We start from the raw sequence: 125,268 nt of genomic DNA on the forward strand, positions 1-125,268 counted from the left end.
CAGGTTTGAGCGAAATTCAAAAACATAAGTTAAATCAAACAGAAGCTTTCAAACTAGATGGTTACTGATTTGTTACACTGATATCTCGTAAAAACACAAAACAGCAGAAAATGTTCTTCGTAAAGTAAGCTTATGCAGTTCTGAAAAACTCAAACAAGTTCTGATTGATAAATGTGAGTTCTTACTTCCTGGAATTGATTTCCGGCGGGTTTTTATAGTAGATTCTGTTCAAGTTTGGATAAATGAATAGCAATAATTTTTGTATGCTTAGTTTCTCAAAGTAGTTGAAAAGCATCGTTTGCTTTTTGAATTTGATCACTGGTATAAAAACTAAAAATTATTGTATTTTTTCAAAATTATTTTCCATTTGTAAAACTCACTATGCTAAAAAAATATTATGTGTTTAACAACATTTTATTAACTTTAATTCAAATTTCACTGAACTTATCAGAGATCATACTCTTCCTATATATGTTTATATACATACGTATGTACATACGTGTGTAATGTGTTGTTATTTGGATATTTCGACTGTACTCTCAATAATTTCAACCATAATCTAGACAAGCAAAATTTAAAAATTGGAGATTTAAAAATCTGCATTATTCACTCAAACTAGTCCCCCACTGGTACAGCGTTAAGTTTACGGATTTAAAACGCTGAAATCAGGGGTTCGTTTCCCCTCGGTGAACTCAGCAGATAGCCCGATATGGCTTTGCTATAAGAAAACATTCATTCACTCAAACTACGAAATCCTGTTTTGGCTCCATACTATTATTTAGAATTACATTTGATGAAGTCACGATAAGGATTTGTAGTTTGAGAAAATAATGTCTACAGCATCTCTATCCCAGCTTACTTACTCTTGTAGGAACTCATTTTGCAGGATTTAAAATTCCCAATTTTATTTATCTTTTTGCTGGTGTGTTTCTTTATGCTCAACTACAGGAAAATGGATTACTTGATACTGTAGCTAACTTTATTAATTGTAATGACAATGAAATTATACTGTTCATGATGGTTTACTGCAGCTATTGGCTATTTGTTCATATTAGTTTGAGATGTAAAATGTAAAGCTGCTGCTAAAGATTATCATGGAGCTTTGTTTAGGAATATAGTGAGCATTTAGTTTCCGTATAGCTAAATACTCATTTGTAATACATAGCAATGGGCAGATATACCCCTAGAATAAGACACAATCTTCACTAAGCGAATATAAAATTTTACTAACAGAAAAGCAGCCTTTTCAAATAACATGTGTCTAAAACATCGATTTCAATAAAACTTAGTGTCTTTTGAAGTAATTATTCTACGAATGTGAATAAAATTTAATATTATGTGTATCAATTTTTTTTACTCCTTCATCTCATACATGATCTATGGTTTGACTTCCTAAATAGACCAGTTGTATAGTGTATAAATCATTGAATATCTATATGTTACAGTCATTTTTTATTTATCTATTATTGGCTGGTGATTCCTATTTCACCCTGTACTTAAGCTTTTCACAGGCACACCAGATATTTGTAATAACATTAACTTCAATGGATAATGATAACCTTGTTCACGTTAGAAATATGATGTTGTTTAACTTATGCAAAATATAAAAAATACAAATCAACTTTACATTTAGTATCCTACAGAAAAGTTTGGGTGCAATATACCAAGTCGTTTTTGTTGTAAGTTCAAAAGAGAAGATAGTAATTACAAATTGGACGTTTTGAGCGGATTTTATTCTCCTTATAAGTTTAACTAGATGTTTGTTTTGTGCATCTTTATATGTGTTCAGCCTTAGCAGTCAATAATAAAGGTGTTAAAGTGTTTTATGGCTGAATATTTACTGTTCAAGGAGCTTTTCGCCCAGCTGTTCTATTAGAATTTTGTGCAATCCCTTGCGATCCATATTACGAAATGGTATCTATGTTCATGGTAATATATCATGAGGTTTGGTCAGGTCAGTCCAAAATCTATATATTAAACAATCTTTATATATGCAAAAGTAATCTTCATATGTGCAAAAAATTACAAATGTATTTAGAGCTATTATGAATATTATATTAACAAGATTAGTGAATTCAATTATAAAGACTAAAGGTTTGAATCACAACTCATTAAAGATTCCAGTTTCAAAAATATCGATTAAGATAAAAAAAAACTGTTATCCAAAAGGTTTAAAACTTCGAACGTTATTTTATTTATCTAACTTCAAGAAGAGAGCTTCACAGTACTTAAAAATAACCAAATTTATACTAAATCTATTTCATCAAAATTTACGTGACATATTCTCTACTTTTACAACTGTTTTATGAAAAGATAAATTATTGTAATATAATTCTAAGTGTAACAATATCCTTCGTATATATATATATTTGAAACTGGTAAAAAGTACGTCATTGTACAAAATTAAAAAGTTATATATATATAACTTTTTAATATAATATGAACTACTTATATTAAGCAGTTGTGTATATGTGTTTTCTTATAGAAAAGCCCCATCGGGTTATCTGCTGAGCGCACCCAGGGGAATCGAACCCCGATTTTAGTGTTGTAAATCCGGAGACATACCTCTGTAATAGCGGGGGGTCAGTTGTGTATATTAACCCTGATAAAGCCATAAAGATAGAAAGATGGTTAAGATTAAAAGTTGTATGTATATATATATATATATACACACATATATATAATTTTATTTAACAATAAAGAATCCAGAATTATTCATCAGCTTATTCATTTTTGTCAGTCTTTTTAATAATTTGAACTGTTTTTAGAATTTGTAACTTAATGAATTAAAAGTAAAAACAGTTCATATTTATAAAAAAAAATATTTACTTTTGTAGATGGGGACTATAACATGGAAACTTGTTGGTTTGCTATGTGGATTTTTGGTACATGCATCTGCACCACCAGTGTCCTGTAGTTTCAATCCTTTGTGCACTTGTGTTGCTAAGCAACAAGATATCAGCTGTGTGGATGTACCGTTTTTAAGTTTTCCAAAAATCCCAATTAAGGAAGTTTATCAGTTGACACTTGCAAAAACTGGTCTTTCAGAATTACATAATGACTCGCTTGACGGCATTGCTGTGTCTTCTCTCAGATTAATGTATAACAATCTAGTGACTTTGCCACTTCGTGCATTCCACAGCTCAGAACAAGTAATGACTTCTTTGGACCTGAGCTATAATCATGTTAACAAGTTTCCAGCTAAAGCTTTACTGAAATTATCTTATCTTCAGTGGTTGAACCTACATTTCAATGAAGTAGAGGAGTTGAAACGTGGTGCTTTTGAAAAACTATGGTCGCAATCTACAATTCGCAGCATTTTGTTAAGCAATAATCATATATTATTTATAGAAGACAGTGTATTTAAAAGCCTTTGCAATCTCACATCTTTAGATCTCGCAAACAACCACATTAATAAATTAGAGGGGCATCCTTTTCCAGATTCTTTGACTTCTTTGTCTTTATCTGAAAATCTACTGAGCTGGATTCCACCAGGTGTACTTTCTAATCTAAAAAATCTAAAACGGCTGAATCTTGGCGGGAATCTCTTGTCTTCTTTTCCAAGAAACTGGAACTTATCAGTTCGTCACTTAAATAAATTAGATTTTAGTCGGAACATTTTGAGGAAATTAGACAGCAATATTTTTAATGGTTCTTTTTCCGTGCACGAACTGAATCTAAGTTATAACTACTTGAAAGTATTGCCACTACAAGCATTTCGAGGTCTTTCTATCCAATGGCTATCTTTAGCTAATAACCGATTGTCTTCCATACCAGTTGGGGCCTTTGAAGGATTAGAAGCAACATTAATTGCCTTAGATTTGAGCTTTAACATGTTGAGAACATTTCCGAAAGCACTAAAAGAACTGAATCACCTTAAGAAACTTTATATTCATGGAAATCAGCTTCAAAATCTCAATAAGTATGATTTATATACGTATCGAGAGTACTTGGAAGTCTTAGATCTTTCAAGGAACTTTCTAAAAAATGTTCCAAGAGAAGGTTTGTTAACTTCTAAACGCCTCATTCGCCTGAGTTTACAAGATAACCAAATCACACAGGTAACTGCCCACGATCTTTATGGTTGGGGAAGCTCATTGTTATTCTTGAACTTAGCTAATAACCGTATTAGCTACATTTCAGAGAAAGCGTTTTTTCACTCGCCAAAATTACAAGAGTTGAAACTTTCTTACAATAACTTTGTCAGCATTGATTTCAGGATACTGTTTCCCCTTAGAAAGTCGTTGAAGGCTGTCGAGATAGGATCATTGTTCAAGTCCCATTATAATCATCCTGAAATAATAGCAAATTATCTAGATAAGATTGAATGGCTTCAGATGGATCATAACAAGATCATCGACTTTACACCCATGACTATGTTAGGATTAACTAAGCTTACCCACTTTGACCTCGAGGGAAACAACATAAAGGTGATTCCCCAGACTTTATTCAGAAAAGAAACACATGGTAACCTATCTAATGTCATTTTATCCCACAATGAAGTATTATTAACGGATTCTAAGACATTTAATGAACTTCCTCGACTCCGGAACGTGGTCCTGCTGGGCAACAGACTTGAGATTGTTCGATACAAATCTTTCTCAAGCTGTCCTATGCTGAAGGGTATTGTGTTATCACACAATCGACTTCGTGTTATAGAACCTTCAGCTTTTTACAATTTGACACGTTTAACAAACGTATTTTTACAGTTTAATAACTTATCCGGATTTTCTTTCAATATATTTAGCAATGTGAGTAACCCTGACTCTCCAATGCATGTTAATTTTTCAAATAACCGTATCAGCTACTTAGACCCATATTCAAGTGATGGGGATATCGATGGTGCTATTTATATTGAAACTTTGGATTTGAGCCACAACAACATATCAATCGTTCCAAAGGGTTTTTTTAAACGTTTAGAGATATCTTTTTATCGTTTATATTTGTCTTTCAATAATCTGAATGTTGTTCCTTCAAGTGTGTTTACTGAAGCTACCAGCCTTCAGATATTGCAACTGGATCATAATAGTATTGTATATGTTAATTCTACAGACTTTCAAGGAAATTCTCCAATACAGATATTAAACTTCAGTTTCAATAATATTTCCAGTATTTCTTCAGAGGCTTTCGCTGCCCTTCAGGAGCTGAGAATTGTTGATATGAGTTATAATAGGATAACAACACTGCCAGAAAATGCCTTTGTGGGAACTAAATTGGAAAAAATTAATCTTTCTCATAATATGTTTGTTCATCCGCCTTTAAGGAGCTTTTTACCAGTTAGATATACTTTGCGGTTAATTGATATTTCAACTAATCAAATTGCCGTGATCCATAGTAATGCGATTAGTCATTTTTATAGGTTGAATTATCTGAATCTGTCTTCGAATCAGCTAATACACCTGTCTGTAGAGAACCTAACTCAACTCATTAATCTTGATGTGTCCCATAATTCCTTTGGACGATTCGACGATGCACCTTTTTACCAAATGATATCATTACGGTCGTTGAGTTTAAAGAATACTAATTTATCTCACATTTCCTTTCTTCCGTTATTAAAGCTAAACGCATTGTCACTTGCAAATAACCTTTTGAAAAATATCTCTGAATTTGCATTCCGCCATCTACGACATCTGCGCCATTTATATTTGTCTCATAATCTAATGCAAGAAGTTCCGTATCATTTGTGGGACAATGTCGCCGACTTGCATACCTTGGATATTTCCCACAATCCAATTGAAGTCCTAGGAACTGTGAGTTTCAGCGGTTTAAAACGACTGGTGGAACTAGACATCCGAGGCTTAAACTTGAAATATTTGGATTCTCGAACGCTGTATGAACTCAGGTAAGACACTTACACATGCCTTAGCATGAAACTTGTTCCATTGATTTGACTTTATAATTGTGTACAAACTGAGGTTTAAAGTTGAGAAAAACATAATCTACAGTATACTTTCACATCACTTTTTTATTGGGTCATCTGTTTATTTCTTTATCCAGTAACGCTCATTAAAGTTCTGGAAAACATACATATATCTGAGAACTTGAGCTATTTTACTTATTGCTTCTAATAAAATCTTAATTATTCTACTGTTCACGGTATTCGTGTTTCGATAAAATCGTTTCACCTTACAAAGTTATTTGTGATATCATTTATGGCCTTTTTGGATATAAAGTACGGATACATCAATCCTCATATTGGAGAAAATAATCTGTTATCTAAAAACACCCTTAATATTTGTTTCTTATTTGAAACACACTGCGTTCCATTTATAGCATGAAGCAGAATGTGTAGGGAATAACATTCTTAAACGTTAAGTTGTGAAACATTTGAATATTTTCTATATTTGACATGATAACTTAAAAACATTTGTGCATAAGATTCTAATAAACTGTTTGCTTGTTTTAATATAATGGGCTATCTGGATTCTGCCTGCCGTGAGGAATCGAACTCCGGAACTTAGCTTTATCCAAACATACAACTGACAAAAACATTAATCAACACAAACAGATTTTTTCCTGCAAGTTTCTCAGTGTCACCCAAAACACGGATTAATACAGTCTTCGATGAAGTGTTCAATAATTAAACACAAGGGCCCTGCATGGCCAAGCGTGTTAAGGCGTGCAACTCGTAATCTGAGGGTCGCGGGTTCGCATCCCCGTCGCGCTAAACATGCTCGCCCTTTCAGCCGTGGAGGCGTTATAATGTGACGGTCAATCCCACTATTCGTTGGTAAAAGAGTAGCCCAAGAATTGGCAGTGGGTGGTGATGACTAGCTGCCTTCCCTTTAGTCTTACACTGCTAAATTACGGACGGCTAGCACAGATAGCCCTCGAGTAGCTTTGTACGAACTTCAAAAACAAACAAACAATTACAAGTGGATAAATTCTTTTACAGGAAATGTTAATTAATAACAATCGAAAACTGATGGATAAAACCTTTTATAAGAAAAATTCAATAATTATACAAATAAGTAAAAACCTATAAGGAAATGTTCAATAATTAACGAATGAATAAATCCTGAAACAGGAGATGCGCACAAATTTTCAGAATTTAAACATGCTTAACGTTATAATACAAAGAGGTCACTATTATCTGTCATTTATAACTTCACCCTTTAACTACAACACAACTCCAAAATTATGTAATCGCGCATTGGTTATGGGTTAGCGTGCCCAGACTGTGTACCTCGGGATTCATGATTTAATAGAAACGAACACTGAGTCATGAAGTCGCTAAAAGAGTGGCGACAGAACCCTTCTATAGAATGAGACAAAAGTAACTAAAAAGTTATTGTATTGGTTTATTTTGGGCTTGAGTTGTTGTATAAGTAAGGTTTTTTTAATTTTGCGTTTGTTTATGTTTGTTTCTTTATTTAGTATTTGGGTGTTTTCTATGGTTATGTTGGGTTTATTTGATTTGCAGCGTTCGAAAACGTGTGAAGGTGACTTTTTGTGTTCTGTGAATCTGGTTTCCATTTTTCTACTTGTTTCTCCAATATAAAAATCGTGGTAGTTATCACATTGTATTTTATAAATAATGTTGGTGTTGTGTTTGTCAGTGTATTTAAAATAACCAACATTTGGCAAAAAGTAATAACAAATTATGACATTCCAGTTAATACCAAATTTATTCAAAAACCAGGCACAAAACTAAGGTCTATACTATGTAAAAACTACACCGACATTTATAAATACCATAGTCAGGTGGTTAAGGCACTCGACTCGTTATCCGAGGGTCGCGAATTCGAATCCTCCTCACACCAAACATGCTCGCCCTTTCAGCCGTGGGAGCGTTATAATGTTACGGTCAATCCCACTATTCGTTGGTAAAAGAGTAGCCCAATGGTGGTGATGACTAGCTGCTAAATTAGGGACGGCTAACACAGATAACCCTCGTGTAGTTTTGCGCAAATTTAAACCAGACCAAAGGTCTTTATGTACAAAAAATGGGCAAGTTGTAACCCGACATCAAAAATAAGCCCTTTTTTTGGAGGTACTTGAATAAAAGTCGAGAAAACGTCCAAATATTAAGTATTTGTTTCTTTAACTTATTATTGTATGGCATCACCAAATCACACCAAGCCTGCATGACAGCACCAGATAATGTAATCATATATTCAGTAAAAGATAAGTTAATTTATTTTATTCAAATATGTTTGAAGAAGTTAACAATCACATTGAAATGTTTAAAATACAGAGTACAAACTACGGAGATTAAAAATTCAGGACAATTTGTATTTTATACCTTTTTTTTTTTTGAGGCGGGAGGGCAACTGTAATGAAAGGTCGACTAGAATTATATACTCGGGAGAAAGCCAACTTAGAAATTGGACACTTTTTGGTACCATGGTATAGATATATCAGACTGATTACTGTGACACTGAAGCTTAGAGAACTTACTTGGTGTTAGATGTACAAAGGACCGGTTACAGACTACAGAAACGCATGTAATTAAAAACCACCTATCCGCAAATATAGGAATGGTTCTAGAATGAAAGTTACGCGAGAGAAGCCATCAGACATATATAAAAGCTGACCGAACTAGTAAAATTTCTACAAAACTTGACCTTTGATTGGAGAGTTATTATAATCATTCTTTTGTAAACAAAAAGACAACCATACAGTGACTTTGTTAAATGGTAAAGAACAGAACACTTTGCACAGCAGAACGTTTACAACAGGAAAGAGTTTCCAAATCACACCTCAAGTCAATCCAAAACCAACTCCCTCATTAGTATAATGAGAAGTATGCTTACAAAACAAATACTTCGTATTCTTAGTGGCAATGTGAAGAACCTGGGCATATCTTGGGTATCGTTAACATGTTAATAAACAATCTTTTAAAGTTGATGAAAACCAGAAATTAGTAGCTATTCTGATGAGAAAGATGACTGAGAAAAAAACAGGAATCACAGCAATAGCTTTGGTGTGCCCAAGCACGTACCTGAAGATGTAGACCTAAGACAAGAGAAGTGGAACAACGACATGACGGTTCTGACAACTGAAATCATGGAGACATAGCTATAGATCATTTGTTGAAGGAAAATAGACGAAATATGATCATTGGGTAAAATATAATCTTCAGTGTGCCTAGTTTACGTATCGTTTAACCAAACCAAAAACAACTGCAATGCCTTCCTATATTGCCTGCTACAATAGAAAATTTCCCTATTTCACATACAAGTAGGTTCAACTATCAAATACACTATTCAAACAGTTTACTTAAACGGGATTCAACATTTTATACAAATTATAAGCTCTCGTATTTCACACTGCTTTATAGTGACTGTAATATGTTCGGTGAGCTCTTCAGAGAATTTGCACTTAAGTCATTAAAAAAAAAACACAAGTTGTTCTTAGTGGTAATATAAATTTTTTTGGGGGGTAAATATTTATATTACAAAATCAAACATTATATGTGAATGCAAGTATCAATTCACCATAAACTTTTGTAATCTTCCACTAAAGTCATAAGTCTGTATAACGTTACTATCGTAATATTTTACCTCGTGTAAAATACCAAAAATTTACGAATGTTTTTTTTTGTTATAAAATTAGTAACATCGTTTCTTCTATTAACAGGTTTCTGGAGACATTTAAAACAGGTACTTATGCCAATGTTCGATCGTTTCGCCTCCGCGATCTTCTTCACAAATCCGCTTCGCTCCGACGCGTGGTTGTGGAAGTCGAAGAATCAACTTTGTCACACCACATTCAATGGACGTTTGGTGCCAAGCTGCGCGATCTTACCATTACAGGTCATAATTTGCAGTATGTGTTACCCGATGCCTTCCTAGGTTTGCATCATACCCATGAACTCATTTTACGAATTACCGGTACGAGCATAACCCGACTACCACCTCGACTATTGCGCTACCTAGCAGATATTAGATATTTGACTCTAGATTTAAGAGGAAATCATTTACAGAAAGTGGAGCCTAGTGTTCTACAACCAGCAAAAGGGGAAACAGGAGGGCCTGACGGAACCAAACACATAACAGGTGTGTGTATGTATGTTAACCCCAGGAAAATATTAATTACCCGTCGATTTTTAAAACTATTTTATGAACCAAACTTTTTATAGGTACATTATCTTGTAGGTTATAGAGTTCCTAATAACGTATAAATCACAAAAAATGTAAACACAAGTACCATAAATATTGCATTTTATCCTACTAATTACTGCTTGAATTCTCTGTGTATCTTAACATAGAAAATAAGTGATTTCGCTCACTTATATTCGTTGGATCACTAATATATCTGTTGTTACAGACAGAATCATAAAATGACTCAGTATGATGGAATATACAGACCCAACCGGTAGTGAATGATATGAAAACAAGTCACTAATTTGAAGGCTAAGCATAGAATTAATAACGTAAATTCACGACTAAAAGTTAGTAATATATCCAGTTTATTTCAATGGTTATGTTACATTACAGAATAAAAAGTTATAAATCTAATGCGTGTTATGGTTTAATTATTTTGTCATCCAAAGAATCTGTATCAAATAGGACTAACCAATATAAAAATACATTTTCACACTGGATGGTTATTTTATAATACTGACGATCTAGCGTCTCATGTTTTCAATTATTTTACTGTTAAACTGTAAGTTTTAAATCTTATGTTTATTAATGCTAATGTCGATATCATCCGAAACAATCGCTACGTAATCCAGTCTGTTGTATCAACATAATTAATTACATGATCTCATGTTGACTGAATGACTGTTTTAGAACAACCTTTTATAACAACATCCATATTAGGTGAATAATAATAACATTTTGACTAGTTTCGAATAATTGGAGCCATGACTGTTGTATATCCTTTTCAACTGGTATAGTGTATTAAAGCTAATGTGTTTTATTCCGAAACATAAACTGACAAGCATTTGGTCAGAGTATTTACGTTACTTCCCAATATTTTCTTGTAGATACGAAACTCAACACACAAAAATACGTCGCTTTTGTTTTTACCATCATATAATCAGAACATTGAAGTTAGAGTAATGTACAAGTGTATACAGCTCTGTTTATTACTTGCATTTTTCATCGGCTGCACTCTCCGTATAAAGAATATCTCTTATACTCCGTTATGTATTGAAATTACTGTCGTTATAATCACAACTTCAATAAAGCCCCACATAGCAGATCATAAGAAGTTTTAATTTACATTTGCTTGGTCGTTTGGACGGAAACTTCATTCACACCAGCGTTAACAACAAGAGAATGTTTTTGTAACGTCACTTTCTTTAATTCATGCGATGGTTTTAACGATGCAGATCAGTTTAACTTAGTGGTGCAGAAGAAGGAACAAGTAGAAGTAGAAACTATGAAACCAGATCTTCGCTAAGTCACACTTAAATTTGTTGAGCTCTAGATTTACATATTTACTACAAATATTTTTGTTCAGCAATCACTATCCCAGAAATATATACATACACTTGTTAATGCAATCTTTGCCTTAAGATATACATATATTAACGTGAAAGAAAAAGAAGATAAATGGTAAACATCAGTAAAATTTAACACCAAATGATAACTACAAAGTGATTTTCTTTTCTTTTTTTTACTTTTGTCAATAGGCGGCGTCTTGTTAGAAAATAACCCTTGGAAGTGTGGCTGCGACCTAATCTGGCTGTCTCATTGGTTACGCCGATGGATGCGAGAAACTTTAAAAGTTCAAACGTTACATTTTGATGCGGTTCTCTATGTGTATAATTTAGCAAGACGAAGCACGTGCACAGTCCCTGGAAGAAACACTGAAATATCCATAATCGACTTAAGATCCAAAGATATGAACTGTTTAGAAGACCATCACAATTTAGCTGCAGAGACCAGCTTACATTTCCAAGGTTCTTTTGTAATTTATGGGTTGGTAGCTATGCATTGGTGTTCTAATTATGTCCCGTGATCGAACGCAGAGTATCGCAGTGTCTTCTTTATACCTGTTGTACCTCTAAAAATATCTTATTGTTTTGTTCATATTCTAAAAAGCAATAAAGTTTCGATACTTTTTGGTGTTCTCAAATCTTTATACAATGTTTTGTTAACCCGAAATTCCTTTTCTTAACCGTCTTCTTCAAAATTCAAGTTTTGTATCAATATGATTACAAGTAGTATGTATCTATAAATTGATTCCAATAACAAACGCGACTTACTGTATTCTTTTAGTGAATCAGCCTAAGTATAAATTTGTTTGTTCTATGATGTATAATTTTCTTAGTCCCATCAGCTTATTTTATTTAATTTTAATATTTTATTTCGACGATAACTTCACAAAATAGCCCACTTAAATAATTTTAAAAAATCATAAAATTGTACCAAAAATATTAAACCGAAAGACAAATTGAGAGAGGGAGTAATAATATAACTATTTTCAGAATTCAGTTTCGTAGAATATTTAAATATAATTTTACACACCATACTGATCTGTATTTTCTCCTCATGTGCTTGTTTTATTATAGCAAAACTACTTCGGGTTATCTGCTGTGTCCACCGAGGGGAATCGAATCCCTGCTTTTAGCGTTGTAAACCCTAAGAATTACCACTGTCCCATCGGGTTAAATACTATCTAATATTAGAATGATTAATATTTTCAGTCAGTTGCGAACGTTTTGTTTCAGATACATTTGAGATATCTGCTATGTTCACCACAGGGAATCGAACGCTGGATTTTAGGATTGTAAATCCCTACATTTACCGTTGCACTACTGGAGAATAATTGTAAATTTTGAAAAGTTTCGTTAAAAAGGAAGAGAAATACGTCACATTATACCTGAATATTGGGAAGTATTTACCAACCGTACAACAATAAAGAAATACAAGGAATATCTTAAATGTATATAACATTTGGGAATTTCCCATCTGTAGTTTTAAGCACTTAGCATATGACTGGTTTATGCGTAATAAACAAATTCCATAATTGAGTCGAAAATCCTAGGTAGGTGAGTTAGGCACCGTTGAAGTGCTCCAAATATCCTTTAGCAATACAAGTTTTAATGAAAGTGAAAAAATAAACAATGCCTTGCAAAAACATTCGTTTCTGCAGTTTTCACATTTTGTTGCCGTCTGATACTGCAGTTATGAAACTCTCAAATGGGACTTTAATATCTACATAATCCACTCCAAACTGAGAAGTCCAAAAGAACGCTGATATTATGTACGCAGGGCCATCGAGAGCCATTATGGGCCCCACGGCAGCAAACATTAAGGGGTCCACACACCAAGTGACAAAGCATTATATATAGGCAATAAAGCTTTATTAAATATACATATAAAGGCTGAACATATACACTAAAACGACACCATTACCGATACACACTTGTAAATACCTAGGGCATCGATGCTGTGATGAGAGTGATCAAAACAAAAATCTGAAAATACACACTTTATTTTTTTAAAAATACAAGAACAAAAAACAAAATATAATCCAATTTAAAGCAATGGAGCCTTGCGTGCTTTAGTCTTAGTAAACATGTCTATAATTGTTTCAAAGTCCACTCTCCTCGCCAGACGAGCCTCCACAGCTAGTGTACCAAGACTTGTGAGTCCATTCTGGCACATAGTAGAACGCATGACGTTTTTCACTCTAGAAAGTGTGCTGAAGGAAAACTCGGCCTGCGCAACTGTGACGGGCAAGGTATAAAAGATTTTCAGCAGGACCACGATGTTTGGAAACAATGCCTCTAGTTTCAAGTTGTTAAGCTTATTCAGCAACTCAAGAGGTAGCAGGGCATTTTGACCAAGATTCGCTGGGTGAATCACTCGCATGTTCCAACTCCTGTTCTAGGTCTGCCGATACATCCGCTTAATATTTCATATGTAGTGTTTGTGCAAGGTCATGAATAACTTCGGATTTCAGATGTGGATACTTCCACAGAACACCAAATATTGACTCCAGTTTCATTGTTGAGTCATACTTGTCATATTCCCAAGGACACAATCAAGGAGAACAAAGAAGACTTCGTGTCTGAATTTGTCTTTGGATCACAGTCTGTAGTATCTTCTTTTGTCTCATCTGCAAACAACTTTCTCTTCTCCGTCGTTTTTCCGTGAACGATAGGGAATTTTTGATGCCATAGTTTTTGGCAACTAGCTTGGACTCGTCCAAAATGGCATTCCAGTTATCCCTCAAGCACTTCAGATCTGCGATGACACTCTTGATATTCTCAACCTCTATGTCTAATGTTGTGCCTTGCTTGTAGGACTTTATTCCTGTAGTCAATTGCCATCAGGATTTTCAGTCAAACAGAGGCTATAATAACACATTCAAACGATCCAAGATACCTAAGTATACCATATAGGTCTGCTTGCGTTTCTGAAATTATGTTCATTTCGAGTACGTTTTGAACAGCTGTCTTCAGTCCCCTATGTGAGCCGCAAAAGGCCGGACACTATCAACCGGTGCAGACCAACGTGTCTGCGGTAAACTTTATAGAGAGCAACCGATGTTCTGTTTCAAAATTTCCCACCAATGTGGACTGGAACTGAAGATGTTATACAGTTTGTGGATGATTCCAGAGAATGTTATCACCTTTGAGCAGCTTTCTACTGCATGAACGCCACATAAATTCAAGTTATGACACGCACAAGAAGAGTAAGTGGCAGGGGGACACAGTTTTAAAATGTGAGCTTGTGCACTTTTATACTGACCACTCATATTACTTCTATTGTCGTAACCTTGCCAACGACAACCTGTTTTTGGAATTTGACGCTTCTTCAGAGTTTCTAGGATAAGTCTTTCTTGTTGTTACAGTCCACAACTTCAAGAAATCGTTCTTCACTTTGTACCTGTTTGTATCACTTTCCAAGTGAACATATCGCAACATGAACACAGTTTGTTCAACATGAGCAGTCAGAAGTTCATCAACAATAATGCAATAGTATTTTGCATTTGCTCTTTCTGTTAAAATGACATCTGTCACCTTTGAAGCACAGCATTGTATGAATTCGTTTTGGCTTTCTGGGGACAAATTGTGCACTTGCAGACGGCGGTATTCCTTTTGTGATTATTTCACCTTTGAAAGATTTCTGCAAGGAGAAGATCATAATGGCTAATCAGTTCAAGAATCCCGAGAAGATTGCCATTCCCAGCACCTCCGATAAGATTGTTGTTTCCTCTAAAGGCCAAACCACGTTCACCTAGGAACAACGTAACATCAAGAATTCAATGAAGTACCTGCTTCCAAACCAACTGCTCATTCTGAATACTCTGTAAAAGTAGACTATCCACGGTAGAGTTGAATGAAAGACGTAATTCCATGGTGTGCCATTCAACATAGCTTGTTCTGTGGCTGGTACTATTTTCGTGCTCTGGTATCTTATCATGCAATTTTTTCAGATGGAAAGCCCCAGTACATAGCAAGGGACGATCGAGTTGGAGCTGGTAGTTTGCTGAATAGCATACAGGAAAAACAAAATAACGCTTGTTTCTTGTTAGTCCAGGCTATCCCATCACGTGACACTTTCTCACCGTTTGGCATAGTGATCTTAAGTACAGAAAGTGGAAAGGCACGTCCAGATGCAATAGCAGGATAATAGTTTGAAAGGCTTTCTGACCCTCAACGAACGGCCTCTTCCACTCGTGAGCGTGAAAGAGTTTCAGTTTCTATCATTCCAATGTCAGATTTCTAGTTTTTCTCCTGCAATACCTTCGTTTATTGTTGGCTCTCTGTGTTTCTGTACTCTCCTTAGACTCAAACTTGTCATTAGTAGTGTCAGTGTGGGAATTACGGTCAGTTTCTGTATGCCTACGTTCAGACACCGCATGGTCTGCATCTTGACTGAGTTTACTATGGTCAGAGATAGCGTTATTGCTACATGAAAGCCTGCTACCATCACAAAATAAATTGTTTGTATCACTGTTACCAAATAATTCGAAACTGTCCAGGCGAATCTATCGTTGGGTTGCACGCTTCTCTTTTAATTGTTTTTTCTTTTTTCTTCTGTGCTCCCGACTTGTGTTGATAAGTCATGATTTCTCGACGAATTATTTCATGAAGCACTGATGTGTCACTACACGCTAGCCTACAATCAGTTGATATTACTTCAAAACCGTGACATAAAAGCGAATTAAAAAAATGATATATTTTTATTGAAACAAATAGTTGAAACGTAGCTGACATACTAGCAATTACTGGCTGCTTCAGTACGTGTGTACCCCTAGTAGCCCCAGAGATCCTGTAATGGAGACATGCGCAAGTGACTAAATGACGTCCGAAATTTTTCACAATCATCATACTGTGGCGATCTCTCCTGGGTTGTATGAGATGGACGTCACTATTCAATATGATATGATAAGACCTATGCATGTGTTACGTGTGAAACTAACAAATTTAAATCGTGAATGCAACAATAAACGGAGAAACCATTCAGAAAGAATAAAGTAACCCCATGTAGTTGTTAAAAACATAAATTTATCCCAATATAAATATAATAGATAAATAATACACAGTTCACACTATAGAAGTAGTAATTTTTGGGGGAATGCAATCTTCACTAATTGAACAACCTACTGAATATATATATATATATATTATTAAAGATAATATGGTTGCTAAAATTGATGTACTCCATCTAAAAAGACTTGTCACAAAATAGGTTCTGAAATAAGCATACCTACTTCTGGAAAGCTTTACCCCGGGATCTCCCCCACCACCAGTCAGAAATTATGAACTGTAAATTACTTATTAATTGTTGACACTTAAATAGTTACGACTCTCAACGACGGCACTATTTTAAACATGTTCTGTCCCAAGGTTTGTCCGTTTGACAGTGTTAATTGGTGACAGTGACACTGTTCATCTTGATAAAGTTTTTAGATTTTTAATGGCCATTAATCTTTTTAATCTCATTTAAATGTTTGATATTTATTCATTACATCTTTTTAATTATGGTTCCCTTTTAAGGGTCTCAATCTCTCTAGTTCAATTTGAAATTGGAAAATGGCCAGAACATTAAATAACTCGACACCAGGACTGGAAAAGCCAAGTTCAGGTGACTAACGCTGTTGTTTGAACTATCCGTTTGAACTGCCCGTTATTTGTCCTGGCGAGTTGTTATTACAATGTTGCTGCATGTCTTCTAACTTTACCTTTTGGTACTGGCCGTAATGACACATAACCCGGAACCAGGACTGGAAAGTTTTGTTTTATTGTTGTTGTTTTTTAATTTCGCACAAAGCTACTCGAGGGCTATCTGTGCTAGCCGTCCCTAATTTAGCAGTGTAAGACTAGAGGGAAGGCAGATAGTCATCACCACCCACCGCCAACTCTTGGGCTACTCTTTTACCAACGAATAGTGGGATTGACCGTCACATTATAACGCCCCCACGGCTGAAAGGGCGAGCATGTTTAGCGCGACGGGGATGCAAACCCGCGAACCTCGGATTATGAGTAGCACGCCTTAACACGCTTGGCCATGCCAGGCCGGACTGGAAAGACCAACTTCAGGTGACTGGCGGTGGTTCTTGTACTTACCTCTTAGTCTTCCTGGCGGGTTATGGTCATTACCATTATGCTACAGAAAGTCCTTTACAACTGTGTAGACTGGATGTCAACATTGGTTTTATGCAATTTTCTGTTTTTAATTGCTGTTTTGATTTTACCTTCATTTCCTTTTATGTATTTTACTACATTTACTTCACTTTTACCTTTTTACCGGACATTTGGCTAATTATTATTACGATTTTACTACATGTCTTTTGAAACTTTTATTACTTTACCTTTTGATAATGGCTGTTATGACACATAACCCGGAACCAGGACTAAAAATGCCAACTTCAGGTGACTGACGGTGGTTCTTGAATTTACCTGTTAGTCTTCCTGGCGGGTTATGATCATTACCATTATGCTAGAGAAAGTCCTTCACAACTTCTCTTACTCTGGTTTCTCTCTTACCATTGTAGACTAGGTGTCAACATTGGTTTTATGCTTCTTCTGTTTTCAATGCTGTTTTGTTTTACCTTCATTTCCTTTTATGTATTTTACTACATTTCATTTATTTTTACCTTTTTACTGGGCGTTTGGCGCAAATAGCGTAGCTGCTTTGTGCCATAAAACACGAAATCAACCAACCAACACTTAAATAATAGTGTTATCAAATAAGGAATGGAAAATCAATTTTTTTTAATTGACAAAATTTCTGGTAAGTTATAAGATATCAAATCCAGTACGTAATCATTAAAATTGATAAAATGTGTACAATGTAAGATTTGTCAAGAAAATCGCATTCACAGTTTAGTTACTGTATAAAAATTATATGACTAGGAATTAGTATTCTTTTGAATAAATATTAAATAGTTTTTGCCCACACTTGACAAAGGGTTACATATGGCAAACTAACATACTTTTCAGTTTGCTAAAAGTTTACAAAAGCGACTCTGTAAACTGATTGACAATGGTAACTGCCCTAACAGTCCAATTATACCACACTGAGTTTGGTAGTGAACACTCCAAAAATTTCTTAATGCTTTAAGGCAAGAAGTACTTATATAATTCAGTGACTTGATTTTCACTCAAACACCAGGTAAAAAAAAAAAAAAAAGTACATAGTAACCAAAAAGTACAAAATACATTTCATAATCATGAATAAGATTTATAAATGTTTAAATAATATTTTAATGTCTTTAACGGTTTAATCCGTTCCCTTTCCAAGTTGTATAAACTTGTTTAAATATATTGCCGTGTCATTTATACCGGTAGTTTAAATAACTAAAAACTGAAACATGTTAGCTGCAGACGGCATTTAATTAATATGCGAACTGTTTACAACAAACAAGCTGACTAATACCAAAGCAATATCCTTAAAATTATCACAACATAGTCATAGATATGTGTGACTGACGTGTTTGCAGCTAACGTTGTACAGACTATATTATTTTGTATTTTATAACCTAATATAACTTTATAAGCAATCCTAGAAGTTATTTCCTGTTATTGGATTTATTCACAAATTTCTAGGCCCACATGTGCGCCTTTAGGAAATTTATGGTGGACTTTCGAGTTTCGTGCTACACATGTCTGTAAAGACTACAAACTGTACAGTGTGAAAGACGAGTTTGCAACTTCATTTCATTCTACCCAGGAGAGGACGCAACTGCATGACCTGCTTACATTTTTGACGTCAAGCTGCGCATCTCCCCACTACAAGATTTCTGGTAGCCCTACATACTAGTTCTACTACCAAGTCGATTGATTTAACCAGATGACAAATTTACTGTTGGTATGATCCCGAGGTCATTCCCATTGTGAGAAGTGAGAACAGATAAATTCGGACCTGGTTAGTGTGCTTTGACAGCATTAGCATTGTACATGTATGTAGCTGTGAATGAACAAGCATTACAATTTTTAATGATTTATTTGTTACGATTTTTTTTGCTCTCCTCCCGGGCTCCGGAGCACTGATCCCCCCCCCCTCTCGTCGGGAAAGTAGGTACGTAAGTTAAATTTTCAAAGAAAATCAGAATATTCTCAACTGCACAAGTATTCATCCCTGTTGCTACAGCAACCCTAAATCAGTTCAAGTGCAAAAGGTTAGTTTTAAAAGTGACAAAACTAGTGTAATGGTCTCTAATTGTATTTAATCAAAGTGGTTTAATTTGACTTCAGAGAAATGCTTCTGTTCAATTGACAACTCGCATAGTAATGCAATACACCAAACATGAAAACCACACATGGCTTAAGCATTACAAAAAAGTAAAAAATACAGTAAATCTTGTAAAATTGATAGGGGTGAATACTTTCACAGGGCACTGTGTAGCACGAAACTGAAATCTCTTGTACAATGTGACATTGATAGGGGTGAATACTTTCACAGGGCACTGTGTAGCACGAAACTGAAATCTCTTGTACAATATCTTGCTGAAAACCACACATGGCTTAAGCATTACAAAAAAGTAAAAAATACAGTAAATCTTGTAAAATTTATACAGAAAAAAGGTTCCTGTTCTGGAGTGAAGAATTGTTTGTAATTAAATACAGTCACATAATGGAGTATCTGTATCACTTATCCCTGACTTGTTTGTTAAGTGTCATGGATAAGTGATAGAGAAACACAAATCAAGAGATGGTTACAAGAAAATTTTACAGTAAATCTTGTAAAATTTATACAGAAAAAAGGTTCCTGTTCTGGAGTGAAGAATTGTTTGTAATTAAATACAGTCACATAATGGAGTATCTGTATCACTTATCCCTGACTTGTTTGTTAAGTGTCATGGATAAGTGATAGGAGAAACACAAATCAAGAGATGGTTACAAGAAAAGTTCAAAGTCACTGATTATTTCTTTAGGTACGATGAAGTCCATCATTAAGAGGTGGAATGTGCTTCATATCATGTATTAACTAGCCAGATCAAACCGACCTTCCAAACTAAGCTGCTGAGCAAGCAAGAAAATGGTTAGGGATACAAATGCGATGCCAACAGTGAAATTGAAAGATTTGCGAGGTTCCATGTCTGAGATGGAAGTGGCAAAAACAAACCGTCACTCAAAAAAAATCATCTTAAATCTCCTATGAAGTTTGCAAGACACATGGTAAAGTTTTGCGGTGAAACGAGACAAAATTGAGGTACTTGTTTATCTACATTCAAAGCATTACGTCTGGCGCAAGCCCAACCCAGTACCTTACCCAGTCAACATCATCCCAACTGTCAAACGTGGTGGTGACAGCATCATGTTATGGTGATGCTTCTTATTAGCAGGGACCGAAAAGGTTGTCAGAATCGAGGGGAAGATGGATGGTGCAAAACACAGAGTAAAACCTGCTTGAGTCAGCCAATTATCTAAAACTGGTTCAAAATTTCACATTTCAGCAGAACAATGACCAGAAGCACAATACCAAAGCTACACTGGAGTGGTTTCAAATGAAGAAATTGAATATCCCGGAGTTGCGTTCTGACTTGAATCCAATATGCAATTTATGGCGAGACTTAAAGATTGCAATCCATCAACGATCCCCAACGAACTTGTCAGAATTGAAATAATTTTGCCGTGAGAATTGGCAAAAATTACACCATCTCATTGTGTAAATCTAGAAGAGACCTATTTAAAAGCCTCACAGCAACAACTGCTACCAAAGGTGCTTCCATCAAATACTGACTTAGGAGGCTGAATACTATGAAATCAGCAAATTTCAATTTATACATTTTCTTTGAAGGCTTTGCTGACATTAAACCTCCTTCACACATAAAAGTGTTAAATTTGATCATTAGAGTTTTGAATAAAAACAAATTTAAAAAATTGTTTTCATTATTTGTATTTCGTCAAAATGTGACATTGATAGGGGTGAATACTTTCACAGGGCACTGTGTAGCACGAAACTGAAATCTCTTGTACAATATCTTGCTGAAAACCACACATGGCTTAAGCATTACAAAAAAGTAAAAAATACAGTAAATCTTGTAAAATTTATACAGAAAAAAGGTTCCTGTTCTGGAGTGAAGAATTGTTTGTAATTAAATACAGTCACATAATGGAGTATCTGTACTGTGCCTTCCACGGATGTCGAAATCCTGTTTCTGGTGTTATACGTCAGCAGACTTGCTTCTCTGCCAATAGCAGGCAGGGAAAAAGAAATTACTTCTGTTACAGATTCCGTTCAACCTGATTCCATAAGTGCTTGTTGTATTATTTATTAACGATTAAAAAAACATTTCAATTTACAAATTCAACAAGTGTGTGTATAATATAACTTTTTGATGTTGTTGTTACTTTAAAGGAATTGATGACAAAAATTTATGCAATTGAAAGCCATAATTCATATACTGCTCTAAGCTGGATTAATCTAAAATAAAAACAGAATTTATCTAGCCCCTGGATACAGAACTAAACTATCTATTTCACTGTCTAAACTTTTTATAATTATTGTATTATCTTTAAAAACATTTGATCTTAGACTTTGGGCAATCTGTCCGCAGCTTTAACTACTTAAAACAGAAAATAAAATATACGTATTGTTACGCTCTCTCTTTTTTTTCAGAATCAATGCGAGATGTTTTATGGATGAAATACACTATGTTCAAGTATAATTCATGTTTTATTTTAAAAGAAAAAACGCTGTTTGATGACGAGAAACCCACCTGAAGATGACCTAGAAAGGTCGAAACGTTACGTGCTTTATTACTAAAAATGTTAACACCCATACCAGCCGTTCTGAGATACAAAAACGCATTGCGTTGCCATCTTAGTTGTGGCGATAATCAAACCCCAGATTTTGGTGTTGTAAGTCTGTAGACTTTATGCTGACCCACCATATGTCCATATATGTAAATATATTAACACGTTTTACAAAGACGTTTACTAGTCTGTATCCTGTAGACATGTAAGCATATGTGAAATAGTTTCATTAAACGAGATATTTTCTAACACGTAAAACTCATACTAAACACGTAGTTATTGAGAAAATCTGCTCAGAAGTTAGCTCAGTGAGCTGGTGAGAACAAACACAACTTAAAAGTTATAAATAAATTATGGCAATGCCATTACTCTAGTAAACTGACTACAGCTAATTCATCTCGTAAGTTAAAACGTACAGAACCAAAACCTATTGTAGTTAGAATACCTTCGTCGTTAAAGGCATTTTCGCTCTTAATACTCACCGCTAATTAAATATGTAGTTTGAATTTTTCAAAACAGGAGCAGCACAATGACGATATATATATAGTCTTATTTATATACTCTTCAAAACAAGAAACGCAAAAGGGATATTTTTGTTATTTTAAAGAGAAATATATGTAATAACGTTACAAGCTCAGAGTATGTGATGTTACACGTGTTAAGACACTGATTGTCAGACCAAAATGACAATAAAAGTTGTGAACTTTGAAAACGGAGAAAAACATCGGATTTTTCGCCAAAACGCATTCGTGTCCAATAAATTTGTTTGAGAGATCTGCATGTTCTGCAAGTGCAACATGTGCAAAATCCCTATAAAAGTGAGGGGTTCTCGGTTTCCATAGCTCAGTGTTAAGCCACCGACACGCAATACAGTTACGCCAAGACTGACTGAAGCACATCGCAATAACGCCATTAGTGGCTTGGAAGCAGGCGAATCTCGATCAGATGTTGCCAGAGCTGTGAATGTCCACCCAAGCACCATCAAAACGCTATGGAATCGTCACCAACAACATGGATCAACTTGTGACCGTCCACGAGCTGGCAGACTTCGTGTGACTACGCCCGCACAAGATCGCTACATCCGGTTACGTCACCTTCGGGATAGGACCACCACTGCGACGTCTACTGCCTCAACCATACCAGGGCTGCGTAGGATTTCCGATCAGACCGTACGCAACCGTCTACGAGATGCAAGAATCCGACCTCGACGTCCAGTCAGAGGCGTCATCCTCACCCAGCAACATCGTCAAGCACGGCTGCAGTGGACTCGGGCACATCGGGTATGGCCTCATCGACGATGGAGGCATGTTTGGTTCAGCGATGAATCACTTTTTATGCTTCGTAGGCAGAATGGAAGGACCCGTGTTTACCGTCGCCGAGGTGAACGTTTTGCAGCAAACTGTGTGCAGGAAGTTGACAGATTTGGTGGTGGCAGCGTCATGATGTGGGCTGCCATCGCCTACAATGCCAGAACAGACCTTTTACACATTCGAAGGAATCTTACGGCTCAACAATACGTCGACGAGATTCTTAGGCCCCATGTGCAACCCATCATGGTAAACGTCAACAACATTTCTCAACATGACAACGCCTGTCCTCACACAGCCCGACTCACCACTGTCTTCTTGAGACACCACAACATCAACGTTCTTCCCTGACCCTCCAGATCACCAGATTTAAACCCCATCGAACATCTTTGGGACGAGTTGGACCGACGTCTGCAACGGCGACAACCTCAATCGCAGACTCTACCTCAGCTTGCAGCAGCTTTGCAGGCTGAGTGGACAACCATTCCACAGGATGTGATTCGTCATCTTATCGCTTCCATGGGCAGGAGATGCCAAGCAGTTATTGATGCTCACGGGGGGGCATACTCGTTATTGACGTTGAGTGACGTTAAAGTTCACCTAGTGAGCGTGGACTTCGCCTTTGCAGACTTTGGATGTTCAGCAGTGAATGTGCAACGTTTCACACACGTCATACAGAACTACCCGGAATAAACTTGTTAACAATTTGTCTCATATTTTGCCTTTTGCGTTTTTTTTTGTTTTTTTTTTGAAGAGTATATTTGCGTACCCCAACATTTTGATTTGTATCAAGACAAAAAGCAAGACAGGTATACGAGACGAAAGTTTCTCACTTTTAAACATAATATTTGATACGACAAATGATATCTCCGTGGGGAAATTACAGTATATTACAACAACACATTTATAATTATTACACTAGAATTAAAAACGTTTTATAAATTACTGTTTCTTCAAATATTAAGCAGTTGAATTAAAGATGAGATATGCAAATATAACAATAACAATTAATATTCAATGAATCAAGTACCATCGTGAAAACTTCAGCAAGTTACAACTAAATAAGATAGATTTAAGTGTGATTCACTTATTAATAAAGTAGTTATTTCGTAGGCACTAAAATTTAAATTGCTTATATACTGATGTTTTAAATTAGCAGAGCTTTGTGCATTTCAGTCAAACTTCATGTATATATATATATATATATAATAATGTAATATATTTCAGCATATGGACTTCGATTTAATCTTTCAAAGGACTGAAAAACTTATTGCCTTTCAACATGTAGTAGTTAGCGATGTGAATGTGTTTTCTTTTTTACTATTTGGTCAGAAATGGCCAATGTTGACGCTGCATAACTTCTTTTAAATCATTTTTCTTTTGCGAAGAAATTTTAAAACAGAGAAAATAATATTGTTGTTACAATGAAAAATAATCTATTGCAACTTTCTAACCAAACGTGACTTAAGTCACATTTGACTATTTTTACTCATAATCCTCTTAATTACACAAAATTGTTTAAACGATCAAATTTAATGTTTTCACACATCATGACAATGCCACAGCTGTTAATGCAATTATTTTTCTCTATATCCTTTCAATTACCCAATAACATGTACTTTTGTCTTAATTAAAATACTATTTATTATAAATCTGCATGAAGCAAATATTAATAACGACAAAAACCATCAAATCTAAAGTTATTTCAATGCTGGATTACGTACATTGTATACACAGAAGCATGAATGTAATCAAGAAAAGAAATAGTTAAATACAGATAGTACAGATGAGAGCCTTGTGACTCAGAGAAAAATAAGAAATAAGGGTACATGTAGAAGTCTTGGAGTGAATGAAGTGCTGGACCTTGGAGAGATGAGCCAATTGACATGCTATGGGCATGTCAAATGGATAGGTGAAGAAAGTTACTAGAAGACATATATGGAGTGGATAACAGTTGGAAGAAGGCCTACAGGATGATTAAGATTAATATGAAGAAAAACAAATATTAAAGATATAGTTGGAAATACAGGAACAATAAGGGAGAAGACAGAAGAACAAGAATTATTTATACCTGGACAAGAGAGTTTGGTGGAGAGATGCAGCTGACTGACCTTTAGTCTGAGATGAGGAAGATGATCACAGACAAGAACAAGTACTCCAATAAAAATTCATTGTCCAGAATGAAACTATTAAGCTCACACTAATCTACTAATGATATATTTCTTATATGACAAAGTATTTATAATGTTTAAATTAACTTGCTAAGTAAATAATTGAATGAACAATATGAATTTTCCGTTATGATATTTTAAATAAATGTTTGTTTACTATTGCTAATTATGAAGGAAAAGAATGCTTTAGTTACTAATTACAATAGTTACAATTTAACAAAGGAAAGTTTAGCTCCAGTTAAATAACACTAGTGCTAGCATTACAATTTAAAATGGAATACACTAATAAATACAGCAGTATCACATTTTTAACCATGGTTCTAAATATAATTATAATTACCTCTACATAAAAGCCTTGTATTAAAACTTTCAGTTGTACATTAATCACTAACCATATCAAATATAAAATGACTTGTTTTAAGCCATATAGTTTCAAGAAACTCACTTTTTTTAACAAGTTTTATACACTAACATAAAAAATTAAAGATTGACATATTTGTGGAAAGGATTTTTATCTTTAATTACTGTGAAAAAAATAAATATCATTAATTGTCATTTTCAACTTAATTGACACCTTACATGACACACAGGTAAATCGGCTATATACCCCTACATTCAGATATACCCATCCTTAACTCAGAACTGTCAACCAGGTGGAAGGCAACCAATCAGCAGCACCTACCACCCATTATGTTACTATTCATAACCAAAAAGTAGGACTGTCTATTGAAATTACTACACACCACTAACACTATTTACAAGTGATTTAAAACTACTTGCCTGAAAAAATTTGGATGATGAAATTTAAACTTAAGAATCTGATTGTCTATGAATTTACACAGGTATGAAAGAGTAAGAGTTGCTTGACTTGTATTGCATTATCAATTGAATAAATTGCTTTTGCTCTTTAATTAATGTTTTTCATTATTTTTTAACATATTCCCTCTTTTCCCCTACATTGTAATTTAATTCCCCCAGATAACTCCAAGTTTTTCATTGCTGAAACAACTTTGATAGTAAATATATAACACAGAAGACTTATAGTTTCTAAGATGGACATCCCAACCTGTTTTATGTTAGCCATAGCAAAACACTTAAACAATATTCTTAATAATCTATAGAGACAGAAAAGGCTTATTGTCAAAAACATTTATAATGATAATCAGATTTAGTGGAAGATGGACATGTATTTAACCATATGCAAGTGTCATTGATAATTTCAACATGTGGTTGTGCACGATATATTATTCTCTGTACGGGTTTGTGCATCAAGCATTGGTATAATGTATAAATCATTTTAATAAGATATGAACATAACTGGTTCAATTCAAATACTTTTATAACAATGAAAATAACAAACGAGAGACCTGTATTAGGTAAAAGTTATTCATACATATACATCCATGAAATTTTATTAATGAAAGTTTTCCTGTCACCTATTTTCTGGCCTCATAAACTTGAAAAGGTCGTGAAGTGGTTCTGGGTTAAAGGAACTTCTAGGCTTCAAGAAAAAGCATATGTTTTCCTTCCAGTGGTCACTGAAATATTAAGTATAACTGAAGTAAAGGATTAGTTGTGATAGGTGTAACATAAGTGTAAAAAAAAAAAGCACGTTCATTGGAAGAAACAGACATTTTAAACAAAATTCATATCTTATCACTGTTAAGTAAAACAATTACGAACCAAGAGTAGAAATACACACATACAGTAGAAATTATATGATACCTTTACTTATGTAGCAACTTGTTTGTATAATTACTATAATTAAAATCAATAAACAGATTTATACTTAAACTATTATTTCACTTTTGTAGCATTATACTATTGACATAGTTAAAATATAAAGAATTTTGTGATAACATTATCATTTCAAAAGCTTTCAAAGAAATGTATGTGACTAAGCAACAGAAATAAGAATACACAGTTTATTGACATTGATTAGTCATTTATATTTAGAGAGAAAGAAGTTTATGAATACATATTAGTGTTACCTTTCAAGCTGACAACATGTTTATGGAACCTGTATTCTTTCAAGCCTTCTTCGTAATCCTGGTGGGGCTAAACTGAGAGGTGTCTGCTCATCCTGACAACAGATTTATTTTATGAATCACAGTAACTGACTAATTCAAACAAATCAATAAATTCCATTAAAATAATTAAAGGATAATTTGAATTTGTAATACTGTGATTATGACACGGCAAATAACTATTGTTATAAAATAATATCAACAGTCACTTGAACTGAAATGCAAACAGCTGGTCATTCTATCTATGCATGTGAGCAAACATTTGAAAGATGTGATTTTACACAGTTTCAATTTATGATATTTCACTTTAACATGTACTAGGGCCACCATAAACAGCAAGGATAGCTTGGGACCAACAATAGTTCCTTATATGTTTCAAATTACTTTAAACATATTATTTACATGATTCATCATACTGGAAGTTGCATGTACATGTTGCTTTGCTGAAAGTTATATCCCACTGGATAGACAGATATCATGACCAGCAATTTTTGCTATTTAAATAATACATTTAAACTTGAGACATGCAAATAACCATACAGAGTAAACATTTCCTTACTTGAAAATATACTTTCTACAGATACTTACTTTCAGCACACAGCAGCTATCCCAAGTGTATCTGCCTTTCAAATTTTTTGCATGCCACTAGTCCTAAGCTATCTCCCACCGTAGACACACACTGTAATGCAAACTATTGTAGTATATGATGTAATCATGATGCAACAATAGCCTTTCACCAACAGCAGTGTGAAACATCCTCCATAAACAGTAAATCCTCATAAGCACTTGCACTTGAAATAAGCTTTATACTTAGATGAGGAAAAAATATCATGCAGCTATGGTGAGGAGGAAGAATGGGAAGGTATGCACAGAGATAAGTATGTACTTAGATATATTTTCAGGTAGGGAAACTGTTAACATCTGAAACAATATTTTTACCTGTCTGCACACAGTAATTAGAATCTCATGCTGATGGGGTGAATAGGATGGTGCAATTAAGAAAATTTAGATGAGCTCCCTTCAAAGAAAGTGACTGAACAGGAAAGAGCATGGTGTGTGACACCCTATAGTGAGTGCTTACTAAAGGGATAACACTCATAGAAACATCTACCCATATTAGGCAGGGTAAATATACTCCTTGTCTGGATGGAAATATTAACCCTTAAACAGCAGGGATGTTGTAAGCAGCAGCATCAATCGATGATGGCCACCATTTAAGGGTTAGTGGAGGAAAGCACAATGAGCCAATGTGTCACAAAGATGACCACCAGAAAATAAAAAGACATGACTGACCAAACATTTGCACACAACAGATAAATAGAAGATAAAGTGCAGTGTGGCTATGGAAATGATTAGACAATACAGTTTAGTATGGGTTTTGTTGGACTACTCATTTATCTTGCATACAGGAAATGTGACTAAGTCCCTTCCTGTCATGTAAGACACAATGCCTTATTCAGCTGATCAAATTACCAGAAACTTAGCATATTATGTAATAATGGTGACCTACACTATACTGATTTGGGCATCCTTGCCCTACTCTTCACAACACTGTGTTTATAAAGATCTAATACAGATGGAGGATGTGTCACACTCCTATTAATATATTGGCACTGTTCACATTAAAATGTATTTTAAATAGAAGATAGCTAACTCAAGGCTAATGGCATGCACAAAATACAAAATATCAAATACAGACGAGAAAGGAATATCCTTTCAGAATAAGAAATGTCATACAACAAATAATTAAAGTAAAACTTAAACCTTATACATTAAAAAAGTTATATAACTAACGAAGCATCTTGATATTTGTTTACTGATTAAAATTGTCACTTGCTTTGTAGCTATATAATATGTCTTAGGTAAATACTCTTAAAGATTCAACCACAATGATATGAATTTATTCTGACATACAGTACAGTTAATAGTTCCTGCTGATATTGTAATGCATTTTATTTACTTATTATTAAATTAATCGTAAAATACCAAAACCTCATCCAAATCTGTGAAATGTAATACCTTGTTTAAAATATCTGTCCGTGCACCATTTTCTATCAACATTTTTGCTTCTTCCTCTCTCTCCTCTTCACAAGCAAGATGTCTTCAAAGGATTAATGAGGATAAAGACAAAAAACAATGTAATATGTTCTCCCTTCTTTAAGGTTAAAGAATGCAGTGTAGAAACCACTGTCAAATGCATTAATTCAACAGTTATAATAAACAATAAAATTCCATGCAACAAACAAGCAAACATTTCATAAAATGCGATAAACTTCAATATTTTTTCGTAACAAAACACAAGTAACCAGCACCACAAAAATATTACAACTGTTTTGCCGCTCACTTTCAATTTCTTTCTTCTAGCATAGATTTAAAAAAAAAAAAGATCTATATTACGTTAATATGATCTGCAAATAAATGATAATAATGTAAAAACAAATTAGAAAAATAAAACTGATCTTTGTTTCTTTAACATCTACAAACCTCATTCTTGCCCAAAGCACTAGCTGCTTGAACTTTATTTTAAAAATTTCACACTGTGTGTGTGTGTGTTTGTTACTGAAATGTAAGCTAGCATCAGATATTAACAATACTGTTTTATTATCTAATAATTCCTGAAATTATTATCAACCACAGAATATAAGTACAACTAAAAAATTAAAAGAAAATATTAAAAGACTGGTTATTAACTGATGTTCATAGACAAACTGGTTAATATTTGCTTAATGGTACTTTACTCCCATAGGATTAATATTATCATTAATATTTTTTATTATCTATGTAACTGCTTGTGATGATAATGGTGCAATAACATTACAGAATACTATATTTTTCTGTTATGTTCAATAAGTTGATTTCAGATATATGTTAATATAAAATGATAATTAAAATATACTTCAAGTATGTTTTGTCTTATGTTGCATTTATTAATGTACATAGAAATTTATGGTCACAGTTGTTAAGGAGTTTCCTGCAAATAAGCTGGTTAAGGTTTTTGGGAACTTCTTTATTTTTATGTCTATTTTTTCCTACTGTATGTGACAAAAAGAAGTCTTAAACAAGTAACAAAGTATATCACTTTGAAACAATTATTTTTTATTTGGGTCTGTGTTAAAATTTTGTTTGATTTTACAGTATATATTAATATTTTGATAAGTGATATGACTTTGTCAGATATAAATTATAAAAATTACATTTAAGACTTCCTGTGCTGTATAACATTCAAGTGAAAGTATCTTATGTTATAATGAAAAATATGTTTGAGACTTAGCTAAGAGTGATTGAAACTGTACTTATGCAAATAGACCATATAGTTTATATTTGACTTTTCTACAAGGTGTAACATGATCAGCAGTGGTGTACATGTAAATTCTTGGAAAAAGCAGTGTAGTGTTTAGCAATTAATAACACTGGATATGATCTTAGAATGACCTCATAACCATCATAAAAAATTAGGAAATATAAATTATGTGTTGTTGTTTGTTTTTTTATGTTAGAATGACTACATATTATAACTCAAAAATAGAAATGTTTAACCTAAGAAGCTTAAACTTCATATCATTATAATTTTTTTTTACTACACTGACCTTCTACTTGTACCTAGCTAACATTACATAACTTGCATTGACAAGGTGCACATGTGCTCATGTTACCGTAACCAATAATATAAAACTCATATAGTCTTGGCTATGTTTTAATGGATTAGTATTTTGTATTATACAATAACATTTGAATTATTATACATGTATACAGATTATTACTATTTAGAAATAAACTTATGAAACTTATTTTTTTTTAAATATAGAACAATAAATAAATAAGTAAAGCAACCAATTATCTCTTCTAGCTATGACCTTTGAACTCCATTGTTGTTGGACGTACGTTGCTAAGCCTTTTAAAATTTTGCACTTGGAGGATTTCAAATAAAATTTTTTAACATTTTATATATATATATACAGTTGAACAATAAAAAAAATCAAAAATAACTATACTGATACCACAGTATTCCAATATAATTTATTAAGCTTAGTAACTAAGCTGTATTTAGGTCTAAAAAAAAGTATGAAACTTCAAGAAGAGAAAGATACAACCTAACTCCTTGAAATCTTGGTTGAAAATGTGGTAGCCTTTTCACAGATTAAAATGGCTAAAAAACCACTAGGGAGACATTTTGAGCTGTTGGTTAGTTATTTACATGGTATATTGTAGTAAGAGTATATAAGAGACCATTTGTAAAAATGGAGAGAGTAGAACAGGTCAACTGTGTTTGATTCAGTAAATAAGCCATATCTCAGCAAAAAAAGAAATATATGAGATTCTTATTTTATATTCTAGCTTGTCAATCACTAAAATCTATATTAAGATATGTTTGCTTTTAAATTAAGAAATTAACTTGTATATAATATTAAAATTTGAATTATACAATTTGATTCTAACCTTATTGACACATATATTAATAAACTAGTAGTTCAATAAAATTTTAGATGCTATTCAACAAGCACGATGAAAAGGCCTTTGACTCATGACCTGTCACAAAAGGGTTAATCAAATTAGCTCTAGTAGCAAAAACAGAAAAACGTAGCAGTAACCTCAAAGATTTAAATGTTAGACTCCCTGCTAGTTATAACTACACATTGTATTTGGTTGGTTGGCATTAATTGGTGCAAAACAAGTAGGTTATTTGTGCTAAATTTAGGTTGTGGAATTGCATTTTATAACACTATATCATGAATTGAACACAAAAAGGCAAAAATGTTTTAGTTCCCCCTCATAGAAAACAAACACAAAGAAATTAAAATACTGTATTTCAACTACAATTGTTATCAAATTTAGCATTTTTGTATATAGAAAGTTAAATATTTTTCTGGCTGGTTATTCTTCTTACGTGACATAATTATGTCCTAACTAACATAGAAACACAAAAATACCAACTGGCAGCTCATACTACTCAATCAGTGAACAAAAACAAAGCTTACTGAGCTGCCTATTTAATTTTTTCTTCCAATTCTCTGTTATAATGCATATCTTAAATTTTCATATTGAAAGTATTTATGTTATAGCTCCATTTTTGCATCTTAGTAGTTGTACATAAACCAGATCTCACATATAACTCAAACAGTAAACATGTCTTGCACAATGGAAGTATGTGAACTACACATAAAGAAGATAAATATAAATTTATAATTGTATGTTTATATTTTCTTCTGTAACAAAATTCTATACACTGGTTATAAACCCTGGTATAGTTAAATGTTTATCTAAATAGGTCTCCTTGCTGTTTTATGACTTGAAGGTAAATAAGTTTCCGTGAATTTGAACAATGAATACTCAGTTTACCAAGTACATATACATATTGAAGTCTGCTTCAAGATGTACATGTTCATTTGGTATCTTCCTAACTATACTGTACTTGTTCTGAATCCAATTTCTTATCTTATTATACAACCAACATATGAAACTTACAGAAGGTTACAGATAACACATTTCTAAATTCCCTAAATTATTAGAGAGAATTCTTACAATGGTGTGTTGCCTACAGAATCTCGAGGATTTACATCAAGCTGGTTGCTATAGTCTGTTATGAATAACTTCACAATGCGTGTATTTCCTTTAGATGCTGCCCTATGAAGAGGAGTACTTCCCATATGATCAGGAACATTAATATCAGCATGGTTGTCCAACAGCATTTTAGCAATCTAGAGGAAATTAATAAGCATGTCAACAGAAAAATTTAATAATGCCTTAGAATACTTGTTACAGTTGTAGAAATAACATTGGTAATAAGGGTTTTTAGAATGCAAATCCAATTTCACAATAAATGTAATTATCATCTTAAAACAGTGTTATATTAACTTTTGTCATCAAGTCTCCAGTATTGAATATTTAAGGTTAGCAACATCTGCACACTTTACGTGCAATAATTGATGATAGAACTAGGTAATAAAGTAGTAGTTACACTTTAACTGTGGTATGTGCACTAAACATAGAAAGGACAATAGTATTTTTATTGGTTTATTTTTTAAAAGTGCCAGTGTTGTTAACTTTCTCAACATATTAACAATTTATCTTCTAGTTGAATTTCAAATTTGTACTCAAATCATAGTTAGACAGCTATGAAGGAAATAACATGTTTAAGTGTTCACCCAAAAGATTTATTGCAAATAACATTTCTTAGTAATTTCTATGTTCACTATATTTCAAATTTACTAAATGTTTAGGTGTTTCTTTTTGCTATAAATACAATATTAAAATGCATCTATGTATAAAAAAAACTAAAAGCTATATGAAAGAATTCTACAATTTCTTCAAACACAAAAAAAATGCTTTCTACATTTCATAATTTAAAAAATAGTTTTTTATCCAAACCCCCATTTTAGAGGAATCACAAATTGAATGATACTCCTCTTTATACTAAAATGATTTTTTGTTGTTAAATTTGAATAATTATTGCTGTTATCCTTCAATACAAATATATACAAATGAGACATTTTAGAACTTACTTCAATTATAAAAATAATTCACCGGAAAAATTATACATACATGTATACAGGCTTTGCTATTTGTTTGGAATTTTCCACACCCATACCTTTTTCACAAGTAAAGGTTTTACCACAATGTAGTTAATTTATAATTATGCATTTTAATAGTTTATTTCCACTGTAAAAAAGTACTTTCATTAGTTACTATATCAAACATATTAATGTATAATGTTTCATTGTGGAAAGTGACTAGTAGTTTTGTATTCATTACATTAATGTATTTTTTATTCTTAACATTTTTTTCACTCTAAATGTATCCCAGAATACTGAACCTTGGAGAGCAGGAAGATAGAAAAGAGTCCTACACACCTTGTCAAAGATTAGCTTATGGAGTACACTGCACATGCTCTTTAATCCTTGAACACAAACAACATGTTTACACATTTAGGAGAATTTTTAAAAATGCTATTTTTTTCAATAACATGTTTTTATATTTCAGTTAATAAATTAAATAAAATTTTTGCTTAAAAAAATTCTAAGTTAAATTTGAGGATAATTCTTACAGGACTGCTTTCAAGAAATTTCAATCACCTTCCTCTAAACCTTTGAAAAATGAAGTTCCCACATCAACAATATAAAAATATTCTAGACATAGTATGCAAAACATTTATTCTTTTCCTCTTCATAATCATTCATGAATAATATTCTTTTAACAAATGGTAATTAAGGATTCTACTTTTACTTCTTTATCTTAACCACTTCATCACACTTTGAACATCTGGTAAAAAGTTAAACTTATTAAAATTTGTAAAAAAGAATCAAGGTAAAACAAATTAAAGTTTAATTTTTTTAATTAAAAACATAAATAGCATTAAATCCAATTTTTATGTCTAGTTTACAGCACTGAGAGAGAAACTACAGTAATACACGTTGTATAGGACTTTCTGTAGCATAGTTTTAATTATCATAACTCACCAGGATGACTAACAGGTAAGTTCAAACATCAGCATTAGTCACCTGAAGTTGGCCTTTCCAGTCCTTGTTGAATTATTTGACATCATGGCCATTTTCAGAAAGTAAAGTATTACAGGTTTTAAAAGACTTTCTGCAGCATAAATTTAATTATTATAACTGACCAGGATGACCAACATATAATTTCAAACATCAGCGTTAGACACCTAAAGTTGGCCTTTCCAGTCGTGGTTTTGAGTTATTTGAAGTTATGGCCATTTTCCAATTTCAAATCGAACTAGTTGTACTTTAATTCCTAAAAAGGAATCACATTAAAAAATGGTCTAATTTATAAATTAAAAAAATAAATAGCATTAAAAAGATTAATGACCTTTAGAAAACTAAAAACATTTGTAAGGTGAAAAGTATCACCATTGCCAATTACACTGTCTAACATCATGGATAAACCTTGGGACAAACTATGTTTAAAATGGTGCCATCGTTGATAGTTGTAATGATGGCAAGACAGTAAAATTTGGCTTATTGTGACCCAAGTGTCACACAGACAACACATTGGTGCATCAGTCCCAGATGAAAGAAAATGATGAGTTAAAAAACTGTGCCCAATGTGTAGCTAGTTAGGACAACTTCCTCTTTCTGATCCTTATGAAAGCAAGATGACCAAAGTCCAATAGAGGGTTTTATTTGGAAAAGCTTGTTTTCACGTTGCTCACTCCAAGTTGACTGCCAACTGGCACACAGCCAAGCCTTGAATACAGGACCAGAGTCCATGTATGGAGCAGGCACAGCTGTGATTGTGCCAGAGCAAACTGATTTAGCTGTGGAGTTGGCAAGCCCGTTCCTGCAAATACCAACATGGCCTGGTATCCTGAAAAAGTAGATAGAGGCAGATGTTAAAGAGAAATGGGCCAGTCGATTTTGAATAACAGCGAGAACAGGGTGTGAATCAACAAGAAGTGATTCTGGGGCCAGTAGAGAACTAAGTGAGACAGTATAAATAGTGCAGTTTGAGTACTGCTTAGCTTCTATGTGATCCGGGGTAAGAGATATGGCGTACTGTTCAGCAGTGAACACAGAAGCTGCAGAGGGGATTTTGTGTGCAACCACCAAACTGCAGCAAACCATGGCAGAGCCCACTGAATTACCTAATTTGGAACCATCTGTATAAATTGGAATGGAATGATTGTTTGAAAGATGTTCATTAAATAAAAGATGGTACTTCCAATCTGGAGTATCTGCCTTTATCAGATGACTGAAAGAAAGGTCAGAATTGGGGACTGTAAGAAGCCATGGTGGGATGGGCTGACCAGTAGATACAGCAATGTTATTCAAGAACAGACCCAATTCATCTAACTGCACCTGGATATGAAGGCCAAAAGGAGCAATAGCAGACTGTCTGGTCTGAAAAAGCATGGCCCATCAAGGAAGGAAAACACAACCCCAGGTGGGATGCTTTAGTAAGGAGTGAAGTTTTGAAGCATATAGTAAAGACAGTTGCAAATGGCGGAGGTGCAGAGAAGGTTCATGAGACTATGTATAAGTTCTGAACTGGGGAAGTGCGGAAAGCCCCAGTGCACAGCCGAAGTCCTTGATGATGAATAGGGTCTAGCATTTTAAGGCCGATGGTCTGACAGAGCCATAGACCAGTGATCCATAATCAAGTTTCAATTGAATAACAGCAAGATATATCTTTAACATAGAATGTCGATCTGCTCTCAAAGTGGTGGTAGAGAGGACATGGAGGATGTTCAGTGCTCTTGTATATTTGACCCATAGCTGCTTGATGTGTGGTATAAAGGTTAGCTTACAGTCAAAGATAAGCCCCAAGAACTTAGTCTGAGATCACAGGCAGCACAACATCACCGATACGGAGTTCAGGATCAGGGTGAATACCCCGTTGGCAGCAAATGTGCATGCAAACAGTTTTAGAGAAAGAGAGAAGGTTAATCCGTTTGCTGTGGTCCACTTCATTGAACAATTGAGGGCATTCTGTAGCTGCCGCTCAATGTTTGATGACTGATATGAGATGTGAAAGTCATCAACACAGAGCTCATTTGCAACAGTGAGAGGGAGTTGTTCAGTGATGGCATTAATTTTTATACTGAAAAGTGTGCCACTCAGAACACAGCCCTGAGGGACTAGGAGTTCCTGTAGAAAAGAAAGTGTCAAACCCACACGAACTTGGAATCTCCTGTCCATTAAAAACTTTTTAATAAAAATGGGCAAATGGGCATGCAACCCATATATATGGAGGTCTCGCAAAATGCCATACCTCCGTGCTGTATCATAAGCCTTCTCAATGTCAAAGAATATTGACACAAGATGTTGTCCTTTGAGAAAGACTACTCTGATTGATGTTTCAAGTCGAATCAGGTGGTCCATGGTGGAGCACTGTCATCAGAACCCACACTGGGTGGGTGAGAGGAGGTTGTTTGATTTGAGGAAACAAACAAGACGAGTATTAACCATCCTCTCTAAGGTCTTACAGAGACAGCTCATCAAAGCATTTGGATGGTAGTTTGAAGGAATCTTGGGAACCTTCCCAGGCTTGGAGAAAGGCAGGATAATATCCTGGTGCCAGGCATTATAAAAACATTCTCCTGCCAGATCCAGTTAAAAATAACCAGAAGGATAGCAAAAGAAGCAAGAGATAGAGGGTGCAGCATCTCAGGTCCAACCGATGTACTGCCAGACCAACGAAGGGCCAGTTTGAGTTCCACCAGTGTAAAGGGACGATTATAGTCATAAAGAAAATAAGCTCGAAAGAGGTGATTGCTCTGCCCAAGTCTTAATGGCCAAGAAGATGGAAGAAGAGGCAGTCGTCTATTGATGGCTTACAGACAATGGCAGGATCAAGTTCTGCAAGAGCAGTGAAAGAGGGCCAGTTTGCCTGATTCATCTTCCACCAGGACACGTAAGTCAGGTGACATCTACCACAGTCAGTCTCTCTGAAGATTATAGGAAAATGATCCTCTCCTCCCCTTCACAGGATGCCATGTACGGCAAACACATGGGTGGATGTTTGGATCCCAGAGGAGGTAAACTGAAAGAAGAGAACCTTCCCTGGAAGATCCCCTCACCATGTACAGAAATCCACACCGAGGGGCCAGTAGAGAACACAGCAAGTCAGTACAATTTGTTTAGTTTCTATATGATCCAGGGCAAGAGAAATGGCATACAGTTCAGTAGTAAACACAGAAGCTGTACAGGAGATTCTGCATGCAACCACCAAACCACAATAAATCATGACAGAGCCCACATAGTCAACTGATTTTGTACCATCTATATAAATAAAAATGGAAGAATGGTTCGAAGGATGTTCAGCAAATAACAGACAGTATTTCCAATCAGGAGTGTCTATGTTTATCAGATGACTTAAATATAGGTCACATTTGGGGACTGTAAGAAGCAATGGTAGGATGGGCTGACCAGTGGATACAGCAATGTTATCCAAGGACAGACCCAATTAATCCAACTGTGCCTGGATATAAAGGCCAAAAGGAACAATGGCAGATAGTCTATTCTGAAAAAGTATGGCCACCAAGGAAGGAAAACACAACCACAGGTGGGATGCTATGGTAAGGATTGAAGTTTCGAAGCATACAGCACAGACAGTTGCAAATGGCAGAGGTGTAGAGGAAATTCATGAGACTCTGTGTACATGCTCTGAATTGAGGAAGTGCAGAAAGTCCCAGTACAAAGCCAAAGTACCTGATGATGAATGGGGTACAGCATCTTCAAGGCCGAGATTCGAGCATAGCCATAGATCAGTGAACCATAGTCTAGTTTTTCACAATATATCTTTAGCACAGAACATCAATCTGCTTCCCAAGTGGTAAGATAGGACACGGAGCATGTTCAGTGCTCCTGTACATTTGACTCATATCTGCTTGATGCATGGTATAAAGGTCAGCTTACAGTCAAAGATAAGCTCCAAGAAGTTTGTCTCAGGGACCACAGGTAGCACAACTTCACCAATATAGAGTTCAGGATCAGGGTTTTAACTTCTCTCTCTCTTTAAAACCATTTGTATGCACTTTTGCTGCCAACAGGGTAAACCATTTGTTGTGGTACACTTAAGTAAATGACTGAGGGCAGTCTGAAGCTTTCACTCAATGTACCTTATATTCAATGACTGACGTGAAATGTGAAAGTCGTCAGCACAGAGCCTGTTTGCAACAGTAACAGTGATGGCATTACTCTTTATACTGAAAAGTGTGACACTCAGAACACAGCCCTGAACTGGAAAGTGTCGAACCCGCAAGAACTTGGAACCGCATGTTCATTAAAATTTTTCAATAAAAATGGGCAAATGACCAGATAACCCTTGTAAATGGAGATCTTGTAAAATGCTACACCTCCATGTAGTATCATAAACCTTCTGAAGGTCAAAGAATATCGATACAAGATGTTGTCATTTGAGAAGGGCTTCTCTGATTGACGTTTCAAGTCGAATCAGGTGGTTCACTGTGGAGCGATGTTGTCGGAACCCACACTGGGGGGGTGAGAGGAGGTTGTTTGATTCAAGGAAACAAAGAAGACAAGTACTAACCATTCTCTCTAAGGTCTTACAGAGACAGCTTTTCAAAGCAATTTGATGGTAATTTGAAGGAATCTTGGGATCCTTCCCAGGCTTAGAGAAAGATAGGAACCTGATAGGATGCCTGGAACCAGGCTTCAGGAAAAACATTTTGTGCCAGATCTGGTTTAAAACAATCAGAAGAATAGCAAGAGGAGCAGGAGATAGATAGCACAGCATTTCATAGTGTACATCATCAGGTCTGGCCGATATACTGCCAGACCAATGAAGGGCCAGTTTGAATTCCACCAGTGTAAAGGGATGATTATAGTTATAGAGAAAATAAGCTTGAAAGGAAAGAGGTGATTGCTCTGCCCAATTCTTGATGGCCAAGAAAGTGGAGGATAAAGCAGGAGTGTTAAGATACCTGGCAAAAGCTTTCACCTAGAGCCTTCCGTGCAATGTGGCAGGCAGGATTCCACCATGGATGAGGATGTAGTTGAAAACGTGTCGAGGTTTGAGGAATACATTGAGCAGCTGCTTATATCATACAGTCAGTTACTGCTGCCACACCTACAGACAATGGAAGGATCAAGTTCTGCAAGAGCACTAAAAGAGGGCCAGTTTGCTTGATCCACCTTCCATCAGGGCATACGGGTCAGATGGTATCTACCACGGCCAGTCTCTCTCAAAGTTATAGGAAAATGATCACTACCTCGTGGATTATTGTCAAATTTCCATGAAAAGTGGGTGAATAGTGAAGGGGAGCAAACTGAGAGATCAATAGCAGTAAAGGACTGACTAGGTGCATGAAAATAAGTATAAGAATCAATATGGAAAAGAGAAAGGTTGTGATCAGAGAGCATATGCTCTATGGAGAGACCTCTCCCATCATTATCAACACTTCCCCAGAGGGGATGATGTCCATTAAAGTACCCCAGAATCAAAAAGGGAGACAACAACTGTTCAGTGAGAGGGTTTGAAATGTATGGCTGTACCCTGCAATTATGATAACCTGCCTTGATGGTGGCAAGTGGATGTGGTGAAGTAAACTTCAAAATTAGAACACTGGTTGGCATCATAATTCCATCTTTGCAAGTGGAGATATGCCTCACTGCAGAAACTTCTTGGATGGAGAAACCAGCAAGGATCTCTGACTCAGGGATGTTCTTCAAATCCCACTCAACAATAACTCTTCATGATGAAATCAAAGTAGCATGGAGCATAATATCTCCAATCGCCTTTGAGGAGTTCACTGTGTTTAGGTAAGCATGAGAGTGGATGTTTAAATCCCAGATGAGGTAACCTGAAAGAACAGAACCTTCCCTAGGAGGTCCCTTCATCATGTACAGGGGGAAATGCCTCTGGAGGAAGTAAGATTGCACGGGATGAAGAGTCTCTGATAAGATACTCAGAAGTATGAAATATGAGATAAATAGCATTGAATGGCATAAACAGGACACACTTGTCTGTTTTGGGTACAACTGATTGTAATTGTAAAGGCAAGAGATAAAAGGAAGGGAAATAGAAGAGAAAAATCAGTGTCCTTCCTGAGTCACCAAAGTCTTAGGGATGAAGAACCAGTCAGGAGAAGAATATAAGAGGAAAAAAAGAGGGTATAGGAAGAATCAATAGCATAAATATCTAAACAATGTGACTACAAGCAAGATAAGAAAAAGGAAACAGAATTTTAGGAGTAGGGTGGAATAAGGAACTAGTTGACAATGCTCAAAGAGTTCATGGGTAAGAAGAGCAAACAAAACAATATTCATGTTTCAGTCAGGCATGAGAATGTAGTGAAGGAGTCTATGTAGAAGGAAGGAATGGAACAAAGTAGTGTGAAATGGGAGGAAAAACACACAGTGGTGTTAACTGTACAGTAACTGGCAATTGTGGAGACAGCTCAGCCATAGTCAAACAGCCAGGCAAAGAAACATGAGAAAAATCCAACAGGAGGATGGTGACCAAGGATAAACCAATGGTTAAAGATGTGCCACTTACACTAGTAGGTGAGCAAAGTAGAAAGGCAACAGGAATGTGAAGTGAAAAGCTACATGATTGGAGAGCCTAGTTCTACAGGCAAGGGACCAGACAAATTCCAAACTTGGAGGCAGGGAGACAAAAATCACTTGATAAAACAGTGATGTGTGAGAATGAGGAAAGAGATAAAGTATAGTTGACAGGGAAAATTCTAGTTGGAACAGGCAGCATAGAAGAATTGAGTCAATCAGAGGAGCACCACCAAGAGGACACAACAAAAAGCATCTCAAATGAAAGCAAGGTCTCATGGTAAAAGATAGGGAGGCACGTAAACTTAAAGTAAACAACAAGACCAGCTAAAAGCATCAACATCCAGGATCAAGTAATGGGGATCATGAGTCCAGAAGAGTGAAAGCTTGGAATTTAAATGGATGACAAAAGAATCAACAAGTGGAGTCCCCAGAAGAAAGTAAACCCAACAGGAAATCTGTAGCTGAATAAACCCTTCTGTAGGCAAAACACAGTCTGGCCTAGAGAGTTGGATCCACAACCAGGTTCCTGGTAAGCAGTGAGATGAACCCACTGAAAAATGGCCCAGTCAGAAAGATGCAGGGTTTGAAGGCAAAGGGTTATGTAACAAGTTGTCTCTTAGCAGCTGATATAGGAAAAAAATTGTGGAATTGTCAGAATGGATCATAACAAAATCATTCATAAATAGCAGTAAGAAATTGTAGCATGCCTGATAGATTACCAAAAGTTTGAATGCTCTGATATGAGGAGAAGCCAAATTCTAGATCTTTCTGGCCAATGTGAAATCATCATTCAGAAATGCTACCAACCAGAGAGTGAAGTACTGGTGAATAATTGCATGTTCAATTTGAGTGGAAGGTAATATTGAATCAGTCCATTTACCAACATAAATCTTTTAGTATAGAAGAGGACAGGTGAGTCATTAAGGTCAAAGGTTCTTGTCAGTGATTCCACTGATTGTGCAAAATCCAGTGGAGGAAGTACATGTGCAACCCAGAGAGATAAGCAGTCCCAATGAAGCTGTAATCCCCAAACGAAAATCTTTCCTGTAGTATGAGTAGGGTTAGGTGTGAATCCAGGTGACTAATAGTTCCATAGATCAAAAGGAGAAGGCAGAGCACCGCTGAGAAAGGACATGAAAAACACTTCCAGAAAATTATGATGAACACTGCCTCTTCCTGATGCTGTTAATAGATGGAATCAGATGGGAGAGGATAACAAATATGATGGGCACTGAGAGGGGGGAGGTGAAACAACTGAAGACAAAGATTGTAGGTAAAATGTAAAAGTAATCCCTGTGTGGATAAAATACTGTGACAGCAGGTACTCAGACCTAGAGGTAATAAAAGTATGGTAAGAAAGATATAGTGAAGACAAAAGTACTGGCCAATGGAAAGCAAAACCAAGGAATTTCATGAAAAATGAGGTGTGCTGCCCTCCAACTGGTGGAGAGCTTCTGTTGTATAATATCTTGTAATATTAGGTAGGGAATCACAAAAGGAAGCACACAGAAGACAATTTAACTGTGTAAAGAGATGTGATATTGTCTTGAAATTCACTACCTCAAAAGTTAGAGAATGAAATAAACATTCAAGTTTACAGCTCCTCCATACAAAAAGGGTACTGTAAAAGTATTATGCTCTTACACAACATGTACCATGGAAACAATGCAGGGAGAAGAGATGTTCTTTGTACATTACAGAAGTACAACCAGTAAAGTAGTAACAATGGTGACAAACCCACTTTTGGAAGGGACCCATGACTAGAAACATTCATACAAGTGCAAATCAAATAATGTTTTCATCAACAATATGTGTATTTGAAGTATATAATTAGGCCTATGGAATTAACATGCTAAATCTATTTTCAAATTTACTGAGTGAACAGCCTGGCCATGTTATTATTATCAGGGGCATAGCTAGTACTACAGAGTGAGGGTATTTCTCAAAAAAGACCTTTTCTTCTACTCAAAGTATTTAAGTAGTTCAAAATAAAAGTCAAGTGTTCATTTTTTTAAAAAAATTAGAAGACAGTGGATTGATTGATTGATTTAGTGTTTTATGGCACAACACAGCTAGGCTATCTGTGACAAACGTCCAGTAAAAAAGTAAAAACAAATTAAATGTAGAAAATACAGAAAAGGAAATGAAGGTAAAACAAGACATCATTGAAAAACAGAAAAAGCATAAAACCAATGCTAACACCTAGTTTACAATGTTAAGAGAGAAAGCACAGTAAAAGAAGTTGTAAAGTACTTTCTCCAACAAAATGGTAATGATCATAACCCGCCAGGAAGACTAACAGGTAAGTTCAAGAACCACCATCAGTCACCTGAAGTTGGCCTTTCCAGTCCTGGTTCCAGGTTATGTGTCATAGCAGCCATTATCAAAATGTAAAATAATAGAAGTTTTAAAAGACATATACCAAAATCGTAATAATGAGAAGCCAAATGTCCGGTTAAAAGGTAAAAGTAGATGAAGTAAAATTTGTAAAAGTAAACGAAGGTAAAAACAAAACAGCAATTAAAAACAGAAAATTGCATAAAACCGATGTTGACATCCAGTCTATAAAGTTGTAAAAGACTTCCTGTAGCAGAATGGTAATGATCATAACCAGCCAGGAAGACTAACAAGCAAGTACCAAAACCACTGTCAGTCACCTAAAGTTGGTCTTTCCAGTCCTGATTCCGGGTTATGTGTCATAACAGCCATTATCAAAAAGTAAAGTAATAAAAGTGTTAAAAGACATGCAGCAAAATCGTAATAACAACTCGCCAGGACGACTAACGGGTAGTTCAAACAGCAGTGTCAGTCACCTAAAGTTGGCCTTTCCAGTCCTGGTGTCAAGTTATTTAATGTTCTGGCCATTTTCCAATTTCAAATTGAACTAGAGAGATTGAAATTTTGAAAAGGGAAACAATTAAAAAGGTGTAATGAATAAATATCCAACACTTAAATGAGATTAAAAAGATTAATGGCCATTAAAAAACTAAAAACTTTATCAAGGTGGACAGTGTCACCATCACCAATAACACTGTCCAATGTTACAGATAAACCCTGGGAAAAAAACATGTTTTAAATAGTGCCGTCGTTGAGAGTTGTAACGATAGCAAGAAAGTAAAATGTGGCTGACGGTGATTTGAGTATTACACAAACTACACACTGGTGCAACAGTTCCAGATCAAAGAAAACGATGAGTTAAAAAACTGTGACCCATGCATAGTCTAGTTAGAACAACTTCCTCCTTCCGAACCTTATGGAAGCTAGATGGCCAAAGCCCAATATAGGGTTGTATTTGAAAAAGGTTGTTGTCGCATTGCTCACTCCAAGTGGACTGCCAGCTGGCACGGAGCCAAGCCTTGAATATAGGACCATAGTCCATGTACGGAATAGGCACAGTGGTGATAGTGCCAGAGCAGATAGATATAGCTGCTGTGTCTGCAAGCTCGTTCCCGCGAATACCAACATGGCCTGGTATCCAGAAAAACTGGATAAAAGTAGCAGTTAATGAGAAATGGGCCAGTCGGTTTTGAATATCAGTGAGAACAGGATGTGAGCCAATGTGTAGCGATTCCAGGGCCAGTACAGAACTAAGGGAATCAGTATAAATAGTGCAGTTGGAGTATTGCTCAGCTTCAATATGATCCAGGGCAAGAGATATGGCGTACAGTTCAGCAGTGAACACAGAAGCTGCAGAGGGGATTTTGTGGTATAAAGGTTAGTTTATGGTCAAAGATAAGCCCCAAGAACTTAGTCTCAGAGATCACTGGCAGCAAAACTTCACCAATATGAAGTTCAGGATCAGAGTGAATACCCCGTTGGTGGCAAAAGTGCATGCAAACAGTTTTAGAGAGAGAAAAATTAAAGCCATTTGCCATAGTCTACTTCAGTAGGATTGAGGGCAGTTTGTAGTTGCCACTCAATATATATCATGTTCAACGACTGTCACGAGATGTGAAAGTCGTCAACACACAGCCCATTCGCAACAGTGAGAGGGAGTTGTTCAGTCATGGCATTTATCTTTACACTGAAAAGTGTGACACTCAAAACACAGCCCTGAAAGACCCCAAGTTCCTGTAGAAAAGAACAGGAAAGTATCTAACCCACAACACTTGGAATCTCTAGATCATTAAAAAATTCTTAATAAAAATAGGTAAATGCCCATGTAATCCATATATATGGAGGTCTCGCAAAATGTCAGACCTCCATGTTGTGTCATAAGCCTTCTCAATGTCAAAGAATATTGATACAAGATGTTTTCATTTGAGAAAGGCTTCTCTGATTGACGTTTCAATTCGAATCAGGTGGTCCAAGGTGGAGTGCTACTGTTGGAAACTACACTGGGTGGGCGAGAAGCGACTGTTTGATTCAAAGAACCAAATGAGATGAGCATTAACCATCCTCTCTAACATCTCACAGAGACAGTTCGACAAAGCAACTGGACGGTAGTTTGAAGGAATCTTGGGATCTTTCCCAGGCTTAGAAAAAGGTAGGACAATAGCCTGGCGCCAGGCATCAGGAAAAACATTCTCCAGCCAAATCCAGTTAAAAACAATCAGAAGAATAGAAAGAGAAGCAGCAGATAGATGGTGCAGCATGTTATAGTGTATATCATCAGGTCCAACCAATGTACTGCCAGACTGATGAAGGGCCATTTTCAGTTCCACCAGTGTAAAGGGACAATTATAGTCAAAGAGACAGTCAGTTTGAAAGGAAAGAGGTGAATGCTCTGCCCGAGTCTTGATGGCCAAGAAGATGGAGGAACAAAGAGAAGTGCTAGATACCTGCCAAAAGCTTTCACCTAGAGTATCAGCGATGCTCTGGACATCAGCCACCTCCTGACCATTAGAGAGGAAAATCAAGAGGGGACAGATTTGTAGTGCCCACTGACCTTTTGAATCCTGTCCCATATGACTGTGAAACTGGTGGTAGAAGATATGCTAGTTGTGAACTTAATCCAAGATTCCTCCTGGCTTTGACGTCTTCCCACCTAACATGTGCATGTGCCTGTTGGAAAGCAACGTGGTTCGAAAGTGTGGGATATATACGAAAAGTATTCCAGGCCTGTTTTTGAGCCTTCCGTGCTAAGTGGCAAGCAGGATTCCACCACGGACGAGGATATCATGGAAAAACAAAACATGTTGTGATTTTAGGAATACACTGAGCAGCTGCTTGTATAATAAAGCCAGTTACCGCTGCCACACAGTCATCTATTGATGGCTGATTCACGATGGCAGGATCAAGTTCTGCAAGAGCAGTGAAAGTGGACCAGTCTGCCTGATCCAGCTTTCACCAGGGCACGTGGGTAGGGTGGCATCAACCACGGCCAGTCTCTCTCAAAAGTATAGGAAAATGATCACTGCCAAGTGGATTATTGTCAACCCTCCATGAAAAATGGGAGAATAATGAAGGGGAGCAAACTGAGAGATCAATAATGGTAAAGGACTGACTGAGTGCATGAAAATAAGTGGAAGAACCAGTATTGAAACGAGAAAGGTTGTGATCAGAGAGCATATGCTCTACAGAGCGACCCCTCCCATCAATAACAGCACTTCCCCAGAGGGGATGATGTCCATTAGAGTAGAAAGGGAGATGGCAACTGTTCAATGAGAGCATCAAGGTCTGATTGATCACACGTCTCTCCAGGGGACAAGTAGAGAGAACAAACAGTGATGATATGACCCAAGAAAATACGGATGGCTACGGGCTCCAAGTGTGTGTTGAGTGACAAAGACAGGGTGGGCACATGCTGATCAACCAATTGTGCCATCCCTCCATGTACTTGTCCATCACACAGCCTGTCATTTCTGTACAGAGAAAACTGCCGAATGGTGATTGTATCAGCGGGTTTTAGAAATGTTTCTTGTAAGGAAAGACATACAGGATGGTATGAAGCAATCAGTGTTTTGATATCATCCAGATTAGAACGTAATCCTCAACAGTTCCATTGTATCAAGGTGGCCATTTTTAATGACGGGTAGGCGAAGTGGCTGGAGAACCCTTCTGTTTACGACCACATCTTTTTTCCTTACTGTCCTTGGTCGGAGGAGGTCTATCAACCTCCATGGATCCTGCCCTGGATCGATTGGGCAGGTCTTTGTTATTGGAAGGGGATTCCAGTGACTGCAGACATGAACAAATGATTGTTTTGCCTCTTGGAGTGGGAAAAAAAGATGTATCAGAAGAAATGCCTGTATTTGAAACTGAAGGATGTAGATCTTGAGGTTTGTTGGAATGTATGGGAGGAATAGAGATGGGTGTGGAAGTCGATTCATCAACCTGTTTAACCATGGAGGTCAAAAGGCTTTTCATTTGTTTTGAAAACGATTCTCTTGGAGGCACAGAGAGATCTGTCTGCACTCCCACTGTAGTTGTGGAACGAAGTGCAGCAGCATATGTCCAAGATAAAGTGGCGGGCAGCAATTTCCGAGCCTCAGGATAACTAATGTTAAGAGTCTTTTTCCTCCAACCATTTTGGGCAAGAACGAAAGTAGGAAGGGTGAGAACCATTGCAGTTGGCGCAATGTGGGTCCATGTCACATCCATAGGCATCGTGGTCCTTGCCACCACAACAAGCACATGTCAGGGAACCACGACATGATGTCTTTGAGTGGCCGAACCTCTGACACTGGAAACTTCGGAGAGGGTTTGGAATGTATGGCCGTACCTTGCTCGTGATGATGTAAATGTCAAAATGAAGGTATTTGTTGGCAGTGTAACTCCATCTTTGTGAGTGGAGATGCGCCTCACTGCAGAAACTCCTTGAGTGGAGAGACCAGCGAGAATCTCTGACTTGGGGATGCTCTTCAAATCCCTCTAAACAATAACTCCTCGTGATGAATTCAAGGTAGCATGAGGGGTAACCTCAATAGGTATATCCCCAATTGCCATTGAATTCAAGAGAAGTTCACTGTGTTGGGTTGTGGATGTTTCAACTAATATGTCTCCAGATCGAAGCTTCTTTACTGGCTTTGAAGAGCCAGCAAGACCCTCTAGTCCCTTCTGAATGAAAAAGGAAGACATTTGCCCTAAAGGTTTTTCTGAAAGAGATTGTAATATAAGAAAATCAGGTACGTGTGTTACAGATGTTGAAGATTGCTGCTCAGAGTCTTCGAGATGTGGTCATTTACCTATTGACTGTTTTTTCACTATTTTATTCACATTTTTTGAAGGGGGATCCATAGGAAAAAAGAAAAATTTCGGTACCAACTGACCCCACCCACTATGGAGCCCTAGGAAGGGATGCACTACAATGTCATGCAAGGACAATGCAGCAACGCCAAGGTTTTGTGAGCACTATACCGAAACACCAGCATCAGGCACAATGTCCACAACACCTGTTGAGAACTTCCAACACTGGTACTTGGTTGACTCTAGCCCAAGTGGACCAGCCGATTGACCAAAGGGGGGCCACCCAAAGGCTGCCCCCGTCTACAGGAATTCAAGGCCAAAGTGGTGTGTTAGGGTTGGACCCCTCAACCACCAGGATCCTCTCCTCCCCTTCACAGGTCGCCATGCACGGCAAACACGTGGGTGGATGTTTAGATCCCAGGGAAGGTAACCAGACAGAACAGAACCTTCCCTGGGAGGTCCCCTCACCAAGTACAGGAATCCACACCGAGGGGAAGACAGTGGATCTTTTACATTTTTTATAATGCTCAGGTAATTGTATGACATCCCCTTACCAAGCTAAATCCGTCATCATCTGTGTATTTGGTTTGAATAAGGATAAATTATTATTGGACCTTTATTTGTAACTGTTGTATTAACAGAGACAGATGTGATGTGTTTGGTTGGGTTTAAGCACGCCACAATTGTTTTCTATAAAAGAAAGGGAGTTATTTATATTCATTTATCTATCTACAATTGATCTCTACATGTTTACTTTGCTTTGATTTTTACTCCTTTGTTCCATCAGATGGATTATTTTTGGAATATCTGGAATATTTCTACACCTTGGAGTTTGAAACAATGAAAATAATACAATGCAATACTCTATCTGCATTCATTATCCTGACTGAGAAGTCAACCCCACCATGAAGCATGGTTTAGTAGTTGTTAGATTCTGTTATATAAAAAATCGTTAAATGGGCTATTTACATCTTATCTGAATAAATCCTTTGCTAATAAAAATTGTGCTCTGAGGAGCTATTGTCAAGATACACAGTCATCTTATAAAGTATGATCAGACATTGCAACATGGAATGCAACAACCCAAGACTCCAAAATCAATTTAATAACACTCTCAATACTCTACATTAGTTTAATTAAATGCACTTATTTGTATTTACGATGCTAAAAATAAAGGTAAGAAAAAGTATATAAAAGTTATGTCATACATTTTTCTCTTTACTTAATGAAATATAGTTACCTCTAAGACACTCAGTTTAGAAAATTTTCCAAAAACCTGGCTGTTAGATCAGATAATCTTAAACTTTGAAAATAGCATGTGTAATTCTACGACGTATTTAAACAGGAAGTCACAACATTAAAATGAAACAACTTTGAACCTTATGAATTTTTATTGAATAAATTTGAGAATGTTGAAATTTGCACAATTACCACACCATATTAAACTTTATGTGCTTAAAATTTCTTTTTGTGCTTTATACTGAATTATAATGACCACCACAGGAAAACAACTTAAGAAACAGTTTATGGAATAACTGATGTATGGATGGTTGAATCGATTACCCCATTCAATTTTTGTCTGTGAGGTTATGTGAAATACAAAGTGTACTTTACAAAGGTGCAGGACATTGTTCACCTGAAAGAGTGGTGGTGGTGGCCTGTGTAATCCCAGAGACTGTAGAAAATATATGAAGGAAAATTGTGTAAGTTATGTTGATTAAGCCCATGCTATGAATGTTGCACATGTTGAATGTCTATCCTAACTTATTCTAATGGTACGTATCACATACCATATGTTTCATATGGTATGTGATACTATGGACTGTATGAATATTCCTCTGTTTGCATTATTCAGTAACAATATATAAGACTTCAATGTCATTTCATTTCAATGTGGACACCCTATATACATATACACACACACACACACACACACATGCTTGTTGGAACTTTGAAAAAAACAATAATTAAAAATTATTTCTGTAAATAGAGACAGAATTTTAATGCTTTCTCAAGATAGTGTTTCAACAAAATGTTGGAAAATTCTCAAGATAAAATGTTAGAAGCACTAAATCTATTTATATGAATCTTTAAACTGGAACTATATACTATATAATAAGTTTGTTCTAAGTTTCATGCAATTTTAACAGTGTCACCCCTCTTGTCCAAAAACAAATAATCCTTAGCTCCATTTCAGCTCCTTCCTCTTAGTTAGAGTCATAAGAACTAAATGTACAACTACTTCCAATAATGTTTGGTCAAATTTCATCACACTACTCTGTATCAGAACAGTTACTTTAAAGACTCTAAGTCTTATAAGTATCCATGTAATGTTTCAACCCACCAATCTAGGCATAAGCAGTAATGTCTTTATCAGTAATCCTGAGGTATGTTTCAGTACACTACTCTAGGCTTAAGCTGTACTGCCATTATCAATAGTCCTGGAATATGTTTCAGTCCAATACTCTAGGCTTAAGCAGCATTGACATTTTCAGTAATCCTGAGGTATGTTTCAGTATACTACTCTAATCTCAAACAGTACTGCCATTATCAGTAGTCATGGGGAATGTTTCAGTATGTTTGCCTGTCTTTTGAATTTTGCACAAAGCTACACAAGGGCCATCTGCACTAACCATCCCAAATTTAGCAGGAAAGGCAGCTAGTCATCACCACCAAACTCCAATTCTTGGGCTACTCTTTTAACAATGAATAGTGGGATTGACAGTCACTATAATGTCCCCTATGGCTGAAAGCATGAGCATATTTGGTATGACGGGGATTCAAACCCACAACCTTCAGATTACAGTGTCCTAACCACTTAGCCATGGATATGTTTCATTCCACCACTCAAAGCTTAAGCAGTACTGTCATTATATGTTTCAGTCCACTCCTCCAGGCTTCAAAAACTGGTAAGCTTTCTTACACATTACAGTTATGTTGCACACAAAAAATCTGAATTGTTAGTAAAATATTTCTACTAAAGATATGTCTAAGAATTTAATGATTTAATCTAACTCAGATACTGACTAATATTAGAGCATCTTCTGGTTCTCATATTTAATTTACATAACTTATAAACGTATATCAATAATGTTTTTTTCAGAAAACTTTTATCTTTTAATTTTCTCTACTTACACACTAACTAATTGTATAATTGTAGCAAAAGTTGAAAAACATGAAATAAATAGATTTTGTTTTCTAGTACGTCAACAAATTGCACCAGACAATTATAATTATTTATCAAAACCTGTCTCAAACTCATGACAATTTACATCTATTTTCACTTAATTTTATAATCTTATTGCTTTTTGAACAATGTCTAAGTAGTAAAACAAAGCAATAAGTTACCCAGTAAGTGTTTAATACAAATACAGTCTATGGTAAGAAGCCTACTTGTATGTCTCTTGGTGACATGTTTTTCTTTAACTGTTCTTACCTAACCTAATAAGTTCCTCATGCAATTTTACTGGCTTTCTAACTAAGCTACAAATGAGTTGAAAAATATACATGAATTGAATTCCAACAAGTGTAAACAATGAAACTAAGGCCAAGTTTATTTTCAAAACCTGTCATATAAAAAGCTAGTCTAATCAACACTTAGTAAATTAGAATCTCTTGCTTTTCGTTATAAATAATCCAAAAAAATATATATGAAAACAATACTGACAACTGTGAAAGACAATGTAACAAAAGAGGCATGGCATATGGGTTTGACTTCTTTGTTTACACCACAGTAAAGTGAGAATCTTTTAAACTAAAAATTTATATTATAGGTTAGTAGTATCTATAGAATAAGCAAAGGTGTAGATCCTGGAGGGATGGGGGATACACCCCCTTCATTTTAGGTGGGGGTATTGTTTTATTGCATCACAGGCCTACAAACTGTGTTTGTTCTTGTGATTCACGTGTTCTTACCAATCGAATTACATAATTAGGCCTAGATGTAGGCTTTTTCAGTAGCTGAAATGTACATCTTTAACATAGGCATGCTTCTAAACGATAGTTCGTAAGTATTAGTCAGTAGGCCTAAGTACACATGCAAGGCTTGCAAGCACTATCACAGAATCTACCTACGTCTTGTACGTAGTGTAAGATTAAGTAAAAAAATTTCATCACAACACATTGAACAGAGCATGAAATTCGAAAATATTACTCCCAAGCATAAACTCCTGTGATCTAGATCTGGCAGGCCATTTGTAACTTGTAGCTGCATCAATGCTATGTGTATATTGTGTGGTTTTCCTATGCCATTTGTTCTCATGCATGTTTAGCCGGTTTTATTGTTGAACGCCTTACTCTCCATAGCTGCCGAAGCTGCTGACCATAGTGTACATTTAGTGTACAGTTAACGACAGGTTCGGGGCACTCAGATCAGGACGCGCCCTACATCACCCCCCTCCGCTCCCTTTAGTCTGAGCCTCGATTTTACAACAGGGCTCATTAGACCTGTATTTGTGGCCCTCATTAATCTGTGAAATTTCATATTATCACCACCCTCTAATAAAGTGCTGGTGCTTTATGGTAAAAGAACAATATATTCTCTTATATATAGTAAAAATATTGTATTTTCTTGTATAATTAGAACACAAAAGGAGCAAATTCAACAGCCTGAAGCCTCTACTCGAATTCTATTGCTAGTTTTTGTTTAAATGTTTTCATTTAATAGATGTGCTTATAGACATGAAATCACAACGTGTTTGCCTTTTGATGAGCTTTAACAGGAATATAATATATTCGTGATTGTTTAAGTATTTTTTCAAGAAACTTGCAATTACTTGTGTTGCAACTAGCACACATTATTGTTCCAGTGATACCCAGACGGTCAGTTGGCTCGGTAGTCACTGTGAGGTTCGTGCATTCGACTTAAATACGTTGTACAGTTCAGTCCTACTTCCATTCTGTTCTATATTTGTTCATTATACATTAGAGTTTTTCAATAAAGATTGTATTTTACCTTGTTGAATCATCTGGGAAACAGATTCCAATTATGACAAGCAAGTATCTGAAACTTTCCGATATTAGACAGTTCTGCAAGCCAGTTACTAGTATTACAAGTGACAATGCAGATGCAGATAATCCAAGAACCTCAAGCAAAGAAATAAAAACTTGCCATACATAGGAAATACCATGTTCATCAGAGGACGAGTCTGAAAAAGCTTGCGTAACTATTGCACATCATGAACCACCAGATAGCTGTGAAACAAGTTTGTGCAGTAATGAAAAATCTTACACTCCACAGATACAGTGGAGAAAGCCATATCATCCAGATGCACAACTAATACCACGATAGAAAGCAAAATCTCAAAATATCAACTTCCAGGGCAAGTGGTTTGATGAGTTCCCATGGCTGCATTTCAACAATCAGACTTGAAAGGTCATATGCTTTCATTGTGTCAAGGCGGAAAATAGAGGCCTTTTTACAGGGAAAATGGAACCGGTTTTTGCAACTGGAAAAAGGCAAAACATGAATTCAACAAACACCAATCCTCCTCTCAGCACAGATTCACTATATCTCCAGAAGATTCACTTAATTACATGACTGTCCAGCTACATGATGGAAAAAAGAAGCAGCAGGAAGAATGCAAAAGAAGTCTAGCCAAAATATTCAAAAATTTACGTTTCTTACTGCATCAAGATTTGGTATTACGTGGACATACTGATACGGAGGGGAACTTCCTGCAGTTAATGAAGCTCCCGGAAGAGGAAGATCCTGAGTTGATGGCCTACTTGTCAAAGAAAACCACATTCACATCACCCCAGGCTCAGAATGAAATAATGGAGATGCTCAGCCATCAAATATTGAGGAACATAACACAGGAAGTGTAGCAAAGTAAAACCTTTGCATTAATGGTTGATGGCACTCAAGATGTTACAGGTGCTGAACAGGAAGCAATATGTATACGATATGTAGATGAAAATCTTGAAGTCCGTGAGACATTCCAATACAACTGGTGAAACAATATCCTCGACTATACTTGATGTATTGACTAGACTCAATTTACCACTGTCAGCATTAAGAGAATAAACTTATGATAGAGCCGCTAACATGAATGGTGCTTACAGTGGATGCCAGGCAAAAATAAAACAGAAGCAACCGTCAGCTTTGCTTTTTCACTGCAGAGCACACAAGGCTAATTTAATAATGCAACATGCAGTTGAAGCTTGTGAATGTGTTCAAAATTCTATCCAGCAGGTACATGAACTTGGTGTCTTGCTTCAGAGGTCAGGCAAGTAGAAGACAATCTTTGAAAATATTGTACCGTCAGACAGCCACAATGGTTCAGTTAAATACATCTGCCCACTGTGTCCAACACGCTGGTTGTGTCACCTATTTGCAATTACATGTGCTAATGATCACTACAATGACATTGTTGATTCATTGTCTGAATTAGCAAATGAAAAATGTGATGTAGCAGTGAAAGCACGAGGTCTGCTGGTCAGATTTGACAAAAATAAGACAGTTATAGGATTGTTGATGGCTCAGCATCCATTAGCTGCATTAGAGGAGCCACACTGTGCATTCCAAGCCAAATCAGCGACAAATATCTGGCATGATTGAAGCATCTGCAATGGCAGTTGAGCAATTGCGGGTTTGGCGCACAGAGGAAAATTACAACAAGATATTTGATGAAGATGAGAAAAAGGTAACTTCCCTATATCTGGTGCCTATTGAACTACCACTAATTTGCAGACCCCCAGAAGGATCACAGGTGATGGCTCAGCACACCATTCTGCAACAGCTATATATTACTACAGAAGCCCATATTTTGAATTTGTGGACAGAGTCATAGAACATCTGACCACTAGATTCAATGCAGACAACAATGACTTGAGGCAATATCTGGCACTTGAGAACATGATCACATCTGGTAAGATTGACAACTCAGTTATAAACTTCTATCCAGAAATCTCTGCACAACAGCTCGAGTTTCAGTTGCCCATGTTCAAAGGAACAACAAAAGCAGTATCTCTGAAAGGCGTGAAGGATGCTTACTGTAAAATGCATGAAACAAGCCAGCAGATGTTTAGTAAAGTGCTTCTTCTCATGAAAATTTTGCTTGTATGTCCAGTATCCAGCTGCGAATGTGAACGCAGCTTTTCTGCATTAAAACCGTTGAAGACGTGGTTAAGGTCAACTATGTCTCAATGCTGCCTCAACAATGTGACAGTTTATCACACTCACAAAAATAAGGTCGACAAGATAAATATAGAAGAGCTTATGAAAGAATTCATAAACAGATCATCACAAAGGAGGTCTACATTTGGGAACATGTAGACAAGAGGACTAAATGAATCTTACTTCAATGAAAAGTATGAATAATTATGTGCTACATTGTATTGATGTGCAATTTTCAAGAGTTCGCAAAGACATTTTAATTATTTTTATCAAACATGAACAGTTTTTCAGTAGATATAAACTTATCACAGGTAATTACTAATTTTATTAATATTTGAAAACGTAATTCATGCAATGAAAGTTATTAGTAAAATTGTCAAGTATAATGGCCATCTTTTATACTGTGCAGTGTGCAGGAATAAATTCATGTGGCAGTTAATTTGCGACACATTTGTCTTTATTCTATTAACACTTTGAAAACTATTCACAACACCTCACTTATACAAACCTACATGGAAACCTTGAAGTATCGTGGCAACAAGATTACTCTTTGACTGCATGTTTACAGCTTTCAGGTTCATATAATCAGAGATTACCAAATTTCAAATTGAACAGTCCACATAAGTGGTTGCAAAAATCATCCCCCCCCCCATCGGGTGTAAAATATCTACACCCCTTAGTATAAGTATAATTTGTGACAAACTCTAAACATAATATATGGGTAGAAAGAAAACATAAAAATTATACAACACAGAATGAAAAACTATTGGGTAACTTCTTTTAAATACAAAATTAGACACAATGATATTTTAAAATTTGATGTTGTGTTTATTGACATACATTGACAATAAAGTTAATTAAATTTTGAAAGTAACTGTGAAAAAGAAGTCATGACAGTTTAACTCTGCACTGCGATCCATATAAAATTATTATGAAATACACACAACTAAAAATATATTGATAGTTGGGAAACAAGATACATAAAATGATATCCATGGAATCCCCTTCTGATAAACTTTGGTAGACAAGTGACTCCTAAAGTTCTATTGGTATCCCATGTTTGAAATGAAGGCTAAAAAGGCATTCAAGTACCATAATAATAATGGGTATCCAAAGATAGTTTAACTTTTTTGGTACTGAAGAAAAAATTTTAATGTTTGGCATGGTGCTGAATATATATCTTTGATACTTCAACTAATTACAGTATCAGTACTAAAAGCATAATACCTTGGCAATAACTCAACAAAAGTCCCTGAAATGTTCAGTGATTGAACCCAATACTATATATGTTAAATTCAATACATAAGAATAACAGGAATAAAGGAAGACACCCTGATACACAACGAAGAAGTGCCATGTAAAGCAAAATAATTTATTATAAATTGTATACAATTTGTGCAGCAGCCTGTCGATAGTCTTTATGGTTATGATATATCTCATGGCATGGTAAAAAGCACATGGGGAGATTGCACTGTTTCCAGAAATAATCAGTCTGCTTTCTTTTCCACCCAGCTGTGGATCTATTGCTGCAAACAGTACAATCAGGTTTGTGTTTTTTGTCCTCATATTGTCCAATACTATGTCTTTCCAGCAAGTGCTGACCTTTATCAGTACTTGGTCTTCCTTTTCGTTTGGAAAATTTTGAATAATCTGCTCTCTGAATGGTCTTGAAGATACTGGGTTTTCACTGTTGCTCTTGTAGTCTGCACAATATATTATATATCCGTTAACAAGAGCTACTTCTCTAAGCCGATGGTAAATGGTAAAATACCACTTGGTACTTTTGTGTGGATACAACCCAGCTTCTGGTCCATGATGTATACTCCACCCATGTGTTGGTTGTATGTTTCAGCAATCAGTGGTTTTCTCACATTTCTGTATCCACCAGGCTCTTCTCTGGATAAAATTCTTTTATCTGTGGTGCCATTTGTGGAAATGGTTGATAACAAATGCACATGTTTAGTGTCATGCCAAGCACATGCTACCATATTACCACCATGCATAAATACTGGCAGATCTCCTTTGCTAAGATGCAATCTTGTAGGGAGGATATCTGATTGAATGTGTTTCCATCTGGACTTAACTGTGCCACAAGCCCCAGTTCCATTCATCTCTAAGTGTTTGAATAAAGAAGGTGAAGAATAAAAGTTGTCTGTGAAGACTATATGTCCCTTATTCCAAAACTCCTCCAGTCGATTCAAACATATAGTCTCTGTGACTGAGTATCCATCCATAGGCACTATGATATTTTTCCCACAATATGTAATAAATTTCAAAGCATATCCAGATTTGCTTTCACACAATGCAAATTGTTTGATGCCCCATCTTGTGGGTTTTGATGGTAAATACTGTTTGAGATGAACTTTCCCTTTGAATTTAATGATACTTTCATCAATGGGCAGCTCACGTTGTGGGGCATATACTGCAAGGTCTTTTGATTCAGAGAGATTCATCAGATCCTGAATTTTCCACAGTGGATCATAATTTGGATCTCCACTGTTTGGCCGATCATGCTTATTGTTAGCAAAATGCAAAATTGATGTCAGGATTTTGTAACGATCTTGTGGCATTACCTCTGTAAATGGCATACGAGTTAGGCAAAAGGAGCCCCAGTAATCTTCCAGTTCATGTTTCTGGCACAACCCCATTGATATTTGTAGTGCAATATATGCTTTGAGTTCATTGACATCAGTCTCAATCCATTTCATAAAACGGAAGTAAGATGGCAATTCAGTGGTGCAGTCGAAATACTGCAAAGCATATCTATTTGTTTCATTACAAATCAGCTCAAATGCTTCATTTGAAGTGCTACGGGCATCTACAAAATAAAGCAAAAAAACTCTTGTACATAGAGATATAGCACTTTTCCGATGTTACATGTATGTATGTATGTTATATTTATATATTTTCCTATCGACAATATATGAAAATATAGAGAACTAGACTTGGTAAGTCAGTTTATGCAATAAGTTATTTGACCCTAACTACACCATGTGCTTACCTAAAGCGGGGGCAGATTCCAGGCCACGAATGTCTTCATTATCACTCTCGTCCGTTACAAGTAAGCTTTCATTATCATCAGGCTCAAACTCTTTGTCACTCTCTTCATCGTTACAAATAATATCGATCACTTCTTTAGTGGTATAAGCTTTTCCTTTTGGCATTGTAACAACGTCGTAAGTATCAACAGAATATGCAAGGAAGGAGTCTTCTAAAACAATGAACAGTATGATCTACACGGGCTAGAAAACAATGAATTCACGGGACCTCCAGTTTATATACCTGCTGGGAATCCCAAGTAAACAATGAATACATGTGGTTCTAGCCACAAGTGGGTCTACAGGCCTGTGTGATTATGATAATTAGACACAGGGGTATGTTGTTTACATCTTGTCGATGAAGCTCGCCTGCCGTGCTGAGCCTTCAAGTCGACTGTGGTCGCCAACCGCACCGAAAGGGTTAAACTAAAAAATATATATATATGTTGTTACAGTTTTGAAATCATACAAAATTTATTGTAATTAGTTAATAAGGAATTGAGAAAAACAAATTAGAGAAGGTGTTACATAGAGTAAAGAATGACTTTAGAAAAGAGGGTGATGGAATTCCAAAGGTTTGTAATAATAAGTGTATGGAATCCCCAGAACAAATCCTTTTCCTGCCCTCTTTATATGACTTAGCAAAAAAGACTTTGAAAGAGTCTAGAAAGAAATTTAAGCAACAGGAAGAATTGAAACTACAAGATTATCTTAGCAAAATCATATGTTGAATCAAATAGTTTTGTTTTGCACAAGCTTCAAAGTTCAAATGAATTTGTCTGATTTAGAAAACTTTGAAGACTGCATGTAAAAAGTAAAAAAAAAAGTGAGAGAAGCATACATATTTCAAAATGCAGATATGTTTGGAAATTGGAAAAAATTTTATTTTTTTTCATACTACTTAAAATATACTAGGAAAGTTTCATAGAGTAAAATACACACACACACACACACACTCTCACATTTGTATCTAAATAGTTCTTATAAAGCTAATTTAAACAGCTTAATAAACAGTTTTCAGTTACAGTTTTAAAATGGCAGCTTTAAGTTTGTGTGCATGAATGACATTTCCTGCTACTTGCAAACATGGTTAAACACCACTACAGCTTTTTTAACTTCCACATTGGTGAAAGATGTTCAAGAGTTCTGTCCTACTTTTAACTAATGTAAAATGTTGAAAATGCAGATTTTTATTATTTTTGCTCTAATAATGATCTTCCAGTATCTCAGAGCATGTACCTGATGGCAGGCTTCATCTCCTAAAAACATTTTTGTCACATGAAACAAAGTTCAAATAAGAGTGAAAGACATGATCCATACTTACATTATAATGATCTTTTGAGGCAGCATAATGAAGGGAAGATTGACCTGTTTGATTCACAGCATTTACCAAAGCCCCTCGACCAATCAAGGCAGATACAATGTCTGATCGCCCACTGGAAGCAGCTATCATTAAAGGAGTCCAGTTAGCCTGCAAAAAAGTAGCACAAAATTAAACAAATATGAAAACTAACATTGAGATTTAAGTATGTAATACTACTCTTCTTACATATTCATCTTGCTTTGTTTTTTTTCTATTCCAATCTTGCATTCACTTCAGTTATCCTCTCATAAGGTAACATAATTTTTACTTCAAGTACTGTACAACCAAAAGCCTTAATTGTTAGAAAACAATGTACATTTGCATTAATATAAGGCAAGAAATACATCACGAATGCAGACATGTATCTATGATATATTAAAATATCATAGTTTAAATCTCTAGTCCACTGATAAAATAACTACATCAATTTGTACAAGAATTTTTTTTTTAATTTAATCAGTATCAGTATAATAAATGAGCAATATATAATACTTATAACCAACAATCCTCTTGACCCCCACTACTGTTTTATGCAAATAATATTATTAATATTTCCATTAAGTAATTAAAGTGCATGATGGAGCTGCAGAATTACTATTTTTTCTCATCATGCTGTCAACAAAATTATTACAGTTTTAAGACTATCAAGTTTAACCTTGAAAATTATCTAATACTTCAAATGTAAGCCACAACATTTCGCATATCTATATAGTAAATTACCAAATTATAACTTAAGTAAACCTACAAAACAATATTTAATTCATGTTATCTCAAGTCCAATAGAATCAAAAATAGTTTAAAATGTAATTTTAGTAAAAATACTGTATAACAAGTTTCTTTACGACTAAATGAAATTACCAGGTTTATGGTTGACAAATATATGAAACACCTCAAACTAAAGTAGTAAATTCTACCTAATCTAGCAGAAATTATTTCAGTAAATACAATAGTCTACCCAATGCTTCAAATTTAAAAATTTTATATAGTACAACTAATGCTAGAATTTATACATTTAAAGATTTCATTAGGGACTATGAAACAAGTGGTCCAGCTAGTTATGCAAGATACAAGACAGTACCTGAAAACTACTATGTTAAGGTACCTACAAAACAAATAATAAGCTAATGTTAAATGAAAGGTAAATGCCTATAAATTAATTTAGCAGCCAATACATATATAATAATGTGTTACGTTTTAATAATAGAAACTTCATTACTTCTACACTATAGACACATGATAGTAACAAGTTACCTGGAAGTACAAGTAAATTGGTCTATATGTTCTAAAGACAAAGTCAAGTATAAAATTTTTGAGCTATTACTGACCACTTGTTCGTTTTGAATTCTGTGATCTACAAGAGTGCTATCTGCACTAGCCATCTCTAATTTTGTGGTGAAAGACTAGAAGGAAGGCAGCTAGTTATCACCACTCACAACCAACTCTTGGGCTACTCTTTTACCAACAGAGGGATTACCCATCACATTATAACACCCCCATGGCTAAATAAGCAAACATTTTTGGTGGAATAGGGAGTCAAATCCATTATTGACCAAACTAAGTTTATTTACATGGCAATACCTCTCTTTTACATCAGTCATAACATAGAGGAAAATGTGGAAAAAATGTGTAAATCTGTTGTCTTAGCTTTAGCAATAAATATGCAAGCTACAAAAATAAACTCTTTTACACACTACGATTCAAATTTTTAAGGGGCATAATTTTTTAGTACTTCCTGTGTACCATGCTTTGTACATACTAATAATTTATATATTTTAACAAACTTCTCATAAGGATAGATTTTATGATATAATCATGATATGGATCTACAACTATAATCTTAAAATCCTTAAACCACAGTATAGTTTTTTTCTGATGTTTACATTCAGTTAATGGTTTATTATATTTTATAACATTAAGTTACCCACATGAAGAGGATTACCACTACTTTTTTTATCTTTAAATGCTGTAATTATTACTTTTGTATGCTGTTTTACATCAGTGCTACAAAACTTGGGTGGTACTGCTCCCTAGTCGGCATGTCTAAAATTCAGAGGACAGTAAACTTTGAGAGAGCAGCAGAGAGGCAAACAGAAAAGTTCTGAAAATTTCAAAGTTATATTTGTTAAAATTAAAGCATAAGAAAACCAGGTTTTCATACAACATTTGAAGCACAAATCATTGTATGGATGTGTTTGTGACAGGCACAGGGGCAGGAAGTTCAATGTAGTCATTAAAAATTAATTCATTACTCATGCATTACCATGTTTTCTTTGTTCTTTTTTCAATTAAGTAACACTTATTAATGTTTGCAATAATGTTACTTTTGCCAAAATAAAATATTTTAAAATTTGCAACTCAATACTATTACATTACAATTTTCATTTTACTAAAATATTTTAATGGTCTAAATATTTATTACGAGTTTGAACACTCACTGAAGGGGGTGCTGCAGTGAAGAAAGGTTGGTAAACACTGTTGTACATTAACATTGAAATTTACTGTAAAGAAAATAAGCACTGTACATTTATAGACTGGACTGAGAGTGCTATTTAGATACCTTTTAATATCAGAATGTATGTACATATTTGTTACTACGTTATACAAAAATGTTCACAATACAGTTTTTTCAGTGCAAATGGCATCCAGCCCCATTCTTTAAATCTTTGATAAAACCTTGGTACACCTGCATAACCTTATTCTGTTATATACATTAAACCAAATATTTAATTTGTTAGTTCCTTTCCAGTGTGTTTTGTACTTTATTACTGATAAACTTCATACACATGTACATTATCAAACCTTTAAAAAGTATACCTACATCATCTCAAAAAAAAAACCTCTTTACACATTGTCTACAAATTTTTTTATATAAAGGTAAACAAATGCACTCTTTTTTTAACCTGAAGATGACCTAAGAAGGTCAAAACATTCTTCTCTACTTTATTTTAATAAAAGTCTTAATACCCATACCAACCATCTTGAGATAGTTATTCTACAGTACTCACTGTGTTTAAATAATGAAATATGGCCATTACATTTATAGCATACCCATGACCATAAAATATGGTATTTACTTTTGCAGCAACAGGACATAATCCACAAATCATCACATTCACAACTGTACATGCAAAGTACATCTTTACCATACTGATTACAACTGTTGTCAATAGTTTCAAAGCTTTAGAAAATATATAGTCTGTAGACAAGATGTTTTTTACAATATCACATTTAAAGTACATAGTAAAAATATGGATTTTCAACTGTGGAAAATAATGCCACTCACTCAGTTGACTGAAAAGAAATGTGATAGCTACATTCGCATTCCTGATGTTTTTATGACTAATTGCTGCTTCTGTAGTTTAGTTGCTGTAAGGATGGTATTATACAACAAAAACTATGCCACTTATTCATAATTTATCATTTTTCTCTATAAGCTTACTTATTCATCATTAACACTTTTTTGTTCATTTAAGAATTATTTCAAATAAAATTCTTTTATCCTAATTTCATTTTCATGCATGAAGATTCTCAGCTACTGTTACACAAAAAGTGCTTTTAATATAATACTGTCTGATCTTACATCATCTTCAGCGTTGACGGTGGAGCTCTGTTGAAGTAAGTAATTAACAACATCAGAATGTCCTCCTGATGCAGCCCAGTGAAGAGGTATTCTCCCAGCCTAAAAAATACAATTGAAAGCCTAAAATAAACAAATTGAAAAAACAAAATGTACAATTTTTTTCATTAATATTATGTGCAACAAGTGTATGGAGTCCAGGTGCACAAAAATATTTTTTTGCTGTTTCTTAACTTGTTGAATGGTTCATCTAATAGCATTGTGTGTGTGATGTTAGTTTGGACCCTCAAATTCTGTTTCCTAGGTATTTATAACACAGCAAAGAATCACATGGTTCTTGTAGGCTATTCTCACATACACACCCTAGGGGAAAGCAAGTTTAAACCTACCCTTTAAACTCTCATAAAGTGCTGATATCCGCTATCACTAATGCACTTCATGTGTAAATTATACTGACTGAAAATAAAGATTATTTGAAACACTACAATTCATTTCAGTTTCATGCCTTCACTTTGGGGGAGGGGGGAATTCAGGAATAACCTTTAGTTATATAGCTTTTTATAAAGGTTAATTGGTCAATGAACTGCATGCAAGTGTGTCAAGAACAACCCATACACAAACCAGTAACATAGAAAATTTTATCTAACAGTAGCTGGAAATGACAAACAAAATTATTGTACAAAAATCAGAATAAACACAGAAAAAAGTTTGATTCATAGAAATGAAAAAAAAGTCAGTTATATATTTGATTTTTATCTTTTTTAAAGTAAAATAAACATGCATACATTCTTTAAAATTAAAGAGCTTAAATGAGACAAGTACATTCATACACTAATGTGCAAGTTTATTCATATATACACATACATACACACACACATATACCATCACATACAATAAGATGTAAAAACAAATCGACATAACCAAATATATGTTAGTTTCTAAATCCTATTTCCCCACACTGAATTAGTATAAATACTTCGATTTTCTAACAAAAATAAATGCGGAATTAAGTTTGTTTTGTATACACATTCATATCTATCACAAAATATTTCATACAGACATGCATACACAGTTATATTACAAAGCAAAACTAAAATAAAACTGTCTGAAATTAGTGATTAATAGTGGCAATTACAATATTGTCATGCACATAAAAAAGTTGAGAAGCATAGAAAAGGTCAACTTTAACTTTAACATGCATGCTCTTTATATGCCTTTTTGTGTGTGTACAGCCTTAGCAGTCAATAATAAATGTTTTAAATTGCTGTTAGAACTCAACCTTTTCTGTTTAAGGTTTTTTCTTAAATGTTCTAATAGAGTTTTGTGCAATTCCTTAGGTTCCCTATAATGAACCTCTACCACACTTCATGATAACAGATTCATGTAATGATTACTTGCCAATATATACCTGCACATTAAGATGGGGGGGATTATTAACTGCATTACTTTTCATGTTACACTATTTTAATTTGGTCTTTGAATAATTGTTCATTTAAGGTGATTTGTTAATTATTATATATTTTGAATTAATTACTTCAACTACTGAGTTAATTCTGAAGGTAATGCAACTGCATAAAACATCATATTGTATTAAATTTTCACTAAAGTGCAAAAGTATTGGTATATATACTTTGTGTAATAAAGTTGCATAGATTTACGCACATTTTACCATTTCCATATCTTATTTCATAAATTTTAATACTTTCAGTAAAAACAGAAAAACCATGCATTAGGTATTATCACGATTTGCACAATGACTGCTATAACGTAAACAAACAAAGAGAAGGAAAGGATTTATTGCTTAATTTATGGAAGTGTCAAACACTACATGAGAAAGACATTTCTTAAATACAGGAAACCCACTAAGAGCAGGCTTATGACTATGGTGATTGTTTATACCTACACAAGAAAGATACATATATCTAAATTACAAATTAGATTTAATATTAGTACTATTAGTATTACACATATATTATGCAATAAAGCCTACCTTACCAATAGTAATAGTTATGATAGTATTATTACTACTAAAACTAACAGTATATTAAGATAATGAGTTATAATAACTAACTTGATCTTTTTTATTAATTAAGCTGCCATCCATCGATATTTTCTCTTTTAAAATTTCATAGTTTCCCTCGTACGCTACGTTGCAAATTGCCAAGTCAGACATCTTCGTTCAATTTCAAAGTAAATAATTAAAGAACTTTCATGAACAGTAACAGACGATGATCAACACTACATTTATCACATGACTCCAATAAAGTGAAAACTCACATTTCTGTGGTATGAAGAATAAATAATAATAAGTATTTAAATTAAAGTATAATTTAATAATTATTATAGCTTTTGATCTAGGGTCTATTTTATTGCAATATTGAACATAATTAACGCTACAATAGTGAACATAAAATGCGTTAATTCCTGTTCCATTAATTATAAATCTCATATCAAAAAAAAAAAAAAGAATTTGCAGCAACTTAAGCCCCAATGTTTCACAACTAGGGGTTTAAAAATATTCCGCTAAAAATTTAAATTACAACTAATGTTTGAATCGTGTTTATGTCGCGCAAATCCACACATTAGGCTATCTACGCTTTGTCCACCGAGAGAATTGAACCTCATATATTAGGTAAATTATAACACTCCAATTATAAGACGTTTTTGGTCAATGTTTCTTATGTTTCCACCAAATATTGTTTGTCTAATAAATTACATGAATATATTATGTTTACACATCCTATTTCTCAAGTATTTCTCTTTTTTTTCCTTCAAAAATGGGTATATTAGGGATCAACATTTAAAATCATTTTACAACACAGCTCAAATATTAAAAAAAAAAGTTGAATGATATCTTATAAGGATTTTCTCAGTGGATGAGCAGTAAGTCAACGAATTGATAGCTCTAAAACCCGGAGTTTGATTGATTGTGGTAGACATAACGCAGATAGCTTATTCCACGGATAATAAAGATAAAAGCCAGAAGTACAAAACATAACTACCAGGTTCAGATTAGCCAATGTGACAGGTAAGGGCGGTCTTACTTATTCTGAGGCTTCAAGCAGAATTCAGTAAATGGGGTCCCATAATTACGAGAAAACTCAGAAGCAGATTGAAATGCATAGCATCGGAGATCCTTCCACGTGTTGGCCCCCGTCAATTGCTCAATTTGTCCGGTAAGTGAGACCGCTAATGGTAACAGGAGCTTTTGCCCAAAGGGTTCCGGTCACCGGCGTAAAAACAAAGTAAAATAAAAAAAACGAGATTCAAGAAATAGATGTCTATGACAATCAGAATCAACCCACGTTAACAATGCATATTAATAATATTCACTGACGATCAGGTAATTCCCATGTGCTACTGTAACTTTTTCATATACTTCAGTTGATTGTAGTTCTATAGCCGAATGAACAATTTCCATAAATTAAAGATGTATACGTAATTTGTTTTACTTTGTCTTACATTTCTTCATCAATTAAGTCATCTATGGTTAAAGGATATTTCCAAAAGTATGGTTTAGCTTATTCCATATAGACAAAAACTTAACTTGTTATACTTAACATATGTAGCAATATATTTTAGTAATCATTCTTTTCCTCTATATTTATTTCTAATACAGATATCTGTATGCAAACCATCCAAATGTCATATGTTTCACTGCGATTAAAGACTAATTTAATATTATAATGTGTTCTGTCACTGAAAATATTTATATCAGAACGGCTGTTATGGATATTAACACTGTTATCGATAAGGAGAGAACAACGTTTCAACCTTCCTAATACATCTGCAGGTTAAGAAAGAGAAAATTTAAATGTGACCGTTTACGGGCACATTTCTTAGGGACGAGAGTATAAAGCGGGACAGGATTGTAGGGGGCGTCGCAGATGGATGTTAGGTTATTAATTAGTATAGGTACAAAAGTGTTCCTTTATATTGGTTTAATTTTGGTTTTAGTTGCTGTATAATTAGGACTTCTTGGATTTTATGTTTGTTTATATTTGTTTCCCTATTTAATATCTGAGTGTTTTCTATGATTATCTTGTGTTTATTTGTTTTGCAGTGTTCAAAAACGTGTGAAGGTGTTTTTTGTGTTCTTTGAATCTAGTTTCCATTTTTCTGCTTGTTTCTCCAATACAGAAGTCGTGGCAGTTATTGCATTGTATTTTATAAATTATGTTGGTGTTGTATTTGTCAGTGTAATTTTTACATAGTATGGACTTTAGTTTTGTACCTTTTTTTGAATAAATTTGGTGTTTACTGGAATATTGTGTTTTGTTATAAGTTTTTTCCAAATGTTGGTTATTTTTTCGCTCATGTCGGAAACATATGATATGCAGTATAATAAGGTTTTGTAGTTTGTTGTATCTTGGAATTTATTGTTCTTTGTTTGTTGTTGGTCTAGGTGTGTGCGTATAATTTTTCCACTGTTTTTTGAGGAAATTTGTTGAATGTTGATGAGGTGTTGTTTTATTTTGTTGATTTCGTCGTTAATTTTATCAGGTGGGCATAGTTTTATGGCTGTGTTTATTTAGTTTCTTAACATGTTATGTTTTTGTTTTTTTCATGTGCTGAGTCCCAGGGAATGTATAATCCAGTATGGGTGATTTTTCTGTGGATTTCTGTTTTGAATTGTGTATCAGTTATAGTGATTTTGAGATTAAGAAATGCAATTTGGTTAGTTTTTCCTGTTCACATGTGAACTTAATATTGGGATGTATCGAGTTAACGTGGTTGAAAAAACTAAGTGTGTGTTCTGTAGATGTGAATCCAGCAATTGTATCATCAACATACCCATACCATTATAGTGGGTTTCTTATGTCTGTAAATGACTAATTGACTTAAAAGCGTATGATTGTATTTCTTCATCATTGTTTCGAAAGAAAGATGAAGAGTTGTTGTCCTGGTCTTTTTCATTGATCTATACTTTAGTATTATTTAAATCTAATTTCAAGTGGATTTTCTATTTTTCTCCAATGTATTCTTTGTCATATCCACACGTGATCATTTAAAATATTTTTTTTCTCAGTGTTTGTTTGTTTTGAACAAATCTACACGAAGGCTATCAACGCAGTGTAAGACTAGAGGAAAAGCAGCTAGTCATCACTACCCACTGCCAACTCTTGGGCTACTCTTTTACCAACGAGTAGTGGAATTGACCTTCATATTATAACGCCCCCATGGCTGAAAGGGCGAGCATATTTGGTGTGACGGGGATTCGAACCCGCAACCTCAGATTACGAATCGAGTGCCTTATCCACCTGGTCATGTAGGGCGTTGTCTTAGTGACAGGCTTAGAGAAAGCATTTTGTCAATGGAAAATATTCTGGTCTTTTCACTTTTCTCAACAATACTTTTTTTCTTTTTAGAGCTCTGAGCTAACCGACGTGAAAAGGTTTACACATTAATTCCAATAGAAACTTGACTTTTTGCTCGGCTTCAGTTTTGCTTCGTACACTTATTTTGTCACAGCTTCTAAGATCTTATTCTGTCTATTTTCTCAACTGAGAAGACATCTGATGAATCCAGTGTTGATAGACCTGTGAGAAGGTAGATTTCTTGATACATAATCTTGTGTGTAGGCTTCCGATGAATATCAATGATAGCATTATGCAATTTAAAGAAGAGACGCTCACTTCCATTAGTAAACTTCAATCTTGTAATTGTTTCATACCTACTGGGACCAAACATAGAATCAAGATAGTATGCATACTCCATTACTAGGGTTTCAATTTGAACATATGCCATGTGTTAATTCTTTTCAATATATTCAGTTTGTTTGTTCATTTTTCATTCCTTTCAAATCTTTTGAACTAAGAACAGTACCACTTACTCCTTTAGTGTTTACAAAATGTACTGTTGTATAATTTTTCTATTTTTATTTATACTGCCGGTGCAGTTACTGAATTTATTTATATATCTGTTTTGATCTTTTCTCATATTTCGTATCATGTACCCGTATTCATATCTTTGTTACATTTTGTACATAATAAAGATTCACTATACTCAATAAAGGCGAAGTACCATTTTGGTATCTTATCAGTGGTTGAACCAACACACATACCTTAGGAGTTTCTACTATCTCTGGTTTCACTTGAGCCTAGAGTACACATCAAGAATGCATATTATTAGGATAGCAGCTTAAGAGTGACTCAGATATGAACATCAGTGTATCGTGCAGAAATGATTTAGTACATAAAACCAAAATGAAGATTTTATTTTTAAAAGTAATTGGAATAGTACAGTTGTTTACCTTGTATTACTGTTTCGGTGAAACTTTCGTAACAGGGCTTCCCGCTACAAAAAATTATTCAGGTAAAGATAACCTCTTGTGACTAATATTTACATATTACAAATTCACACGAACCCTAAACATAGCACTTATATTATTTATTTTCTTTGCAGTTATTAGTATATGATGTGTGGTTAAGATGTACAGCATATAACCGGTCTGAGAATGCTTTCATTTGCATTTCATATTTTGTAATCAACATTTTTATTTTTTAATATTTTTCACACCTAGCCAATAAACTTCTAATGAAGTTGAAATACTATTGTAATGATTAAAATTTTAATATCATTCTTTACTTAATTCTTCATCCAGTGTTTTTAAATCAACTTTAATGTTTTCTCAGTTGAAAACAAATTTTAAGCACTTTTGCCTCATATGTTCCAAGTTAGCAGTTCAAATTTAATTCTTCATTTTTAATTCTCCACTATTTATATACATTTTAAACACAAATCAGCTTCTATTTTCAGTTTGAATAAGGTTGTTTATCTTTACTTGAGCTTTTATTTCGAACTTGTATAAAAGTAAAGTATTAATATCAAAGTTTAAATCTGAATTTTGCAATTTCAAAATAATATTTTTGTTTGTTGTTAAGCGCAAAGCTTCACTAGGGGCCATTTGTACTGAATCCGCCTTAAGTATTGACACCCAGTTTTTAGCATTCGGAGCCTCTCAGATTTGCCGTTGAGCCACTGAAAGGCTCGAGGTAATATACTTTTGTATTGAATTTTAAATTGTTCCAAGCGTTGGGTTAAGGGTTTCTTCAAGTATAGCCGAAAATAACTTTCAATTACAACTTTAACTAACATCATTCAGGTGTTTACTGGTGATAACAGTGTGAATCTGAAGTCTATAGTTCGTTTACTGTTGATGCATAAAAATAGCGTTATACATTTTAAAACCATGGGTATGTTTGTAAAAAAGAGAAACACGATGACACACTAGTTAACAGCCCGGCGTGTCCAGTTGGTTAAGACACTCGACTCGTACTCTGAAGGTCGCGGGTTCAAATCCCTGTCATACCATCATACTCGCCCTTTCATCCGAGGGGGCGTCATAATGTTACGGTCAATCCAACCATTCGTTGGTAAAAAAGTAGCCCAAGAGTTGACGATGATGACTAGCTGCCTTCCCTCCGGTTTTACACTGCTAAATTAGGGACAGCCAGCGCAGATAGACTTCGTGTAGCTTTACGCGAAATTCAAAACCAACTAAACCAAACCATTAACTTAATAAGAATTTCACATAGTTTCTTTGTTACTTTCCTGTTCTATGCATTTCTTATACTACCAGGTCAAATCTCACTATTCGATTAGAGCAGCTCATTTGATACACTAACGAATGATAATGATTTTAAATCCCTTGACGTATATAATGTTGTGGTCTAGAACATATCAGAATTTGAATGTTGAAAGTAAATCAAGCAAACTTTATTGGTTAAAAGTATATAGTTTAAGTGTAGAGCAGAATGTTTTATATTTTTATTTAATTTCTGTGAATTGTGCATCATTTCACTTCAGAAAAATATAGTTATATTTGGTTTTACAAAATTTTATCAAAGAAATGTGTTTTACTCGGCTTTCGATTTCAAGCTAATATAACATTGGATTCATTACACTGAATATATAATAACACTTAAGAATTACCTTTGATGATCCAGTTTTCTCTCTCTCGCCCTTTTCTTTTACTTATATCAATATTTCCAAGGGCTGTGACGAAATCACTGCTATACAAGTCAAGATACACAACTGGAACACAAATATTCGCATTTATTGTTTTATAATAACAAAACTCTAGAATACTTGTTACAATTTTGGAATTTATGTACAGATCACTGAAAAATATTTTAAAAAGGTTTTCTTTACATTTTAACAAAGACATCTTAAAATAGTGGAATTATATTTACCTAATAAATACATATAACATTTTCTTTCTGTTTTATTCTATGTTATTTTACAAATTATTATTTTGATAATTTTTAAGTTTCGTCCTTTCTTAGAATTGTTGAATTTGTGGTTTGCTATAAAAAGCTGAAATGAAAATCATCTGCTTTTAATTTTATGAATGTTTTTAATAGGAATATAATTTGAGAATTATTATAAACATGTAAAAGTTACTTCAACAGTTATATTTTTCACGCCGCAGCACTATTAATTGGCCATCTCCTTGCTTGATCTGTAGTGTGTTACTAGCTGGTGTAACGGATTTATTATTATTTTAATATCTATGTTTGTTTCAGTTCAATCCATGTAACATATTTTCTTACGTATTTATTGCGCAAGTCTCGCCTGTTCTCTAAATTTCTAGAAGATTCTCGAGTAGTTTGGTTTAAATTAAGCACAAATCAACATAATTGACTATATGTGCTCTACCTACCATAGGTATCGAAACAGGGTTTTTAGCGGTGTAAGTCCGCAGATATACCGCTGTGCCACTGGGGAACGATTCTTGAATGTAAGGATCAATAATATTCTGTTTTGCGAAAGCGTTAGCGTGTTTTCAAATAGTGTTACCAAGTGAATTTTCGAAAATCTCGCCTAATAGGTATAAAAGCTAGCCATCGCAAGACGTGGAGACACAGCGTATTGTTTGGTCGCTACAGTCAGTATATCATAATCTTCGGAAACTACAATTGTGACAAACGCTTATTAATCAGAAAACTACGGATACTTGACCAGGAACTTTTATATATTTCGAACATCACAAACTTCTGACGTTAGTATTTCTATAAGGACATTAGATATCTATCTTTCTCTATGAAAAGTAAGCTTGTAAGCTGCACTGGGCCAAACAGGAATAGAGATAGCATTTTTGTCAAGTGAAATGTACCTGTGTATCAAAATAAAATTAATTAACTCGTCGTGGAGCCAGAGTGTCGATAAAATATTCACTTCTAGAGCAAATAGAAGACTGAATACTGTTTCCAAGCATCAACTTGGTAGCAACTTGTTCCATCCTACAATTCAGTTAACTTCTAAATTTAAATTAAAGCATCTGGCTAGTTGAAATCGTTATACGTAACGTACGTAACATTGTAAATCTGAGACTCGTCCAAAATCAATTATAATACTTAACAATGGTCACTATGATTATTCCCAAAGAGAATTAAAATAATTTATGACTGCTTCCCTCTTGAACAGATAATGAATCGAACACAAATGACGACACAGAATGCTTGGAATACAATGAAAATAAACAATGTAAAAGGTAGGTTATAATTAATTTTCTACGATCTTCAGTAATATCAAAGCAAATCTGTACCTAATTTTCTTTTCTTTGTGTTAATTTTCTATGTATTTCTATCAGTTAAATTTTTGTTGTTTCTTTTTTTTAATCTGTGATATGTTAGAATTTGTTCAGAATATCAAAGGTTCAGAAATTTTATGAATTGTAAGGTTTTACACTGCATTCAATACTTTTCTATTTCTTCTTTGACGAAGTGTCTTAAATAAATGTGTTGATTTCTTACATACGCATCAAAGGTGTAGTTACATAATAATGGAAGATACACGAAAGTGTGTCAGGAGTTGCTCCACTCACATGAATTTCATTGAAACTGGTGATTTCGTCGGTTGGGCGTGTTTCACCTCTGGTAAGATAAAACAATTAATAATTATGTTATGTTGAAATTCTATGTTCGTACAGTAAGGAAATTGCTCATCGGAATTAGTTTATTATACTATACAGTAATCATATGCATTTTAAACTTTGTATTTTACTGTATATCTACTGTTGATTGAATTTGTATTAATTTTCGTAATTTGCGTTTGTCACTACGAAATTATATTTAAAACAATACTTAATTCTTATGAAAGAGAAAAAAAAGATATCCCTTTCTTCAGAAAACAAGAAATTTTTCAAATAATAACTAGAAGAAAATCTAAAAACATAATTTATGATTAGATTTTTGTTACTTGTGAACTTTGGAAAATGACATTTTGACTTTTTTTCTTTCTTATAAATTCTAGTTGACACTGTACGAAAACACCATATGAGTGTAGAATCCATATACATTTTTCGGATACAAATGAATCATTTTCATTTCATTTAATTTGTTCAATACGGATGAACTGTTTAATATCAGGAAAGGAAGACCTTATACAAAGAAATAAGTTTATTATGTTTATTCTAACAAGAAGCCTCCTGGCGGCATTCTAAACATTTTTTCCTTACTTGTATCTTCTGAGTTTTCTTATTTTTATGTATGAATAAACTCGGGGAAATGAGGCTATCGGCTATCCCGTTTATGTCGGTGAGATCATTCTGCATTCTGATTTTTATGGTACGGGAAAAAGGAAAAAGTGGGAGTATTTTTCCCAAAACCCTTCAAAATTTATGTAAAGGAGAGTTTTCCACATCTGAGGTGGCCCATTAGGACAGTTCGGTTGTTTTAATTCTGTCTTAGAAAAAAACAAATAAGAATTGCATTTAATTTTGACATATATTACTATGTGCAGAGAAGATGAATTTTTAACTAATGTTGCAGTGATGACCTATGCAGTTATAGAATTGACACACATGTGTATCACTATCTTTTTTGTGTTTCAAGTATTTTATAGCACGGTTATTGTAGAATACCCATTAATTTAATTATGTTTATAAAGCTATTGAACCAAGTTTATTAAAGCTACACGGTTTTTTTATTTGAACTTAATCACAAAGCTACACAATGGGCTATTTGTGCTCCGCCCACCATAGGTGTTGAAACCCGTTTTTTAGCGTTGTAAGTCTGCAGACATACCTTTGAACCACTGGGAAGTGAACTATATGGTGGTTCGCAGTATAAATTAATACGTCAGTGTGTTATGTTATTATTATAGGTAATTATATGTAAAACACATAAAATATTTTACTTTACCATGATAGATATAATGTAAATTATGTTGGCATGTATTGAATAATTTTATAATATACTGATACTGGACATGTATAACGCCACCTTTGTATAGAACGTTTATAATATTTATAGTCATATATATATATAAGAAAATATAAGGAAATGATAGCTTTTTATGAGACATTCATCTTAATCATTATTCAATCATTTTAATTGCAATTTAGACACGTTTTGTTTGTGTGTGTCTTTTTGTTGTTTTTTTGCAGTAATATACATGTATGGACGACAAGAAACAAATACAGAATGTTCCCTGGTTTATAACAAGCTGACAACCTGTTTTCTTTATCATAATCAAATGCTCCGACATAAAATATAACACAGATTACGATTTCTATTAAAATACTACAACCATGTTTTAAATGGATATTTGCTTAAGATAAAGTACTTTCAGTTCTCAATGTAAGAACTGTTCGACACTTGTACTGTAAATATTTGGAGGTACAAATAATATATTTATTTAAGAATCGCTGACACCGAGAAAGATCTATATGGGTGAAAAAATCAGGAGTAAAATTCCTAGATAACTAACTTTGTAGTTAAGATATAATTGTTGTACTTTTAATCTCGTGAAAGTTTTATCTGCAAGAGTAAACATACTAAACAACACGTTAATGTAAGAGTTCTTAAGTTGAAATTTGTAGGCAACAGTCAAAGTTCGATGCTCTCACCATGTATAGGTTCGACAAAGTATATACCTGATGCTTTCACACCTTCTTTTCAGTGCATAATAACAGATTAAATGCCCCCTAGTGGCACAGCAGCATGTCTGCGAACTTACAACGCTAAAATTTGGGTTTTGATACCCATGGTAAGCAAAGCACAAACAGACAATTGTGTAGTTTTGGGCTTAATTACTAAACAAACAGTTTAAAATAATATCAGTTACAGAAAGGGAAATATATCATCTAATTAGAAAATAAATTAAAACCACTAAGTTGAAGCAGTTCAACACTTATAATAAACTTACAATGCAGCATAGAATCCTCAGTATGGAGGAATTATTGTTGTGTACTTTGAATGCACTAACAAAGAGACTGTTAAAACGCCTTTTATAATTTAAAACACTAATACATGTTTTCATTAAGAAAAATAATTGAAATATGAAATACAACTGTTTTACTATGTTAATAAGTTTAGTTTTAACAAGTCTCTTAGGCTCATGTTCTTTAACACTTACTGTCTTGTAACAGAAATTACACCAGGAAGTAATTTATTTAAACCCCATGTGAGTAAGCACTACAGTCCGAAAACGATCGGTAACAAATATATATACATTTGACAATTAATCTGATATTGGTAAGGAGTCTTATCTTAACTAAACAGCGTAAAAATGGGTTATTTGTATGTCAGTTGCATAACATTACATTTCAACCAATGAAGAATCGAGATGTAAATAAGTATCCAAATGACGTTCTCATAAAATGTTCTTTCTAAAGTGAAAACTTTCACTTAATAAGATTTTTTGTCGTTCTTTCAAAATAGAAAATAGTTACGTGAGTGTAGTCAACAGATTCGAAAAGCTGGTGCTAACATTGCTTCTTTCAGTCTCCAGGGCAACCAAACTACAGCTGTTAAAAGTTGTATTTATGTGCATGTTTTATCGCAAGTATTTTGTTTTAAAACGTAACATGTTAAACAACATGCCTAAAACAACAAAACTTTAAAAGAAAGTACCACAAAAGAAGAACCCATAGTAATAAATCAACTCAATCACTGCTCTAAAACTTTTCCATTGAAATAACTTCAAAATCAGTTAACATTGACAATGGTGTACTACGATAAAAGAACGTTTGTTGTCGTTGTATTCTTGGTGTACCGCAAAAAATACTCTCTCTATATGCATTCTGTTCACAACAGGAAACCGAACCATGTATTTTAGTGTTGTAAGTATGTAAACTTACCCTCTGGGGTACGGGAAACTTTTATGTAAACTAGCTTGTGATGCCTTTACTGATGAAACCATGGTCGTGAATAAATGAAATTTTTTGAAAAGTACAATTATCTTTGTGTTTTAATTTTATTTTATACAAACATTTGTAAATTTATTAAATGCCTCATCGAAATTTTGTGAAATGGCAGAATGAATGCAACACTTGTAATACAAAGTTTAATGAAATGTTATGTGAACATTGGTTTAAAACTCTATATATTTGGCTTTTTATGGAATGTTTAAGTTGCTTATATAAATGTACTATATTCAATCAGTTATAATGTGTTATAATAGACCAAATGATTATCTGCAGTCATTTATCAGTCCATATCTCCCATAATTAAACAGGTCGCTATATATCTACTACAATTAACTAAGACTATATATATATATATACTGTAATTAATCAGGTCAGTATATATCTGCTACAATTGACAAAGTCCGTATATATCTGATGTAATTAGCCAAGTTACTATAATTAACCAGGTCACTAAATATATATATATAACATATTTACACATCTGCAATAATTAATCAGATCACTATCTATCATAATTGAGCAACATGTATATATAATTATATACTTCGTCCATAAAGATCATTTATAAAGTGTAACAATTCCCTACAAAGGTTTTTAATGTGATTTCAGTAACTCAATCTTTAAGATCCAGAGAACCCAAATTAGCTAAAAATTTGATTTTCCAATTATATTCAGTAAGCTGTCGAACACACTGTATTTATTTAGCTAAATGCAATGTACATCAACACATTTTCAATACCCTATCTGCATCCACTTTATTTTCTACAGTCTAAACAGGCAATATATGTTCTAATGTAATGAACGTTTAGAGAAACTAATAATTCACTGTCATTAGTATTTTAAAAGTCTAAGCTATAATAATTGGTATGTTTGTTATGATTATACCAAATATTTTCATTAACAAAGAATATATCACTTTACATTTTACTTCCACAGGTGTTTCTCAGTCGAAACGTTCTACATGCCAAGTTACCATAATTAGTGGAACTGTTGGGAGTGGTTTAATTTTATTACTACTATTTAGTGTTTTTCTATGTAGCTATCAGAAAAGGTGAGTTCCTCCTGTTTTCTAGGACTTGGTATTTCCTATTACAGATTATTATCCACTTTTATAATTATGACCAATACAATTCCTTAGCACTATTATATGAATAATTTACCAATAACTTTTTTTTTGAAATTTTAAGAGTAACCAAAAAATCTTGTATGTGTATTTGTGTGAATTTAAATCTATAACTTTGGAACAAATAATACATAAACATAGTGAACAAATAATACATAAACATAATGACAACAGACGACACATTTTTTCATTCAAATTGTGCCCTTTTTTGTCTCCCTAAAATCTTCTCTCTCTTTAGTCCAAATCAACTTATATTTAAACATGATTTAAATGGAAAATACATTTTAAAATGTATGAAATTAGTCATAGCTTTGAAACTTTCAGTTGGTACTGCTCAGATAAAACCATTTTGCTACCTTTACAAGTTGGAAAAAGCAAAAAGAAAATTAAAAACAGATTGGTAACAACAATTATTTTATAATTCTTAAATATAGGATATAAACCTGGAATATCCTTATGTGAGATTTAATGATAAGTAAAAGGTTTAGGTCCGATTGCCTGTGGTGAACTCCCTAACCTTTTTTTTAAAAAATAATATTAGATGCACCTTGGAGTGGATGGAGTCTCCAGTAGAGGTCTGTTTATCATAGTGAATGATGCAAAACGATTTTCATCTTTAAGTATTGCTGTTATGTTTTACATAGGTCTATTAAGTAAAACACAGACCATTAGTTGTACCAACGTTTCAAACAGGTTTATTAAATAAAGCACAGAAAATGAATTATATCAATGTTTTACATAGGTCTATTAAATAAAACACAGACCATTAGTTATATTAGTGTTTCAAACAGGTTTATTAAATAAAACACAGACCATTAGTTATACTAATGTTTCAAATAGGCCTATTAACTAAAACACAGACCATTAGTTATATCAGTGTTTCAAACAGGTTTATTAGTTGCACCGATTAAGCGCCCAAGCTTCTTTCCCTTCATTCACATTGAACATTGACCTTATAAAGATACCTGATTATGTAAAAATAGAACGTGGATGTAATAATCATAGTATGGATACAATGCACTCTATCTTTGACCAGACAAATTCCTATCATTATACACGTTTTCAAGCAATTTTTGATAAAAGTTTCGTTCATTTTGTCACAGTTATCTTCGTGAAACTTGTCCAGTAGTCTAAAACTTCCGAATTAGCTCCCCAAGTAAGTAATCCCGCAGGATAAGGTTAAGTTCTGTGTATTGAGCATTTTATCCCTACTTTGTAGGTAGCAGCGGACCGTGTTAAAACACACCCCGCTGAGACCTAAAAGCTGACATGGCGTATAAAAACTGTACATTTAAACGTGGAAACCTTTCAGATTTAGATCCAGCACCAAAATCACGCAAATGTAGCTCACATCAATACATCCGATCACAAAATAATCGTGTTTAAATTGCCTACAGAAACTCGTTCAGCTTTGGTTTTGAAACAGCTTCAACCACTTCACAAAATCTCCCCTCAAAGACTCAGTTTTCAGTGTTGATGATTCACATACTTACACTTTCAAAAAAGTTATCGTGATGAGCAAGTTTCGGTTGAAACTAGCTATATTACTATAAGCAACGTGTGATGATATTATTAAGTTAGCAGAGGTTAAATGAACCTACATTATCTGTTCTGTTGTACACCATGTTGTGCATAATGAAGACAAGTTGAAACGACCTGATGGGATTCATTCACCAGTGGATGGATTATAGTCACTATGAACCTGATTTCTAGAATTTTGTTTCACAATCCCACCAAAAACCAGTTGTTACTATTGCTCTATTAAGTTGCAGACGCTATTGATTGGCTATTGGCACTGTAGGTAGGTAGCATCTGAGAAAGTACTGTACAATATTATCTATCGATTTTTACACATTACGAATATTTTATAATCTCCCCTCTCTTGAATCCAATAATTCAAAATGTTTTGTTTGTTCTTTGGAGGGAATGGTCAACTGGTTATAATTGTGAACTGTCTATATAAGGGTTCAATGTTCGCGTCCCGCAGCTACATAAAAAATCGTTCTTTAGGGTTGTGGATACACGCAATGTATTCGATTCGAGTGATTCGAGTAATATCGATGGACGTCGTTGATTAGTTATATTCTATCTAGTCTAGCATTTCGAAATTGGGACGAGTAGCGCAGATAGCCCTTGTGTAGCTTTGGGTGAAAATCATAAAAAATGAAACAACATTTTTACTAACGCTCTATCAAGCTACTAATTTGCATGGTAAGTGTGTCTTTTGATATATTCTCATCACCTTCGTAAAAAACATTAAATGGGCCATAATACAAATCTAGTTAGTGGCTGGATGCTTTTAGAATGGCTGGATATATTCCGTGTTGTTGTTTTTTTTTGTCGTTGTTGTTGTTAATTATTTTAATTATAATGGGGAAAACATATCAAACGTCAAAAGTAGGTAAAACTACCAAAAACACGTTTTTCTGGCTGTACAAAGTAAACGAAGTGAAGGTCTTTTTATTATTAAAGTAATTTTAAATTCTAATAACTAACCTCTTTAATTGCTTTATTTATTTCATATTAATGCTAAAAATAGTTTGGTAGCGTTTTACTCTCTTGTTTCATTTATTATGGTTATTTTGTATCGTAATCAAACTGTTAAATATTTTTTGTTATATATATATATGATTTAGTCAGTGTATTCATGATAAACAAATAAAGTTGAAATGGACATTAATTACCTAGTTCATTGTGACACTTGCAGAGAAAGTATTGGAACATTAATCTACAAAACTAGCTCAAGATATCGTTTCAAAACGTCTCTATAATTGTCACTATTAAAGAAGCAGCCACTGTCTGTTTCACATTTGTTCGTTAAATTTGTTTTAACTTAGACACTAGATCGCCCTATGCGCACTAGTTTTGTTTTAAGTAATTTAAGCGTTTGTTTTGCGTGTACAAATGTTTGCTGTTTTTCAACACTACGTCGTGGCGTAGAACAGTCCACATGGTCAAGGCTTTTACAATACTAGCATAGTTCTATAGTAACATTACAGATCACGTTGCTAAGAAAAGAAAATGCCGAAATTTTCTGTTTTATTGAACGAAGGTGTAATTTCTGAAACTGAGGAAAGCTTCAGTTTACTTGCTTTCGAATAAACAAAATAATTTCAATGACTGTTTTATGCTCACATCTATTTTGTGTCTGAAGCTATCCAGGCCTAGAATTTTAAAATGTTCTATTGTTACGTATACTATAAAGGTTTTCGTATACCTTTATGACATGTTAGGTATTGGAATTTCAAATAACCTGAAACTGAGTTAAATGATAATTTAAATTTAGAAGCTACATAAATGCCGATATGTTCATATCAACATTCCATTTGAAATGTTAGTAGTTATATGTTAATAGAAACGTTCCGTTTCAAGTGTAATTGTCTGTTCATACTAACGTCCCATTTGAGCTGTCTGGTTATGTAACTCGTCTTCTCAACTACATTTTTTTATTAAAGCTGAAAGTGTAAAGTGTAAAAGATGTTTTTGTGTCCCACAAAGTATTCAGTTAAACTGTAAATGCCTTTATCTGAACTAACTATATGTTTATACTTTATGTTGTTAAACTATTTTTTCTTTTGTTTTGTTCTTGGTGCTTAATGTTTGAAAATGTAAACTTAAAATTACCTAGACTTTTTCCTAAGAATAGATTTGCATATATATATACGTGCGTGTGTGCGCACTTGTTTTATTCATTCATAAAATTACAAACACAATATTATATAACAAATTATTTCTACAAACTTATCAAATTTATTTATCTTACAGAACAAAGAAACCAACTATACCTCCAGTCTTAACTCAAAACGTAAGTTGAAGAACAGAATATTTCGTAATTAAAAGCAACAATCCAAGATCATCATCTTATATGCCACATTAAGATCCACATTCCCTGTCGTTAAACCGCAAAATTTACCATTTTAGAAGATTAGTTTTCATATTTGTTGCTCCAACGTAATGTATTTGAACTCTAAGTTTTCATCTTGATCTCAAATCTTAGTACAAACTTAAAAAAGGACATTAACCTTCATGAAACAAATATTTTTTTCCAAAACAAATATCAATAAAAGTAAGCAAAACACTTAACAAAAACACTATTAATTTAGAACGCAAATGCAAAAATAACAATCTGTTTGTAAATTAAACTCTCAACGAAGCCCCCCCCCCCTCAGTGGCACAACGTTATGTCTGCGAACGTACAGGACTAGAAAACAGGATTTCGATTCCCGTGGTGAGCAGAGAAGAAATAGCCCATTGTGCAGCTTTGTGCTTCATTATAAACACCAAATATAAAACATTTTAAGAGATAAAACACAGTTGGTTTTTGTTTTCTTTTTTACAGGGGAGTGAAAAAATTACTGAATGAAAATTATATTTTGATTTTGCAAATGAGATAATTTTATTTTCACTTGAATATAAACAAATTACCATGTGGAGGATGTTTCCATCCGTATGCAGTTTATAACTTCTAAACTCCGGTCACTCAGCATTAAGTCTGAGGGATATAACGTTAAAAATCAGATTTCGATACACGTGGTTGGCACAGAACAAATAATCCATTGGGTATATTTGTGCTTAATAATAAACAAACAATAATTTAGTAGTTAGTAGTTGTTTATTCCTATTAACGTTCCAAGTGAACTGTTAGTACTTGTCTGTTCATTGTTCATATTAACGTTCCATTTGAACTGTTGCGAAAAATTAGCAACTCACCGACAACGCCTTAATCGTTGTCTTCAAAACCTTAACAGGAAGAAACTGCGAAAATAGTTCTTTAGCTACAGAAATTTCTTAGTATACCAAAAACTATAAAACAGATCACGTGCCCCCTTAGGTTGAATTCACTTGTTATTTCTTTACATTCTCACAAGGTGTTTGTACTAAAATTCCTTATTTATTTTGGGTATTTTGTACTGACCTTTATAATCGTTTACCCTTCAGCGACTTTTGTTTATCTTTCCATGAACTTACGTTTTAAACAAACTTAATAATTTGGTTTCAATAAAATTCTTAAACTGCACTTTATCTTAATTTTTATGCTCACTATAATTCTCATCAGTGGCATTTATTGATTAGCAAATAAAAGAAGGCCGGAACTGGCGTTTATGTTTGTTTGTTTTTCGTATAACAAAGCCACAAAGGGTTATCTGCTTAGCCAACCGAGAGGAATCGAACCCCTGATTTTAGCGTTGTAAATCCGGAGACATACCGCTGTACTAGCAGGGAAGTCTGGCGTTTATAAGAAATTGACATTACTTACTGTTGTACATGTTTAATTGCTTTTCTTTTCTGCTGATAGAAAAGATTAGTTGTCATGACAAATAACAAGCTAGGCGTTTAAAAGTAAAGTTAGATGTTACTTTGTTTATTTTGCTGACGTAATTATTAGCATCAGTGAGTATAATTCGGAGAAAAGAAATTATGCAACATTATATATCACACAAGATATTTTGCTGTTAGTGACTCTGGTCGCTAATTCGTTTATTGTTCATTAGGTTTTACAACGCGCTATCCGTGACGTGCCTTCTTTAAAGATCAAACCCCAAATTTTAGCACTTTAAATGCTCAAGACACCAGAAGTTGTCGCTAATATAACATGGAAGATGTAGAGAGAATAATCACGTATACATAAGCTGCAAAAGGAAGTTTTTATAGTCAGGAGCAAAGATTATTTCTACAAAAATATTTTCACTGAAATGGTGCTCAGTGATAAGCTACGAACACCAAGCAACTTTGTCACTAAAACAGCAGATCAAAAGTACATATACAATACTATGTTCAATGTACAGTAAGGTATATAAATAACATATATATTGTTTGTTCGTAATTAAATACAAAGCTACACAATGGGCTACAGTTACGACAGAAAGTGTTCGTACCCCTGCGTCGTGAGTAGTTTTTTCCTTATAACTTAAAAAGTATCACGATTAGGATAATGAAAGTGTAGTGTATTATAAATATTATACTAACACACATGTACATAAATTTTTATGTAAATTAAACGACAAATAAACTGTTTATAAAGAAATAACCAAACATAGGAGGGGCAGAAAGTGTTCGTGCGTCTACTTTAATGGTCAGTTGTGTAGCCTTTCAGGTGAATTACTTGGCGCAATCTCTATTCGGTTTGACAGTACTCGACTGGTATTTTCTTCCATTCTTCTTTACAGAAGGCCTCCAACTCTTGCAAGATTTTTGGATGACGCTGATGAACCCTGGTCTTCAACTCATGCCAAACGTTTTTAATTGGGTTGAGATCGGGTGACTGTGATGACCACTCCAGAACGCTTATATGGTTCCTCTGCAACCAGAATTGCACATATTTCGATGTGTGCTTAGGATTATTGTCGTGCTGGAAGATCCAACGACACCCAAGCCGCAAGTTCCGAACATCATTCTTGATATAAGTGCCTAATATATCAGCGTATTCTTCTTTTTTCATGATTCCGTTGACGCAGTGAAGGCTGCCTACACCAGAAGAGCTTAAGAAACCCCAAAGCATGGTTGAGCCACCTCCGTGTTTAACTGTAGGTACGGTGTTCTTTGGAAGATTTTGTTCCCCCTTCTTACGGAAAATATTGCGAATATCACTGTGGCCGAAAAGCTCGATTTTAGTCTCGTCTGACCAAAGAATACTCTTCCAATAGGTAAAGGGTTTATCTACATGCTTTCTTGCATACCTCAATTGTGCTTCTAAATGAACAGGCTTTAAATATGGAGTTCTACGAGAACGGCATGCTTTGAACCTAGAAGAGCGTAACATGTTCGTAATTGGGGTGCTTACTTCAACCCCAGTTTCCCTTACCAGTTTCTGTATGTCATTATGTGTTAAACGAGGGTTCCTACTAACTTCTCTGAGAACCTTCCTATTGGTTCTCTCTGGAATTTTGGTGGGGCGTTCGGAACGAGGGAGATTAGCAGTTGATCCTGTAAGCTTAAACTTGGCAATTATGTTTTGAACAGTAGATTTTGGCACATTAAGTTGTGTAGCAATAACGGAAAGAGACACACGAGACTTGTATTTTACAATAATTCGTTTGTTTTTTTTAATCACTGGACAGTGATTTAATAACGGAGACGGCGCTAAATTGCCGAAAGTAAATTTTTTGCTGGCTAAATTCCAATAATTATGAAGCCAGTGACTAGTTCTGGAATGGTATAATGTAGATTATTCGCCAAACTAAACAAAATTTTTACGGGAATATCATTTTTTTCACACGTTCTGAAATGTACGAACACTTTCTGCTCCTCCTATTTTTGTTTATAAACAGTTTATTTGTCGTTTAATTTACATAAAAAATTTCAGTAGATATGTGTTAATATAATATTTATAATATATTATATGTCTATTAGCCTAATCGTGATACTTTTTAAGTTATGAGAAAAAAAACTACTCGGGACACAGGGGTACAAACACTTTCTATCGTAACTGTATCTCTGCTCTGCCCACCACAGATATCGAAACGCGGATTCTCGCGTTGTAAATCCGCAGATATGCCGTTGTGCCACCGGTGAGCATAAGCAAGTAACTCTGAAAATTTCTAACTAATAATAGAACGGGAAAACTTTATGTTTCATAAAAAAGGCTTATTTATCTTAATTCAGATTGAAAGAAAAGAAGGAGGTGAGGAACTTGGAAATATTATACTCGAATTGTCAGCATACTATAGTGATAAAACAGTTCCCTACTATTGAAAACAAATATCGACTATTCTAATGACTACATTGGAAATTTTTAGTTAATATTTTAACAAGTCTTGTAAATCGTAAGTAAAACTTGGCTTACAGGTGTCTCAACAAACTTTATAACGACCTGGAGAAAATGAGTTATACATACAAATTTTATGAATGTCCTACCCGGTTATTATTAAAGACAAATAAATAAAGAAAAAAAAACTTGATAACTTTAAGGGTTTCTTCACAAAGAAATTACCTCTCCCCTTCCCGATCTTACAAGTTCACTATATTATAATAACTTGTTCGATCAAACGTTTATATACTTCAGATATACAGAAATAAATATTTTTAGTTGTTTCCTGGGGACCTAACACTAAGAGCTGGTGTTCGATTATCCGAGGTGGACACGGCACATGTTGTATAACTTTCACTAAAACCAACTTTCTTTTCGATGTTTAAGTATAAATAAAGTTCGTCAGAAGAATTTATTATTATTCGATTTAAGTTCCTGCTCTTTAAATTTTATGTACAATGTATTATCCATTTTCTTTTCCCGTGAGGAAATAATACGAAATTGTCTATCTAAGTGCATAAAAGAGCAACTACAATTTACTATAGTGGATCATTTTTGTACTATCTAAGCAATTAATAAATACCAGAACTGGTAGTCCAAGTAATTCCACTTTCAAAATTCTATACTGTGCTACCGATGCCAAAACTTCGTGTATTAAGGAAATTCTCTTCATATTATGTTTAAACCAGTTATGGGTATCAGTTCTTTACTTAATCCACGTACTTTAAGATGCTATTCCTAGTAACGTTAGGTGTAACTTAATTTATACAAGTCAACTCCTTGCTTCTCGGTGCCGCTGTTATAAGCTTCAGTGCTTATTTAGTAAAAAGTTTGAGTTTTATCGCTGAGTTTGCTTTGCATTTAACAACAAATAAAAATCCTAATTTCGTAAAATAATTTTGTCTCTTGTCATGAAAACTCCAATTGGAATCTATCTGAGCTTATCACGTAAGGCTTTTTAATAATCATATGAGCTGACAAAAATATTTTAGCGTATGATAACGTAGATTTAGGGTACAAGGCTTGAAAGTATCATCTTACCCGAACATGTAAATATTTTAGTTGACCTTGTTAACTTCTCGATCACTTAGCACTAATTATTTTAGCAACTAAAATTTCGACAGAACGATATGTATCAGAACTATATTTTGACATTGTTTGGCTTTTGGAAAGATATGTAATGGCTCTATTCTACGCAAAATATTCTTATATTCAAATCATAACAATATGTTCAAATTGGGTATTTAGAATTTCCGATGTAAAACAAGGACTATGGATCAACTGAAAAGAGATCTACAACATGCATTACTTTAGCCTTGGTAAGCAAAATGCAATGTTTTTTTAACAGGTGAAAATGAACGAAAATAAATGTTAACGACAAAAGCTAGTTACGAGTCTCAGATAACAGTAACCAACATAATCAAAAATTATTTCCATCTGAAATGATTTCCATGATTCACGTGTATACAAGTTGCTTCCAGAGCATGCCCATTCAACTGTTACATGTCTTAAACAATTAGAGAATGAAATATATATTCATGTTACTTCATACTAATACATAACAATCAAGCCACCTATATATTTCTATGTGATTGGTTGAAATGGACGCTGTAAAACCGTTATCCTCGTACAATATATAGATTAAGGGAAGCATCAAGAAGAAGCAGTTTGTTTAGGATATTATACCTTATAATGGAACCTTTTGTTTAGGACATTATACCTTATAATGGAACCTTTTGAAATGGAAACTACGGTGCAGGGCTATTGTCATGGTGAATGGTTGTCAGCTAGAGAATTTCTAGGCATGAATCGTATCGGTGTGACAAGGCTCCAAAATCGTTTTATTATAACGTACTCAACCTTCTGAATAAGTCGACCTACTTCCTATTTTCAACTGTTTTAAGTGTAATTTTAGAAAACCTTAAAACTGCTACTAAAATTGTATTATTTATTTTGGAGATATCTATTTCTTCTGATAATTTTGGTATTAATCTTGTTAATCGTTCTATTTCAGGCTACTATATCATCCGGAGTTAATAATAACTATGGGTTTGGTAGGTACAGCCTTATACATAAATCTGTGTTGTTTTTTTCCTTCAATTACACTTGTTAGACTGCTAATCACGTTTCACTGTTAATGTCTTATGTCTATTTATTGTACCTTCATATGTTTGCATTTCTCGTGCCTTCTAGATTTTTAATCACTTTTATTTATTTTTAGTGTTAAACGGAACTAGTTTTTGTTCTATTTTTTCTTTAAATGTTGGTTATTACTACATATATTGCGACTAATATGTTGGTAATGGTTGTATCTATAATTGTGTTAAACGGCCACATCAGAAGCTTTAAAATTCAGGCATAGTCATTTCTGATTTAAAACTGCTGATCAAAAGAATGGTAAATAATCAGTGATTACTCTTAATCAAATAGTAGGATTAGCTATCACAGCTATGATACTTTCATAGCTTTAAGTGTAGGACGTATTTAGTAATATATCACGGCTCAAACCTTACAATTTTTTGTTTCCAACCCCTACAACTAACTATTTGACTGCACCTGGCATAAAAAATGTTAAATTAACTCACTCTTATTCTATGGGGGGTCAGCAGTAAGTTTACGACTTACAATGCTAAAATATGGTGTTCGATTCCCTCCGCTGAAAATAACGCAGATAACCCACTATGTTTGTTTTAAAAAGTAAAGTTATACTGGAATATCTGCTGTGCTCACCGCGGAGAATACAGCCTCGAATTTTAACGTTGTCAATCCGTCAACGTATGCTGCCTCAGTGGGGAACAGCCTATTATGTAGTTTTGCGCTAAAAAAGATAATAAAGAAATGAACACGTCGACTGTATACTCTTCTTTTAGTTGAAATCAAGATAGTTCATATAAATGATTAATTAGCAGGTTCGAGTTGATAACACATTTTATTTTTAATGGCTAAAATGCCTGAAGTAGACAATACACTATATGGACTTTAAAAGGATCACAGTTTTAACCAAGCTCTTCGTATCTGTTATGACAGCTTTACTATAATGTAACATATAATTGAATAAAACCCATCTGCTACTTTTTCTTGGTTTGATCCTTCAATTTCACATGGAGAAGTAATGTAAAATAGGTACTGAAGAATTTGATTGTAATATTTGAACCAATCAGTAAAATTTTAGGGAAATAAAAATTTGTCCATATATGTCTTATAAGAACACACACCCAATATCATTTAAGTGTAGTATACAGCAATTGCTTGTCTTCTGTATCAAAATAGAATATCTTCAAAGATAGTAGTGAAACATTCATGAAATATCTCACCTTTTAAAAATATTTCCATTTTACTTGCTTCATCCAAAAAAAATTGCAAGGTTCCAACTTCACTCATATCTCTAGTTATACAAGTTTGTGTTTGTTGCTTGCAGTTTTAATCCTCGGTGAGAAAGAACTGGTAACCTAGTTATGATACTATTATAAATTTAGTTACAGTTAATTTTCTGTAGTGCCTAGAAAAAATTGAGGTGGTGGTGTTACTTTAGCTATCACTTTATTTTTCGCGAAACTATGTTTCACTCTGTCTGTTTTTTTAATTTCGCACACTGCTACACGAGGGCTATCTTGATAGCTGTCCGTAATTTAACACTTTAAGACTAAAGGAAAGGCAACTAGTTATTACCATCTACCGCCAACTTTTGGGCTACCCTTTTACCAACGAATTGTGGATTAATCGTTACATTATAGCGCCCCCACGGCTGAAAGGGCGAGCATTTTTGGTGTGAGGGCGATTCGAACCCGCGATCCTTATATTACGAGTCTAGCGCCCTAAACACCAGGCTCAATTTGTTTTGAATAAATACTTCATCCTATATTGTAACTTAAAATAGTATTTAATCACAGATATGTTGTCTTCAAGTTTACATACATTTCAAAGGTATCTATATGCATTTAGTCAATTTAAGACTTTTATAAGTACAAGGTGCCATTTAAGTTCTGTTTTAAGCAATAAATAGTATACAAAATCCTTAATAATAAAATACTGAAAATCAACATTCGGAACTCTGTAAATTAAGTAATTTTACAATACAAGTAAACTCGAGAACGGCATAATACCAGACTGGTTTTAAAGAACATTTTATATTCAGATCCAGTCTCCAACTGTAGCATATTTAGAAAGAAAAAGAAATAAGATGATCACACAACGATGCATTACATCTAAAACACCGCAGTTATCTTGAAAACATTGTTACTTACACTAGGATTCGAGTCACGTTAATTAATATTACAAAGTATATACATTTTTACCACAAATTTTAGAATTCACCATATTTATTCTTCTTCGTTCAAGCTTGTGTTAAATATTTGTTTCTTATAAATCCCGGGTTTCAACAGACTGGTCAACAGCAACTACCATTGTATAATATTAAACATAATGCTAAAGTTGAGATTTTAATTTCTTTTAATGAATTTCGCGCAAAGCTACTCGAGGGCTATCTGTGTTAGCCGTCCCTAATTTAGCAATGTAAGACTATAGGGAAGGCAGCTAGTCATCACCCCCCACCGCCAACTCTTGGGCTACTCTTTTACCAACAAATAGTGGGATTGACCGTCACATTATAACACCCCCACAGCTGAAAGGGCGAGCATGTTTGGTGCGACGGAGATTCGAACCCGCGACCCTCAGATTACGAGTCGAACGCCTTAACCCACCTGATCATGCTGGGCCCTTTTAACGTATCTTACAAAGAATAATTCTTTTAACAACAGATATCAATAGTGCAAAAACAAAATCTATCCAGAATATTTTGTGCTATAATGAAAAATGTATACGAGTAATTTGAATGAAGACAAGATATTACCTTGGTGAGAGATGTAATTTCGAAAAAAAATATTAATTATATATACCCGACAAGGATAATGAAAGAAGATATCGCTGAATTAGCAAATCTTCTTAACTCCAGAATTGGTTGGAATAACAATTTTATTTCTAAATTTTTTTAAAAAATGAGCTTTTTTTCGCGAAACATTTGGTGTTTTGACATTCGTTTAAGTACGACAAATGTGGCTTAGAATTACAGTTTTTTTCATAATTAACGTTACGAGGTGCAGATATAGAGTCAGTCAACAATCAATGATACCAACTTTAATATCTTAATAAAACGTTGCTATGGAGAGTGTCGTTTTAGTTTACCTTCTGTACTTACACTGAACATTAATTACAGTACTAGACTTAAGAAATGCAATTTCAAAATTAGAATATAATATACATCATAATTAACATTTATTAAATTGTTCTGTATGACTACATCAATTAGGAATAAATATTTCATCAAATATAACACTTATTCAGCTACAATAAATTTAAATAGAATGTATCATATTCAGCCTAACGAGACATTTAAACAGGCAACCTAATTTTTATGACACACGCAGCACTTAAATAGATATAGTCACAGAAACAGACCAGTCATTATTTAGAGCTGATATAAACATCCAGATAGGCCAGTCCTTATTTAACACTTATCTAAACACCTAAACATGACAATTTTCATTGAACACTGTTCTAGATACCTCGACAAATCAGTCCTTATATGCAAAAACGGCTCGTTTGGGTTGAGAAAATATTTTACATAGAAGAGCGAACAACGTTTCGACCTTCTTCGGTCATCGTCAGGTTCACAAAGGGAGTCTTAATTTAACCCTAATCTAGATAGTTAGATAAGCCAGCCTTTACTTAGAATCCAGAAACCAAAACCGGTTATCCTTATTTAACACGGGTCTACACCTCTAAATAGGTCATACCGCCATTAATTTAAGGCTGACTGAAACATCTAAACAAACTATGTCATGTTTAATACTGACAGACCATATTATGTTTATAACTGAAGTTCATGTACCATTACATCTACACGAACAAAAAGGATTCAAAACTAACAATTTGAAATTGTAGGAGTTTCAAAAGTAGACACTTTTAAGTTCTTATTACTTTAGCTTATGCTACTTGTTGTAACATAACATGTTGTTTGCGTTTAGAAAACGACATATCCGAAACCATCACAGACTCTGGCCTAGAGAAACGTCTAGCGTCACTACGAGAAAAGGAAGACTTTCTTACCCAGCTTCTGAGGGAAGCTAAAGCAAAGGAGCCATTCACAACCACCCCTAACTCATCACGGTTAGTGTTGTAACCTGAAAATACAAAGAGTTGTTTCAATACCCGTGAAAGAAAAATATTTATACGATCAAATATCTGCTTAACTATGTCCAATCTTTTGCTTTATTTAATTATTTGTACTGCATCTTTTATTTCACAGAGGCTTGAGTAAATTATATTAACATGATTTTGGAACCTAGTTAAAGTCTATGTCATTACGTTTGGTCGTACTCTATCTGACAACAGTCCTGAAGCGTAGTTTCCACTGCAAAAGTTTCCATCTAGTTTATGAGGATGAGGGTTTCCATCAGCCCATTTCAACAGTCCAATCACATAAAAATCATAGGTGGTTTAATTGATAGTCTTCTTGAAGTATGTGAGTGGGATGGACATGTTGTGGAAGCAGTTTTGTAAACTTGACTTATGTTTGCTTTTACAGATGCAGATTCGTTTCTAATATGTTGCGTACTGTTGTCTATGACACATGGACAAATTTTGCCACTTTCGCCTTCTTTGATTGTCACCTGTTAAAAGGCGCTGGAATTTGTTTACTATGGCTGGGTTACAACATATTGCAGGTCTCTTTCTAGATGATCCTGATCCTCCAAGTTTATCGATAGTCTTTTGTTTTCCAATACCACTAAATACGAGAGATATCCCTGCTTTGTAAATTCTGAGTCACTGATCTCAACATGTCTTTATGACTTGAGTGTAAAAATATCTTGCGTCGGTGAGGGCTATTAAACACCTTTTTAAAAGCAATCAATTTTTGTGGGCATCACAATACCTACGAAACGTCAATCAAACAATGTCAAAATGTAATTCTGATACTTGCTGTTTTACTTTAACTTTATTTAGACTGTGGTTGACACGTTACACGATTATTTGCATGTCAAAAATCGTGTCAATACAAGGTATTCAGACCTCTGCACATAAAGTATTCACTGTCACCTCCCGGTGGTTTCTACTAACAAGGAAAATTTTCCAACTCCTTGTATCCTACAACACTTTCTAGACATTTGAACAGACCAATCTTTATCTAACACTGATCTAAACATCTAAACAGGCCATGCCACTTTTAAGATTGACCGAAACACTGACCTAGACATTTAATAAAACATATTATGTTTAAAGCTAAAGTTCAAGTAGCATTATATTTGCGCGTGCAAGATGATTCAAAACTAACAATTCGAAATTGTGGAAATCTCAAACACGTGCGAATTTTTAAATTCATAGTACTTTAGCTAATGTTAGTTGTTGTAAAATAACAACTGTTCATTTTGACAGTAGCCCTAAAGCGTAGTTTCCATTGAAAATGCTCATTATAATGCCGTGTATGATTCTCAAAGTAAACAATTCGTATACGTAATCTTTCCATACTCCATCTAATGTACAAAAACTGGCAACCAATTGACTGTGATATGTAGATTTGTTTTATAAATCAAACAACTGATTAGAATCAACATGAGATTTTTTGTGGGATAAAATTGCGTAATAACATAAGTTTGTGTTTTGTTTCCATTGCTGCTCTTTCAGCTTTAATATAGCTTCTATGATTTTACAAAATCCATCCCTTTGTGTAAGTGGTATAGATTAAAATAGCTCTAGGTAATACAATTTAAAGCAGGAATGAAAAGTAAATAAAAGTATACAGAAACCTAAAAGTGAACCTTTCTTGAGGTACTACTTTCTAAAGAAATGTGTACGAGGATCAGGTCGCTGGGCATTTAGTTTGTTTCTTTTTGTTTCTTTGAAATTAAGCAGAAAGCTACATAATAAGCCACCTGCGCTCTGCCCACAACGATTATCGAAACCCAGTTTCTAGCACTGTAAACCGCAGACAATCCCGCTATTCAACCCGGCAATATTAGTCCAAGACTTGGCGGTCGACCATAAACTAGCTGCCTTGCTTCTAGTCTTTCACTTCTATATTAGGGGCAGCTAGCGCAAATATCCCTCATGTAGGTTTGCACGAAATTCGAAACAAATAAAAGCAGTCCAGTAAAAACAAGTATGGGTCATTCTTCGGTTAATTTGTAACTTACCTTCCTTTTGTATACAGCAGTTGTATTTACCAACATAATTAGAAATAACAGTTATCAAAATGTTTGATTAATTCCTACAAACTGTTACCGTAACACAACAGGAATAAGAAACTACAGATTGTTTATTAAAATTGTCTTGTTAAATAGCCAGAAGACAATTTTCTTATTGCAAGCGCAACGAATTTTATTTGCGGGTAGTAGTTTAGAGATAACGTATAGAATTTTGGTTGTCATTTGAAAATAACTGACGGATTTTCAAAAAGTTCGTTTTTGTTTTAAGAAAAGAAAGTCTAATGGAAGTTTTGTGTTGATTTCAACACTTTCTCTACACATTCGGTAACATCGCGCTAGATTTGTGAGTTGCTATTTTAAGCAATATATGTTCAGACAGTATTAATGTTTAATACACGTAACTTCAAAGGGGGATTAAAAACATCATCGTTGTGGTAATAAATCTTAGAAGAAACTATAAAAGGAGTGTGCTCGTACTCTCAAACTATTGCCTAAAGTACTTTCAATTAAATGAAAATTTATCTAGCATTGCTGGTCCATGTGAAAGAGTGTGTGTGTATGTTTTCTTATAGCAGAGCCACATCAGACTATCTGCGGAGTCCACCGAGGGGAATCGAACCCCTAATTTTAGCTCTGTAAATCCGCCATCCGCAAGAGAAAAAAATACTAACATGCAATAAGCAACCCCATTTCTGGATAAAACTGTCTTAGTTGAAGATATGTTTTTAGATGATGAAACGTTACGAAAGTAATATAAATATGATGATGACATTTTTATTTCTTAAACTACTTACGAACAGACATTGAATCGTATTTGAAAGAGTATTATATTAACAGCTTGTCCTTTAAGAAACCATGGACTTAATGAATATTTTATTACAATGAAGTAATCATTTATATTTTTTACTTACTTTTGGTTGTTTGAAGATTCTGAAATTCTTTAGCCACCTATTATATTCACAATAGAAATGTCACACAAGTTATTCTTAACAGTGGTAATCAAGCTATAATTCTAAAATATTTACAGTTCTTAACTACAGTTAAAATAAAGTTATATAATAATTAAAGCAACTACGGTTTAAAACGTGGATTACCTACTAAAAAAATAATATGCAGAAAGTTTGTATAGTATTGTTTTGAATTTCGTGCAAAGCTGCTGCAAGCTGAGGTAGAGTCTGCGATTGAGGTTGTCGCCGTCGCAGACGTCGGTCCAACTCGTCCTAAAGATGTTCGATGGGGTTTAAATCTGGTGATTTGGAGGGCCAGGGAAGAACGTTGATGTTGTGGTGTCTCAAGAAGACAGTGGTGAGTCGGGCTGTGTGAGGACGGGCGTTGTCATGTTCAAAAACGTCGTTGACGTTCACCATGATGGGTTGCACATGGGGCCTAAGAATTTCGTCGACGTATCGTTGAGCCGTAAGATTCCCTCGAATATGCAAAAGGTCTGTTCTGGCATTGTAGGCGATGGCAGCCCACATCATGACGCTGCCACCACCAAATCTGTCAACTTCCTGCACACAGTTTGCTGCAAAACGTTCACCTCGGCGACGGTAAACACGGGTCCTTCCATCCTGCCTACGAAGCATAAAAAAGCGATTCATCGCTGAACCAAACATAAGGCCATACCCGATGTGCCCGAGTCCACTGCAGCCGTGCTTGACGATGTTGCTGGGTGAGGATGACGCCTCTGACTGGACGTCGAAATCGGATTCCTGCATCTCGTAGACGGTTGCGTATGGTCTGATCGGAAATCCTACGCAGTCCTGGTATGGTTGAGGCAGTAGACGTCGCAGTGGTGGTCCTATCCCGAAGGTGACGTAACCGGATGTTGCGATCTTGTGCGGGCGTGGTCACACGAGGTCTGCCAGATCGTGGATGGTCACGAGTTGATCCATGTTGTTGGTGACGATTCCATAGCGTTGTGATGGTGCTTGGGTGGACATTCACAGCTCTGGCAACATCTGATCGAGATTCGCCTGCTTCCAAGCAACCAATGGCGTTGTTGCGTTGTGCTTCAGTCAGTCTTGGCGTAACTGTATTGCGTGTCGGTGGCTTAACACTGAGCTATGGAAACCGAGAACCCGTCACTTTTATAGGGATTTTGCACATGTTGCACTTGCAGAACATGCAGATCTCTCAAACAAATTTATTGGACACGCATGTGTTTTGGCGAAAAATCCGATGTTTTCCTCCGTTTTCAAAGTGCACAACTTTTATTGTCATTTTGGTCTGACAATCAGTGCCTTAACACGTGTAACATCACATACTCTGAGCTTGTAACGTTATTACATATATTTCTCTTTAAAATAACAAAAATATCCCTTTTGCGTTTCTTGTTTTGAAGAGTATATATGCATACACTCACATTGATATTAGTGTATCTTTAATTATTCTATAGCCATGCATACCTCTCTTTCAGATTAACATCCCAAGGTTTGAGCCAAATGCTTGTTATTCTGCAAGGTAAGAAAGATTCAAATATGGCAGAGCCACGAAGAGAAGCCATTTGCAAACTAGTCATATGGACTGAAAATCTATTAAAATTGCGTCAGACTACAGAGGTATTCTTCATTACAGTAATGTTTGTATCTAGTGTGTTTTTTTTTTCACTATGATAACACAGTAATGAAACAACTTGCACCATAAAAGTTCTCCACTACATCTCAACAAAATTATACAATAATGATTATGAATCTTGTCTTTTTTGGATCCTATTGAATTATACCCAGATTCTCAAGTTGCAGTATGAAAATCTTTCAAATTGCATTAGAACAAACGTTAGGTGTTATAATATATTCGTTCCCTTCACTTATAAAACGTACTGAAACATTTTACTCTTAGGAAAACTTGCCTTTTAAATGGTATATATAAGGTATGTATATGGGTCTGTCGGGCTACGAATTTTTCTGCACAAAGTCTGTTACTTGGTGATAAATGAACAAGATGCACTCTGTTTGTTTTAAAATAATATATTCAAAATCAGTTAAAAGTATGTACAAAAATTATTTATACTATGTATATCATAAATGTATCTTAAATACTATACAGTTCTCTTTTACTTGTCGAAAATCCACTTAAGCCAATACAGTTGCTTTATAATTCAGTTTACAAGCCAAACTATTTTTATCTTAAACACTATCAGTGTATAATTCACTTATTCCTCTTCTTCTCTCACCCTGTTTTCTTTTTATCACAACAGTATTATTATATAGTCTTTGAGTTGCCGCAGCTATATCTCAAACTTCCGATACTTGTCTGTTTTTCGTATTTAGGCCTGCTTCCAATAAACGTCTGCTTTTCATAGATAAGTCTACTTCCATTCCAAACAATTGTCTACTTCTTGTCAAAGTCCAGACAGGCTGGTTCAGTTGTTTTAGAACATTCTTTGACGAATCAAATTATCCTCATAAAATGTCAGAAAACCGTTAATCTTACTTTAACATATCAACCTTTAGGCTAGTCATTCTTATGACATTTAACTTTATGTTTTCCAACCTTCCTCTAACTGAACGTTTCTTTTACGTGTGTTTTAAGTTTTGCTCTCTTCCTGCTCTCTGTCCGTAACCCCCCGTCTGTTTTCCGTTATTTAGATACTTCAATGAGGTGTTATAGAAATCTAGTAGTCTCAACATCAATAACTTACAAACACAACTTCTAATAATCACCTGCTTTTAACTCTTTTATTATAAAAAACAACTAAACAGTTATGAAATATTAACTCACAAAATAAATTAATTAATACTGCTTGCGCTAAACGGTCTTTTATATCTACTATACTGCAGGAAATATATATACATGTATTTTCAGCTACTGAACTAACGTTATGATGCTTATGATATTTACTAGACATTGATTTTTATATATTATTACAACGTTTTGTTTGTTTGTTTGTTTTTTGGAATTTCGCACAAAGCTACTCGAGGGCTATCTGTGCTAGCCGTCCCTAATTTAGCAGTGTAAGACTAGAGGGAAGGCAGCTAGTCATCACCACCCACCGCCAACTCTTGGGCTACTCTTTTACCAACGAATAGTGGGATTGACCGTAACATTATACACCCCCACGGCTGGGAGGGCGAGCATGTTTAGCGCGAACCCGCGACCCTCGGATTACGAGTCGCACGCCTTACGCGCTTGGCCAATTATTACAACGTTAAACTAGAATTATTAACTAGAATATTGGTTTTTAGTTGGAATCGTTACATTCTGCCACCTAATGGAAGATGGAATAAGTAAAGAAGTTGTGTTAATACAAACCAATTTTTTTCCGTTGGATATTTTTTACCTTAAGTTAATTAGTCTTATTTTTTATTTTGCTTTTAGAATGATAGAAACTCTACGAACTGAAATAATGATGCACAAGAAATACCAGTCAATCAAACATGGACAATTTGAACTCCTTAGGTCAAGACCATAAGACAACTGCTGAACTTTATATTAAACACTTTGTGTTGTTATTACTGAAGAAATCATGTTTCAAAAAGAGATCTACTTGTCATAATAATTTAAAATTAATAAATATCTTGTGATTTCATGAAAAGCTATGTCTTCTGAAATTTATTGGATGTACTGAATATGGTACAACAAATTTCTGTTAACGTTGCACTTATAAACTGAAACTTTTTAAAATGTGTCAGATATGAACTGTGATTGTCATGATTAGTAACCTAAATGGTGAAGTCTAATTACTAACTAGTAATCATATGTATCTATATACTAACTACTTTTTATCCTCCGTTTCGACTTTTCCTGAGAAACCACAAAAGAGGAATAAACATATCAGTACAACCCTTCTTAACAAAAATGCCCAAAACATTTCAAACAGAGCATAAAGAAGATAAACACTACAAACAAACAGAAAGAAAATTACAGACATATTCTCCCGAATCAAATGTCTCTCTGAAAACATATAAAGGACATGTAAACAATATAAAGTCAGTTGTCCCTCTAGAAACACACCTGAAGACAGCTACATATTAGCAGCCGAAACATAGGACAAAATTTAGGTAGAAGATAGTAACTGGTATCTAACTATGTGTGTGTGTATAGTTGTTATTAATTAATAATTAGGTTTAGGTGTGTTTATAGGTTATTAAAACTGGCAACCATTGATATCCAATCGCCACAACCTTACCATAGTTAGTTAGTTAGTTATCACCATTAGATTCCATCCAGGAACATAGGGCCGCAATCGCTTGCGGATTCTTCAACAAGTATTTAAGTGAGCAGGTTATTAGCCCACTGGACCGAGCTGTCCCCAATTTAGCAGTGTAAGACTAGAGGGAAGGCAGCTAGTCATCACCACCCACCGCCAACTCTTAGGCTACTCTTTTACCAACGAATAGTAAGACTGACCGTAACATTATAACGCCCCCACGGCAAAAATGGCGAGCATGTTTGGTGTGACGGGGATTCGAACCCGCGTCTATCAGATGACGACTCGAACGTTTTAATCCACGTGACCATGGAGTTTGTACTTCAATGCGCATCAGGCCATCGTAATTATGGCCCAAGAAATAGTACATGCGGGCAGAAACGTCTCTGTAACAAAATACGTTTTGCCATGACGTGTCTTCACTTAATCAGTGCTAATCTCTAAAAATTATCCCACATTTCCAAAGGACCCTAATGGTCATAAATTGATTAAGTAGCCAAGAGAGTGACCCCAACAAGATTAGCTATGGCCGCAGGGGCGTAGATCCTGGGGGAATGGGGGAATACATCCCCCCTTCATTTTAGGTGGGAGGTGTGGTGCATACAATCATCCCCCCTACAGTTTGGTCTGTTGAATTGTTTTATTGCATCACAGGCCTACAAATTGTGTGTTTGTTCTTGTGATTCTCGTGTTCTTACCAACCGAATAACATAATTAGGCCTAGATGTAGGCTTTTTCAGTAGCCGAAGTGTACATCTTTAACATAGGCGTGCTTCTAAGCTTTTCGATCTAAGCGATAGTTCGTAAGTATCAGTCAGTAGGCCTAAGTATACATACAAGGCTTGCAAGCACTGTCACCTACGTCTTGTACGTAGTGTAAGATTAAGTAAAATTTTCATCACAACACATTGAACAGAGCATGAAATTCGAAAATATTACTCCCAAGCATAAACTCCTGTGATCTAGATCTGGCAGGCCATTTGTAACTTGTAGCTGCATCAATGCTATGTGTATATTGTGTGGTTTTCCTACGACATTTGTTGTTATGCATGTCTAGCCAGTTTTATTGTCGAATGCCTTACTCTCCTTAGCTGCCGAATCCGTTGACCATAGTGTACGTTTAGTGTACAGTTAACGACAGGTTCTGGACACTCGGATACAGACGCGCCCTACATCACCCCCCTCCGCTCCCTTTAGTCTGAGCCTCGATTTTACAACAGGGCTCATTAGACCTGTTTTTGTGGCCCTCATTAATCCATGAAATTTCAGATTATCACCGCCCTCTAATAAAGTGCTGGTGCTTTATGGTAAAAGAACAATATGTTCTCTTATCACAGATAGTAAAAATATTGTATTTTCTTGTATAATTAGAACACAAAAGAAGCGATTTCAACGACCTGAAGCCTCTACTCGAATTGTATTGCTAGTTTTTGTTTAGGTGTTTTTATTTAATAGACATGCTTATAGATATTATATCACAACGTCTTTGCCTTTGGATGAGCTTTAACAGGAATATAATACATTTGTGACTGTTCAAGTATTTTTCGAGAAACTTGCAATTACTTGTGTTGTAACTAGCACACATTATTGTCCCAGCGATGCTCAGGCGGTCAGTCGGCTCGGTAGTCACCGCGAGGTTCGCGCGTTCGACTTAAATACATTGTACAGTTCAGTCTTACTTCCATTCTGTTCTATCTTCGTTCGTTGTACGTTAAAGTTTTTCAATAAAGATTGTATTTTACCCTATTGAGTCATCTAGGAAACAGATTCCAATTATGACAAGCAAGCGTCTGAAACTTTCCGATATTAGACAAGTGACAATGCAGATAATCCAACAACCTCAAGCAAAAGAATAGAAACTTGCCATACAGAGGAAATATCATGTTCATCAGAGGACGAGTCTGAAAATGCTTGTGCAACTATTGCACATCATGAACCACCAGATAGTTGTAAAACAAGTTTGTGCAATAATTAAAAATCTGACACTCCACAGATACAGTGTGGAAAGCCATATCGTCCAGACGCACAACTAATACCACGACAGAAAGCAAAATCTCAAAATATCAACTTCCAGGGCAAGTGGTTTGATGAGTTCACATGGCTGCACTTCGACAATCATACTCGAAAAGTCATATGTTTTCATTGTCCCAAGGTGGAAAATAGAGGCCTTTTTACAGGGAAAATGGAGAGGCCAGTGGAGCATACCTTCATATCCACCGGTTTTTGCAACTGGAAAAAGGCAAAACATAAATTCAACGAACACCAATCCTCCTCTCAGCACAGGTTTGCTATATCTCCAGAAGGTTCACTTGATTACATGACTGTCCAGCTACATGATGGAAAAAAGAAGCAGCAGGAAGAATGCAAAAGAAGTCTAGCCAAAATATACAGAAGTTTATGTTTCTTACTGCAACAAGGTTTAGCATTACGTGGACATACTGATATGGAGGGGAGCTTCCTGCAGTTAATGAAGCTCCTGGAAGAGGAAGATCCTGAGTTGATGGCCTACTTGTCAAAGAAAATCACATTCACATCACCCCAGGCTCAGAATGAAATAATGGAGATGTTCAGCCATCAAATACTGAGGAACATAGCACATGAAGTGCAGCAAAGTAAAATCTTTGCATTAATGGTTGATGGCACTCAAGATGTTACAGGTGCCAAACAGGAAGCAACATGTGAACGATAAGTAGATGAGAATCTTGACGTCCGTGAGACATTCTAATACAACTGGTGAAACAATATCCTTGACTATACTTGATGTACTGACTAGACTCAATTTACCACTGTCAGGATTAAGAGCACAAACTTATGATGGAGCCGCTAACATGAGTGGTGCTTACAGTGGATGCCAGGCAAAAATAAAAGAGAAGCAACCGTCAGCTTTGTTTTTTCACTGCGGAGCACACAAGGCTAATTTAATAATGCAACATGCAGCTGAAGCTTGTGAACGTGTTCGAGATTCTATCCAGTGGGTACATGAACTTGATGTCTTACTTCAGAGGTCAGGCAAGTAGAAGACAATCTTTGAAAATATTGTATCGTCAGACAGCCACAATGGTTCAGTGTTTCTTCTCGTGAAAATTTTGCTTGTAGGTCCATGTGGCAGTTTGTCACACTTACAAAGATGAGGTCGACAAGATAAATATATGAAAGAATTAATAAACAGATCATCACAAAGGAGGTCTACGTTTGGGAACATGTGGACTAGAGGACTAAATGAATCTTACTTCAATGAAAAGTATGAATAATTATGTGCTACATTGTATTGATGTGTAATTTTCAAGACTTCGCAAAAACATTTTAATTATTTTATCAAACAACATGAACAGTTTTTCAGTAGATATAAACTTATCAAGGGTAATTACTAATTTTATTAATATTTGAAAATGTAATTCATGCAATGAAAGTTATTATAACCTTGTCAAATATAATGGGCATCTTTTATACTGTGCAGTGTGCAGGAATAAATTCATGTGGCAGTTAATTTGTGACACATTTGTCTTTATTCTATTAACATTTTGAAAACTGTTCACAACACCTCACTTATACAAACCTACATGGAAACCTTGAAGTATCGTGGCAACAAGATTTCTCTGTGACTGCATGTTTACAGCTTTCAGGTTCACGTAATCAGAGATTACCAATTTGCAAATTGAACAGTCCACATAAGTGGATGCAAAAATCATCCCCCCCCCCACATCGGGTGTAAAATATCTACGCCCCTGAGCCCTGTGGGATCTGCGTTGTCACCATTATTTTGTAATTTGTACTGGATGAAAATGAACGCGATAATTTAAGTAATTTCGATTTGACACCAGAAATATGGATTATATATACGTTTTGATGACGTTATTGTGACGTGGCAACATGGCAAAGAAGCTTTAACAAAGTTTTTTAATAATCTCAATAGTTTAGAGACTTCCATTAAAATCGCTTACAAAACAAAAGAAAATGGTAGCTCAGTTTTTTTAGAAGTATTAGTTAAAACAAATGAAAAAATAAAGACTGTAATATATAGAGAGAATATATGTGTATTTTTTTAAAACAAAGCTTCCAGGGGATATCTGCTGAGTCCATCAATGGGAATCGAACCGCTCATTTTAGCGTTATAAAATCCGCAGAAATACCACTGTACCAGCGTGGAACATATAGAAAGAGATAGACATAGATATATCATAAACCTTTCTATGTGATCATCCTACCACATCAACAATAGTGTTATACAAAACTCACAAAATGTCAACTTTCTATTTTTATGGATATATATCTATAAAATTGTTTCAGACATGTATTACATAATGAAATACTATTGTTGCAATACGTATTAGTTGATATAGCATTTTGCTACCTACATATCACTGATAGAGCAGATAAAAAATTTATGAAACAAATTTGTCACAACAGTAATTTCATGAAAATATTTGATAAAACTAAGGTAGAGGGGTCCTGTTTTCCCTATATACCTGCTTATCTCGTAAAGTTTTAATATTTTGATAAAAACTGCACATTTTTACATTATATATTCAAACACGCATGAATACATAAATTAATTATTAAATAAAAATAAGCATGGATTTATTATAATGCAGAAAATAGGTATTTAGATAATAATTTGTGAATGTAAAAGCACATACATTGGTCAGACAAAAAGTAATCTAAAACATAGAGCAGATGAACATAAGCGCAATGTTAAAAACAACAAACTAAATATTTCACCATTAACCTAACATGTCAGTATAATACAATATATAATCCAATAGGAAATAAATATATTATTAAGTCAACCTAAAAATCATAATCCCAGAAATTCTCGTCAATCTTGAACCTAGTCAGATTAAATAATAATAATGTATTAAACAAGAATGGGAGATCAGTGGGGTAGAATGCAAGTAAATGACGTGATATTCTGTAAAAATAAAACCAACGTAAGCTAAGATACCACAGAAGATAGAAGTAATATTTTCTCTTCTGAAGATACGTCCAAAAATCGAAACATATAGTCTATTATAAATCGACTTTTACTGTATACATCCAAAACAACTTTTGTTTATAATTGCATTTTTAATGATTTTACACGAACGTCCAAGGAGAATTTTATACATCCTGCTGAATCAATTGGATTATTAATACGATCTAAAGATATAGCAGAGATGGACCAAAATCGTTAAAGTAAAAAAAAAAAGGGGGGGTAGGTTCATCGTCATGATTCTTTACTTAATTGTTATTAATCCGGAAAGATACTTATTACCGTAAAAGCCAACGGATGTCCTTACCCTATCTGGGGAATATAATAGCAGCCGCGTCATTACATTTGCACAAATCATAATCTAAAAGCATCTTTGTGTGAGGGTATGATTTAATGGTGTAAAGTTTATCGTAGAGCCAGGAGATAGACCTAGTGAACTCATCAGCTTTCTACACTTGGCTTGATTTATAATTTGACCAGTTTAGCTACTTTATATACTAAGCTACAAGATCTCGCAGGCAGTCAACGACAATCCAGTATCTTTGGTTGTTTGTTTTTTGAATTTCGCGCAAAGCTACACGAGGGCTATCGCCGCTAGCCGTCCATAATGTAGCAGTGTAAGACTAGAGGGAAGACAGTTTGTCATCATCACCCTCTGCCAACTCTTGGGCTACTCTTTTACCACGAAAGAGTGGTATTGATCGTAACATTATAACGCTCCCACGGCTGAAAGTGCGAATATGTTCGGTACGACGGAGATTCGAACCCGCGACCCTCAAATTCCGAGTCGAACGCCTTAACCACCTGGCCATGCCAGGCTTCAATCCAGTATAACCTACCTTCGCTGACATTGAATAAGTTACCAGTTCTTCATACTGAGCTGTTATCAGTGTAGTGAAATATGCATTTTAAAGAATTCCGGCCTACAGTACTTTTGCTGCTATTGCTTGTAATTGTCATGGACTAATACATTTATCATACAGCATTTGCTATCAGACCATACTTTAATTTTATTGAATAGTATGAATTATTTTGCCAGGTATATACGTATATATATTTCTGGTAATATAAAAGTCATTATGGGGTATTTTTATTTTACAAATCTCTCCACGCTTCCCCAGATTGTCTTGTGTTCTGTGAATGTTCCCGCGATTTTACTACAACCTAGTTGCATTTCTTAATTAAAATCTCTTTTAAAACCTAATCTGAATGAGTACAGTGAATGGTACTTTTGTTAGTTTAATTTTCGTTAGACAATAATGAGCATAAACGTAACAGGTTATAACATTTATTAAAAGTCAGTATGGTACTGGTAACACGTTGAATAGGTTAGTACCAAATTACAGAAGAGGAACTTGAAAACTGAAGGGAACATTTTCACGATGTCACGGTTTCTACATTTACTTTTTTTTTCGAGTATCATGTATTTGGCTATAAAAATGTCATGTTTTAGACAGTAAATCTGTTATAAACAAATATATTTTGTGCTTTGAAATGAACAGGTAAAATGGGAGAATTTTAATTAAGGTATTGATTTACCTATCATTTCAAAACTGCAAACGTTTTAAACTTAATATCAAATTTCATATGGTTTAGTTTTATAAGCTTAAGCCGTTAAAGTTATTTGACATCATTAAAGTTATGCTGTAAGGCCTAGTAGTTTAGTTCCAATGAGAAACTTAGTGCACTGAAAAGCAAACAAACATGAAGACCTTAGGCTCAGTAATCGTGCAATTAGTTTAAAAGTATAACTTATGTACTGCACAACTGAGTAGAGAAGACATCTTAACTCCAGATAATTAAGATGTTGTGTTTTAGTGGAAAGCTTACGAAGAAGCAGTATATGTATGTGTGTGTTTGTTTTCTTATAACAAAGCCACATTGGGGCAACCTGCTATGTCCACCGAGGGGAATCGAACCCCTGATTTTAGCATTGTAAATCCAAAGACTTACCAGGAGACGAAGAACTAGGAAACTCAAACGTTAAGTATAATCAACTATTTTCACAGTTAAGAGTTATAAAGTAGTTTTTGTGAAGCTTAAAACATATTTTTTACGTTTCTTATGTACTAGTGTTTAGTTTATTACTATTATTGAACATTGTACATGGCTTTTATTTTCTATTGTTTTACAACTACAAAACTTCATTTCATTTCCTATATGGAACTAACAAAGAAAGACACGTTTGTGAAAATTTTGATTTACATTAAGTTTAAATGCAGTTGCTTCCCATTTGATAACCAACCGGCAGGCTAATCTAAGTCTAAAGGTTTGGTAACCTACACAAAATTGATAGCACCCTGTCTACTAACAAGTACAGACCATATCTAATGAATTAATGAATGTGTAAATTAGCTCTGCACATATGAACTTTATCAACGTGTTTCTGAAAAGTGAAGACTCTTAATTATATCTCTATAAGCACTACTGGTTAATGTACTTAAAAGAAAAAAAAAACTTATTACTAACTGTTGTTTTATCTCGTGGTGTGTTTAAGTCTTATTTTTCTTTTCAATCAAAGAAATCAGTTCAAAGGATTTTAGTACTTTCAAGTACGATGGCAGTCAATCACAGGCACAACACCAGCAAGACTTTTGTTTTACTGGTAATGTTACTAACTGGAGATCAATGGGATCTTGACTCTTAAAACGTTATTTGCTGGATTTAGTTTTTTATACAAACAATATACAATATGAATATCTGGTGGTAATGGTATTTTTTGCCAAATTCCTGACGATCCCCATTAGTAAAAGAAAAGAAAAAACCATTGTCGATTGTAACTGTTGGTACGGAAGACATAAATGTGAACAATACACATATAGTTGCTACTCAGTTTCAAAACAATATGCTACAACATTATATACACACTACTACTATTTCTTTTGATACTCAAGTGATCGCAGTATTCCTAATATGCTCCATCTCGTGGAAGTAAGTAAGAATTATTTTCGATATATATCTGCGACGTGTCCACTTTATACTCCCAGTGACCTCGAAATGTCACCTATAAGATACAACATAGTTCTGCGCCTTGTGAAAAGATGGCAGCACATACAACAAGTCAGTTGTCCTGTATAAAATATAATTTCACTGTGTCACTTATTTACCTATTAGTACACGACAAACGTAGGAAAACGTCATCTGTCTTCAAGCCATCTAGCTGTAATGATGGGTTGAAGTCCGAAGCCATATTATAAAATGTACTAGTCCAAAAACTATTTCTGATAACATTTCTTCGACATAACAAGCTAAGAACATTAGGCCGTTATTCAACATGGAGTGAAGCAGGCACGGTATATGCTTGTTCTTTGTTTTTAATTTCGCGCAAAGCTAATCAAGAGCTATCTAATTTAGCAGTGGAAGACAGCTAGTCATCACTACCCACCGCCAACTCTTGAGCTACTCTTTTACCAACGAATAGTAGGATTGACCAACATTATAACGCCCCCACGGCTGAAAGGGCAAACCTGTTTGATATGAAGGGGATTCAAACCCGCAACCCTCGAATTGCGAGTTGAACGCCTTAACCACCTGGCCATGCCGGACCTCATGATATATGCATGGAACTTCAAAATTTATAAAGAACGGAGTGATGAATAAGACAATGCGAGAAATGAGGATGCCAACAGTCGGCTTTCGTTATTATTGGTATTGAACTTCGGTTTTAGTGCTCTAAGCCTTCAGAATTACGGCTAGGCCATTAAGTGGTAAAATGAGAAATATTCAAATAGCAAATTCTAGATGTACGATAACGAAGATGATATGTATACATTATGAGAATGTGCAACTTCATAACAAAAACTGTTTTGAAATTTATCGTAGGCACAGCTGTAACTGTTCTAAATTGAAACCTAGTAATCTATATATAAAACCACTCTCTGTTTGTAACGCTTGATACTCTTTTGATAACGTTCAGTTTCTGTGTTTGTTTTAGAACAAATCCACATTGGAAATTTACTGTGTCTACTACAGGGAATTGAGCCCCGGAGTTGCGAGTACGTAAATAAATCGTTGTCCCACTGAAAGATAAGTCAAGTTTGCTCAGTGGTTTATCTTAACAGGAAGTCTCGAATTTAAATTCCAATCGAATTAGGATTTTATGTTTTTCATTATACATACTGTTTCATATATATTTATCATCATATTTTAGAAATATTTTATAATATTCGGACAATTATAGATTACACCAAAGATTTCATAACATAACCAGTAATTGTCAGAAACAGCTTAAATACCTGTTCAACCCAACAATATGACATTAAAATATATTACCGATATTTTCACTTTACATAAGGTTTAAAAAAAATAGTTAAAATGTATAAGCATTTAAAAGGAAAGTTATACCTTAGTGAATCTGCTCTTCATCATAAAATTCATTGCCTTTGCGATCGCATTTATTAATTAGTATGTTAAAACATTCTCTCATGTAAAAAGATTTTTTAAGAAGCAGTTTTTTGCACAGTCAATTCTGTAATTAGAAGATTTGATCATAAAATAAAAAATTTGGATCAGTCAAAATTCTAGTCAAGGACATGATAAAATATAAACAAAAACATTTTCGTGAAACACTAGAAAAAAGGAAAAACATTCTTTATACATATATTGTTAGTATAATATAATTATTTTTTAGAAAATACGTTCACCAAACATTTAATCAAATTTTATTTTCAGAGGCAAAATCAATCAATATCTGTGTCACATGGCACACATTCATCTAGTTTGTTTACTTTGAATATTTGCGCAAAGCTACACGAGGGCTATCTGCTAGAGAAGAGTCACCCCCCCCACCACCACCACCACCAACTCTTGGGTTACTCTTACACCAACAAATTACTGTTGGCGGTAACATTATAACACTCCCACGGCTGGAATGGCGAGTATGTTTGGTGGAATGGGGAATATCAACCTGTGACCCTCAGATTGCGAGAAAAGTGCCCTAACCACCAGCCTGTGCCAGGCTGATAATATTTTAATAACGTGCATATGACAGCCATGGCATACACTCAAATTAATACATTTTATATTGAAATAAACATATGTATTATGCCTTTAAATGCTGAATAAGTGCAAAAAATCAGAGGGTTACTAGCGTCCGAAAATTTCCGGATGCATATAAAGATATAAGTGCAAATAGTTTTGGGCACGGCATGGCCAAGTGTGTTATGGCGTTCGACTCGTAATCCGAGGGTCGCGAGTTCGAATCACAGTCGCACCAAACATGCTCGCCCTTTCAGCTGTGGGGGCGTTATAATGTTACGGTCAATCCCACTATTCGCTGGTAAAAGAGTAGCCCAAGAGTTGGCGATGGGTGGTGATGACTAGCTGCCTTCCCTCTACTCTTACACTGCTAAATTAGGGACGGCTAGCGCAGATAGCCCTCGAGTAGCTTTCCGCAAAATTAAAAAAAAACAACAATCATTTGTATGTTCACATAAAAATTCAGTAATTTAAACAAATGTACACTTTAAATCTGGATCAAAAACCATTTATTACTGTCAAGAGTTCTGGAAGCATCACATGAATAATATTATAAAATATATCAAAGAGTTAGATAAAGTTAAATAACAAATAAAAATTAAAACGCAACTTAAAATTTATAAGTGTACATACGAAAATTCTAGACAAGTAATAACACTTAAACTTAATACTAATGAAATACTCTACTATACTCCAGTTATTGTTGTTTTTTTCTGATTTTAAGCATATTATGTTAAGCATTATAATTTATCTCGGACTAGTCTTCGATCTATTATGTTACATACGATAGGTATAACCAGAAATTTGAATTTAGAAGTTATCTGAATTTCGTCTGAAATAAATCATAATACGTAACGGGTACCAGACTACTAGTTGACATTAAAAATAATTTCAACTAAGTTTTTTTGCTGAAAACAAATCAGGTGTGTAGTTTCATTCCTAATGCCTACAGATGAAATTTTCTTACTTATTAATGTACCCCGCTTGGACAGCGGTAACTATGCGGACTTACAATTCTAAAATCAGCGGGTTGGATTCCCCTTGGTGGATACAGCAGATAGCCCGATGTGGTTTTGCTATAAAAAAAACAAAGGCACATATTTATTTAACAAATTTTCCAAGAAATAGCAAAGTTGCTTATCTTTTTAAAAATAATTCAGATTTCACTATTTAATAGCATATATAAAATTAACTGAAAATATGAAACATTTATCTAACTAAAAAAAATTAAGTCAAATATCATCTCACTTTTGACTTTAAAAACCAAAATCTGGAGAAAATCTAACAGAGTTAAATATATACATGTAGCTTGGTTTGGTTTGAATTTTGCGCAAAGCTACACGAGGGCTATCTGCGCCAACCGTCCTTAATTTAGCAGTGTAAAACTAGAAAGAAGGCAACTAGTCATCACCACCCATCGCCAACTCTTGGGCTACTCTTTTACCAATGAATAGTGGGATTGACCGAACTTTATAACGCTCCCATGGCTGAAAGGACGATAATGTTTGGTGTGACAGGAATTCGAACCCACGACCTTAGAATTACGACTCGAGTGCCTTAACCACCTGGTCATGCCTGGCCACATACGTATAACCTGCATTGGGTCACCACCACACAACAGTAACCAACTCTTGTCACAGCATGTGACCCAGGATCCTGTTGTTCACAATCTCGGCTTGACATCTAGAGTTGGAAATAGACTGAGATTTGAATCGACGCAGGCTACCACGTTCATTTCCGTAACTATCATTTTTGTTCTCTTCGAAGTGTTTTTTGTTATTGTTTTCTTCAACTACTGCTCCGACTACCTGTGAATTATACTTATACTAAAATTATTCTTATACCAAATATTTTCCATGTTTTGTTGTCTTACTGTGATTACAGATTTCAATCCAAAATTAAAAATCACAAAATACACTGAAAAAAGAAAATTACATGTATGAATCCAATATATTCAAATATATTAACTGAAAAACACACAATTATATAGAACTTTAGTAATCTTGTATAAAATCAGGACCGGATTGAGGGCAACAATCCAGCACAGCCCAACAATGGTGCCCACCTCGGCCCCTCCATTGCTTAACTGACAAGACGTTAAGACTCAATAAGTGCTGAAAGTGAAATAAAAGATTGAAAATTTATAACTCTTCTTCAGTTTTCTTCTAGGTCAGACCCCAGGCCAAACTCCACAACTATATTAAATAAAAACTTTTTATGTTATTTATTTAACAGATTGGACATGGATCAAAATCAAACAATGACTGAGGCTTCTCATTTAAAAATGATGAGGGAAATCACTTCTTTGATTATTGATAATTAAAAATAATTATTTTTACTATGTATTTGTTTTCACTCCAAGTTAACAATTCTCACTTTGATGTTAACAATTTCTCACTTTGAACTTAAAACCCTGTAAGCAAATTATTTACTTATACCTTAATATTTATTTAAATTTTAAAAAGTTTTCTTCCATATATTTTAATTGCAAAGCCTTTGATCAAGTCCTCAAAACTAATTTGGCGTCACAAATCTGCTTCTATACTTAGTAGAGACGAGGCATCCAACCTGCCTTGGGATTTTTTCTGTTGGGATTTTTAATATGCTTGAGTTGAGAAAATGAACGCTCAGCTGTGCAATTTGTGAAAATTAATATTAAAAGTATACGCAATGCACACTCAATTTTGTCTTCTGAAATTACTTTATAAAGTTCAGCATGACTGAAAATAGTTTTTACAATTTTTGGTTTACTGAACTTATGGCGCACATATGAGTGAAACTGTTGAAGCTCAGCAGATAGATTAGTGTCCAAGTCCTGGGGGTAAGCATCAATTAGCTTTTGGGAACACTGAGAGTACCTTTTAGTTTCAGTAGATGAAATGACATCATTTGGCACATCACTTAGGAAAGAAAATCAAATCTGTTTTCTATTTCTTTGTACACCTATCCTCTTCTTCTAATCTTGGTTTCTAGTTTGTCAACAATTGTGCAGAAGGTGGTGATACGAAATTTATCTCTTGCATTCAGATCTACTTCTTGTGCATCTCCGTCATTGAGTACCTTCTTTCTGACACGTTTGCGAATTTGAGCTGCATTGTAATCAACTTCAAGTAGTATTTTTTTAGCAGCTGATTCAAATCTTTCAAAGTCATACCTTAAAGTGCGTAGTTGGTCAGCTAATTACCAGTACAGATCTGCACGATTCTAATTTCACATCTTCATTTTGCAGAACTTGACTTGCTTTATGAAACTTTTGTAAAATCTCATCCTACATGATCAACATAAAAACAAATTCTAGGTCTTGCATTTTATTTGCAATATTGTCTGCTTCTCTTCTAGTTCTCCCTTTTGTGACTGATTTTCAACTAGACATTTTAAATCTTCCAAAATGTTATAAAAATATTTCAAAATTTCTGTTTTTGCCATAGCATGTGCCTCCCATCTGGTATTAGAGAGGGATTTTAGCACATTTTCATTTCAAAGACAAGCTTTAAGATATTTTCTTCCGGTTGGTTGAGGTTGAAATAATGTATAGAGCAAATGCATTCTAGAGAAAAAATTAACTGCCACTTGACAGCAGTCAACAGCACTTCAGTTTACCAGACTTAGTGAATGGGCTGCACAGGGCACATATATGGCAAACTTATTTTCTTCTAAAATCTTTTGCTGCATCTCCTTATAACGCCCAGAAAAATTAAGTTTGCAAACATCAAGTAAGTAATGCAATACCTGGTTTGCCATTTCCTCACCGGTATGGCTCTTCAGTTCCAGAAAGGTTAAAAAGCGGTAAACAGGCTGCCAATCTTTTAAGTATCGAAGTACAACACTTAACTGATCTAGATGTGATACATCTGGCGTCAAGTCAACTGACAAGCTAAATTAACCACAAGAATTTACTTCATCAATATTGAATGCGTGGACCTTTTGAGCCATTGGATCAATGAATTCTTCACAGGTGGTTTTGCACAAGTAAGAAGGGTTTCCTTTTCCAGAATTGCTATATTTCGAAATGTGCCCTGCTAAAAATGGATCAAACTGACTTATGAGCGCAAGCAGCCCTAAAATATTCCCATTTTGCAGTGAACCAAATTTTTAGTTTTTCCTCGAAAAGCCAGGTCATGTGAAACTAACGTACGAATAACAGCTATTACACGCTTCAAGACATGCTCCCAGTAATTGCACTCTTCTTTAATTTGTTTTTTCGACTCTTGTCGCAAGCCTAAACCTTATCTGCGAGTTAAGTATGTTAGCATAGAGTCTCGGTGAGTAGTGCTTCTTTCATGATTTTCAATATTATTTCGCCAGTCACTGAACCCTTTTCTTTCAACAAAACGCGAGGAAAATAATTCGAGACTGGCTTCAATCCATTTATGGAGAATTAGTTTTCAGGAACACAGAATTTTATGCAACGATAAATATCTTGGAAAAACGGGAAGAGAACTCGCTACAGAATAAAATAACATAAAGATAGTACAAGATTCATGAAAAGACAAAATTCAGCCATTGCAGAGCATGCCATGTCAACTGGGCACAGAATAAACTGGAAGAAAACTAGAATAATCGACACAAACAAATTCTGGAAGACAAGAAAAATCAAGGAATCATTTCGTATTAACACTATTACTTATAGTAAATCGCTTAACAGAGATCCTGAATTAGAGTTGAGTAGCCTGTGGCTGCTATTGGTTGAATCTGCAGTAAATCTCTCCTCCAGTCAGAAACAGAGATAATCCAACTAATCATAACACGCTCTCCACAATCCACCAGAACACTATAAAAGACCGTCAACACCTACACACACGCCGACTGCAACGGACCCCACACCTCTTCCTACAGTGGCTGCCCCACATTCCAAGCAGCCCTTCGTGCACAACAAACTTCACTTTCCAAGTCACAAACAACCAACACTGTCAAGAAATCCATCCATTTTGCCTCACCACTAGTTTCTGAATCTAACGAGAATTTACCTGCCAGAGAAGTCCCACTTCCTTCAAGATTACCCAACCCCAGAACCAAGAAAACCTATGCTGAGGCAACCGCTCCAATTGATAGTGAAGCTCTTAATAACCATACACAAAAACTGTTTAACCACATTATCCAAGTGATAGTGATGGTTATCTCTGATGCCCTAACTGAACTCTGCGACAACGAATATAAAGCAGATCATGTCGCTCTTCCCTCTATATATAAAATATATAATATATTTCTCATAAAAACAAGTTAACTGAAGATGTTTTTTTTAACAATTTGTAGTGCACACTGAAGGGATAAAGACATTATAGCAATAACGTTAAAATAAGAAGAAAATTGGACTTTTACTGATAGAATGTTGTTGTTTTTTCCCTCACATTTTTCTTAATTTGTTCATTGCAGTTTGTTTTACCAAATTTTGCCAGCTTTCACATTTAAACAATAACTTTTGTAACATATCTCGTACTTTATTATTTGCATCTAAATCACGTTGAATAGTAGTGTTTAACTACTGCATAATTCCTTAATTATTGATCGACCCATTCGGCATTGTTCCGAAGTTACGTCGAAATTAAATACAAAATAGTTAAACCATATGTATGTGAAACTGCTAAAATCCAAGTTCCTACTATAGAATTGATATATTGAATTCGTAACTCAATTACCTGTTACCAGTAGCAGTTACATGGAAAACTCTACAACATTTTCGCAAAATTATTATTATATTTCAAAACACAAATCTAGCTGAAATATGAGTAAAAAGGATCCATCGGTGGCTAAGCATAAGTTTAAGAACATACAACTCTAAGATCAAGGACTTAATTCCCCGCAGTGAACAGAGTGCAGATAGCTCACCGTGTAGTTTTGAGCGAAAACCCCCATCAACAACGAGTAAAATAGTATCATAAAACTTAATAAAACGATCAAATAAAATAAAACATAATATACCTCAAATATTTGTATATTGATTAGGAACTATTCATTATCTGGAAACTGAAAGCTTCTTAGCTAAGACATGGTTGTGGCTATGCTAAGAATTGAAATATCAGAAGCCTTATCGCTTCTAACTATAGTATATACAGTGCTGGCCTAAATCTTAAGGCCAATAAACATAAAAAAATATGCAATTTGCATTGTTAGACTCAACCACTTATTTGAGTAGAGCTTCGAAAGATGAAAATAAGAAAAGGGAAAATAAAAATAAAAATTTTGTTTATCATTTAATAGGGAAAATATGAATAATATGAGATTAGCCTAAATACTAGCTGGTCAGAAGTTTAAGACCATACTGAAACGAAGCGTTAATCGGTAACCACGCAACGAAATGTAGTCATTTGTGTTCAAGCATTAGCGTTGTCAACATCTCCCACTGACATCTCCTGTGTTACATTGGGTAAAAACATGGCAAAGGCTAAAAAGTTGACAGAGTTTGAATGTGGCAGAATTGTCGAGCTACAAAAGCAAGATCTCTCTCAACGTGCCATCGCTGGTGAGATTGGGCGTAGTAAAACTGCTGTTGCAAATTTCTCAAAAGACCCTGAGGGATACGAAACGAGAATTTCAAGTGGCAGGCCCACGAAAATTTCGCCGGCGTTGAGCAAGAGGATTCGACGGGTTATCCGACAAGACACCAGCCAATCGTCGAACCAGATTAAGGCCCTTACGGACCCAGAATGCAGCTCAAGAAAAAATAAGACGACATCTACGAGAGAAGGGTTTCAAAAACCGTAAACGTCTTCAAAGGCCACGCCTCCTTCCACACCACGAAACAGCTCGGTTAAACTTTGTTGAGAAGCACCAAACATGGGACGTAGAAAAGTGGACGAGGTTTTGTTCTCTGATAAGAAAAAATTTAACCTAGATGGTCCAGATGGCACGATAAGAATATCCCACCAGAGATATTTTCTACATGACACAATGGAGCTTCAGGTTATACAGGGGCGTCAAACAGCAGCTAGCTACATTGGCATGTTGGAGAGAGCATCCTTATTGACTGAAGACCCTCGCTTGTGTGGAAATGACTGGATCTTTCAGAAAAACAACGCTGCAATCCACAATGCCCACAGGACGAAGAACTTTTTCATGGCGAATAACGGGATTATTTTGGACCATCCAGCGTGTTCCCCCTAACTGAACCCCATTAAAAATGTTTGGGGATGGATGGCAATGGAAGTCTATAGAAATGGACGTCAATTCCAAACAGTGCATGATCTTCGTGAAGCCATCTTCATCACTTGGAATAACATTCCAGCTAGCATTCTGCAAACGCTTATATCGATCATGCCAAAGCGAATGTTTGCAGTTATTCGCAATGACGACCGTGCAACTCACTACTGAGACTTCTTGTTAGACATTTCCTACCATGTTTAGGACTTCTTTTTGGTATGGTCTTAAACTTTTGACCAGCTAGTATTTAGGCTAATTTAATAATCTTCACATTTTCCCTGTTAAATGCTAAAAAAGTATTTTAATTTTTATTTTCGCTTTTCTTATTTTCATCTTTCGAAGCTCTTCTCAAATAAGTGGTTGAGTCTAACAACGCAAAATGCATATGTTTTCTTTATGTTCATCGGCCTTAAGATTTTGGCCAGCAGTGTACATATATATATATATATATATATAAGAAAATAATTTTTGACTAGAAACATCCTCAACACTGTTGAGGTTGTGTATAAAATTTAGCCTGAGTAGGTACATTTTGTAGTTTGACGGGGTAAGGCACTTATATACTTTTTCATGGGATAGTTGTGTATTGCCTGACCTTGTGTATGGAATATACACATGTTCATCTGGTTTAGCAGCAACTGAAAACTTAATTTCATTCTTTACTTTTGTTTGAACACAGGATATTTAATTTTATTTGATTGTCTTGTATTAGCACATGTCTCACCATTTGATGATTAAACTTAAATAAACCATTTTATTCTGACTTCAGCACAGTGTCTTGTCTCTTTCATTTCAAATTAACAACTTCTCCACATATCAGGTTCACATACTTTTAGTTTTTACGACGGTCAAGTGCTTTAAGTGATTGGATCAACCTTGAGATGACCACACTAATTCATCTTAAGAACAATAGCTTGGACTAGTATCAGTCATCATAGTGAAATGGTGGAGTATGTTTACAATGTAAGACTGTCCCAAATGACTGTTTTTCAAGGAGTACAGTTGTAATATGAAGATATATTTTTGATAACCCTTTCACAACTTAGAACATGAATATACCTTTATTCGGGTATCTATTTTTTAAAAATATATAGGATTCCTTTTGCTAAGTTACACACTTAATGTGAACATGATGAGTCCAGTTGTGAAGATGCTTATCCAGGTCCTTATGCAGTCGCACAGGGTAGAACAGTTTGTTTGTCTCTGCATATATCTAGTACACTAAATAAGTTATTTCTTACAAACGTACCTGTCGTTCTGGATAGATGTATAGAGAGTAACACAGAAAACTATGATTTTATTTTTTTGAATAATGAAAATAATCTCATGAATTGGATAACGAGGCATTTTAAAAAATGTTGTAACTAAAATATTGTTTCATGCAAAGTTAATTCTGGAGCATATTTTATTCTGGATATAATTAAGTGGTTGCTTTATGTAAAGCAGTGTTGTAGTGTTATTAGTTTTATGTTTATTTGTTGTTTTTTAATTTCGCGCAAAGCTACACGAGGGCTGTCTGCGCTAGCGGTCCCTTATTTAGTTGTGTAAGAGAAGAGGGAAGGCAGCTATTCATCACCATCTATCGCCAACTCTTTGGCTACTTTTTATCAGAAAATAGTGAGATTACCTGGACATTATAACAACCCCACCGCTGAAAGGGCGAGGATATTTGGTGTGACGAGGATTCGAACTCGCAACTGTCAAATTGCGAGTCAAGCGCCCTAATCACCTGGCCAAGCGGGGACATCAGTTTTGTGCAAAAGCGCCTTGTATCATTTTCGTTATATATATCTATATACGCATATATAAATCATTGTCTTTTTTGAAACTGTTCTTCACTTTACTAGTTTCATAACATCACAGGTTACCTTTCAATGTAAAAACTACAAAATCTAAAAAATAAACACTTTTTAAAACAATTATTTTTAAAAAATTAATTTTAAATTAATACTTCGAATAAAAATACTTAAATAATTTATAAGTTTTTCTTTTCAAACTTATATTTGTTTTTAAAAACCAATTCAATAAAATAAAGTATTTTATTACTAACAATTTAAATCAAAATCTAATTTAGATGAGTTTTTAAACTGAAATCAATGTTAACGTATTTTCACGCCTTATTTTTGTGATGTGAAAAAATACTGCTCTTAAGTTCATGTGAACGTTCAACATCTACTCTCTGTCGGTTGAATAATTAACTGAGGCGTACAAACCGAAGAAAGATATATATCACAGCCCTGCATAGTTTTTGCTAACTTGAAAGTAACAGTTGTTTATACAGGGAAAAGGGTACACTGAATTTGAAAATGACTTTAGTTTTTTAGTGTCAGCTCAGATTTTCCCACAAAAGCCAGAAAACTAAATTACATATTTCAGTAATTTTTATAATTAATTACACTACATTCATACTTTCAATTTATTAATTATATTTTAATATTAATTATACATTCATATTAATAATACTTTTAGTAATAACTAGTTTGTTGTTGTTTTTTTCAGATTGAATTTTGATATTTAACTGCAATAAGTATAGTGGTATAATGGATCGTAGAAAGTGCATGTATAGTTCAAATATATTCTGTTATATCTGTGGCAGTTTGACAACTGAAAAGCGAAGAAGTAAAATTAATAATTTTGCGAAAAGTGCCTACTATGCATATTTTTGAATGAAGCTAGAATGGGCTCCTCATATTGTTTGCTGTTGTTGTGTTAAGAATTTGAGATAAAGGACAAAAGGTTCAAGAAAGAAGCTAAGTTTTGGAATTCCTATGATCTGAAGGGAACCCCAAAATCATATCAATGATTGATACGTTTGTATGGTCAACTTAAGTGGAGTCAAAGGCAAAACAAAATCCTTAATTGAGTATCCATATATACCATCAGTCATAAGACCTGTTCCCCATTGAGGTTCAATCACAGTTACTGTATTTAAAGGCTTACATGCACCCTCAGAATCAGCTGACTCCAACAAAGGAGACTCAGGAAAGGATCTTGACATTGCACCAGATGTTTCAGCTGATCCAAAGACACCCTAGTTATTTACACAGGTAGAACTGAATGATCTTGTTCGTGAATTAGAATTAGCAAAATGGTCTGCAGAACTTCTGGGATCTAGACTAAGTGACAAAACTTACTGGGTCCAGGTACAAAATTTCCGTTTCACAGATGCAGAGAATGTGCTTTGTTGAAATACTTTGAAATGCATGACGAGCTCGTATTATTTTGCAACTAGGTCCTAGGCTTGATTGAGCATAAGGATTGTCCATATAGGCATAATAAGTGGAGACTGTTTAGTGATAGTTCAAAAGCTAGGTTGAAATGTGTTTTGCTTCATAACGGTAACAAGCTAGGCTCTATTCCTGTTGGACATTCCGTTCATCCACATGAAAGTTACGAAAGTATAAAAATGATTCTAAATAAAATAAGCTATAGAGAACACATGTGGACAATCTGTGAAGATCTAAAAGTTATTTCTATGCTACTGGTTCAACAATCTGGATACACTAAATTCCTGTGTTTCTTGTGCTTATGGTGCAATTGGGTCAGGAGTGAATATTGGATAAGAGAAAGCTGGCTAGTAAAAGAGAAATTTATTATTGGAGAAAAAAAATATCACAAAAGAAACACTAGTACAACCTTCTAAAATATTGCTTTCACCACATCACATAAAGTTAGGTTTGATGAAGCAGTTTGTGAAGAGCTTATCTACAGATGGTACATGTTTTCAATATGTCCGCAATAAATTTCCAAGACTAAGCAACGAAAAACTCAAAGCTAGTATATTTGATGGTCCTCAAATAAGAAATCTTGTTGAGGATGAACAGTTTATTGAGTCAATAAATTCTATTGAAAAAAGAGCATGGTTAGCATTTGTTAATGTCATGAAGAACTTTTTCTTTTCAGGAAACGTCAAATCTGACGACTACGGTATAGTTAAGGAATTACTTGACGCTTTTAAACAACTAGCCTGAAACATAAGTGTTAAAGTTCATATTCTGCGTAGTCATATGGAATATTTTCCGGAAAATCACGGTGCCGTCTCAGATGAACAGAGTGGAAGATTCCATCGAGACGTAAGAACGATGGAGAAGCGATAATGAAGGAGGTAGAACATTAACATGATGACAGGTTACTGCCGGTGTCTACAGTTGTAGAAATAATCCTAAAACATTTCATGCGCGTAGATTTAAGGGGAGAAACTTTACACCCTTATCATCTCAGTGTTCATCTATGAACAGTATAATATAATTTTTGTTATTAATATGAAATTCAACTTTTTTAGTTTTCTTGAAATTTTCCAGTATTTCAATAATGCTCGTTTTTATTTTATTACACATTTTTAAAACTGTCGATATGTTTCTTTGTATATGGTTTCACTTAAAAATATGCACTTTCATTTCTTCATCTTTTAATCATATATTCTAAGCGGTTTGTAACAGAGGTAATCAGTCATCATGCATTCATGTACGATGGAAATTTACTATACTAGTGTATTTTTAATTGTAATTTCTGTAATACTCAGACCTGATAGAGAGAAAAAAAAAAGAGGTCATTTTCGAATTGAGCCAACACAGGTCTTAAAACTAAATCAGCAGGAAAAAGTTTCCAAATGTTGGCTAGTGTAGTGTATGACAGTGGTATCAGCATTGAAACTGTAAGTTATTTACGGAAAAGCACCACAGAAGAACGAAGCATACTAACATGTTCGTGATGACAAGAAACCAACATGAAGTTAAAATGTATCTCAGGACGGTTGGTATGGGTATTAACACTTTCACGAGTTGAAGATGACCTAAGAAGGTCGAAACGTTGTTTTCTTCTTTATTTTGATAAAAATGTTAATAACCATACCAGCCGTCCTGAGATACATACTAACATGTTATTTTAGAGAGTGCACGCATGTACGTATACGATATCCAATGACTGAAATGGTTAATATACCATTGTTGCACAGAGTTGTTTGAATTAGTAATATGATTTAACAAATAATAACTTTTGTTTGGTTGAAGTTAACTACAAAGCTACAAAATAGGGTATCTATGCTATGCTCATCATGAGTATCGAAACCCGGTTTATAGCACTGTAAGTGTCACTAAGGTGGGGGGCACTTAATAACTACTTTGCATTTACTTTACTATAAACACATATACATTTATATTAATTTAACTTTGACTCCCCTTGCAGCGTTACAATAGAGTGAAGATTTGATGAATTTTAATTGGACGGTTGTGGATTTTATGTGAGTAGCCATATAATTGTTTAAGCTACACTTCATACAAAATTTCTTCCATATTTAATTTCATAACACCTATTTGTTTTTTTCTAAATTTTCCGGGAGGGACGTGACCCTAGACCTCTATATGATTAGTAAGCTTTTCACACTGATTGTGCTTCACACATTATGTGTCGGCTTTCGATCTCACAGATTAGAATCCCTTTTCAAACATTCTGTACATATAGGTCTGATTTTTTAATCTTCATGATAAAATTACTACAATACATTACACCAGGGCCACATATTACAATTATATTTGCTTAAACTGCTGACTTGCTTTGTATTAGATGATCTCAATATTTCTTTCGTGTCGCCAATATCAAGATATCCTTGTCGATACTTAGGTCGGTGATCTGGGGGAGTCAGGTAAAATAATGACCTGTTGTCGTTTCAGTGATCACTATTTGGTCGAGTGACCTAAGAGTGTCGGGTACAAGAATGACCTATTATTGTTTCAGTGATCACCAGTTGGTCAAGTGACCTGGGAGGATAGGTACATCTTGCACCTTTACCTCCCTCCTTGGCTGTTGATTTGATCCGTGAGGGTCGTGGATGAAGCCCACATTAATAGAATAATAATCTGCTCACTTGTCGGCATCGGGCTTTAGATTTTATAGACCCGGGAAGGTCGGGTTGGTTTGACCTCTTCCTCTTCCCAGCATATATTGAATGGTTCCTGTATAATATTAGTTTAATTATTACAAGAGGATCAGAGTTTAGCTAATCTACGCATGTACTGTGACCCATTTAAACGCCATATCCACAGAGATAATTAGTGTAATGTTCATGTGTTAAATGCATTTTCCTTTCATTCGTATGTGTTTGTTTATTTGTTTTAAGTTAAGCACAAACTACACAGTAGGTTTCTGTACTCTGCCCATCACGGGTATCAAAACCAGGTTTCTAGCATCGTAAGTCCGCAGACGTACCACTTGGCCACTGGAGGACCATTCGTTTATGTAAAGTTCTACATTTTGCGCACAGTTCCAGCTGTATCTGTCACATTTCTCATTAATTTCAAATATCTTCGGGAGTGTTTAATATATACCCTGCCACAATAAATTAAACTAACGATAATTAACTAGTCTAGCATTAGGTAGCTTTAATGTGTATTTATTCCACATATATATATATATGTATATGTGTGTGTCTGTGTGTATTTATTCCACATATATATATATATGTATATGTGTGTGTCTGTGTGTATATAAGGTATTAATTGGGGCGATGTTTGTAGGGGTATCTTCATCATGTATGCAGTAACGATCAAGTTTTATGTGCTAATTTTTTGCGAAATAATTTAACAAACTATGTAGGAGTCTGCCGGTTAACATCGTTTTTATGTTTGCATATGTTGCTCTCAGTATTCTGTAGTGAGATCTGTACACTGTTTGTAATTTAGTTTTAACATGTGATGCATATTCAACCACTGGATGAATATATGTTTTATAAATTTTTATTATGTTATCTTCTGTTCTTCGACTGTGTTTACCCCTTAGACATGGTTCGTGCGATGTCAAACACTGGTTGTTATATTGTTTACATAATTTGTTCACCTTAATTTAGAATCCTGCGTTAGTCCTGAGAATTTTGCTGATGTCGTAGTTTGAAGAAGCGCTCCGTTCGCATAGAATTCTAATGGGGTTTTTTGTGTGTTTTATTAGTTTTCCAAAAACCTTTAATTGATTCCTTGGTTTATCTTAATGCGATATTTTTGGCAATATTAAACTTTTTTTTATTTAATTGAGGTTGTGGTTTTGTGAATGCAATTGATAGGCCCCCCCCCGCCAGTACAGCGGTATGTCTTCGGATTTTCAACGCAAAATCAGGGGTTCGATTCCCCTCGCTGGGCTCAGCAGATAGCCCGACGTGGCTTTGCTATAAGAAAACAAACAAACAAACAATTGAGAGAGTTGGGAGCATTTTCTAGACTGCCACATCATCTCCTATCGCATTTCAATTAAATTTTAGAGAAGCGTCAAAACTGTTAATAGATAATTTTTCAAAGATTAATCTTTCTTTTTACGTTACATTTTTAAAAGCTAAAAACACTGAAAGCAGGTTCATTCAATCTATTAAAAAAATTGGTAAACCGGAAATAAAAATATTTACTTACTGGATAAGGACAATTTTCCAGATTTTTGAGATGATACCTATCTTAATTAACTTTAAGTCCCAAATTCTTAATCTCAAGCATACAAAACATTTTAAACCATAGGTTACCTGTTTAGCATTACAATTATATAAAACTTTCACTATAAATAACTCCTGTTTATTGGCTCTACAATTACGTTTCCCAATTCAATATATTTTGTCGGAACTAAAAACAGTCAATACTGAGCAATAAGAGCGAAATAAGAACCGGACTGCACTGTGCTGTAGTGAATCACTGCACCTCTGAACGTACGAACAATTTTACTTAGTGTTATATAAAGTTGTCTTATTTTTGTTTTGTTTTTTGTTGTAGCCATTGAACAGACATATGAAACACAATATTTTCTGTCTAAACACCAAACAGCTTTTGATCACACAGTTACGGTTTGAAGTATTAGCGTTGTGCCGGTATTGGTGAGTGGTTATGGACACGTAACGACTCACATTACAACTGGAATGTCAATCAGCAAAGTTAGTGAGGCTAGCTGTATATCTAATATTACTTCAGTTGTTTCATGTTCACTGTGTCTCATAAATTTAAATGTGTAGTTTTCAGGATGTCTAAGGTAGGTAATTAAGGGCCTAGCAGACAACCAAGATTTAGAGCAGCATACTAAACTCCATAAATTTTGATGTTTCTTTAAATCCAGAGGGCTGCCTGGATAGAACGTAGACACGTGTAATGAATGTTTGATCAAAGCTACTAATGTGCAAGCTTTCTTGGAACACTGATAATATATATATATATATATATATGGGTAGAGTAATGTGATCATCCGACAGTGATTTTAAATAATCGAGAACTATGGCGTCTGTCGGACGATCACTTGTCTCATTCCCGTCTACGACATTCGCTTCTTGCGCTGTATTTGATTAGCTGCGTCATGCAGAAAAAGCTCAACATTCACTTTTGAACTGACTGAATGGTAGGCATGAATAACGTCGATTACAAATTTTATTTTGAAAGCAGAATATTCTACACCACATTGTTAGGAATTAATTGTATCATCATTCACATTTCAAAACATAGCGTAACTTAAACAGTATAAATGTACATTTACCTTAAGTTAATTTGTTGAGCGGCTCTTAGCAGGACCGAAATGGTCAACATTTACTTTTCACGATTGCGCGGCAGCCTAATTTATGCTGCAGAAAGCTTCATCGTAAAAGTGTAATGTTCAAAGCACGCATCTTTTTTCCTGTTGCTTTCCATAATCTATCTCATGCAGGAGGTTGTCGGTTTACCAGTGCCCATTTTAACACAGATCACATAGAAATCAATAGGCGTCTATGGTTCATACGGAGTAGGATAAACATCTATTTCATTCTTGGTCGTTTAAGGTATGTAAATGTTGAACATATATATTATGGAAGGAACATGTGCACATGTGACTTGTGTCGCTTTTCCAGGTCAAGATCTTTCTTCATTATATTGAGTACTACTTTGCCACTGACTTTTTACAAGATGCCAAATATTACTTGGTGTGTTGGGGGTATGATTTGTTGTAAGTCTATTTTTGTACGATTTTGGTACCTCAGGTTGATCCATA

General features: G+C 34.6%; 3 protein-coding genes across 6 annotated transcripts; 2 read left to right on the forward strand and 1 right to left on the reverse strand.

The window, feature by feature from the left end:
• The first annotated feature begins 2,637 nt into the window (after positions 1-2,637).
• Positions 2,638-12,051, forward strand: LOC143234861 (uncharacterized). Its single transcript, XM_076472554.1, has 3 exons — positions 2,638-5,842; positions 9,583-10,001; positions 11,588-12,051. The coding sequence occupies exons 1-3, from the start codon at positions 2,838-2,840 to the stop codon at positions 11,914-11,916; spliced, it is 3,753 nt and encodes a 1,250-aa protein (XP_076328669.1). The 5' UTR covers positions 2,638-2,837; the 3' UTR covers positions 11,917-12,051.
• Positions 12,052-25,043: 12,992 nt separating this feature from the next.
• Positions 25,044-66,293, reverse strand: LOC143233073 (uncharacterized). The gene is made up of 7 exons (XM_076468954.1): positions 65,899-66,293; positions 63,831-63,929; positions 60,212-60,358; positions 33,143-33,318; positions 29,642-29,723; positions 27,587-27,678; positions 25,044-27,133 (listed from the first exon to the last, which is right to left on the reverse strand). Exons 1-6 carry the CDS (start codon positions 65,998-66,000, stop codon positions 27,607-27,609), a joined length of 678 nt encoding a protein of 225 aa, XP_076325069.1. The 5' UTR covers positions 66,001-66,293; the 3' UTR covers positions 25,044-27,133; positions 27,587-27,606.
• Positions 66,294-69,886: 3,593 nt separating this feature from the next.
• LOC143233555 (uncharacterized) lies at positions 69,887-98,591 on the forward strand. Of its 4 annotated transcripts, none has more exons than XM_076469891.1 (9): positions 69,887-70,142; positions 73,257-73,323; positions 73,599-73,708; positions 77,920-78,034; positions 81,872-81,911; positions 87,868-87,907; positions 91,877-92,018; positions 96,474-96,615; positions 98,375-98,591. In XM_076469891.1, exons 1-9 carry the CDS (start codon positions 69,986-69,988, stop codon positions 98,396-98,398), a joined length of 837 nt encoding a protein of 278 aa, XP_076326006.1. In that variant the 5' UTR covers positions 69,887-69,985; the 3' UTR covers positions 98,399-98,591. The 4 variants fall into 4 exon arrangements, with proteins under 4 accessions (XP_076326006.1, XP_076326008.1, XP_076326007.1 ...); XM_076469893.1 differs by having other exon boundaries at positions 96,474-96,517; XM_076469892.1 differs by lacking the exon at positions 96,474-96,615.
• Positions 98,592-125,268: the final 26,677 nt, after the last annotated feature.

This window comes from Tachypleus tridentatus, chromosome 12 (genome assembly GCF_004210375.1).
Source record: "Tachypleus tridentatus isolate NWPU-2018 chromosome 12, ASM421037v1, whole genome shotgun sequence".
NCBI lineage: Eukaryota > Metazoa > Arthropoda > Merostomata > Xiphosura > Limulidae > Tachypleus > Tachypleus tridentatus.

Bases quoted from the DNA above. Each gene is read 5' to 3' on its own strand.
- LOC143234861 (XM_076472554.1), top strand. From the start codon at position 2,838: ATGGGGACTATAACATGGAAACTTGTTGGTTTGCTATGTGGATTTTTG. The intron at 5,843-9,582 runs GTAAGACACTTA...TTCTATTAACAG, and splicing joins CGAACGCTGTATGAACTCAG to GTTTCTGGAGACATTTAAAA. The intron at 10,002-11,587 runs GTGTGTGTATGT...TTTTGTCAATAG, and splicing joins CGGAACCAAACACATAACAG to GCGGCGTCTTGTTAGAAAAT.
- LOC143233073 (XM_076468954.1), bottom strand. From the start codon at position 66,000: ATGTCTGACTTGGCAATTTGCAACGTAGCGTACGAGGGAAACTATGAA. The intron at 63,930-65,898 runs GTTAGTTATTAT...TGTATTTTTTAG, and splicing joins TAATTAATAAAAAAGATCAA to GCTGGGAGAATACCTCTTCA. The intron at 60,359-63,830 runs GTAAGATCAGAC...ACTTTTTTGCAG, and splicing joins CCGTCAACGCTGAAGATGAT to GCTAACTGGACTCCTTTAAT.
- LOC143233555 (XM_076469891.1), top strand. From the start codon at position 69,986: ATGAACATCAGTGTATCGTGCAGAAATGATTTAGTACATAAAACCAAA. The intron at 87,908-91,876 runs GTAGGTACAGCC...GTTTGCGTTTAG, and splicing joins TAATAATAACTATGGGTTTG to AAAACGACATATCCGAAACC. The intron at 96,616-98,374 runs GTATTCTTCATT...TTTTGCTTTTAG, and splicing joins AATTGCGTCAGACTACAGAG to AATGATAGAAACTCTACGAA.